This window comes from Capricornis sumatraensis, chromosome 14 (assembly GCF_032405125.1).
Source record: "Capricornis sumatraensis isolate serow.1 chromosome 14, serow.2, whole genome shotgun sequence".
NCBI classification, from domain to species: domain Eukaryota; kingdom Metazoa; phylum Chordata; class Mammalia; order Artiodactyla; family Bovidae; genus Capricornis; species Capricornis sumatraensis.
In genome coordinates this window covers 62,126,598-62,250,625 of record NC_091082.1, presented here as the reverse complement: position 1 = coordinate 62,250,625, position 124,028 = coordinate 62,126,598, and the positions used below count along the sequence as shown (strand labels likewise).

General features: G+C 39.9%; 2 protein-coding genes across 2 annotated transcripts; one reads left to right on the top strand and one right to left on the bottom strand.

Moving 5' to 3' along the window:
• Positions 1-5,825: 5,825 nt before the first annotated feature.
• SLC9C2 (solute carrier family 9 member C2 (putative)) lies at positions 5,826-107,697 on the top strand. The gene is made up of 27 exons (XM_068985782.1): positions 5,826-5,961; positions 12,813-12,913; positions 16,696-16,824; positions 18,858-19,023; positions 28,071-28,187; positions 29,271-29,432; positions 37,599-37,698; positions 42,177-42,320; positions 44,599-44,767; positions 50,059-50,140; positions 56,067-56,233; positions 57,085-57,183; positions 63,514-63,611; positions 65,054-65,173; positions 71,414-71,612; positions 72,329-72,517; positions 76,810-76,959; positions 77,682-77,733; positions 79,459-79,607; positions 81,612-81,737; positions 87,935-88,033; positions 92,276-92,443; positions 95,326-95,457; positions 101,295-101,480; positions 103,122-103,206; positions 104,612-104,667; positions 107,596-107,697. The coding sequence occupies exons 1-27, from the start codon at positions 5,826-5,828 to the stop codon at positions 107,695-107,697; spliced, it is 3,483 nt and encodes a 1,160-aa protein (XP_068841883.1).
• A 2,805-nt stretch (positions 107,698-110,502) lies between these two features.
• Positions 110,503-121,263, bottom strand: PRDX6 (peroxiredoxin 6). The gene is made up of 5 exons (XM_068986110.1): positions 121,135-121,263; positions 116,861-117,017; positions 114,124-114,270; positions 112,887-113,033; positions 110,503-111,603 (listed from the first exon to the last, which is right to left on the bottom strand). Exons 1-5 carry the CDS (start codon positions 121,227-121,229, stop codon positions 111,475-111,477), a joined length of 675 nt encoding a protein of 224 aa, XP_068842211.1. The 5' UTR covers positions 121,230-121,263; the 3' UTR covers positions 110,503-111,474.
• Between the last annotated feature and the right edge of the window lie 2,765 nt (positions 121,264-124,028).

Genomic DNA, 124,028 nt, shown 5'->3' with positions numbered 1-124,028 from the left:
TGGGATCTTAGTTTCCTGACCAGGGATTGAACCAGTGTTTCTGCATCGCAAGGAGGATTCTTAACCACTGGACCACCAGGGAAGTCCCAACTGTGAACTTTTTCAGGGTAGGGACTTTGTCTTGTTTTTCTTCATTCCCAAAGAGCCTGTAATGCAGTAAGTTAGTGAATAATAGTTTTGGCACCACCTTATTTATAGAATTCACTAGTCTTCATTTCTTTATAGAGCTTGTTCACCTTTATAGAAATGACTCCTGAATCCTGTCTCCATATTTTGCTGTGCCAATGCCCCATGTCAACTTCTGCTCCTCCAGAAGACAAGCCACACATACATCCAGAATTACGATTGTGTATTTAGTTTGTTCTATATTTCTAAGCTTTCTTCTTGAGTCCCCAATTACTTTTTAGTCATGTGATCCTGGTGATTATCAAGGAATTCCTGAATCTCATTTTAAGCATTTCACTAATGTGAGGGTCTGAATATATGTTTATATCTATAGATCTGTAACTTTAGTAAGTTTTGAGAGTCATGGTGTATCTTGTGACCTAATGTTACATCGAATTATAGGTATATTTACAGGAGTGTCAAAGGTCCTGATACTTTTTGAATCCTGTCTGAATCCTGTTTGAGCTGTTATTCAGGTAGCTGCATGACTTTGAGCTGTACTCAGGTAGCTGCATGACTTTGAGTTGTTACTCAGGTAGCTGCATGACTTTGAACACCCACAGAGACATTAATTACTATTTCAAAGTACATACTAGTAAAGTAAATTAAACCACATTATTTAAGAGGTAGTGAAACAAAAGGTAAGAGTGTTCTGATTACTTTTAGATGGTGGTTCCTTAGGCTTTTGTGTTTTTTCACTGATTGGAAAACTGTAAAAAAAAAAGAGAAGGGGGAGGTGATTGGTATGATATCATTAAGAAAACAGCTAATGTCTGTTATGACTATCATTTAATAAAAAAAAGAAATATTAACGCCAGAAAAAAACAGGAAGATATAACCTCAGTATAAGGCTCTGCTCTTTAAAGTTGAATAAATTAACTTTTAGTGTAGACTTCTATGTTTTTCATTTTTCCATCTATGAGGGAACTCATATAATGAATTACAACCAGCATATGGTCTAGCCTTTGAGATATGTTGCTCTAGACTAAGCTAAAGCAGTCGGGCTGCTACTTAGGTTACCATAATTGTGAAAGGCTGACAGTCCATCCCAATGTTTCATCTAATTTGTGATAGATTGCATTTTCTAAGATGGCCACATCTCTCATCCCACCTGCTCTTCTACAATGTGATCGTGACATTCCTCACATAGAGAGGTGGGTCTCTGTTCTCTCATCATGAACCTGGGCAGGCCTGTGATTACAGTAGAAGTAAAACTATGTGACTTTCATAGATCATAAAAGATAAAGATGATACAGTTTCTACCTAGTTTTCTTGAGATGCTGGCTCTTGGAAACCAACCTGTGGAGAGACCTATATGTACAGGCACTGAGGCCCAGCTCGTAGCCCTGGCTGAGCTCCAGCCAGCAGTCATCAGTGATGTGGGTGAATCATCTTGGAAGCAGATCCTCCAGTTGAACCATCACAGCTGGTGCTGTATGGAGCAGAGACAAGCCTCTGTTGAGCCATGGCAAAACTGTAGATTTCAGGCAAATAAATAATTGTTGTTTTAAACTACTAAGGTTTGTGTCTGTTTGTTATGCGGCAATTTATAACACATAAATTTTAGAACTTGGAAGTGAACAAACCCTAAAACATATGGCATTACCTTTTGGGACTGGGTGGTAGACAGAAGCTGGAATGGGCTAGAGGAGAGTGTTAGTGAAAGCCTGAAGAGCCTTAGATTATTAGCAGAATCTTTGAGGCTGTCTGGGAGGCTCTTGGGGCTTCCCTGGTGGCTCAGATGGTAAAGAATCTGCCTGCAATGTGGGAGACCCAGGTTTAGTCCCTGGGTCAGGAAGATCCCATGGAGAAGGGCATGGCAACCTGCTCCAGTATTTTTGCCTGGAAGATTCCATGGACAGAGGAGCCTGGAGGGCAACAGTCCTTGGGGTCGCAGAGAGTCAGACACGACTGAGCACAGACTCATGCACAGGAGGCTTGTAGTGGGAAATTTTAGGAAAGAGAGGAAAATGTTATTGGAAGCTAGAGAAAAGGTACCCTTCTTATGTGATGGTGGTAAGTTTGGCAACACTTTTATCCAAGTAATGAACTCAGTGATCCTGCTCAGGACTTTCCCAAATAGTGTTCAATTGCCACCTGTATTTTCCTACTAAAATTGGAGAGAGATGAGCCTAAAAGGAACAATTCAGTTTTCAAATAAAATTTAAAAGAAATATAAAGGATTCAGTACTTGCTAGGTTTGAAAATAAAATTAGTTCTCATTCCTAGCCTTTGTAGATGGCAAAAAAGTTATCAAAATAAGAGATGGCTTCTGGGAAAAGATAAAATCTCAGGCAGTATTGTGAGGTTATTGGTTAAGACCTCAGTGGTATTTAGATGGTATGTCATGGAAATGTTCAGACTCAAAAAGGCTTTGCTCAGTTTCAGACTTGAGGTCGGCTTTCTCAGTGCAGCTGGAAAGATGGCCTGTAGCTGCACTAGGGGTTATCACCACAACTAAAGTCAAATGGAAAGAGACCAGTTGTCTCTCGATAATAGTATATATATATATACACATATATATATATATATGTATATATCAAGGCATCATCTGATTGGTCTTGAGTCTCATGCTCTGAACCAACCATAGTGTTAGGGGGACAGAGAGCTATGACTAACCAACTTGTTTTGTGCCTGTCTCTGTCAGACAGTGTAGTCTATCATTAGAAGATGGAATTTGGGTGAGACTGACTGGGAACCCTCTCAGCTCTTAACTCTCAAAGCCATCAAAGTATTCAACTGGCTCTACCGCAAATCAGAAGTATAGAAGTTTTAGTCACTCAGTCCTCTCTGACTCTTTGTGACCCCATGGACTGTAGCCTGCCAGGCTCCTCTGTTTACAGAATTCTCCAGGCAGAAATACTGGAGTGGGTTGTATTTCCTTTTCCAGGAGATCTTCCCAACCCAGGGGTCAAACCTCTAGTCTCTTGCATTGCAAGCAGATTCTTTACCATCTGAGTCACCAAGGAAAGTACTGTACCGAAAAAGGTGAAATATAAATTTATTATTGCCTTTTTTTTTTAGCTTTATGGCAAATATTGTTGTGAGAGAAATTTGATCATCTCTGTGTATTCTAGTTATGTGCTATCTCTAGCTCTCAGAACCATATGTAATCTAGAGCTGGCTCTATGAATTTTGTTCAGGGTTTCTTGAGGTATGGGTATTTTTCCAAAAGCCATGGAGAATCTGACTTTTAAAATGTACAAACTGCATGACTCTTACCTGGAGGGTCTAGGTGAACCCAGTGAGCCTGAGGGGATAGCACTGGGGTAAGAACTAGACAGAACTGGAGGGACATTACTCAGAGTGATCTGAATCATGGAAGTTTAGGAGAGAAATCAAGGTGACAAGCAATAGAGATGAGGTTAAGATGAATATGGGAGAAAGAGCAGTGAACTTAGTAACCAGAAGGGCTCAGTAAGGGCAGGTTGAGAATGAGTAAGGAATGGGTCTCTCAGGAGACAGCCTGTGTACAAGACAACTTTTAGAAAAACATAGTCCTCAGGATTTATGGTAGGAATGGGTCCAGTGACATAAAAGAACCATACCAGACAACAGCAAAAAAACGTTGTAAAGGAAATATTTTGGGAGAATGGTGTGTGAGTGCTAGTGGTGGTTGTTGTAGTTAGGGCAGACATAGAGCTGTTGACTGAAACCAATTAGTCTCAAGAAGGAATTGGGGCTTCTGTGTGTCAAAATTTCCTTGATACAGTGATGGAGAAGATAATGATAGATGAAGTCATCTCATTGTGGTGGTGTTATCCTCAGTGCCCTGATTAGTGTGGCACAGGAATGAGAGAGTAGAATTTCATTGTCACAGAACAACTCTCTTCAAAGTAAACTACAAGTTGATTAGTAAGTGGTTCATTTGTTTAAATTTATACTGTATTTGATTTTAATGATTAGATTTGGCATTTAAAAAAATCACATTGGGTATCACAGAATTGGGGATGCATTTGTCCTATGAAGAATGGGTGATATTGTTTCTTCAAATCAAGGACCAAAAGCCAATGACAAATAGGCGTTAAGGAAAAAAGGGGGAGTGAGAAACTCCATGGAAAAGAAAGGAGGGGCAGAAAAAGAGAAAATAGAAAAGGATGAATGAAAAAGTCAGAGAGGAGACAAGGCAGTTGAAAAGGGTTAGAGCTGAAGACAGAAACCCAGAGTATATATTAAAAACCACATAGGAACTGTCTACACGGTCAATGACCATTTCAGCCATTACACCAGGCAAAGAAAATCAGTTAAAACAGTTATGTGTATAGACACAGCTTGAGCATTAAGAAATGCAAGTTTCCCTGGGAACACTTAAGCTTCTTCTGGATTGGGGATGGGCATAATGTTTGTAGCCAATCAGAATGAAAGTCAGTTGGGAAGCAGCCAATAGGAATTAGGTATGGAAATAGCTTTCAGTGTGGTATCAGTTGGCAGTACTGTCCCTGGCAAACAGACGCAGAGCTGAGCATTTTTTGTGATTTTCAGTGCCTTCACCTTGGTTTCAACTCTGAACCTGCTGAGCCTTGGCTGAAGGTATTGCTGGTTTTGAAAGTTTGGAGAACTTGGTTTGGGAGCAAGGCTTTCCTGACAAGTTGAGTAGAGGCTGTGAAGGTGCCGAGGATATGAGGTGCTGCTAGAGGGACAGGTTTCAAGATACAGTGTTTTGAATACCATTTCTGGGCCATCCTCCACTTCTTGTCAGGCTCACTGTGACTTTCAGACCCAACAGATGCAAAGCAAAGATCCAGATATTGGGGATGCTTCAGGAACCTCTAGGAATTTTAGGTTAAGGCTAGCTGCAAGGGAGAGAAAAAGAGAATGAGTCCTTAGGACTTTCACATCTATTTATGCAGACTAGGTCCCACACAAGGGCAGCAGCTTGAGGGGGTGGATTGGGTCCTGGGGTCGAAATCTAGCCTGTTATTCACGTGCTAAGCTGTGTGCCCTATTGTTAGCAAGGGGGAACTTTTTCTAATTCACTCAAAGCTACCATATGATCAGACCTCAACCTTTGTCTTTTTCCTTTGTTTATAGGTTATTCACATACTTCTGCACCCCCATCCTTAACCAATAGGACTCAACTTTGACCTGTTTCCCACTTGCCATTTTGGAGTTGGAGGGGCCTGAGAGATGAAAAAGGGGCAAGAAATTGCAATAGTAGAAGAAAATTCTGGAATGATTTGTACTCCCAGAGAAAGAGTTCTCCCTCAAAGAATTCATCCAGTATTTATGGAGAGCCTGTTATGTGCCACATGCTCTGTGCACAGCCTTAAGGGAAATTAATAGTTGGCTCTGACCCTCAAGAAACTCACTGTTCCATGGGGAAGACAAACATTACCATATTGTATAATAAATGGTACATGCAAAAATCGATACCATCTCTCCCCGATACATGTGTAGCAGTATCAGGAAGAAACACAAACACTGCTATTAGTGTTCCCATAGAACGTTTTTGGAGCAGAGGTGGAATAGGAGGTATTAATTTGTACCTTGTGGGCTCAGATCTGAGTGTAGTATAATCTTAGGTAGAAAGAATGTGGATGGATTGGATCCTGGCCAGTCACATAGTCTTCTTTTTTGTGTATCATAACAGGTTAGTCTGTACTAGTGAAAGTGTCAACAGTAAATCTCATCCAGGTTCATCAACTGGGACTGATAAAACAATGTCAAAAGCTAATGTGTCCTTCTGGATACAAAAAGAAGGTAACAGACCTGATTTACTCTGTGGAAGGGCCGCTGACTACACTGTTGGGAAGGGACATTTCCTGATTCTTGTATGGTCCACGCTTGTTTTGGGAGGTAGGTGATTGTTTTTACATCTCATATTTCCTCTGACCTCTGAACCTTTCTGCAGAAAGTGATCACAATTATAACAAAAGAAGAAAACCAGTGAAATTATAAAATGTGAGTGAATGATATCAATCTTGTTTAATTTATCTATAAGTCTGATCTCTGCTATGCTCCTTCATTCATTCATGACATTTGCTGAGCATAGCACTGTGGAGAATATGAAAGTTCTTAGCCTCAAGGAGACTTTTTGTGAGGGAGACAGGCAGACACATAATTGCAATGCAGTGTCATTATTATAACTGTAAATGTATAGTCCAGAATCTCTGGTAACAAAGGAGAGGGAGAGCTTTATACTGCCTGGCTTCCTTCTTGCCTGCCAGGCCTAACTTGACCTAAATATCTGGGATCGGGGGAGGGCAAATAGAACCCAGATACATGGTTTACAATTTGCTTACTTAACATCATCACTTTTGTTCATTCTACTATGACTTTTGATGTGCTTTTTCTTTAGGGAAGATGTACCATTCCACCCCCTGGGGGGAATTAGGAAAAGTTTCACCTATAAGTTCTCTTACACAATGAGAAAGTATTCAATAGGCATGAGGAATGATATTCATGCAGATAAAATAACATATTAAAAACACAGATGCTTTATTCCATAATTAAACACTAGTGATTAGAGAACATTTTCTAGTTCCCTTAAAATTTTTTTCTTTTGGGCAAAATGTCAGCTGGTTTAAAATGCTTTCTGGAACAAAAGTGAAAGTTTTAGTTGCTCAGTCGCGTCCAACTCTTTGCCACCCCATGGTCTGTCTGTCCATGGAATTCTCCAGGCAAGAATACTAGAGTGGGTTGCCATTCCCTTCTCTAGGAGATCTTCCCATCTCAGGGGTTGAACCCAGGTCTCCTGCATTTCAGGCATATTCTTTACCAGGGAAACCTGGTACAAAGACTACAAAGAAGCAACAAAGCAAACACCCATGAAGAACGTCAATTTTACTCCCATTAGGGAGTGAAATTGCTTTCTCTTGGATCTTTAAAAAGCTTATCATCAACCTTGGTCCCTTTTGGTACAATAAAGTGCTGCTGACCATGAATCTTACTAGCTTTAGATCTTTTATGGTTACATAGAGACAGGTGCTCCAAGCAGTAAAGGGCATTGCAGAAATTGCTTGAGAAACATTTCTTTGGCTAACCTTATACATAAGTATTCAAAAAATATTTACTGATTTGTCATGACCTGTAGGTGAAAGGCAAGAAATACAGACTCTGAGATGCCAATGAGTCTCACCTTAGGCGTAAGTTAACTGGATTGTAGTCTATATATTGCCTCTGGAAGTGATGAGCTGAATAATCTTAGAGTAGGAAGTTTTATGGAGAAGGCAATGGCACCCCACTCCAGTACTCTTGCCTGGAAAATCCCATGGATGGAGGAGCCTGGTGGACTGCAGTCCATGGGGTCGCTGAGGGTCGGACATGACTGAGCGACCTCACTTTCACTTTTCACTTCCATGCATTGGAGAGGGAAATGGCAACCCACTCTAGTGTTTTTGCCTGGAGAATCCCAGGGACAGGGGAGCCTGGTGGGTTGCCGTCTATGGGGTTGCACAGAGCCGGACATGACTGAAGTGACTTAGCTTAGAAAGTTTTAGGGGCTTCCCAGGTAGTGCTGGAGACATGGGTTTGATCCTTGGGTTGGGAAGATCCCCTGGAGGAGAGCATGGCAACCTACTCCAGTATTCTTGCCTGGAGAATCCCATGGATGGAAGAGCCTGGTGGGATACAGTCCATGGGATTGCACAGAGTTGGACACAACTGAAATGACTTAGCATGCATGCATGGAGGGAGTTTTAAGGCAAGAAGATTCATATAGACAGGATAGTTAGTATCTTTTAACACTTAATTGGTAAAGGAAGTTTTCCCTATGATTAGGTTTCATTTAAAAGTATTTCTGGTGTTTAAGAAAACTACAGAATATATGTTACCATAGCTTAGGATGAGTAGTGATTAACATGTAGTAAGACATTGCAAGCTGGCAAAGTAGGAGGACGTGTGTTCATCATCTCCTGCGATAACTCCAAAATTAAAACTCACTGCTGAACAACCATTGGCAGGAGAATGTTGGATCCCACCAAAAAAAGATACCCCATGTCCAAGGGCAAAGGAGAAGCCCAAGCAAAATGGTAGGAGGGGTAAAATCGCACTTAGAATCAAACTCCGTGCCTTCCAGAGATGCTTGGAGGCTCAAAGAAAATGTTCTGCGTACCAGGATATGCAACAGAGACTGAGCCAGACCTGCCTTTGAGTGTTTGAGTGTCTCATGTGGAGGTATGGGTCAGCAGTGGCCTGCCGCAGGGGCAGGAGTTCTGGGTGCAGCAGACCTGGGTATGGCATAAACCCTCTTGGAGGAGGTCGCCATTAACCCACCATAGAGTCGCCAGAACTTACAAAGGTCTGGGGAAACAGACTCTTGGAGGGCACAAACAAAACCTTGTATGCAACAGGACCCAGGAGAAAGGAGCAGTAACCCCACAAGAGACCCAGACTTGTCCGTGAGTGTCCAGGAGTCTTTGGCAGAGGCTTGGGTCAGTGGTGGCCTGCTGCAGGGTCAGGGGCACTGAGTGCAGCATTGTGTGCATGGGACCTTTTGAAGGAGGTCCCCATTATCTTCATTCCCTCCACCATAGTTTGGCCTCAGGTCAAACAACAGGGAGGGAACACAGCCCCGCCCATCAACAAAAGATTGGATTAAAGATTTATGGAGCATGGCCCCACTCAACAGAACAGACCCAGTTTCTACCTCAGTCTCTGCCATCAAGAAGCTTCCATAAGTCTCTTATCCTTATCCAAGAGGGCAGACAGAATGAAAACTATAATCACAGATAACTAATCAAGCTGATCACATGGACCACAGCCTTGTCTAAGTCAATGAAACTATGAGCCGTGTAGGGCCATCCAAGACAGATGGGTCATGATGGAGAGTTCTGACAAAATGTGGTCCACTGGAGAAGGAAAGGGCAAACCAATATTCTTGCCTTGAGAACCCCATGAACAGTATCAAAAGGCAAAAAGATAGGACACTGAAAGATGAACTCCCCAGGTTGGTAGGTGCCCAATATGCTACTGGATATCAATGGAGAAATAACTCCAGAAAGATTGAAGAGATGGAGCCAAAGCAAAAACAACACCCAGTTGTGGGTGTGACTGGTGATGGAAGTAAAGTCCAATGCTGTAAAGAGCAATATTACATCGGAACCTGGAATGTTAGGTCCATGAACCAAGGCAAATTGGAAGTGGTCAAATAGGAGATGGCAAGAGTGAATATCGACATTTTAGGAATCAGTGAACTAAAATGGACTGGAATGGGTGAATTTAACTCAGATGACCATTCTATCTACTACTGTGTGCAAGAATCCCTTAGAAGAAATGGAGTAGCCATCATAGTCAACAGGAGTCCGAAATGCAGTACTTGGATGCAGTCTCAAAAACGATAGAATGATCTCTTTGTTTCCAAGGCAAACCATTAAGTATCACAGTAATCCAAGTCTATACCTCAACTAGGAATGTTGAAGAAGCTGAAGTTGAATGGTACTATGAAGACCTACAAGACCTTCTAGAACTAACACCCCCAAAAGATGTCCTTTTCATTATAGGGGACTGGAATGCAAAAGTAGGAAGTCAGGAGATGCCTTGGAGTAACAGGCAAATTTGGCCTTGGAGTATAAAATGAAGTAGGTCAAAGGCTAATACAATTTTGCCAAGAGAACGCAATGGTCATAGCAATCAGATTAATTATATTCTTTGCAGCCAAAGATGGAGAAGCTCTGTACATTCAGCAAAAACAAGACCAGGAGCTGACTGTGGCTCAGATTGTGAACTCTTTATTGCCAAAGAAAGAAAAAGAGAGGGGGGGGGTAGGGGGAGGGAGGGAGGGAGGGAAGAAAGGAAAGAAAGAAAGAAAAAGAGTGAAGTTGCTCAATTGTGTCCAACTCTCTGCTACCCCATGGACTGTAGCCTACCAGGCTTCTCCATCCATGGGATTTTCAAGGCAAAAGTACTGGAGTGGGTTGCCATTTCCTTCTCCAGGGGATCTTCCTGACCCTGAGATTGAACCCAGGTCTCCTGCATTGCAGGCAGATGCTTTGCCATCTAAGCCACCAGGGAAGCCCAATTCAGACTTAAATTGAAGAAAGTAGGGAAAACCACTAGACCTTTCAGGTATGACTTCAGTCAGTTTCCTTATGATTATACAGTGGAAGTGAGAAATAGATTTAAGGGATAAGATCTGATAGAGTGCCTGAAGAACTATGGACGGGGGTTTGTGATATTGTACAGGAGGCAGTGATCAAGACCATCCCTGAGAAAACCAGATATGCAAAAAGGGAAAATGGTTGTCTGAGGAGGCCTTATAAATAGCTGAGAAAAGAAGCAAAGCAAAAGGTAAAGGAGAAAAGGAGAGATCTACCCATTTGAATACAGAGTTCAAAGAATAGCAAGGAGAGATAAGAAAGCCTTTTTAGTGATCAATGCGAAGAAATAGAGGAAAACAACAGAATGGGAAAGACTAGAGATTTCTTCAAGAAAATTAGAGATACCAAGGGAACATATCCTGCACAGATGGGCACAATAAAGGACAGAAATGGTATGGACCTAACAGAGACAGAAGATATTAAGAAGAGGTGGCAAGAATACACAGAATAACTGCACAAAAAAGATCTTCATGACCCAGATAACCACAATGGTGTGATCACTCACCTTGAGCCAGACATCCTTGAATGTGAAGTCAAGTGGGCCTTAGAAAGCATCACTACGAACAAAGCTAGTGGAGGTGATGGAATTTCAGTTGAGCTGTTTCAAATCCTAAAAGATGATGGTGTGAAAGTGCTGCACTCAGTATGCCAGCAAATTTGGTAAACTCAGCAGTGGCCACAGGACTGGAAAAGGTCAGTTTTCATTCCAATGCCAAAGAAAGGCAATGCCAAAGAATGCTCAAACTACTGCACAATTGTGCTCATCTCACATGCTAGGAAAGTAATGCTCAAAAAATTCTCCAAGCCAGTCTTCAACAATACGTGAACCTTGAACTCCCACATGTTCAAGCTGGTTTTAGAAAAGGCAGAGGAACCAGAGATCAAATTGTCAACATCTGCTAGCTAAGTCGCTTCAGTCGTATCCGACTCTGTGACCCCAGAGACAGCAGCCCACTAGTCTCCCCAGTCCCTGGGATTCTCCAGGCAAGAACACTGGAGTGGGTTGCCATTTCCTTCTCCAATGCATGAAAGTGAAAAGTGAAAGTGAAGTCACTCAGTTGTGTCCGACCCTCAGCGACCCCATGGACTGCAGCCTTCCAGGCTCCTCTGTCCATGGGATTTTCCAGGCAAGAGTACTGGAGTGGGGTGCCATTGCCTGGACCATAGAAAAAGCAAGAGAGTTCCAGAAAAACAACTACTTCTGCTTTATTGACTGTGCCAAATCCTTTGAGTGTGTGGATCACTACAAACTGTGGAAAATTCTTAAAGAGATGGGCATACCAGACCATATTACCTGCATCATGAGAAATCTGTATGCAGGTCAACAAGAAAAAGCTAGAACTGGACATGGAACAACAGACTGTTTCCAAATAGGAAAAGGGGTACATCAAGGCTGTATATTGTCACCCTGCTTATTTAACTTATATGCAGAGTACATCGTGCAAAATGCCAGGCTGGATGAAGTACAAGCTGGAATCAAGATTGCCAGGAGAAATATCAATAACCTCAGATACACGGATGGCACCACCTTTATGGCAGAAAGCAAAGAAGAACTAAAGAGCCTCTTGATGAAAGTGAAACAGGAGAGTGAAATAGTTGGCTTAAAGCTTAACATTCAGAAAACTAAGATCATGGCATCCGGTCTTATCACTTCATGGCAGATAGAAGGGGAAACAATGGAAACAGTGACAGACTTTATTTTTTTTGGCTCCAAAATCACTGCAGATGGTTTCTGCAGCCATGAAATTAAAAGACACTTGCTCCTTGGAAGAAAAGCTATGACCAACCTAGACAGCATATTCAAAAGCAGAGACATTACTTTGCCAACAAAGGTCTATCTAGTCAAGGGTATGGTTTTTCCAGTAGTCATGTATGAATGTGAGAGTTGGACCATAAAGAAGGCTGAGTGTGGAAGATTTGATGCTTTTGAACTGTGGTGTTGGAGAAGACTCTTGAGAGTCCCTTGAACTGCAAGGAGATCCAACCAGTCAACCCTAAAGGAAATCAGTCCTGAATATTCATTGAAAGGACTGATGTTGAAGCTGAAACTCCAATACTTTGGCCACCTGAGGCAAACAGCTGACTCATTGAAAAAGTTCCTAATGCTGGGAAAGATTGCAGGCAGGAGGAAAAGGGGATGACAGAGGATGAGATTTTTGGATGGCATCACCAGCTTGATGGACATGAGTTTGAGCAAGCTCCTGGAGATGGTGATGGACAGGGAAGCCTGGCGTGCTGTAGTCCATGGGGTCGCAAAGAGTCTTATACAATGAGTGACAAAATGAGTGAACGGATACTTTGAGGACAGGAAATTTCATTTTCATAATTTCTCTTCATCAGATCCAGAAGCAAGATACCCAGACAGTGCCACTGGGTTGGCAAATGGGAGGTTGTTGTAACTTCAAAATTTTCCAAATTCACATGAGTGCTATATCATTATGTGTGTCTTATACTAAAAGATAGGGTTATATAACAGTTTTCAGTTATTTCTTCATAATGTATGACATTCAAAGGAAGTTTAAAAATCAAATACCTAAAGAGAGATAATAATAAATTGTTTTTAAATTATACCTTATGTCCAAGTAACACATACTTTTTTTTTTTTTTTAGGACTTCTGAGGGCATTTTTAAAGAATTCTGAAGTCATTGTCTTGTCGATTCTTTCTCTATTTGGATTTTTGATAGGACAACTAGCCTACAATTTTGTTGAGGTAACTTACATACGATAAACTGGAGGATAGACTAAAGATTAAAGACCAAAAACAAGGTCAACTCCTGTCCCCATTCCTGAATGAATGGATTTTTTTTTTAATGTGAACAGCTACTGAGAAACGTTTATCTGGTATTAAAATTTTTGAAAATGAAAAACCATCCAAGAAAGGAAACATGAATTAGAGAGGCTTAAAATAGTACTTTGAAAGTGAGTAAATCTAATTGCCTTCTTGGGTTCTTCACCATCTGCCTTTGGTCCTTGCCCCTGTTTTCTTTCCCTGTACATAGAGCGGGACTCTCTCACGTTATTGTCTTCCACACCTGCAGGGACTCTAGTTACAAAAGGCTCAGTTACTGTCGTGGTGAATTATGATTACTCTTTTCTAACTGCCAGGTTAAGTGCAAAACATGCATCCTACAAAATATTACTTAGATCCAAGAAAAACTTTGTTAATTTATTGACACAATTTTAAATGTATAGCAGCAGAGTAATGAATAACAATTTGAATCCATTCATTTTTTATTTAAACAGAAATGGAGACAGTGCTTGTATCTGTTAAGGACTGTAAAGTTCAGTTCAGTTCAGTTGCTCAGTCGTGTCTGACTCTTTGCAACCCCATGGACTGTAGCATGCCAGGCTTCCCTGTCTATCACCAACTCCCAGAGCTTGCTCATACTCATGTCCATCAAGTTGGTGATGCCATCCAACCATCTCATCCTCTGTCGTCCCCTTCTCCTCCCACCTTCAATCTTTCCCAGCATCAGGGCCTTTTCCAGTGAGTCAGTGCTTCACATCAGGTGGCCAAAGTATTGGAGTTTCAGCTTCAACATCAGTCCTTCCAATGAATATTCAGGACTGATTTCCTTTAGGGTTGACTGGTTGGATCTCCTTGCAGTCCATGGGACTCTCAAGAGTCTTCTCCAACACCACAGTTCAAAAGCATCAAATCTTCCACACTCAGCCTTCTTTATGGTCCAACTCTCACATCCATACATGACTACTGGAAAAACCATAGTCTTGACTAGACAGACCTTTGTTGGCAAAGTAATGTCTCTGCTTTTGAATATGCTGTCCAGGTTGGTCATAACTTTTTGTCCAAAGAGTATGTGTCTTTTAATTTCATGGCTGCAGTCATCATCTGCAGGGATTTTGGAGCCCCAAAAAATAAAGTCTGTCACTGTTTCCATTGTTTCCTCATCTATTCGGCATGAAGTGATGGGACCAGATGCCATGATCTTTGTTTTTTGAATGTTGAGTTTTAAGCCAGCTCTTTAACTCTCCTGTTTTGCTTTCAAGAGGCTTTTCAGTTCTTCACTTTTTGCCATAAAGGTCGTGTCATCTGTGTATCTGAGGTTCTTGATATTTCTCCTAGCAATCTTGATTCCAGCTTGTACTTCATCCAGCCTGGCATTTTGCATGATGTACTCTGCATATAAGTTAAATAAGCAGGGTGACAATATACGGCCTTGACATACTCCTTTCCCAATTTGGAACTAATCGGTTGTTCCATGTCCAGTTCTAGCCAGACATGAAACAATGGATTAGTTGTTCCATGCTTCTTGGACATGCTTCTTGTCCTGCATACAGGTTTCTGAGGAGATAGGTAAGGTGGTCTGGTGTTCCCATTTCTTTAAGAATTTTCCACAGTTTGTTGTCATCCACACAGTCAAAGGCTTTGACATAGTCAATAAAGGCAGAAGTAGATGTTTTTCTGGAATTCTGTTGCTTTTTTGATGATCCAATGGATGTTGGCAATTTGATCTCTGGTTCCTGTACCTTTTCTAAATCCAGCTTGAACATCTTAAAGTTCACAGTTCATAGCACTATTGAAGCCTGGCTTGGAGAATTGAGAATTTTGAGCATGTAGGATTGTAAAACCCTCTTGTTATTCTTTGAAACACCACCACTACAACTAGCATCTTTTGAGTGTTAACTATGTGCCAGACTGCCTTTTAAGTTCTTTGGTTTTTTAATTTTAATAATTTATTAACTTACTGTGCATCCTAAGTCACTTCATCGTGTCTCTTTGCAACCCTGTGGTCCATAGCCCATCAGGCTCCTCTGTCTATTTGATTCTGCAGGCAAGAAAACTGGAGTGAGTTGCCATGCCCTCCTCCCAGGGTTCAAACCCGCATTTCTTTCTTTCTTTTTTTAAAATATAAATTTATTTATTTTAATTGGGGTTTAATTACTTTACAATATTGTATTGGTTTTGCCATACATCAACATGAATCCGCCATGGGTGTACATGTGTTCCCCATCCTGAACCCCCCTCCCACTTCCCTCCCCATACCATCCCTCTGGGTCATCCCAGTGCACCAGCCCCAAGCATCCTGTATCCTTCATCGAACCTGGACTGGCAATTCATTTCATATATGATATTATACATGTTTCAGTGCCATTCTCCCAAATCATTCTACCCTCTCCTTCTCCCACAGAGTCCAACAGACTGTTCTATACATCTGTGTCTCTTTTGCTGTCTCACATACTAGGTTATTGTTACCATCTTTCTAAATTCCATATATATGCATTAGTATACTGTATTGGTGTTTTTCTTTCTGTCTTACTTCACTCTGTATAATCGGCTCCAGTTTCATCCACCTCATTAACACTGATTCAAATGTATTCTTTTTAATGGCTGCATAATACTCCATTGTATATATGTACTACAGCTTTCTTATCCATTCGTCTGCTGATGGACATCTAGGTTGCTTCCATGTCCTGGCTATTATAAACAGTGCTGCAATGAACATTGGGGTACACGTGTCTCTTTCAATTCTGGTTTCCTCGGTGTGTATGCCCAGCAGTGGGATTGCTGGGTCATAAGGCAGTTCTATTCCCAGTTTTTTAAGGAATCTTCACACTGTTCTCCATAGTGGCTGTACTAGTTTGCATTCCCACCAACAGTGTAAGAGGGTTCCCTTTTCTCCACACCCTCTCCTGCATTTATTGCTTGTAGACTTTTGGATAGCAGCCATTCTGACTGGCGTGAAATGGTACCTCATTGTGCAAACCCACATTTCTTAACATGTCCTTCCTGGCAGGCAGATCCTTTACCAATAGTCCCACCAGTGAAACTTATTAACTCTTGAGTTAATTAATTTCTCCTCAGAGCAATCCAATGAAAGTAGGTACTCTGTTCCCATTTTACTGATGAGGAAACTGAGCCACAGAGATGTTAAGTGGTGAAGATTAAACTGTTAACTGTGCCAAAGACTTTTTAGGATATGTTTACTCTACTTCAGTCATTGTTGTTGTGTTTTCTATTCATCTGTATATAGCCTTCATGATTTATATCCTATATATACAATCTATACTATTATCCATGTATTATTTTTATTGCTTAATTCACTGAAATATTTTAAAATCCTAAGCAAATGTCTGTGAAATCACAAGTACCCATGCAAAGGTCTTTCTCCCACTCTTACACAAATGAAAATAATTACCTAAAGTCAAATTAAAAAGTACCACCTAAAATCACCTCAGGGGTAACCAATGGTGAAGTACCATTTTTGAAAACACTGATTAGTTACCACAGGCGATGTTTATGTAGCCTAAAGTCCATATTTCTGGTGAATAGAGGACCATGCATTTATCTCATGTGGATGGTTAGATCACGAAATCTACCACAAGACTCCTAGGACTGGCATTGTAGATTATCTCTCATTAGTTGCAAATTGGAATATTGTAAAATTCATATTGATTGGCAGATCAGCAACCTAATTTCTAATACTTCAAAATGGTAACAAAGTAATTTTTTGTTTGCCTTTGTTTATTTAGATGCACCAAGTCGTCTACCCTCTTCTAAGAACACCAAGTTTTTCACTTTATTGTTATTTTTCACCTTTAATTATATTTATGGCTGCTTTGGATGTGGACTTCTATATACTCAAGAACATGTTTTGGCAGGTAAGAACACATTTTAAGACAAAGTATGGTCTATTATTCCTTATTCATGTTGACAGAGAATCTGTCTAGCGAGATTAATAATTCACCAATCTCACATTAATATTTCACCAATCTCACATTTTTAGTTGACTCTTTTTGCTGTGCAGAATCACTAATTAAAGAGAGTTGAGGGGAGGGAGAAGGAATAAATATTTGCTGATCTGTAACTAAGATTAGTTACTGTGACTAAGGCACTGAGTTAATATCATCTCCATTTCACATATAAGCCGACTATAGTTCAGAAGTCACAAGACTGACCAATGGCAGATCCTGGGTCCAAACTCACCTCTGACTGCCACTCAGCTGTGTCTGTAGATTTGTCCATTTTCACTGCTATGTTTGTTTTATTTATGCCTTCCTCTTTTTTTGTTAATCATGCTTGCCAGATTATTTTTCTTTTCAAACTATTTTATTTTCTTTGATTTTATTCTGTACTTTTTCTAATATCTTGAGCTAGGTATTAGTTGATTGACTTTTAGCTTCTTTTATTGTTGTTATTTTGTGCATTTAAAGTTTGAAGTTTTCCACTAATAACTTTTTAGCTTCACTCCACATGTTTAAGTCTTTAGTGTTTTCACTCAGCAATAAAAAAGAAACAGAATATTGATAAGTAGAATATGGAAGAATTTCAGATGTATTATGCTAAGAGATGGAGAAGGCAATGGCACCCCACTCCTGTACTCTTGCCTGGAAAATCCCATGGCTGGAGAAGCCTGGTGGGCTGCAGTCCATGGGGTGGCTACGAGTTGGAGATGACTGAGCGACTTCACTTTCATGCATTGGAGAAGGAAATGGCAACCCACTCCAGTGTTCTTGCCTGGAGAATCCCAGGGACGGCGGAGCCTGTTGGGCTGTCAACTATGGGGTCACACAGAGTCAGACATGACTGAAGCGACTTAGCAGCAGCAGCATGATAAGAGAAAGAAACCAGGCTAGAAGGGTACCTATGGAATAATATAATTCCGTACATAGACCTTCATTCTAGCAAAGGCAAAAAAATGCTTTGGAAAACAGATCATTGGTTGCCAGGGAGCAGGATGAGGGAAGAAATAAAATGGCAGAATGAAGAAATTTTTGAGTTTGATGGATCTGTTTTGTTTTTTCATTGTGGTCATGTTTACCTGACTACATGCATTTGTCAAAACTCATATTAACTATACAGTCAGAGAGTGAATTTTACTGTATGTAAGTTAAAGGTAAATTTTTTAAAGCTCAAAAGAAATAGATTTGTGTTTATCTGTCACATGTGATTTTTTACTTTTAATTTATAATGCATTTTCTTTGCTTTTCCACATTCCTTTTCCCTTTCTCAGTCAATTGATTCAATTTTCTTTATTCTTTAAAAAATTTTTTTCTTCTTTTTTTTTTCCTTCTGCTGGTTTAAAAGTTTTACATTCTGTTGCTCTTTTTAAGGCAGGTATTGTTGATTGCCTGTCCCTTTCTTTCTCAATAATGGAGTGACTTACTGTATGCATAGTATGGTAGTGGGCTGAGTGTAAAATAGTGCTACATTTCCTGGCATCCCTGACAGGTGTGGTAGTGTCAGAAACCTATCGGGCAATGAAATGTATACACCAGTTTGCTAACTGTGGATTTTTCCAGAAAGCCTTTAATAAGGGGATCAAGTCAGCTGGCATGTAGTTTTTGTCCATTGTTGCCTGCCTGGAGACCTGTAGATCATCACTGTGGAAACAAGGAAATGCTTTGTATGGAAGCAAGAAAAATTTGCACTCCATCTTAGAACATTTTGATGTGGAAAACTATTAATCTTGAATAGCAACAAGAAAGACGGGTGCATTGGTCTTGTTATAGTCAAGTAGAATCATTTGGAAGGGATGGTTTCATTGAGGCAGGTAAACTAGAATACCTTTTAAAGTTATCTTCCTGAGTAATTGTATAAAATATATAGCAAGATCTGATTCTTACATGAGTAAATGCGGTCATGCCATACTTAGGCGTTAAATTTAATACTGTATTGTGAATTGGTTTCACAGGTCTTCTTAGCTGGATTAATTAGCTTTGCTACAACATTCATCTTAATTGGATATGTGGTTCTGAAATTCAATAAATATTCATGGGATTTGCAGTCTTGCCTCCTCTTTAGCATGGCCCTTGGCATTACAGATCCTATTTATTCTGTGAATTCACTGAAAACTATTGGTATGTTGGATTTATTTCTCTCTCTTATTTTGAAGATATGAGGATAAATTTCCTTTTGATAATATTCTTGAGTGAATTGTGCATCCAGCAGAGTAGCCATTCTGTGCTGTTTTTCTTGGAGATGGAGTATGCAAAGTCAATAAAGCAACCCAGGACCTGGGATAAATAATCTCAAATAATTTTTTTCAAGGAGAAAATGTTATCTTTCTAGAAGGTGATTAAAATTGGTATTATATTCCATTCCACTGAGTTCTAAGCCACAAGCTAGAGATTTGGCACTATATCTTTGCAGCACTTTTCTAAGTCCTGGGTTCTTCTTGTTAGAAAGGCCTTTATTTTAAAGCAGCTAACTTTGGGCAGGTGGGAGAGGGAGCTTATTTAGAAGAAATGAGGTGAAAGTATACTCTGGCAAATATGTTATATAATAAAAGCTTATTCCCAAGAGGGCTAGGGGTTCTGAACTACTTCTTGTATTATTTGGTAAAAGATAATTTCACTCTGAAATATCTGTTGTCATGTTTTATTAACACAGCAGTAAAAAAACATAACATGGTTAGATGCTGTTATTTCTGATTTTGACTCAGAAAAATTTATTAACCAATTTTAAGGTTTCAGTATTAGTTGAAATATATCACCTTATGATTAGGGTGGGACACCTACCTTCTGGCAGATGATATCCCCTTCTATACACATTTATACTTACAGTTGAGAAAACAGAGGTTTTGACACTTTTGCTGGTGATATTATAAATTGTCACCAGATATTTCTCAAAGAATCTGACCCTATCTTCTTTTTCTCTCTCATTTTTTCCTGTAGATGCAATATTTTTCTGTCTTTTCTCCATCTGTTTTTCTCTCTAAGACATTTGTATTTGCCACTTGTTTTATTTTCCTCATTATCTTCCTGCTCCCCTTTCTGCAATCTCTTCACTGAAAGAGGCTCTAATAAACTATATTTATTGCAGTTTCTATATTCAAAAATTTTTTCAAAAAGAGAGTAGAAAGTCTTCTATTTCTTTACAAGAAAACTATTAAAGGTATTTGACTCTTAGTTGATATTTTCTTTATTCCAGTTATACTCAGATGGTACATAGTTCTGGATTCAATGATGTCTTTACCTTTGTGTAAATTAGATAAGAATGATCCTCTATCTAATTGTTGTAATACATTATCTTTTTTAAGGAAAAAAATGTATTTTTTGCCATGTGCCTAAAATTGCCAGAATAATATACAAAACGGCAGTTCCTACAGTGTGAGTGTTTCTTCATTTGATGTGGTGCTCTGGAGCACTGTAAAACCTTCACAGTCTGAGTCTGAGGTGGACTGACTCACTGAAAAAAATAATGGATGTTCACATACAAGTTAAAAGGAACCTATTACCTATTTTAAAAGAACACAAAGGCTCAAACAGTTTTTACTTTAAAATGAATCTGAACTGGGAGCTTGTAAAGGGATAAAATACAAAGTTTTAGTATGATCTCAATGTAAGTAAAAGGAATTATATGCTTTGAAAAAGCCTTCAACATTCAAATGGTTTTATCTGGGTCATGGAATTACAGATGATTTTTTGTTTTATTATTTCCTTTTAAAAATTTTACAGTGAATTAATGAATATAAGTTAGTTTACATTAAGCCAATAAAAATGTGGGGAGTAATTCTTGTGGTATTTTACTATTAAAAATAACTATACATCAAATTCAAAACTTTATACAATAAACCTTATGCTCTATTTGCTCCTGGCTGACTTATTGAATTTGAGGGAAGAATTAAAGGATTTCTTGACCAGCTAAATCAAATGTGCCAATAATCTTCAAACCTGTTTAACCAGTATTTTGTGTCTTCTGTCATAGTCAAAATTAATAGCAAGTAGTAATTATACTTTACCTTGCCTTTTATTTTCTTTGCTTTCTAAAGAAAGGAAGAAAATTAAAACTGGCTACAATATGAGGCACAAAGAAAAGATATAAACAGCCCAAATATTGATCCATAATCAGGCACTGAGTTATCAGAAATTCTGTATTATCCTGGTATCTATCCTATCTTTCAGAGGGTTTTTGTAAAGATAGATAGAATCTTTATAATCTGATATTTCATATACTCAGATCAAACACTGGAAAGCAGAGATCTGCTGTCTTTTCAACTATGCATAGTATCTTAGAAATAGTAATAATGAGAACCCTCAGCTATATATTTTTTAATTATTTTGTGTTTCAAAATTTCAAAGGGGAAAAAATAGAATCTTCATCAGATCATTTCTGCTTGCATTAAAAAAGTATCATTTAATGTGATCAATTTGGATTTTAGTGCAATGAAAAGTATTAAATAGCTGCTTTTAAAAAACCATGTAGTTGTAAATTCTTTCTATATCATTTTGTATTTACATTAGGCTGCATAATGCACCACTGTGTGTCATATGTTCTTAAATTTGAGTGTATGCTTTTAAGTAAAAGAAGTCCAGGGCTGGCCTGCAATTCCATGAAATCATTGAGGACACTGGATTCCTCTATATAACTCCTGTAGTTAAGATGGAGTAACAGGATCAGGTCTGTGAAGGATGGGTGCTGGAGAAGAGTTGGTTGATGACATGTTGTAAGTTGACCAAGATGAAAAGGGAACATATTTCCTAAGGACAGAAAAGACTCTGAGATATATGAGAGGATAATGATGACAAAAGACTAGTTAATATATGCTGAGTGTTGACTATGTGACAGTTACCATACTTAGTATTATATACTTGGTTCATTTTTGTGCTCACAATAGCACTTTTTGGTTAGTACTATGGAAGGCAGAATAGCTTAGTGTTTTGGCTAGTAGATGGGGAAGTTATAACCCCACCTCTGCCCCTTACCAACTACATGCATGTGTGCTAAATCGCTTCAGTCATGTCCGACTCTGTAATCCTATGGACTGCAGCCTGCCCGGCTCCTCTGCCCATGGGATTCTCCAGGCAAAAGTACTGGAGTGGGTTGCTATGCCCTCTTCCAGGGGATCTTCCCTACCCAGGGATCAAACCCAAGTCTCTTGGGTCCCCTGCATTGGCAGGAAGGTTCTTTACCACTGGTGTCACCTGGGAAGCCCCTACCGACTCTATGATCTTGGGCAAATATCCTAACCTATATTTACCTCAGTTTTCTCATCAGTAAATGAGGGTAATAACAGTTTATACCTCATGAAGTTGTTAATGAGTAATCAATGAGATTATGTAAATCTTAAAGAATTGCTATTCTTATTGAAATACTTCAATAGATAACTGAGGTTCTCCACAGTCTTAATTTAACAAAGATTCAGAATTGGACTTGAATTTAAAATCTCCACTGTTAATGCCATCATTGTTGATTTAGTTTCATGTAAACAACATCATATGTCTTTTAATTAGTATTATTTGAAATGTGTCTTTAACACTTAACTTCAATTTAATTTGTATCTTTATTAAAGTTTTAGAGTTAAATGATATATTAGTAAATTTGCCAATTTACTACTTATTCAGTTCAGTCGCTCAGTTGGGTCTGATTCTTTGTGACCCCATGGACTGCAGCACACCAGGATGCTCTGTCCATCACCAACTCCTGGAGCTTGCTCAGACTCATGTCCATCAAGACAGTGATGCCATCCAACCATCTCATCCTCTGTCGCCGTTCTCCTCCCGCCTTCAATCTTTCCCAGCATTTGGGCCTTTTTCAATGAGTCAGTGCTTTGCATCAGGTGGCCAATGTATTGGAGTTTCAACTTCATCATCAGTCCTTCCAATGAATAATCAGGACTTATTTCCTTTGGATTGACTGGTTTGATCTCCTTGCAGTCCAAGGGACTCTCAAGAGTCTTCTCCAACACCATAGTTCAAAAGCATCAATTCTTCGGCACTCAGCTTTCTTTATGGTCCAGCTCTCACATCCATACATGACTACTGGAAAAACCATAGCTTTGATTAGACAGACCTTTGTTGGCAAAGTAATGTCTGTGCTTTTTAATATGCTGTCTAGGTTGGTCATAGCTTTTCTTCTAAGGAGCAAGGGTCTTTTAATTTCATGGCTGCAGTCACCATCTTCAGTGATTTTGGAGCCCAGGAAAATAAAGTCTGTCATTGTTTCCATTGTTTCCCCATCTATTTCCTATGAAGTGATGGGACCGGATGCCATGATCTTCATTTTTTGAATGTTGAGTGATTTCATTAATATTTGCTATATAAATAAATATCTTTGTTAAATTAAAAAATATGGAGTAACAGGGACTAGACTTACCTTTCTGCCTGAGCCAACTAAAAAGCCAGACAAAATATATGAAAATGAAAAATAGTTCTCAGATAATGGACATCAGGCCATGCAGGACAGTAATACTCAAGAAAGGGAAAAAGAAATATGTTCTTGATTGCCCTTTCCATAGCTTATTACCTGGAGAGAGTTTCTAGGTCTTTGTGCGGGGAAAGGTAACCTAGGTGGAGCTTGGTAGTTTCTTTGAGTTGAGGAGACCTAGAGTTGGGAGTCCAGGAAGGCCAAAGCAGTTAAAGTTCATGGGGCAAATTGCTTCAGGAATGACAGCTGTACTGAAGAAGGAATTTTGAGAGCTACCCACTTGAGTCTTTGAGTGAGTGAGTGCTCATTAGTGCATGCATGTGAAGAAACTGCACAATGCTGGGAATGAAAACACTCAAAGGATGAAAGGGAAAAATCCCTTTCATGTTCACTACAGCCAAAGTAGAAAGCCATCAGAATTTGTAGGACATCAGGTCAAGGACTCAGAAGGTTATTGCTTGAGTAGCGGGGAAAATTAACCTTTGACTAAAGACCATCTCCATGGAAAAGAAATGCAAAAAAGCAAAATGGCTGTCTGGGGAGGCCTTACAAATAGCTGTGAAAAGAAGAGAAGTGAAAAGCAAAGGAGAAAAGGAAAGATATAAGCATCTGAATTCAGAGTTCCAAAGAATAGCAAGAAGAGATAAGAAAGCCTTCTTCATCAATCAGTGCAAAGAAATAGAGGAAAACAACAGAATGGGAAAGACTAGAGATCTCTTCAAGAAAATGAGAGATGCCAAGGGAACATTTCATGCAAAGATGGGCTCGATAAGGGACAGAAATGGTATGGACCTAACTGAAGCAGAAGATATTAAGAAGAGGTGGCAAGTATACACAGAAGAACTGTACAAAAAAGATCTTCACAACCCAGATAATCACGATGGTGTGATCATTCACCTAGAGCCAGACATCCTGGAATGTGAAGTCAAGTGGGCCTTAGAAAGCATCACTATGAACAAAGCTAGTAGAGGTGATGAAATTCCAGTTGAGCTATTTCAAATCCTGAAAGATGATGCTGTGAAAGTGCTGCACTCAACATGTCAGCAAATTTGGAAAACTCAGCAGTGGCCACAGGACTGGAAAAGGTCAGTTTTCATTCCAATCTGAAAGAAAGGCAATGCCAAAGAATGCTCAAATTACTGCACAATTGCTCTCATCTCACACACTAGTAAAGTAGTGCTCAGAATTCTCCAAGCCAGGCTTCAGCAATACGTGAACTGTGAACTTCCAGATGTTCAAGCTGGTTTTAGAAAAGACGGAGGAACCAGAGATCAAATTGCCAATATCTGCTGGATCATGGAAAAAGCAAGAGAGTTCCAGAAAAACATCTATTTCTGCTTTATTGACTGACTGCTTTATTGACTTTTATATTCTGAAGGAGATCAGCCCTGGGATTTCTTTGCAGGGAATGATGGTAAAGCTGAAACTCCTGTACTTTGGCCACCTCATGCGAAGAGCTGACTCATTGGAAAAGACTCTGATGCTGGGAGGGATTGAGGGCAGGGGGAAAAGGGGACGACAGAGGATGAGATGGCTGGACGGCATCACTGACTCAATGAACGTGAGTTTGAGTCAATTCCGGGAGTTGGTGATGGACAAGGAGGCCTGGCGTTAGCAATTCATGGTGTCGCAAAGAGTCCGACACGACTGGGTGACTGAACTGAACTGAACTGAAAGGCTGCTCTGGCCCTACCTAACAAATCTAAAAAACAAGCCTCAAAAGGATCAAATTGTTTCAAAGTAACAACTGCATTACAAAGCAAAGCTCAAGAATATGAGAATACAAAAACATATAGCACCTAATTAGGTAATACATACAGTTATGTTATCTTAATAAAAAATTGGAAGACATGCAAAGAAGCTGAAAAAATGGCCCATAAAGACTACATAAACAAGTAGAAATAGACCTAGCAATGCTGCAGATGGTAGACTCATTAGACAAATATATTAAGACACTTGTAACTATATTCCATTGTTTTAAAAAGTTAGAAAAAGATTGAGTATGGGGTAGAATTGCTCCTGTCAGCTTAAGAGAGCCAATTTTTAAATCAATAGGAATTTTGCAAGCCAGTCTTAAACTTTTGGTAGCTTTAAATTAGTTATGGTAGGAGTGTTTACATATGAAGTTGGCAAATGCTACAAATCAGTACAAATTGGGCCTTTTTTAATTTTGGAAAGCTGGTTTATCAGTACACCACTGGACATGGTAGATATAAAAGAGACCTAAATAACATTTCTAGAGATGAAACCCACAATGTCTGAGATGAAAAATACACTGGATGAAATTAACATCAGATTAGACACAGCATAAGAAAGGATTAGTGAACTTAAAGTTCAAAGCTCAGTCATGTCCGACTCTTTATGACCCCATTGTCTGTAGCCTGCCAGGCTCCTCTGTCCATGTGATTTTCCAGGCAGTATGGATTTTCCATACTGGAGTGGGTTTCCATTTAGTGAACTTAAAGAAATAGTAATAAAAACTATCCAAGATGGGCTTCCCAGGTGGCACTAGTGGTAAAGAACCTCCCTACCAATGCAGGATACAGAAGAAATGCAGGTTCAATCCTTGGGTCAAGAAGATTCTCCTGGAGGAGTGTATGGCAACTTACTCCACTATTCTTACCTGGAGAATCCCATGGACAGAGGAGCCTGGCAGGCTACAGTCCATAGGGTCACAAAGAGTCAGACATGACTGAGGCGATTTAGCATGTACAAGATGAAGCAGAGACAGAAGAAGGCTGAAAGAATAAGCAGAACGTTAGTGAGCTGTGGGGCAACTTCCATGCCTATATTAAGGCACAGATTCCTAAAAGAGAGGAGAGAAAAGAAAGCAACAAAAACTCAAAAATAATGGATGAAAAATTTCTAAATTTGATGAGAACTATAAAGCCACCGACTCAGGAAGCTCAGCAAACTCCAAGCCCAAGAAATACAATTGAAAACTATACCATGATACATAAAAATCAAACTCCTAAACACCAGTGTAAAGAGAAGCTTTCAAAGATAACCAGAGGGAAAAAGACACATTATATACAGAGACACAAAACTAATAATAATAACCAACTTCTCTTCAGAAACACTGCAAGCCAAAAGATGGTAGGTAACACTTAAAATCCTGAAAGAAAAATACTGCCAGCTTAAAATCCTCAGTGAAAATATCTTTTAAAAGTAAAGGAGAACTAAAGACTTAAATATAAAGGCTGAAAGACTTTATCACTAACAGACCTGTACTACAAAATTGTTAAAGAAGCCCTTGAGGCTGAAAGAAAATGGAACCAGATGGAAAATTTCATCTGCAAAAACGAATGGAAAGCACCATAATTTTAAACTGATGGGAAAATATGACTTTTTCTTACTTTTACTCTTTTTAAAAGATAATATTTAAAGCAAAAATGGTTGCTGTCTATTGTGGGGTTTATTTATCTGCTCCTCCCCTTTGTGTATGGCATCCATCATCAGTATTACAAGCTTACTGCTAAAGTTCCAGCTATCATTCCATATTTCAGGCAGGAAACAGAAGAACAAGGGATGGAAAGATGTTCCTTTCAGCCAAGTCACCTCTCCCTCCAAGGAGTTTCCCAAAAGTTCCACTCAGTGACTTCCAGTTATATCTCAGTGGCCACTCTTAGAAGCCCAGGAGTTGGGGAACAGTTGTCATTTAGCTGAGCACATTGCCACCCTGAGTAAAACCAGTCTTGTTACCAAGAACAGAGGATAGATACTAGATGGGCAGGCACCAATCACTGTCATCCTTCTTACAAGTTGTATAACAGTAGGCAGTTAATTTGATTATATTTTCTATTAAACTGTTGGTAAATGTAAATAAAATTTTATATTTAGTTTTTAAATACCAGCCTTATTGATATGTAACCCACACATCATAAAATTCACCCTTTTAAATTATAAAATTCAGTGGTCTTTAGTAGACTTACAGTTATGCAAGCATCGTCATTACTTAATTTTAGAACATTTTCTTTAACCTCAAAAGAAATCTCATGCCTGTTAGCAGTCATTCATTCTCATTCCCTCATCCCCCAAGTTCCTGGCAACCAGTATTCTGTTTTCTGTCTATGAGTCTGCATATTCTGGACATTTCATATAAATCAAACTATACAATATGTGATTTCTGTGTCTGGCTTCTTTCACTTTGTAATTTTTTAAAGGTTCATCTATGTTGTAACATGTATCAGTCAGTACTCCCTTCCATTTTGTGGCTGAGTAATGTTCCATTATAGGGATAGATCACCTATATTTATCTGTTTAGCAGCTGATTGACCTTGTGTTGTTCCCACTTTTTTCCTGTTATGAAAATGCTGCTATGACTGTCCATGTACAAATTTTTGTGTGGACATACATTTTTAGCTTTTTTGGGTATATGTCTAGGAGCAGAATTGCTAGGTCATATTTTATACTTATTTCTAAAATGTGGTTCTTTTGGAGTCTAATGATTGATATTTATTCAAGCTAAATGTAGTGACCTGAGAAGTGCTTTGTCTCATTTTGAAGTTCTAGCATGCTTTGAGGCAATGGACATTTCAAGATGTGCCATCACCATGTGCCTTTGCCATTGGAGATACAGAAGGCACAGTGGAGAAGTTAAAAAATGGTGATTGGGATTATCTTATAGATCCATCACAGTAATGACTGCCTTCTTTTTTTTTTTTCTAGCATATTCCTTCTCTTCTATTTTTGTATTTCCTGTGAAAGAGCATCATTTTCATGCACTGTACTAAATTATGTTTTATATTTCCATTTCCAGGCATTTCTAAGATGTATACTGATATCATTAGAGGAGAATCAATGGTCGTCTGTGGCTTCACATCCATTTTTTTTGCAATTTTTCAGAGAGGCATACTTCAGATGTCCAACTTTAGAGGTAAGAGCACTGTTTTTCTCTATTTCTTTTCTTTTTTTTTTTTATTTTTAAATTTTTGGCTACCCTCCATGGCGTGTGGGACCTCAGTTCCCTGACTGGGAACTGAACCCATGCCCCCTGCATTGTAAGGTGGAGTTTTAACTGCTGGATCACTAGGGAAGTCCCATCTGTGTATTTTCTAAAATCATTCTTATGTAGTCCATTTTAATTCATACCAAAATTAAAATATATTCAAGATGTCTTAACTTTGCTACTTCCCCTATTCTTTACTTATGGACCAATTAAAATAGTATATCAGGTAACAAGAAAATAATTGCCACTGTGTGTTGTCTTAGATGAGAGAGGAAAGTTGTTAAAGAAATGATTTTCTATCTCTCAACATGCACATGCATACACACATACAGTTGTGTCATCTAGCTCAGATTAATCTCTTTCCTAGACCAATCTGGATCTCAGTGAGTGAATGTTAAGAATTGATTCTCACATTGTTTACAACAGAAAAAAACAACACTGTAAAGCATTTATCTTACAATTAAAAAAAAAAAAGAAGTGGCTTGGTCCTGAGTTTGAGTCTGAGGGTGAAAGTAGTACTGCGGAGTCAGGTTCTAGAAGTGATAATGAGCAGAAGTCACAAATAGGCTGCAGCTTGGTGGGGATCCTGAGCATAGTGTGCTTGGCCCTGACATAGTTTGTAAAAAAAAAAAATTATATTTAAATATATTTTGGCTCATTATTCACTCATCAGCTGAGTTTTTCACATTTATCGGTTCAGTTCAGTCACTCAGTTGTGTCCACCTCTTTGCGACCCCACAGACTGCATCACACCAAGCTTCCCTGTCCATCACCAACTCACATTTATGCTCTTTGCCTAACTCCTGAGAGCATTTGAGTCTGCTGTCCCCAGATAAGCAAACCTCAAGCTGCAGGCTGTGGGGGAAATATATCCCCAGAATGCCTCTTTTGCCAGGCTTTCATGGGAAACTTCCATCTCTCAAAATCTCAAGAGCAAACTGACAGGCATTGGCCAAATGCCATTAATAAAAGAAAAAAAATTATTTCACCTTTCTTATTTCCTTTTTCTAGAGTTACATGTAATCATGGGCCTCACCTTGGATGTTTTGGGGAGCATAGCATGTGGATATTGGTGTGCAAGGATCATTCAGTTTATATTGACTGACCTGTTCAGCAATACACTGACCAATATAATTTTTTGCATCTCAATGGTATACATGACTTTCTACATTGGTAAGACAGAAATAGATACAAAAATTCCATCTTTGATGTGTATTTTATGTTTTAATTTTGCCTTGTTCTTGAATCCAGCTTCCTCCCAACAGCTTTTTTTTTTTTTTAATGTGGCTCCTTTGTGTGTCTTGTCATACTATTTTCTGCCACCTCTAGCTCTTTCCTGGACTGTCTTAACATCCCCTAAATTTCAACTCCATGTTCCTTCTCTTGCATTCCTCCTCTGTGTGGTTACTCTCTTATTCTTTTTTAACTCTACCCTTTGACCTTACATTTATTCCCTGGAAGTCCCCTGGAAGAGGAAACAGACCTGAGCCGATTTCTGCTCTGACCCTTAGCAACCCATCTCTAAAATGAGAAAGCTAGGAGAGAAGGTCCTGAGATCTTTTCCAGTTCAGCAGTACCCATTCAGTGGGTACCAGATTAAGGGGACCGTAGAAATGGCCCTTACCTGAGGCTAGGAGGCAGGAAAGGAGTTGGAGAAATCAGGTATATCTACTTCTGGAAGAGAAGCAGGACAGAGGAATAATCACAGGAATCAGAGTGCCTAATGCTGGGAGACCTTCAAACAGTAATCTTCTAGTTTAATCCAGTGAGCTTGGGAACTAAAGTTTTTACCCCATTGAGTGGGATAACCAGTCCCCCAAAGCCATAGAAACTATGGCAAAAACCTAGCCAAATTCTGCTTCTCCTCAGCTCACACAGTGGAGCAATTCCGTCCATGAAAGGCCTCAAGTATCGAGAGGTTAATTACTCCTCTTTTTACCTCCAGTTACCAAACAGTCCTGCTTTCTCTATGATAAAGTGCTACCTATTGTTGCTCACCACCCCAAATCAGTAAAATTACAGAAAAACTTTCACTGAAGACTCATTTCCTTGCTCTCTTCATTTTTCCCCTCCCTTATGTCCCTGTTACAAATGCCTTAAGTGCCTGAAGGAAAAAAGTTAATATTTCCTTTTTTTCCCCCTTGGACCGTAAGTTCCTTGAGATAGAGCTGTCTCTTATCCATCTTTATATTTATTATTTTTTCTATGTTCCCCGAGTCAAGCCCAATGCTTGCCATAGGCCCAATAATAATTAAACACATGTTGGTTGAATAAACTATTAGTCCTTAAAGAGCTTGAAAGTTAGGAAGAGTTCACTTCAAACCTGAGCTTTACAATTTATTAGCTTGGTAACTTTGGAATATTACTTAACCTCTTTAAACTTCAGTTAGTTCCTCATCTATAAACGTGATATAATACAGCCTAATTTAGAGGGGTGTGCCAGGCGTTAGTGAGGTAAGCATGTGTCATGTGACTCACTCATGCTGGCGTCCTGAAGATAACTTTGACTGACTCACAAGAGCTGACTGTCCACATCTCTTTCCAGCACTTTATTCAAGTGACATAACGTGGGTGTAGCTTGAAATAGGCCATAGTGGGACCATGGAAATTGGCAGACACAATCTTTAACCACTCAGATTGCTGCTGATAAACATTTACCAGCATGCCACTAGGCTCAAGGTAGGGCAGCTAATAAACGGTGATTCCTTTCCCCTTTCCTCTTAATTCACGTAGGTGCTCTCGGTCAAGTGATTGAGAGGTCTGCTCCTTCCCTTGCTCTCAGAAGGAATCTGCTACAAAGCCTTGATCTTGGACCCCTAGCCTCCAGGCTGTGAGATAATACATTCTTGTTGAAGACCCTAGGAAATGAATACCCATTCCCTCATCCATAACACTTTCTTCTGCTTCAGGAATTAAAAACAATTTTCTGGCCATTCTCTCCTCTTATACTTAATCAGATCCTGATAACAAAAGTCAGGAATAGATAGTTCTAAGGAGAAGTTCCACTGCCAGAAAGCTAGACATAGATAAAATTTTTATTTACACATTCTGTAACGTGACATTTCTGTCTTATTATCTAATTTTATTTTTTTTCTTCATTAACGAGCACATTGTTAACTGGCTTGAATCCAGGGAGTGTCTGATTGAGGTTTGAACCTCATCTCTTTGAGCACACTTAGTAATTTCCATTTTTGTCTCATTAAATCCACAGTACTTGGGGTTTTAGAAATCACCTGTGTCAGCACATTTGTTCTTTTTTCATAAAATAAAATAGGAAATTGCACAGACATTGCCACATAGACAAGACACTTTGTTTTTTTTTTTAATTTTAAAATCTTTAATTCTCACATGTGTTCCCAAACATGAACCCCCCTCCCCTCCCTCCCCATAACATCTCAGTGGGTCATCCCCATGCACCAACCCCAAGCAAGCTGTATCCTGCTAGACAAGACACTTTGGAACATTGTTGGTTGACAGGTAGTATGGCTAACAATATTAATATATCAGCCCATGGAAAAAAATTTTAGTCTTGGGACCCCATGGACTGTATCTTGCCAGGCGCCTGTGTCTGTGGGATTATCCAGGCAAGAGTACTAGAGTGGGTTGCCATTTCTTTCTCCAGGGGATCTTCCCGACCCAGGAATCAAACCCAGGTCTCCTGCATTGCAGGCAAATTCTTTACTGACTAAGATATGAGGGAAGCCCCCCAAAATGCAAGTATTAGTTACTCAGTTGTGTCCGACTCTTTGTGACCCCATGGTCTGTCCATGGAATTCCCTGGGCGAGAATACTGGAGTGGGTTGCCATTCCCTTCTCCAGGGGATCTTCCCTACCCAGGGATTGAACTCAGTCTCCTGCATTGCAGGCAGATTCTATACCATCTAAGCTACCAGAGAAACCCTAGTGTATAAAAGGCACTTTAAGAGAGTCATCGTATAATTCATATAAGATGATGGACTGTGTGTAAGTCTAGGCCAGAGTTACAGGAGGGGAGGTAAGATGATGGGTTGTGTGTAAGTCTACGCCAGAGGTACAGCAAGAGCAGTGGTGAGAGGGGTCTGTTACAGCAGAAGGAATATTTTATCAAGTGGCATTGATCAGAATTTCTGATGAATGGAAACAGCTTTTAGTCAGTTTTATTGTTTTAAAACAATGCATTCCTTTCTTACCTGTGCCAAGGCTGATTGTTCTCACTCTTTTTTTATGTCATTGATCTAGGCTATAAGTGTCAAAGGACTTCGGTCATGACCCTAACATTTTCTTGTTGGGAAACATCCATTCCTGAATCCTGTTGTTTTTAGGAAACAAAATCCCTTTGATTCTCCTATTAGGAGGACCTTCACTTTTTCTAAACCAGAGAGAAAAAGAGAGAGTTTGAGAGAGAGAGCCACTTTCCTGTGGCATCAATTTCCTGTGATGGTTTCTTACAACTGAGTGAGAAAAACTTTACAACTCTATTTTTAACAACTTTATGCTGATGAAGATTACTTTATTACATGTTCTGTGCCTGCTTGTACATTTAAAATACCATTTAAAGTAGTAACATTTGTAATTTTCAAAAGACTTTGTTTTTCTAATTTTAAAACTAATACATGTTCCATGTAGAATTGTGGAAAAAATCTGAAAAGTCAAAGAAGAAATCACCCATAAATTTACCAAAGATACATTTTGTTATATGTACTCAGTTTTCAAAAAATACATATGTACATAGATGTATTAATATATGCCTTTATACTATATGTTCTTGTTATATTGGGATTATACTAAATAATATCAGTTTAAAAATGAAGTTACTTAGTGGTTTCCTTGTAGTAGATGTTTCCTCTAAGTAGTGACTGTTATTTAAAAAAACTATAAGTTTTAAAATCCTGTAGTTTGAGTTACAGGAAATTGGAAATAAGATTTTTATCACAGTCCCTAATACTGCTGGTTTATTGTCCCTGGTTATTTATGCTAAATTCGGTTAAATAAGTAGGTTAAAAGAAATCCAAAGTAGCTTTAAGTGATTCAGTTCAGTTCAGGTCAGTTGCTCAGTCCGACTCTTTGTGACCCCCATGAATCGCAGCATGCCAGGCCTCCCTGTCCATCACCATCTCCCGGAGTTCACTCAGACTCACGTCCACCGAGTCCATGATGCCGTCCAGCCATCTCATCCTGGGTCGTCCCCTTCTCCTCCTGCCCCCAATCCCTCCCAGCATCAGAGTCTTTTCCAATGAGTCACCTCTTTGCATAAGGTGGCCAAAGTACTGGAGTTTCTGTTTTAGCATCATTCCTTCCAAAGAAATCCCAGGGTTGATCTTCAGAATGGACTGGTTGGAACTCCTTGCAGTTCTAGGGACTCTCAAGAATCTTCTCCAACACCGCAGTTCAAAAGCATCAATTCTTCGGCGCTCAGCCTTCTTCACAGTCCAACTCTCACATCCATACATGACTACTAGAAAAACCATAGCCTTGACTAGACAGACCTTTGTTGACAAAGTAATGTCTCTAACTTTTGAATATACTATCTAGGTCGGTCATAAATTTTCTTCCAAGGAGTAAGCGTCTTTTAATTTCATGGCTGCAGCCACCATCTAAAGTGATTTTGGAGCCCAAAAAGATAAAGTCTGACACTGTTTCCAGTGTTTCCCCATCTATTTGCCATGAAGTGATGGGACCAGATGCCATGATCTTCGTTTTCTGAATGTTGAGCTTTAAGCCAACTTTTTCGCTGTCCTCTTTCACTTTCATCAAGAGGCTTTTTAGCACCTCTTCACTATCTGCCATAAGGGTGGTGTCATCTCATATCTGAGGTTATTGATATTTCTCCCGGCAATCTTGATTCCAGCTTGTGTTTCTTCCAGTCCAGCATTTCTCATGATGTACCCTGCATAAGGTAAATTAGCAGGGTGACAATATACAGCCTTGCTGTACTCCTTTCCCTATTTGGAACCAGCCTGTCATTCCATGTCCAGTTCTAACTGTTGCTTCCTGACCTGCATACAGATTTCTCAAGAGGCAGGTCAGGTGGTCTGGTATTCCCATCTCTTTCAGAATTTTTCCACAGTTTATTGTGATCCACACAGTCAAAGGCTTTGGCATAGTCAATAAAGCAGAAATAGATGTTTTTCTGGAACTCTCTTGCTTTTTCCATGATCCAGCAGATATTGGCAATCTGATCTCTGGTTCCTCTGCCTTTTCTAAAACCAGCTTGAACATCAGGAAGTTCATGGTTCATGTATTGCTGAAGCCTGGCTTGGAGAATTTTGAGCATTACTTTACTAGCATGTGAGATGAGTGCAATTGTGCGGTAGTTTGAGCATTCTTTGGCATTGCCTTTCTTTGGGATTAGAATGAAAACTGACCTTTTCCAGTCCCGTGGCCACTGCTGAGTTTTCCAAATTTGCTGGCATATTGAGTGCAGCACTTTAAGAGCATCATCTTTCAGGATTTGAAACAGCTCAACTGGAATTCCATCACCTCCACTAGCTTTGTTCGTAGTGATGCTTTCTAAGGCCCACTTGACTTCACTTTCTAAGATGTCTGGCTCTAGATTAGTGATCACATCATCATGATTATCTGGGTCATGAAGATCTTTTTTGTACAGTTCTTCCATGTATTCTTGCCACCTCTTTTTAATATCTTCTGCTTCTGTTAGGTCCATACCATTTCTGTCCCTTATCGAGCCCATCTTTGCATGAAATGTTCCCTTGGTATCTCTAATTTTCTTGAAGAGAGCTCTAGTCTTTCCCATTGTGTTGTTTTCCTCTATTTCTTTGCATTGATTGCTGAAGAAGGCTTTCTTATCTCTTCTTGCTATTCTTTGGAACTCTGCATTCAGATGCTTATATCTTTCCTTTTCTCCTTTGCTTTTCACCTCTCTTCTTTTCATGGCTATTTGTAAGGCCTCCCCAGACAGCCACTTTGCTTTTTTGCATTTCTTTTCCATGGGGATGGTCTTGATCCCTGTCTCCTGTACAGTGTCACAAACCTCATCCCATAGTTCATCAGGCACTCTATCTATCAGATCTAGGCCCTTAAATCTATTTCTCACTTCCACTATATAATCATAAGGGATTTGATTTAGGTCATATCTGAATGGTCTAGCGGTTTTCCCTACTTTCTTCAATTTAAGTCTGAATTTGGCAATAAGGAGTTCATGATCTGAGCCACAGTCAGCTCCTGGTCTTGTTTTTGTTGACTGTATAGAGCTTCTCCATCTTTGGCTGCAAAGAATATAATCAACCTGATTTCGATGTTGACCATCTGGTGATGTCCATGTGTAGAATCTTCTCTTGTGTTGTTGGAAGAGGGTGTTTGCTATGAGCAGTGCATTTTCTTGGCAAAACTCTATTAGTCTTTGCCCTGCTTCATTCCTCATTCCAAGGCCAAATTTTCCCATTACTCCAGGTGTTTCTTGATTTCCTACTTTTGCATTCCAGTCCCCTATAATGAAAAGGACATCTTTTTTGGGTGTTAGTTCTAAAAGGTCTTATAGGTCTTCATAAAACCATTCAACTTCAGCTTCTTCAGCATTACTGGTTGGGGCATAGACTTGGATAACTGTGATATTGAATGGTTTGCCTTGGAGATGAACAGAGATCATTCTGTCATTTTTGAGATTGCATCTAAGTACTGCATTTTGGATTCTTTTGTTGACCACGATGGCTACTCCATTTCTTCTGAGGGATTCCTGCCTGCAGTAGTAGATATAATGGTCATCTGAGTTAAATTCACCCATTCCAGTCCATTTTAGTTGGCTGATTCCTAGAATGTTGACGTTCACCCTTGCCATCTCTTGTTTGACCACTTCCAATTTGCCTTGATTCATGGACCTGACATTCCAGGTTCCTATGCAATATTGCTCTTTACAGCATCAGATCTTGCTTCTATCACCAGTCACATCCACAGCTGGGTATTGTTTTTGCTTTCGCTCCATCCCTTCATTCTTTCTGGAGTGATTTCTCCACTGATCTCCAGTAGCATACTGGGCACCTAATGACCTGGGGAGTTCCTTTTTTGGTATCCTATCATTTTGCCTTTTCATACTCTTCATGGGGTTCTCAAGGCAAGAATACTGAAGTGGTTTGCCATTCCCTTCTCCAGTGGACCACACTCTGTCAGACCTGTCCACCACGACCTGCCCGTCTTGGGTTGCCCTGCAGGCATGGCTTAGTTTCATTGAGTTAGACAAGGCTGTGGTCCTAGTGTGATTAGATTGACTAGTTTTCTGTGAGTATGGTTTCAGTGTGTCTGTTCTCTGATGCCCTCTTGTAACACCTACCATCTTACTTGGGTTTCTCTAACCTCAGATAAATCAAAAGAATAATATAATCCTCTTCAAATTAATAAACAGTAAAGTGAACATTAAAAATAATAATACAATAATAATGATGACCATTTATTCCTTGTTTTAAAAGTATGCCAAGCATGTTTCGTGTAATCTGATTTTATTCTCACAACTCTGTCAGGCATTATTCTTTTACACTCATTCTACAAATACAGGGACACTAATGGAGAAAGGCGAGGTGACATTCCCAGAGGAACCAGCTCTGCCCTGTTTAAAGGGTTTTTACTCTGACCTTGCATGTACTTTTCCTTCCTTCAGTCTGACATTTATAATGTACTGTTTGAAGGCTCTGTAACCTTCAGGACTGTTGGTATTAGTGGTGTTCAACCATTCTTCATAGTTGGTTTTCCTGTCTCAGACTGCATTGACACATTTGTTTAGAGCCCAGGGAATTACATAGGGGAGCCTATATCATGCAAAAAACAATAGGCTTGAGGACCTGCAGTCACCACGAAAGCACTGAGCTTGAGCCATAACCCCTAGGACATGCAGCACAGAGTCCTTGAGGTGCTGGGTAGAGGCTGTTAAACTTATTTTTCGTTAGCTCTGTCCTCAAGGATGATCTATGGCAGGGGTTGGCAAACTATAGCCAGATATGCCTATTATTTTTGCATTGCCTATGAGCTAAGAATGGTTTTTACATTTAAAAAAAACAAATAAAAATATTTTGCAGCATGCAAAAATTATTTGCAGTTAAAATTTCAATGTCCATTATTTATTGGGTGCTCATTTGTTACGTATTACCTGTGGCTGCTTATGCACTAGAACAGCTGAGGTGAATAGTTGCAACTAGGACCATGTGACCTGCAAATACTAAATATTTACCATATGATCCTTCACAGAGAAAGTTTGTCAATCCCCAATCTAAGGATTAGGCCAATCCTTTTAAGCAACTTTCTAAGAAATGCAATAACTGACTGTTTTAAATTTCCCAATTCATCACTCAAGAGAAGTAGCTCCATGTACAGATTTGAACACAACTAATTTTATTCTTTTTTTTTTCTCCTCAGTGGAATTTTGGGGAATGTCAGGTACAGTTGCTTTAGCCACTGTAGGACTAAATTTAGATTCCTTAAGCTTTAAACCAAGGATCAAGTTGATAATTACTAAGTAAGTCTTATATTTTGTACTTGGTATAGGTCTCATAGAAGTTTAGTGCTTAAATGCCTTCAGTAAAATTTCTTTTTATAACTTTTCTATCTTTTAATTTTTAATTATACTGCCAGTCATATTTGAAAAGAACTTAAGTTACCAGCAATTATTGACATTCCTATTATGAATTGATATTCCTATTATGAATAATGTAATATCAGTGGCTCAGAGATCATAGTACTTCTTATAACTCTTTGATAAAAATTGAATTGTGAGAAGTTTAAAAACTACTTTATTCCTTTGTTTGCTACATAACATACCTGAATGACAGTATCATAGTATGGAAAGAGCTGGGAAAAGAAAAGTAGCAGAAAGGTGCAATACCAGCAAACCCTAATCTAGCTTTACCTCTGGTGTAATAAGAATATCTGTGGACAGAGTAAAAGCCATTTGCCTGTCTTCTCAGACAAAGGCATTAGCCGTTCTCTAAGCAGCTGTGCTAAATTACAGAATTGTCTCAGAACTATTTCATACCAAGTCATAGTCTAGTGTATAAATTCTCACACTGGATGAAAGCCAGTGTTGAAATGAGAAAAATAAGCCATTATCCTGAGTTTTCCCATGAAGATTTGTTGCTTTAATATAAGGGACTATTTTTTTGTTCTGGAAGTATGTCCTTCATACATTTTAGACGTTTAAAATGTCATTTCTCTCATGAAATTCCAGTCATGGAAGATGGCACTTAAAAAAAAATTACTTTGCAACTTTTAAAAAAATGGCCTCTGTAGCTTATTTTAGTCTTGTGTATATGTGAATGACACTTTACTGGTTTTTAAAAACCAGAAGCTTAGAAATAACTAGCTGATAGAACATATCTTTTTCCTCTGAATTTTGGACAGTTTTCTGAGCTCAGTCATGCTATCTGTCAGCATCATTATAAATTACTCATTCTATTCATTCAATTGTTTATTCTTATATGTATTCAACCAGGCCTTTCTTATTATCTGCTATGCTGCTGCTGCTAAGTCGCTTCAGTCGTGTCCGACTCTGTGAGACTCCATAGATGGCAGCCCACCAGGCTCCCTGTCCCTGGGATTCTCCAGGCAAGAATGCTGGAGTGGGTTGCCATTTCCTTCTCCAATGCATGAAAGTGAAAAGTGAAAGTGAAGTTGCTCAGTCGTGTCCAACTCTTCGCAACCCCGTGGACTGCAGCCTACCAGGCTCTTCCGTCCATGAGATTTTCCAGGCAAGTGTACTGGAGTGGGTTGCCATTGCCTTCTCTGGTATCTCCTGTGGCCTGGACATTGTATCCTAGGTTTGGGGCTTTGAAAATAAGTCCCTTCTCAGAAGACACTCATTGTTAAATGATGGATGTGTTTATTTAAGAGACTATGAATAAGTATAAATAATTATATCTTTATTGGAGAAGGCAATGGCAACCCACTCCAGTACTCTTGCCTGGAAAATCTCATGGACGGAAGAGCCTGGTAGGCTGCAGTCCCTGGGATTGCTGCGAGTTTGACATGACTGAGCAGCTTTGCTTTCACTTTTCACTTTCATGCATTGGAGAAGGAAATGGCGACCCAGTCCAGTGTTCTTGCCTGGAGAATCCCAGGGATGGAGGAGCCTGGTGGGCTCCCATCTATGGGGTCACACAGAGTTGGACATGACTGAAGCGACTCAGCAGCAGCAGCAGAATCTTACTATATGTAAGGCATTTCTTAAGGTCCTGTGGAGACATTTAAAAAATTCTTCTACTCAGTCAGTTATTCCATCATTTGTGAATTTTGATAAAACTAAGCTGTGGGGTTTGAGGTCCCACTGATATCCTTTTCTGTTAGGAGTTCTGAATCAACTGAATCAAGCAACGGGAGTCAGGTAGAGAATTGGACTGTCTGCTTGATTGGAGTAATGCTGTATCAGAGAACATGGTTTCTATCTGCAGCTAAAATGAGGCTTCCTAACACTTCTTTCCCAGTGTAGATCTTGAGGCTTACCTATAGGGAGACTGGTTTGTGGGTCAGACAGATGGTTACCCAGTCCTCTGAAAGGGGAGGTCTGAATAGAGGGGTTCAAGAAGGGGCAGGACTTGAGATCTGACTGTACAAGTCAGACCTGGCCCAGACCCAGGTGTGATACCACAGGGAGCCAGAGCAGCCCCAGGCCCTAAGCACTGAATTTTTGGAGGTGGGGCCAGATGTGTATATTTTTGTTTTTGCTTTTTTTGAGTTTTTTTAATTTTGATGTGGACCATTTTTAAAGTCTTTATTGAATTTGTTACAATGTTGCTTCTGCTTTATGTTTTGGATTTTTGGCTCCGAGATGTGGGTTCTTAGCTCCCAGATCAGGAATTGAACCCATACCCTCTGCATTAGAAGGAGAAATCCTAACCGCTGGAAGGCCAGAGAAGTCACAAGACATGTAAATTTTTGGAAAGCAATTTGAGTGGTTCTAATGTGCTTCTCTGCTTGAGAACCATAGTGTTGTAGATGACTGGCACTGTGGGGACTCAGAGGAGTATCATGTCCACTGAGTGTGCTGAGGATATTTTTCCTGAAGAGTATGGGATTAGAGTCAGCCTCACAACATCTTTAGGAATTTGGTAGATGAGAAGTCAGACAGAAGAGACCTTCAAGATAAGGGCATGAATGTGCCCATATGACCCAGAAATCCCACTACTAGGCATATATTCTGAGGAAACCAAAATTGAAATAGACACATGTACCCCAATGTTCATTGCAGCACTGTTTACAATAGCTAGAACGTGGAAGTCAGAGAAGGAAATGGCAACCCACTCCAGTACTCTTGCCTGGAAAATCCAATGGATGGAGGAGCCTGGTAGGCTGCAGTCCATGGGATCTCAAAGAGTCAGACAGGACTAAGCGATTTCACTTTCACTTTTCACTTTCATGCATTGGAAAAGGAAATGGCAGCCCACTCCAGTGTTCTTGCCTAGAGAATCCAGGGGACGGTGGAGCCTGGTGGGCTGCCATCTATGAGGTCGCACAGAGTCGGACATGACTGAAGCGACTTAGCAGCAATAGCAGCAGCAGAACATGAAAGTAACCTAGATGTCCACTGACAGATGAATGGATAAAGAAGCTGTGGTACATATATACAATGGAATGCTACTCAGCCATAAAAAGGAATGCATTTGAGTCAGTTCTCATAAGCCTATTATACAGTGTGAAGTAAGTCAGAAAGAGAAATATAAATATCATATACTGATGCATATCTATGGAATCTAAAAAGATGGTGCTGATGAGTTTCTTTTTAGGGCAGCAATGGAGAAACAGTATAGAAAACAGACCTATGGACCAGGGGGAAGGGGAGGAGGGAGAGGGTAGGATATATGGAGAGAGTAACATAGAAATTTACATTACCATATGTAAAATAGATAACCAATGGGAATTTGCTGTATGACTCAGGGAACTCAAACAGGTGCTCTGTGACAATTTAGAAGAGTAGGATGGGAAGGGAGATGGAAGGGAGGTTTGGGAGGGAGGGGACATGGATGTACCTATGGCTGATTCTTATTGATGTATGACAGAAAACCACAAAATTCTGTAAAGAAATTATCCTTAAGTTAAAAAAATTGAAAAAAAAAAAAAGATAAGGGCATGAGTGTACCTGCTCAGTCGCACAGTCATGTCCAACTCTTTGTGACCCTGTGATCTGTAGCCCGCCAGATTCCTCTGTCCATGGGATTCTCCAGACAAGAATACTGGATAAAGGACTTTCATGCAAATCACAAAAGGAGAAGTAGTGCAGAGCGTGTTGAGGGGATCCAGTCAGCTATTACAAAGTCAGGGTTAACCAGACAGGGGGCTCCTGACAGTGGCCTCAGCTGTGGTTTTCAGTCATGGGTCTGACATGGATATGCTGCCAACTCATCTCAGCAAAATCGCCACGTCACCAACTTGGTGGGGGGTGGAATCTTTATTTTTCTGCCTCGATCTTACTACTCTGCTGTGAGAGAGGCAGCCCACAGATATTGGTGTGATGAGGGTGATGGGAATATGAAATGATGTATTTTAGTTCCAACAAAATACTTTTCAATGAAATTCATTAATTTTTATTTAGGTATAGTTTATTTATAATATTTATTAATCTCAACATAATACAATGTAGTGACAATATTTTTATAGTTTTTACTCCATTTAAAGTTATTAAAAAACAATGGCTATATTTTCCTGTGCTATATATCTTTGTTGCTTATTTATTTTATACATAGTAGTTTTTATCTCTTAATCCCCTACTCCTATCTTGCTGTTCTTTTTCCCCACTGGTAACCATGAGTTTGTTCTCTATATCTGTGAGTCTGTTTCTGATTCCAACAAAATAGTTTTTAAATGTTGACAGTAGTGGTGATGGAGGCAAAGACCTCTACTAAGACAAGAATGGTAGATATGTATTAGATGCTTTAATATGAAAAGGAAACTATTTTTAAAAAAAGCACATCCCTTAAAGTGTGATTTCCTTTCCATTTATCCTAGGTTTCTAATAATGTTTTCATGTATATTCCAACATTTAATATACACTTTCTTTGGCATCGTAATTGGATGTGGAGAAATCAAATATTTTCAATTTCACACTGTAGTTTTCATAATTATCTTATTTGTAACAGTGAATTTTGTAAGGTAAGGATTATAATTTAAAGTTTGCTTACTGGACTCAGGTTCTCAAGTCCAGAATTAGAATTGAGAAGTGGGTTATAACAAAAGGAGCTGTGGACATGCAGTCAGGAAACCTGTATTGTTGTCAAGGTCCTGACAATAGCTTGCTGTGGAACTGAGGGAAAGTCTATTTACTCTTCAAGGTTTCATGTAAAGAGAGAAAGGGCAGAACAGCAGTATCAGCATAACCAATGAGCTTGACAGAGATGCAAATTCGTGAGCTCATCCCATTTAACTGATTTGAATCTATGGAGATGAGATGCAGGAAACTGTTTCAACATGTTTAAGTGTGAGCACCCCAGGAACCAGATTAATGGCTCCTAACATTTTGTTGACTTCATCATCATTTATTATTGTCACAACTATGATAAAGCCATTTATTTAACATTAACTGTGCACAGTATGTCACAAGAAAATAAAGTGTGCCACGGTTTCCATTGTTTCCCCATCTATTTACCATGAAATGATGGGACCAGCTGCCATGATCTTAGTTTTCTGAATGTTGAGTTTAAGCCAGGTTTTTCACTCTCCTCTTTCACCTTCATCAAGAGTCTCTTTAGTTCCACTTCGCTTTATGCTGTAAAGAGACTTATTGAGAGAAATGTGTTGGAGATGGTGAGTCAAACAAAGGCCTGGATGTCATAATCATTGCTAGCATGTGTTAAGTGCTGACCACCCTCTAAACATCATTCTAAGCCCTATGAATTTTACTTCATTTAGTTGAATCTTCATGAAAGTCCTTTGAGGCAATTCAGTGACTATTATTTTTCCATTTTACAGATGAAGAAATTGAGGCTTGAAGAGATTAAACAACTTGCTTAAGGTTTCATAGTAATAAAAGTCTAAATTTGAACCTAAGTAGACTGACTCCAGAGCCTTTGCTAAACTGCCTTTCTCTTTTTGATATCAGGAAATGACATCAGTTGTTCTATTTCATCTGAACTCAATGGTGTTTTAGAGAAAAATCATTTAGTAAGGCTGAACATGTTGGTAATTACTTTGCAAAAGACTTAAATGCAAGGTGGAGCTGCTATGCTGTGCTAAGTCACTCAGTCATGTCTGACCCTTTGTGACCCTGTGGACTGTAGCCCACCAGGCTCTTCTGTCCATGGGCATTCCCCAGGCAAGAATACTAGAATGGGTTGCCATGCCCTCCTCCAGGGGATCTTCCCAACCCAAGGATAGAACTCAGGTCTGCATTGCAGGCAGATTCTTTACTGTCTGAGCCACTGACAAGCTCCTTAGAAGGTCATGGCAGGGTTCAGAAATTAGACCAGGAGGACCTGTAGATCCTGAAGAGTTTGCCCAAAAAAATTATATATATTATAGATGGCAAATTGTAGATAACAGGAATCCTCTAAATTGTTTTATGAAATTCATAGCTAAGTGACTGATACGCAATATCTTTTTTGAAGCTGAAATATATCAATGGTATTTCTGCTGAAATCTCATTTGAAGGACAATGAGATACAAGTCGATTACAGATAGAATCTAAATTTTAGCATAGAGTCCTATAGAAAAATAATCTATAATGAAAGGAGGCAGGAATTGAAATTATTTGTGTGATTTAGTGTACGATTCTTGGGGTGGCTCAGCTGGTAAAGAATCCACCTGCAATGCGGGAGACCTGGGTTCAATCCCTGGCTTGGGAAGATCCCCTGGAGAAGGGAATGACTACCCACTCCAGTATTCTGGCCTGGAGAACTCCAAGGACTGTATATCCATGGGGTTGCAGTCAGACACGACTGAGCGACTTTCACCTTCACTTTCTTGTAGCAGCTCAAAAAATTTGGTTGAGCTAAATTTATTAAAGTGTCTACAATGATTTTACTTTTTCCTCATGACAGGTCCTTCTGGTCTAATTTCTGAATCCTGTCATGACCTTACAAGGAGTTTGTCAATGTTATCTGAAGAAGTTTCCCTGCAGGGATTTACTACCAAAATCCTAAACAGCACACACTAGTATTAATGATAATTTCTTATACTTGTAAAGAACTTCTAGCCTTATTTTTCAAGATTTGAGTATTATATGCAAAATTTAGATAGTAGATTTGGTTAGTCCCAGAAAGTTTGAACAATTTATCAATAAACTGGATTGACTTCTCTTTTCTGAAAAAATTTTCATGAAATTTAGTATTTGCTACATAGTATCAACTGTACCCCCCCCCCAAAAAAAAACCCAAAACCCAAAACACATGAATACATAAGGTGTTATTTAAACTAAATGTTTTTCTTTCAACAGGTTTGTTACTGTTGTGTTAGTGAGCCCTATTCTGATACATTCAAGTTATGAGTACAACTGGAGGTGGGGAATTGTTACAGCATGGTCTGGAATTAAAGGAGTTTTTAGCTTACTCTTTGCTCCTGAAGTTCATAATCTGGCTGAACAAAGAGTGGAGTCACCACAGCTGGTAAGAAAAATCATATCCCATGATTATTTATATTTACTCATTTTATTTTGTAGCACTTTTCATAGTACCCAATAATAAAAGCTAACCATGTAAAAAATTAGATTTGGAGAATGCATTCTTTTAAGTAGAAAGGAACTTATGGAGGAAAGTTAATATTGACGGTGTGAAAGGGACCAAATATCAAGTAATGGTGATGGCTATGGGAGTGAGATACACTTGGGATTGAATTCGGGCCCCACCATTCACAGGTTGAGTGATCTTGGGTGAGTTTATTATACTTGTGGGACTTCAAGTTGAAGATCGCAATGATACTTAGTAAAACACTTGACAGCTTAGTAAATGTTCAATAGGTGTTGTTGAACACACAAATGCTGTTTTTCAAGAGCTGTCAGAAAGTATGAAAAAACCAGTACCCTATTTAGAGCATTCCAGTTCCCATAGCATCAGAGTGAAAACTGAAATGCTTATTAAATATACTAAGGAAAAAAAGATTTTATAAATGTTTGAATTAAGGATCTAGTTAATATTTATATCTTTTCAGTTCAGTTCAGTTCAGTTCAGTTCAGTTCATTCGCTCAGTCGAGTTCAACTCTTTCCAACCCATGGACTGCAGCATCCCAGGATTCCCTGTCCATCTCCAACTCCCAGAGTTTACTCAAACTCATGTCCACTGAGTCGGTGATGCCATCCAGCCATCTCATGCTCTGTTATCCCCATCTCCTCCCACTTTCAATTTTTCCCAGCATCAGAGTCTTTTCAAATGGATCAGTTCTTTGCATCAGGTATCCAAAGTATTGGAGTTCCAGCTTCAGCATCAGTCCTTCCAATGAATATTCGGGACTGATTTCCTTTAGGATGGACTGGTTGGATCTCCTTGCAGTCCAAGGGACTCTCAAGAGTCTTCTCCAACACCACAGTTCAAAAGCATTGATTATTTGGCACTCAGCTTTCTTTATAGTCCAACTCTCACATCCATACATGACTACTGGAAAAACCATAGCTTTGACTAGATGGACCTTTGTTGGCAAAGTAACGAGTCTGCTTTTGAATAAATTGTCTACATTGGTCATAACTTTTCTTTCAAAGAGGAAGCATCTTTTAATGTCATGGCTGCAGTCACTATCTGTAGTGATTTGAGTCCCCCAAAAATAAAGTCAGCCACTGTTTCCACTGTTTCCCCATCTATTTGCCATGAAGTGATGGGACCAGATGCCGTGATCTTAGTTTTCTGAATGTTGAGCTTTAAGCCAACTTTTTCACTCTCTTCTGTCACTTTGATCAACAGGCTCTTTTGTTCTTCTTCACTTTCTGCCATAAATGTGGTGTCATCTGGATATCTGAGGTTATTGATAATTCTCCTGGCAATCTTGATTCCAGCTTGTGCTTCATCCAGCCCAGCGTTTCTCATGATGTACTCTGCATAGAAGTTAAATAAGCAGGGTGACAATATACAGCCTTGATGTACTCCTTTTCCTATTTGGAACCAGTCTGTTGTTACATGTCCAGTTCTAACTGTTGCTTCCTGACCTGCATACAGGTTTCTCAAGAGGCAGGTCAGGTGGTCTGGTATTCCCATCTCTTTCATAATTTTCCATAGTTTATTGTGATCCACACAGTCAAAGGCTTTGATGTAGTCAATAAAGCAGAAATACATGTTTTTCTGGAACTCTCTGCTATGGCAACCCACTCCAGTGTTCTTGCCTGGAGAATCCCAGGGACGGGGGAGCCTGGTGGGCTGCTGTCTGCGGGGTCGCACAGAGTCGGACATGACTGAAGCAACTTAGCAGCATGAGCAGCTTGCTTTTTCGATGACCCAATGGATGTTGGCAATTTGATCTCTGTTTCCTCCGTCTTTTCTAAATCCACCTTGAACATCTAGAAGTTCATGGTTCACATACTGTTTAAGCCTGGCTTGGAGAATTTTGAGCATTACTTTACTACCGTGTGAGATGAGTGCAATTGTATCGTAGTTTTAGCATTCTTTGGCATTGCCTTTCTTTGGGATTAGAATGAAAACTGGCCTTTTCCAGTCCCGTGGCCACTGTTGAGTTTTCCAAATTTGCTGACATGTTGAGTGCAGCACTTTCACAGCATCATCTTTTAGGATTTTAAATAGCTCAACTGGAATTCCATCACCTCCACTAGCTTTGTTTGTAGCGATGCTTCCTAAAGCCCACTCAACTTCACACTCCAGGATGTTTGGCTCTAGGTGAGTGATCACACTATCCTGATCATCTGGGTCATGAAGATCTTTTTTCTGTGTATTCTTACCACCTCCTCTTAATATCTTCTGCTTTTGTTAGGTCCATACCATTTTTGTTCTTTATTGAGCCCATCTTTGCATGAAAAGATGCATGGTATCTTTCCCTTGGTATCCCTCTATCACTTGAAGAGATCTCTAGTCTTTCCAATTCTATTGTTTTCCTCTATTTCTTTGCATTGATCACTGAGGAAGGCTTTCTCATCTCTCCTTTCTATTCTTTGGAACTCTGCATTCAAATGGATATATCTTTCCTTTTCTCCTCTGCCTTTTACTTCTCTTCACAGCTATTTGTAAGGCCTCCTCAGACAACCATTTTGCCTTTCTTTTTGTTGGGGATGGTGTTATCCCTGCCTCCTGTACAGTGTCACAAACCTCCATCCATAGTTCTTCAGGCACTCTGTCTATCAGATCTAATCCCTTGAATCTATTTCTCACTTCCACTGTATAATTGTAAGGGATTTGATTTAGGTCATACCTGAATGGTCTAGTGGTTTTCCCCACTTTCTTCAATTTAAGTCTGAATTTGGCAATCAGGAGTTCATGATCTGAGTCACAGTCAGCTCCCAGTTTTGTTTTTGCTGACTGTATAGAGCTTCTCCATCTTTGGCTGCAAAGAATTTAATCAATCTGATTTTGACATTGACCATCTGGTGATATCCGTGTATAGTCTTCTCTTGTGCTGTTGGAAGAGGGTGTTTGCTATTACCCGTTCGTTCTCTTGGCAAAGCTCTATTAGCCTTTACCTTGCTTCATTCTGTACTCCAAGGCCAAATCTGCCTGTTACTCCAGGTATTTCTTGACTCCCTACTTTGGATTCCAGTCCCCTATCATGAAAAGGACATCTTTTGGGGGTGTTAGTTCTACAAGATCTTGTAGGTTCTTCACAGAACTGTTCAACTTCAGGTTCTTCAGCATTATTGGTTGGGGCATAGACTTGGATTACTGTGATATTGAATGATTTGCCCTAGAAACGAATAGAGATAATTCTGTTGTTTTTGAGATTGCATCCAAGGACTGCATTTTGAACTCCTTTATTGAATGTGATGGATACTCCATTTCTTCTAAGGGATTTTTGCCTACAGTAGTAGATAGAATGGTCTTCTGAGTTAAATTCGCCCATCCCAATCCATTTTAGTTTGCTGATTCCTCAAATGTTGATATTCACTCTTGTCATCTCTTGTTTGACCACTTCCAACTTGCCTTGGTTCATGGACCTAATATTCCGGGTTCTTGTGCAGTATTGCTCTTTACAGCATTGGACTTTACTTCCATCACCAGTCACATCCACAACTGGGTGTTGTTTTTGCTGGCTCTGTCTCTTCATTCATTCTTTATGTTGTTTAGGGCTAAATAAAAAATTAATTTCTTACAAAATTTTGGCCTAGGCTACATTATCCACAGCGCAAGACAGAACTTGATTTCCTTTCTACTCTCTCTCAAAACCTTTTCCCCATGGGCCACCCAGTGGATTTCCAGGCCAGTGGGAAATCAGGCAGTGGCAGCATCAGTGGGATGCCAGTGAAGGTCCAGAGAGCCCAGAACATCTGCTGACAGTGTTAGCGTACCTTAGTATTTGTGACAGTACTCTGTGAGCTCGCTGGATAGGTCATTAGAAGTTTCTGGAAGTCCCCAGGATATCCCTGCTACTTCCTGGTGAGATGAATCCCAAACCTACTCCTGGGAGGGTGAAAAGCACCTAAATAATGTGAACTAAGAACACTACCCATCAGGACTTCCCTGGTGATCCAGTGGTTAAGTCTTTACCTTCCAATGCAGGGGGTACGGGTTCAATCCTTATTCAGGGAGCTGAGATCCCACTTCCATTGGGGTCAAGAAGCGAAACTTAAAACAGAGACAATATTGTAACAAATTCAATAAAGACTTTAAAAATAGTCCATTCCAAAAAAAATTCTTACATAAAGAAAGAGCACTACCCACCTCCCAAGGAACCTTAATCTGGAGGTAAATGTACAGAGTTTTTTGATATTATCCTACAGCAAGTACAGAATTTTCTCTTCTTTGCTCTTTTACTCGTGTCCTAGAAGATCCTAGGAGTACAGTAGTTTTTCAAATGTCTTTTCTGGAAGGAGCAAGTATCACCTCCCTCATCTTGTATGTGAGGAAACCAAAACCAAACAAACAAAAATAGCATGTTAGTGAAAGAACTCAGGCACCCTAACTCCCCAAAGAGAAAGAGCTGATTTTTTAATAGTGCTTTAAAAAATAATGGAGTATCATAATCATCACCATCTTTCCTGAGGATTTACACTCCATGTCTGTAAGCATGGTCTGGAAATGCATTTGAAGTCCAAATATACCTGTGGTTTTGCAGTGAGTTTGGGTCCTTCCATGTTCCAGAGGAAAAGAATAATGACCAATATTTGAGCTCCCTCAGTTTTCTTTTGTGCAGGGAATTGGTCTAAAACCAAGACAATGAAATGTTAACTAACATGTGAGTATCATTTTCCAGTGTTTCCCAAATCTGTCTGATGTTATGAATCCGTTTGTTGCCACCCCAGACCTACAGAATCAGAATCTGCAGGGAATTAACCTGGGAGTCAGTGTCTTTAAGAAGCACTTCAGGTGCTTATTAAATAAGATCAGTCGTTTGGGAAATACTCTCTGAAGATGCATTGCTATTAACTCCACGTTTCAGTAAAGGACATTGAGACTCAGAGTAGTTAAGTTCACTGGCCTCAAATTCCATGGTTAATAAATGGCAGAGCCAAGATCTACAAATGTGGTTATGCTTCGGTGCAGTGCCTCTCTGAACCCCACTGCAGTTCCTGTCTGCTTCCTCAGAGCTTCTTGTAAGGCTTTTTGTAGTAGATGCTTGCAGTAAGTGCATTTCCCTGTCACCACTGCCTGCTGTTGCTGAACTTCCTGCCCCAAAACAGCCCTTTTGCCTCTTCCTACTTATCAGAGGTAGGATTTAAAAACGTGGATTAAGGTAGAATTTTGTTGGTGATTAACTGAACAATGATTCCCTTTGGAAAACTTATTAATGTGTATGTGTTTTGTCTTTCAGTTTATATTGTACATACAAGTAATATCCTTAATGACCTTGGGAATAAATTCATACATGATGACTCGTTTGGCCTGGACATTAGGTAAAGTCTATTTAACCAGGAAGAATAATGCGAATAGATTGTTGCTGAAGGTGGGACATTTCTTCTGGAGCTCAAGGAATTGATCATGAAATCACTCAGTTTTCATTCACTCCCTGTTAATAGAAACCACATTAAGAGTGCCTTAAATAAGACAGAAGCTGTTTCCCACCTCTCCCATCAGAAAATCTAGAAGAGTAGGATGGTTCTGTTCTACGAGGTTGTCCAGAAATTTCAAATCCTTCTCTTTCATTCCTCCTCTGCTTCTGGGGTGTTGCTCTTGTCTGCAGGGTAGAAGTGGGCTCACAGTCACTGTTACCTTCAATCCAATCAACTAGAAAGGGAAAATGGGGTGGGAATGATGGTGGTGGTGATGGTGTCAATGGAAAGTAAGGAGGTTATTTAAAGAAGCTTCCTTCTGCCTCCAGAAGTTGTACATATTACCACGCACAGTCCATTGGCCAGAACTTAGTCTCATGGGCACACAAGGGCAAAGGAAGATGGGAAGTACTATCTTAACTAACTGGTCATGTGCTTAGCCAAAGCATGGAGAGTCTATTGGGAAAGAAAGAAGAGGAGAATTAAGGGAAGCAGTAAGCAGGCTCTGCCAGAGTTGCCTGTTTCTAGAAAAAATGTGAAGCTGTTGATAATAAAGTATATAAATACAATAAAATCACAAAAAGGCCCATGATCAATAAAGAAATCAGGATAAGATAATCAGTGGCAGTGGAGTCCATGAGGAGAGAGAGGATGGGGCAGAATTACACAGAGTCTTGGAGGAGTAGAGCCTTAGTGTTGTCCAGTGTCCCATGGCCTGATCCTCAGCTTTGCTGGTGCAGAGACCTGATTTTGTCAGAATGTCTAGAATGAATCAGATGGCTGGAAATTTACATCTGTTGCACTCCCAGGAGAATAGAGAAGCAGCAGAAAATCAATTTATTAATTTATAATGGGATGATTTCTTTCTATGTCTGAAATAATTGTGATCATTATTCGGGTGAAAGTGAAAGTGAAGTCGCTCAGTCGTGTCCGACTCTTTGCGACCTCATGGACTGTAGCCTATCAAGCTTCTCCATCCATAGGATTTTCCAGGCAAGAGTGCTGGAGTGGATTGCCATTTCCTATTCACCTCTAAATACCAATTTCCTTCATAAATTAGTAATCAGAAGGTTTCTTGGAAGGTGTGGAACTTGGGAGAGATTGATGGAAGGGTACTGAGGAAGGAGAGTTCTTATAAATAGAGAAATAGCTCGGTGAATTCAGCTTCTCTGCTTGTGTCTTTCCATAGTTCTGCCCACTCCTGAAACTGTGCCATATCAACACTATGGCAGAGCTTCTTGTGAAAGCTGATCTCAGAGTCTAGAGTGCTAGTATATGAATAGGACTAGTAAATGGGGCAGAGTTTTGGCAGCGCTCCTTCTCCCCCAGTCATGGGGTTTGCTCTTGTTTGCAGTGGAAAGTTGTGCTTGGGCCAGCATGAGCTTGCTACGCTGGAGTGTGAGTGAAGTTAACTTGATCCCTGAAGGTTTGCTTACACCTCCCTTCCCACCAATTTTTATAGGCTTTCACGGATCCAGACCCACTCTGCTCTCTTGGCTTATGACATGGCATCTGGTTTTCTCCCATGCTTGTTTGCTTGAGATTGCTCTTACTCTGATACTCAGAAACAATATCAAGAGGTTTTACTATCATGGAAATATTTTTTTCTTCTCCTTTTCTTCCCATACAATTTTTTTTTTTTTGTATTTACATGAACTGTGAACTTCCAGATGTTCAAGCTGCTTTTAGAAAAGGCAGAGGAACCAGAGATCAAATTGCCAACATCCGCTGGATCATGGAAAAAGCAAGAGAGTTCCAAAAACACATCTATTTCTGCTTGATTGTCTATGCCAAAGCCTTTGACTGTGTGGATCACAATAAACTATGGAAAATTCTTCAAGAGATGGGAATACCAGACCACCTGACCTGCCTCTTGAGAAAGCTATATGCAGGTCAGGAAGCAACAGTTAGAACTGGACATAGAACAACAGACTGGTTCCAAATAGGAAAAGGAGTATGTCAAGGCTGTATATTGTCACCCGGCTTATTTAACTTCTATGCAGAGTACATCATGAGAAACACTGGGCTGGAAGAAGCACAAGCTGGAATCAAGATTGCCAGGAGAAATATCAATAACCTCAGATATGCAGATGATACCACCCTTATGGCAGAAAGTGAAGAGAAACTAAAAAGCCTCTTGATAAAAGTGAAAGTGGAGAGTGAAAAAGTTGGCTTAAAGCTCAACATTCAGAAAACTAAGATCACGGCATCTGGTCCCATCACTTCATGGCAAATAGATGGTGAAACAATGGAAACACTGTCAGACTTTATTTTTTGGGATCCAAAATCACTGCAGATGGTGATTGCAGCCATGAAATTAAAAGACGCTCACTCCTTGGAAGAAAAGTTATGACCAACCTAGATAGCATATTCAAAAGCAGAGACATTACTTTGCCAACAAATGTCCGTCTAGTCAAGGCTATGGTTTTTCCAGTGGTCATGTATGGATGTGAGAGTTGGACTGTGAAGAAGGCTGAGTGCCGAAGAATTGATGCTTTTGAACTGTGGTGTTTGAGAAGACTCTTGAGAGTCCCTTGGACTGCAAGGCGATCCAACCAGTCCATTCTGAAGGAGATCAGCCCTGGGATTTCTTTGGAAGGAATGATGCTTAAGCTGAAACTCCAGTACTTTGGCCACCTCATGCCAAGTGTTGACTCATTGGAAAAGACTCTGATGCTGGGATTGGGGGCAGGAGGAGAAGGGGATGACAGAGGATGAGATGGCTGGATGGCATCACCGACTCAATAGACATGAGTCTGAGTGAACTCTGGGAGCTGGTGATGGAAAGGGAGGCCTTGCGTGCTGCGATTCATTGGGTCTCAAAGAGTCGGACACGACTGAGCGACTGAACTGAACTGAACTGAACCTCAGAATTTTCATTATGAAACAAATATGTATGTCACATCCTTTATCCTCAGACTCGGTGCTCATCCTTTATAGAATTACTCTCATGTTAGCATGTAATTGACAAAACTGAATTTTATCAGGAAGAATTTCAAATTAGCTTCTTCCACCTGGTCTAATGCTTTCCATCCTCTGAATCTAGAGCTTGTCATACTAAGTGAAGTAAGTCATAAAAAGAAAAACAAATACCATATGATATTACATATATGTGGAATCTAATAAAAATAAGACACACATGAACACATTTATGAAACAAAAACAGGCTTACAGGTATAGAGAACAGACTTGTGGTTGCCAGGAGGGAAGGGAGGGAAGGACTGGGAGTTTGGGATTAGCAGACACAAACCTTTACATATAGGATGGATAAACAACAAGGTCCTACTCTATAGCACAGGGAACTATATTCAATATCTTGTGATAAATCATAATGGAAAAGTATGCAGAATATGTGTGTGTGTGTGTGTGTATGTATGTATGTATGTATATTAGAGCAAGGCTTCCCTGTGGCTCAGCTGATAAAGAATCCACTGTAATGCAGGAGACCTGGGTTTGATCCCTGGGTTGGGAAGATCCCCTAGAGAAGGGAAAGGCTACCCACTCCCAGTATTCTGGCCTGGAGAATTTCACTGGACTGTATAATCCATAGGATTGCAAAGAGTTGGACACGACTAAGCAACTTTCACTCACTCATGTATATATATAACACTATCACTTTACTGTCCAGCAGAAATTAAACACAACATTGTAAATCAACTATACGTCAATAAAATTTTTAAAAAAGGAAAGAGAGGGAAAGATTCATCCTCATATTCTTCCAGAATCATCTTAAACACAGGCATTCATTCAAATGTACTGATACAACCAATCAGTACCCGTATACCCGTGTTTTCCCAGAGCAACTGGAAAGTGGCTGTTGCTCATCCTAATGGGTGGGATGTAATTACACAAATGAATAAACTTTCTCCTTGTGTGCTCTATGCCATGGGAATTTTAAATCCAAAGCTAACACATTCTAACTCTTTAGCATGCAATCAAATGCATCTTTGCTCTGGACCATAGCGAACTGAGAGGGATATGATTTCAAATCTTTTTGAATCCCTGAAAATTTCAACCACCACAGTGTCCTGTAGAGAATGCAATAAAGTTAAACTGAAACATTTTAATAACATTTTAAACTATTTGAGACATCTCATAAGAAACGCTGGGCTGGAAGAAGCACAAGCTGGAATCAAGATTGCCGGGAGAAATATCAATAACCTCAGATATGCAGATGACACCACCATTATGGCAGAAAGTGAAGAGGAGCTAAAAAGCCTCTTGATGAAAGTAAAAGTGGAGAGTGAAACAGTTGGCTTAATGCTCAACATTCAGAAAACGAAGATCATGGCATCTGGTCCCATCACTTCATGGGAAATAGATGGGGAAACAGTGGAAACAGTGTCAGACTTTATTTTTGGGGGCTCCAAAATCACTGCAGATGGTGACTGCAGCCATGAAATTAAAGACGCTTACTCCTTGGAAGGAAAGTTATGACCAACCTAGATAGCATATTGAAAAACAGAGACATTACTTTGCCAACAAAGGTCCGTCTAGTCAAGGCTATGGTTTTTCCTGTGGTCATGTATGAATGTGAGAGTTGGACTGTGAAGAAAGCTGAGCACCAAAGAATTGATGCCTTTGAACTGTGGTGTTGGAGAAGACTCTTGAGAGTCCCTTGGACTGCAAGGCGATCCAACCAGTCCTCTCTGAAGGAGATCAGCCCTGGGATTTCTTTGGAAGGAATGATGCTGAAGCTGAAACTCCAGTACTTTGGCCACCTCATGCGAAGAGTTGACTCATTGGAAAAGACTCTGATGCTGGGAGGGATTGGGGGCAGGAGGAGAAGGGGACGACAGAGGATGAGATGGCTGGATGGCATCACTGACTCGATGAACGTGAGTTTGAGTGAACTCCAGGAGTTGGTGATGGACAGGGAGGCCTGGTGTGCTGCGACTCATGGGGTTGCAAAGAGTTGGACACGACTGAGTGACTGAGCTGAACTGAACTGAACTGAACCGAACTGAGACATCTCATATGCAGTTATGAAGAGATTAACATTTAATTGATGTATAGTTGATTTAGAATGTTTTAGTTCCTGCTGTACAGCAACGTGATTCATTTATACATATGTGCACATTGTTTTTTATGTTCTTTTCCATTGTGCTTTATCATAGGATGTTGAATTCAGTTCCCTATGCTATACAGTAGAATCTTTTTTTTTTTTTTATCGAGAACAGTTTTATTGAAATGGAATTCTGAGTGTGTAGGCTGAGCTCACCCACTAATTAAATTTCTCCTTTTGGTAAGCAAGCTTGATAGCTGTAACTTCAAATTGATACTTCAGGATGATACAAACTGCCACAAATTTTGGACTTAAAGATTTTCTTATCAGGAAACAGAGATGTTAAATTGGAGGCATCTCTATTGCAGTGGTCCTTAAATTTTATTATGTATAAGAATCAGTTGGAGAAGTTGCTAAAATAAAAATTCTCAGGCCAGTCAGATTCTCCAGACGTGGGGTAAAGCCCAGGAATAATTCAACAGGCAATTCTTCTACCTGTAAGAAGGTACGGATAATTTTCCATACTTTGAGACATATTGACTGGATAACTTGAAATAGTGAGTCATGCTTCTAGCTATAGGAAACAAAAAGAAACTAAGAAAACATTCTTTAGCAGTTGAGTCAGATAAAGTTGAGCTGCACAGCCGAAAGGAAATGGGTAGTTGGGTAATTTTCTGGAAAATTTTGGGCAAATAGTTGTCCTTGCTCTAAGCACTCTGGTTTGGCTCTGCAGGTGATGCCAAGATTTCACTACATCATGCAACATTTTGATTCCCTGTGCATTCTTCACTGTTTTATTAAGGTCCTTTCTTTTCTTTGTCATAGATTTGTGTGTCCTTTCCATTCCAAGACAGATGGCCATGCAAAATGCCATTAAGCACATCCAGGAGATGATACAGAGCAGAATAACTTTATTTAAAACAGAAAAACTTTTGACAAATGTTAATTGGACCTTAGTAGAAGAAAAAACAAAGATTGAATACATCATTCCTGTGAGTTGATTCCAGGCAAAAACTAGTCCTTTCCCTTTCTCTCTGTTTCTTTTGTTTATTATGACCTGGTTATAGGTCAGGATACTGAAGAGAGGTACATTTACTAGCTTTTTTCTATCAGCCAAAATACTCTGAATTCTGTCTCTGAACAGATGTTGGTGATCTATCCTTACTTGCCAAATACGAGAGAACTGGTTTTTACAAATAGGCTGATTGAGTAACTATGAATGGCCTCTGCCAGGGTGATATTTTCCAGCTGGTTGAGTAAGTGAGCAATTTCTCCCTGTAAAAGTACTATTCAAAAGCAAAAAACACAGGCCGCTTCAGAGAGCAGTCAAGCATAGACTGGTTTGGGGAAGAATTTGGCTTCTAAATCTCCCCAAATGAATAGTTGCTGCTGCTGCTGCTGCTGCGTCACTTCAGTCGTGTCCGACTCTCTGCGACCCCAGAGATGTCAGCCCACCAGGCTCCCCCATCCCTGGGATTCTCAAGGCAAGAACACTGGAGTGGGTTGCCATTTCCTTCTCCAATGCATGAAAGTGAAAAGTGAAAGTGAAGTCGCTCAGTCATGTCCGACCCTCAGCGACCCCATGGATTACAGCCTTCCAGGCTCCTCCTTCCATGGGATTTTCCAGGCAAGAGTACTGGAGTGGAGTGCCATTGCCTTCTCTGCAAATGAATAGTTACTTCACCACAATTGAAATCAACATTTCTAACATGGAGAATGTTTTTCACTTACACACAGCCCTTCATTTTAGCAATTCTGATTAGAGTTATTAGAATCTTGGTCAAGCAGAGTATTTGACAGCTCCTAATCCTTTTTACTTATTTTTAACTCTGTCTCTGTTCAGACTCCTCAAGTTTCAAGTGACAATAAGGCGAAGGAGGAGTCCCCAACAGATGAAGTTTTAATAGAAGAAGCCCGATTGCATGTAGCTATAATACAAATAGTTAGTATCCTTCACATAATCTGCTTTTTATTTATGTATTTTATTCTTGCAATGTTTTTAATTCTTACATATGGTTTTCAGATGACTAGAAAAATTTTCACCTTTTGATTGGTTGTTAAACTTTCTGTTTGATTTATGAAAGTTAGAAAAATAAATTTCTAAGGCTTTAAATTCAAGTTACAAACCTTATTCTATTTCTAAGTCTAGCAGCTTTTAGCAGTTCACTTTTAGGGAGCCTTCGAATAATATTTTGTGCCATTTACTCAATTAAACATCTTTAAATATTTGAAACTGCTTTCACAGATTATGTGAGTTCCTTTTATATAAAATATTCTCAAGTGCTTATTTAACTCTTGTAAATCTAATAAGCTAAAATAAATCTAATGAATCAAACACTCTCTTAAAATATTTAAGATTTAATATTTGAATGTTATAATATAAACATAGATTATGAGACAAAATCAAGTTTGAATCAACTTATCAAATTGTACATTTAAAACTGGAGTTTTATCCTAGTAGTAAAAATTTTATTCAAATTTACAAGTATATAAAATGCTCATTATGCCCAGAATCTTTCCTTTTTATTTTCATTTTAGAACCTATTATGAAGAATTTCTAATGCATACATTAATAGATAAAATAGTGTACTGAACCTCGATGTACCTATCACTCAGCCTTCACAAACATCCACACATGACCAGCCCTGCCCCATCTGCACCCTCAGTCACTCCCACATCTCCCAGGTTATTTTGAAACAAATCCCAGATGTTATTCAATATATCATTTCATCTGCAAATATTTCAGTATGTATCTTGAAATTTTAAAGTCTTAAAAAACAGTAAAATACTAATATTGTATCTAAAGATTAATTCCTTAATAACATCAAATATTGGTCAATGATCAGTTTTCCAGTTATCTCATAAATGTGATCAATGCATAGTTCCAGTTTACATCTTTAAATTGCATTTCAATTAAATCATATATTGCAATTAATGAATATGTACTTTGCTTGTGTGCATGCTATCGCTTCAGTTGACTACAACTTTGTGACCCTATGGAGTGCAGCCTGCCAGGCTTCTCTGTCCATGGCATTTTCAATGCAAGAATACCAAAGTGGGTTGTCACGCCCTCCTGCAAGGGATCTTCCTGACCCTGGGATCAAACCTGCATCTCCTGTGGCTCCTGACTTGCAGGTGGATTCTTTACTGCTGAGCCGTTGGGGAAGCCCAGAATATGTACTTTAGGTCTCTTTTAATCTATAAATTCCTCTTTTTTTTTTTATTGAAGGACATATTTCTTCTTAATACAAAAACACTAACAGTATATTGATTTAAAAACATTTCTATAGTTAATTTAAAATGTTCTCAGAATTTGGAAGGTTCTTACCCAGAGACATAAAGTATGGTCATGAATTCTTTGCAGAACCAATCTCCTATTGAGAGGTAGTATCTATATCCCTCCCAATCATTGAACTTGGGTTGCTCTTGTGACCAGGAATATGTAGCCAAATGACTTTGGGAATGTACTGGAGCCTTGAGGAGATTTGCAACTTCCCCCTTCTTCCACTTTGAATACCACCCTGAGATTGTCATGTGAGGAAGCTGGCCTAGCCTTTGAAGAATGAGAGGCATATAGTTGAGAGTCAGTACCCTACAGCAGACTTTGCAGATGAAGCCGCTTTAATTTAAGGCTTAGGACAGTAGACTCAAACTCTTGATGGTAAGAGATGCAAAGAATTTGTGACCATATATAATGTACCATGTTCTGCTCACTGGCCACAAATATTTATACCCCTCCTGCAAAGCAAAGGGCTTCCCTGATGGCTCAGTGGTAAAGAAACTGCCTGCCAAACAGGAGACATGGGTTGGATCCCTGGGTCAGGAAGATCCCCTGGAGAAGGAGATGGTAACCTACTCCAGTATTCTTACCTGAGAAATCTCATGAACAGAGGAGCCTGGTAGACTACAGTCCACAGGGTCACAAAGAGTTGAACATGACTTAGCTTTCAGAGGAGGTACAAAGCAAAACACACTCATCTTTTTCTAAGACACTGTATCCCACTCCCAACCCAGATAAGCTTTATCCCATTATGGTAGCAAATTCAAAGTCTGGTACCTCATGATGTTCATTTAGTCTAGGATTGCTCAGGCTCCTTGGTTGTATCTCTTTAAGTATGATTCCTCTTGATACACAGAACAATGGACTAAAAAGAGAAGTTACCTGTCTCCTCAGCCTCCACCTCCACCGCCATCCCCAATCCCAACTTTCAGTGGTAATCAACAGACACTTCTGTTCAAGAAGGAAGAGAACAAGAAGCGCTGATTAATCACTGGTCCTTGGTAGTTCTGAAATCCAGCTGGGCATGTGACCTAGTTCTCCTCATTCTATTATCATAGGAGGTAACCCCCATGTTTCGGCTTCCCATGTGGCACTAGTGGTAAAGAACCCACCTCCCAGTGCAGGAGATGTAAGAGATGAGGGTTTGATCTCTGTGTTGGGAGGATCCCCTGGAAAAGGGAATGGTAACCCACTCCAATATTCTTGCCTGGAGAATCCCATGGACAGAGAGGAACCTGGCAGGCACTGTCCATAGGGTCACAGAGAGTTAGACACGACTGAAGTGACTTAGTATGCATGCATGTAATCCATGTTTGTGACAGTGATCTTCTCAGACTGATTTCTGCCGGTAGAAATAAAAATTCCCATTCATTTAGAACTCTTTATTGTCTTTTAAGCCCACCCTGATTCAATTTCCTTAAAAACTCTGTGTTTTCAATGAGTCTGATTGTGGTCTATTCTACTCTGTAATTCCTTTTCATACAGACCACATACCAGACAACATGGGTCTGAGAAAGCCTTTAGTCTGCTTGAGAGGGTAGACTAAGCACTACCTTTAACCTCTAAGTGGTCTTATCCAAGGGTCTTGAGCCACAACCTTGACTTGATCTTGAAGCTGAGGCCATATTTTACTGGCAAAACTCTAGATTTGATTTTCATTCCCTGATATTTTACCACCTGGAGAGACTGCAGATGGAAAATGGGTGTGGTTTTCAAACCAATCATGGCCTCTTTATATTTTCTGTAATATCTGCTTACAGATTGAACTGTTACCCTTTGGTTTACCTCTCTCTTCTGATACATTATCACATGCTGCTGCTAAGTCTGTTTAGTTGTGTCCGACTCTGCGCAACCCCATAGACGGCACCCCACCAGGCTCCCCCGTCTCTGGGATTCTCCAGGCAAGAATACTGGAGTGGGTTGCCATTTCTTTCTCCAATGCATGAAAGTGAAAAGTGAAAGTGAAGTCGCTCAGTCGTGTCTGACTCTCAGCAACTCTATGGACTACAGCCCACCAGGCTCCTCCATCCATGAGATTTTCCAGGCAAGAGTACTGGAGTGGGGTGCCGTTGCCTTCTCCAGTTATCACATGCAGCTAGAGATAAAAACAAATCTGGTATATTAACATATACATGTGGAATCTAGAAAAATGGTGCAGATGAATCATTTTCAAAGTGAGAATAGAGATGCAGGTTTAGAGAAACAGACATGTGGACACAGGAGGGGAAAGGGAGAGTGGGACAAACTGGGAGAATGGCACTGACCTATATACACCACCATGTATAAAATAGTTAGTAGGAATCAGCTGTAGAGCATGGGAGCTCAGCTTGGTGCTCCACGACAACTTAGACAGGTGAGCTAGCAGGTGGAGGTGAGAGGGAGATTTAAGAGAGAGAGGATATATTTATCCTTATGGCTGATTCATGTTGTTGTACAGCAGAAACTAACACAACATTGTAAAGCAATTATATACCCCCCAAAAGTTTATTTCTAGAATATTTGAAATCCAGAAATCTCTTTAGCCAGATTCATAAATTTATTAGGCCTATCTTCTGCTTTCCAAGTTGCCTTAGGTGACAGTATTGCCAGTTGTGCTGGCTCATCATAGCACATCTGCCTCCCTCCAGCCTTCTGCATCAGTTTTCTCAGTGCTTTTCTGACTTCCAGTCTCCTCATTGCCCTTCTAGCCTCTGCTCACCACCTAGTCCCTAAACTAACAACACATGGTTTAGCTTTTTGTTATGGAGACTCTCCACAATTGGTACTGACTTCTGTTTTGGTTAGCCTTTGCTATACTACAAAACTTAGTGGCTGAAAACAATGATTTGGTATTTCTCATAGTTCTGTTGGTTGGCAAACTGGATGATTTTGTTGCTGGTCTTGCCTGGGACCACTCATGTGTCAACTACCATCTTAGTTCAATTGGAGTTGGAGGGTCCAACATGTCCTCACTCACAGATTTGGCAGTTGACTATGCTTCCCTGATGGCTCAGAGGTTAAAGTGTCTGCCTCCAATGTGGCAGACCCGGGTTTGATCCCTGGGTCAGGAAGATCCCCTGGAGAAGGAAATGGTAACCCACTCCAGTACTCTTGCCTGGAGAATCCCATCGACGGAGAAGCCCAGTAGGCTCTAGTCCATGGGGTCACAAAGAGTTGGACACGACTGAGCGACTTCACTTTTCTTTCTTGTGTTGTATTTCAGGGCACTTTGGTTCTCCTCCACATGGCCTCCTATCTTCCAATAGAGTGAACTGGGGTTCTTCACTACATGGTGATCTCTGGGTTCCAACAGGGTGAGAAGAGGAGCTGCAAGGCCTCTATCTCCTAGGCTCTGCAAGTTGAATGACATCATTTTCACTCCCATTCAATTAGTCAAAGTAAATCCCAAAGCTAGCCCAGATTCAATGACTAAAGAAAAGCCTGCCTTTGAAGGGAAGAGCAGCAATGTTAGTTACAAAGAGACATGGGCAGCTATGTTTCACTGGGACCATTGTTATAATGCCCTACCACATTTACTTTTTAAAGCAATAATCCCATGTAGTGATCCACTCCATGTTATTTTTTTTAAGAAATTGAAATATATTTGATTTACAATATTGTGTTAGTTTTAAGCATATAGCATAGTGATTCAGTTTTTCAGAGTATATTTCATTATAGTTTATTACAAGATGTTGAGTATAATTTCCTTTGCTATACAGTAAATCTGTGTTGCTTATCTGTTTTATGTATTGTAGTTTATATCTGTGATTATCATATTCCTAATTTACCCTCCTCCCTTTCCTTTTGGGTAACTATAAGTTTGTTTTCTATGTCTGTGAGTCTGTTTCCATTTTGTATATAGATTCATTTATATTATATTTTAGATTCCACATATAATATTTGTCTGTTTGCTTCACTTGGTTTGATAATCTCTGCTGCTGCTGCTAAGTCGCTTCAGTCGTGTCCAACTCTGTGTGACCCCATAGACGGCAGCCCACTAGGCTCCCCAATCCCTGGGATTCTCCAGGCAAGAATACTGGAGTGGGTTGCCATTTTCTTCTCCAATGCATGAAAGTGAAAAGTGAAAGTGAAGTCGCTCAATTGTGTCTGACTCCTAGCAACCCCATGGACTGCAGCCTACCAGGCTCCTCCATCCCTGGGATTTTCCAGGCAAGAGTACTAGAGTGGGTTGCCATTGCCTTCTCCAAGATAATCTCTAAGATGACCCAAGTTGCTCCAAATGGCATATTTCATTATTTTATATGGTTGAGTAATATTTCATTATATATATATTCTATTATATATGTATGTTCCATGGTATATTTATGTATATATATATGATATAGTCATATCTTCTTAAGCCAACTGTGTTAGCAGGCACTTGGGTTGCTTCTGTGTCTTGGTGATTGTAAATAGTGCTGCTATGAAGGTTGGGGTGCATGTATCTTTTTGAAATAAATTTTGGGGTTTGGGGGCCTATATACCCAGAAGTAAGATTGCTAGATCATATGGTAGCTCTATTTTTTATTTTTTAAGGAACTTGCATACTGTTTTTCATAGTGGACGCACCAATTTACATTTCATACCAACAATGTACAAGGGTTCTGTTTTCTCCACACAGTTTCTCCAGCATTTATTATTTGTAGCTGTTTTTGATGACAGTCATTCTGACCAATACAAGGTGATACCTCACTGTGGTTTGGATTTGTCTCTTCTCTAATAATTAGTGATGTTGAACACTTGAAGTAAACTCTTTGAGTTGTACAGATTTTGAGTTTCCTGAAGCCAGAAATCTTTGTGTCTTTTATAACATCCAAGGGAGTACTTTGCAAAAATTGAATATTCTGTAAATATTCAAATTAAATGAAATTTATTTCTTCCTATAGTTTTTGAAAAGTATATTTTCATATACTGAGTTCAATAATAATAATGAGGGCTATGTAAAGGTCAAGTAGAGTATATTTCACTAATGTTTTTGTCCTTTGTATTTTTTATTTAAAATTTTATGTTTAGAGTAGCTTTGAAAAGCAGTGTAATGATGGAGTCCTCAGTGTCGAGGCAGCCCGGACATTAATTGGGGCAACCAAAAGCTATTGCCACATCCAAGGAAAGTAAGTATAATACTTCTTTAATTGATATTTCCAAAATTGAATGGGTATGTGATAAAGAATGAAGACAGCTGAGTGTCCAGATTGATCAATCTTTTTTTTAAATTTATTTTTTAGTTGAAGGATAATTGCTTTAGATTGATCAATTTTTTAAAATTTATCTCTCTCTCTGTCCATCCATCTATCCATCTACTTCCTGTTTTACTTGTTTATACTTTTCTCCCTGAAGATTCATGAGTTTGATAACACTGGGAGTTTCTGGAGTAAGATTTAACTGCAGAGCAATTATATGAGAGGAAAGGGGAGCCGTTAAAAAGAACCCACGTAGTTTTAATTATGATTATAATTCTTTTGTCTTTATATTGTTTTCACTTAATTATTGCATAGGGGAGGTAAGAAGGCCTGGAGCCTACTATTAAATTGCTCCCTGGTGTGGAGCAGGATATGGAGGAATTGATCCAGCCTATGAAATTGATAGGGGCTTCCTAGGTGGCTCAGTGGTAAAAAATTTGCCTGTCAATGCAGGAGACGTGAGAGATGCAGATTCAGTTCCTGAGTCGGGAAGATCCTTTGGTGTAGGAAATGGCAACCCACTCCAGTATTCATGCCTGGAGAATCCCATGGACAGAGGAGCCTGGCAGGTTACAGTCCATAGAGTCACAAAGAGTTGGACACGACTGAGCATGCGTGTGTGCATGAAACTGATAGATGCAATTAAATATGATGGGAAAGCTTGGTATCTTAGAGAGATATTGATATCTGGTTACAATTCTGGTAAACATTAAATAATGAATGTTCTAAGACAAAGTTGTAGAGCAACTTTGGGAGATTCTTTCTGGGTGATAGTTAACATTTCATCAGCCTGGTAATATATTTGGGAGATGTAGCATCAGTTCCTAAATAAAGTTTGGGAAGGAACCTTCCCTGGTAGCTCAGAGGTTAAAGTGTCTTCCTGCAATGCGGGAGACCTGGGTTCGATCTCTGGGTCGGGAAGATCCCCTGGAGAAGGAAATGGCAACCCACTCCAGTATTCTTGCCTGGAGAATCCCATGGACGGAGAAGCCTGGTGGGCTACAGTTCAGGGGGTCGCAAAGAGTCAGACACAACTGAGCGACTTAACTTAAATTAGGGAGTTCAGGGCCAAGGAGAATCTTGGGCTAGGCAAGGCATGACAAGAGGAAGCTTGATTCTGAACCTCAAAGAATTGGACTGGAGAAGTTTTAATTATATTCTACCTTAGGTCAGAAAAGTTTCAGGGACAGGGACTTCAGGAGTCTCATGCTAAAATTGTTTCTGTTCCATGACCATGGGTGGTTAGGTGGGTGGATACGGAGGCATATTTAATAAATGTATATTATATTTATATTTAGTATAACTTTTCATTTTATATTACCCAAAGGTATAGCACTTGGTTTTCATCATGTATATATATTTTTCTTTATTAGATTCATGAGTATTTATGACGTTTCAACTTATGTAAGAGCTAGAAGTTGGCTTGTGAAGTTTAAAAACATGTTAACTTTCTTGGAATATCATAAAGATAAGACACCTCTTATTCTATATGGGTAAGTACTGTGAACCTTTAATAGCAATGTACTTGAAAATATGACCTTTTCTACATTGTTAAAATAGGCTACCTTGATTTTTCCTAAAGAAAAACCTCAACTAACATTACAGTCAGCTCTTATTGGTTGAGTAGGGGAGCAGCAGAGTGCTTACTTCTCTTTTTCCATTCTGTTTTAGCAATTTCATTGACACCCTTAGGAGAATGTGGGTAGAAAAAAAGAAGAAAAAGATGGTTACATTTGAGTAATAGTCTTGTCTTAGTGTCACATTACATGTTGGACTTCTTTCATATTTTTCTGGGCTGCTTGTGGGTGAGAAATAGCAAACTCAAAGACTAGATTTAACTCTCAACTTAATTTTACCTGTGGCATGGGATGGTTCTGTTGATGTCTATAATTAGGAAAAACACAGCCTGGCCTTAATAAATACCTACAGCCAATGTCCAAAATATCATAAGATAGGTATTTTACTAACTCATGTAGACTCTTGTTATATAAATTGTGAACTTACACACTTTTTAGACCAGGAAGACAATATTTTTCTACTAACAAAACAAGTCAGATGAGAAGATTCTGAGACCATTAATGTTAATAAATTTTAAATGGGTGTTAACATACTTTTCATAGTAAATTATGGTCTTTTTTTTACTGTCTTTGATTTATTAAGTTTACAGAAAAATATAAAAAATTAAAACCCTAGGGTTTTGACATATATCTACATAACATCTTTTTGTCAATTTCTACTTTAGATGAATAGAAAGAATTTTAGAAATAGGTCATCGTAATTATTAAGTAAAATATTTTGTCCTGTTCCTAATTTTAAGCAATGCTGATGTTTTTCTCTAAATTTATTTGTTTCTTGTTTTTGATGTATGAATCTTTGCATTATTCCTGTGTGCTATTATTAGTATTGATTTTTTTAAAATGCTCTTCAGACAGATCTTAAATAATCCTACCCTACACCTAAAGGAGCTAGAAAAAGAAGAACAGACAAAACTCAAACATAATAGGAAGGAAGAAATCATAAATATCAGAGCAGAGATAACTGAAAAAGATACTAAAAAGCAATGGCAAAGATAAATGAAACTTAGAGCTGATTCTTTGAAAAGACAAACAAAACTGACAAACCTTCAGCCCAGCTCATCAAGAAAAAGAGGGACCAGATTAATAAAGTCAGAAATGAAAAAGAAGTTAAAACTGAAATAAAAACAATACAAAGGATCATAAGAAATCACTACAGTTATATACCAATAAAATGGACAATGTAGAAGAAATAGACAATTTCTTAGAAAGGTACAATCTCCTAAGACAAAGTAGGAAGAAGTATAAAATATGAATAGACCAATTACCAGTACTGAAGTTGAATCAGTAATTAAACTCCCAACAAACAAAAGTCCGGGACCACATGACTTCACAGATAAACATTTAGAGAAGAGTTAACATATATGCCTATCAAACTATTCCAAAAGATTGCAGAGGACGGAACGCTTCTGAAATCATTCTAGAAGACCAACATCACCGTGGTACCAAAACTAGACAAAGATATCACACAAAAGAGAAATAGGCCAGTATCCCTGATGAACATACATGCAAAAATCCTCAACAAAATATTAACAAACCAAATTAAAAAATACGTGAAAATGATCATACACTATGATCAAGTGGGATTTATCCCAAGGATGCAAAGATGGTTCAATGTTTGCAAATTTATTGGTGTGATATTCCACATTAACAAATTGAAGAATAAAAATCATATGATAATTTCAATAGATATGGAAAAAACTTTTGACAAAACTTAACTCTCAGCAAAGTGGGTGTAAAGGGAACACACCTCAACATCATAAAGGTCATGTGTGACAGTCCCATAGCTAACACCAAGCTCAACAGTGAAAAGCATTTCTTCTAAGATCAGGAACAAAACCAAAGTCCACTCTTGATACTTGTATTCAACACAATATTTGAAGTCCTAGCCACAGTAATCAGATAAGAAAATAAATAAAAAGAATCCAAATTGGAAAGGAAGAAGTAAAACTGTCACTGTTTGCAGATAATGTGATACTATACATAAAAAATCCTAAAGATGCCACCAAAAACTACTGGAACTCATTGCTGAACTTGGTAGAGTTGCAGGATATAAAAATAATTTTAAAAAATCTGTTTCACTTCTATATACTAACAATGAACTACCAAAAAGAGAAATTAAGAAAATAATCCCATTTGCAGTTATGTCAAAAAAGAATAAAATACTTAGGAATACATCTAATTAAGGAGGTAAAAGACCTGTACTTGAAAACTATCAGACACTGATGAAAGAAATTGAAGACAACACAAACAAATGGAAGGATGCACCATGTTCATAGATTGGAAGAATTAATTTTGTTAAAATGACCATACTCCTCAAAGCAATCTATGGATTGAGTGCAATCCGTATAAAATACATTTTCCCCAGAACTAGAACAAATAATTCTAAAATTTATATGGAAACACAAAAGACCCTGAATAGCCAAAACAGTATCGAGAACAAACAAAGCTGGAGGTATCATTCTTTCTGACTTCAGACTATTCTATAAAGCTACAGTAATCAAAACAGAATGGTACTGGCATGAAAACTGACAAATGGATCAACAGAACAGAATAGAGAGCCCAGAAATGAACTGACACTTATATGGTCAATTAATCAATGACAATAAGGCAAGAATATGCAATAAGAAGAGACAGTTTTTTAAATAAATGCTGCTGGGGAAACTGTACAGTTATAACCAAAAAAGTCAATCTGGACTACTCTTTTACACCATGCATAAAAATAAATTCAAAATGGGTTAAACATTTAAATGTAATACCTGACACTGTAAAACTTCTAGGAGAAAACATAGGCAGTAAACCCATTGACATTTGTCTTATTAACTTTTTTTTGTATGTGTATGTGGCCTCAGGCAAGAAAAACAAAAGCAAAAATAAATAAATGGAACTACATCAAACTAAAAAATTTCTGCACAGTTAAAGAAACTATCAACAAAATAATTTTTTAAAAAACCACCTACTGAATGGGAAAAGATATTTGCAAACAATATATTCTATAAGGGGTTAATAGCCAAATTATACAAAGAACAGATTTCCCAGATGGTGCTAGTGGTAAAGGATCCACCTGCCAATGCAGGAGATGTGAGAGATGTGGGTTCAATTCCTGCATCTGGAAGATCCCTGGAGAAGGGCATGGCAGCCCGCTCCAGTGTTCTTGCCTGAAGAATCCCATGGGCAGAAGAGCTTGGTGGGCTACAGTCCATCGGGTTGCAAAGAGTTGGACACAACTGAAGCAGCTTAGCACAAAGCACACATACAAGGAACATTAAAAAAGAAATAGCCAAATAACCTGATTTAACAAGGGCACAGAACATGAATAGACGTTTTTCCAAAGAAGACATACAGATGACCTGTGGGCACATGAAAAGATGCTCAGCATCATCAGCAATCATCATGGAAATGCAAATCAAAACCATAATGAAATATCATCTCACACTTGTCAGAATGGCTATTATCAAAAAGATAAATAACAAGTGTGGGGAGGATATGGAAAAAAGGGAACCCTCATGCACTGTTGATTGGAATGTAAATTGGTGCAGCCACTGTGGAAGATAGTATAGAGATTCTTTAACAAATTAGAAATAGAACTACCATTTCCACTCCTGGGTATTTATCTGTAGAAAATGAGATCACTAATTAGAAAAGATATGTGTACCCCTATGTTTATTGTAGCATTATTTATAATAGCCAAGATATGGAGACAACCTAAATGCCCATTGATAGGAATGGATAAAGAAGATGAATGGACATATATATGTATAAAATGGGCATGACATCCAGTCCCATCACTTCATGGCAATAAAAGCTGGGGAAAGTGGAAACAGTGACAGACTATATTTTCTTGGGCTCCAAAATCACTGTGGATGGTGGCTGCAGCCATGAAATTAAAAGATGTTTGCTCCTTGGAAGGAAAGCTGTGACAAACCTAGGCAGCGTATTAAAAAGCAGAGACATCTCTTTGCTGACAAAGGTCGATATTATGGTTTTTCCAGTAGTCATGTACCCAAGTGAAAGTTGGACCATAAAGAAGACTGAGGGCCAAAGAATTGAGGCTTTCGAACTGTAGTGCTGGAGAAGACTCTTGAGAGTCCCTTGGACAGCAAGGAGATCAAACCAATCAATCCTAAAGGAAATTGAAAGGTTGTTGTTGAATCATGCAAAGATGCTGGGATTCTTGGCCTCTGGAGGAGAAGAATTCAATCCGGGGCCAGAGACGCGGCTTGATCACTCAGAGCTTTTGTGTAATAAAGTTTTATTAAAGTATAAAGGAGATAGAGAAAGCTTCTCCAATGAATCAAAAGAATGTCTGGAAGTTGTAAGTGAAAAGTGAAGTTGCTCAGTCTTGTCCAACTTTTTGAGACCTCATGGACTGTAGCCTACCAGGCTTCTCCGTCCATGGCATTTTCCAGGCAAGAATACTGGAGGTTGTGAAGACCACACCAGACCTACTCCCATAATTTACATTTTAAGTTAACCAGATTAGCCAGAAGGTTTAATCCAGAGACTGTCCTCAGGCAGGATACATTATTGTTATATAATCCTAAGGAATGTAGAGGAAAAAAAGTTTGTCCTTTCTTCCCCCTTGAGAATTCCAGACTCCTCTCTCCTGGGGGACCCCTAGACTTCTTATCAACCTGCCTAGGAAATGACTCTCTCAGAATCAACCCTGAATACTCATTGGAAGGACTGATGCTGAAGCTGAAACTCCAGTACTTTGGCTACCTGATGTGAAAAGCTGACTCATTGGAAAAGACCCTGATGCTGGGAAAGATTGAAGGCAAACGGAGAAGGGGGTGGCAGCGGATGAGATGATTAGATAGCATCACTGACTCAATGAACATGAATTTGAGCAGACTCAGAGAGATAGTGAGGGACAGAGAAACCTGGTGTGCTGCAGTCCATGGGGTTGCAAAGAGTTGGACACAACTTAGTGACTGAACAACAACAGCAAATGTATATTCATGTGTTTGTATAATGAAATATTACTCAGCCCTAAAAAGAATGAAATCTTGCCAAATGGATGGCCCTAGATGGTATTATACCAAGTGAAATCAGACAAAGTCAAATACTGTATGATTTGACTTATATGTGGATTTTAAAAAGCAAAACAAATGACTAAACTTAGTGAAAGAGAAATAATCTTAGATAAAGAGAATGAATAGGTAGTATCCAGAAAGGAGTGGTTAGGAGAAGAAAGAAATAGTGAGGGAAATGAAAGAGTACAAAATTCCAGTGGCAAAATAATTGAGTAACAAACATGAAATGTACAGTGTGGGGAATATAGTCAGGAACTATGTAATATCTTTGTATGGTGGCATATCAGAGCTAGACTTATTGGAGTTATTATTTTGAAATGTCTAAAAATATTGAATCAGTGTGTTATGTAATAGGAACTAATGTGTTGTAGGTCAATTATATTTTAAAAACAAAGCAAATTCTTAGCAAAAAAGATTAAATTTATGCTTACCAGAGGTACGGGGTAGGGGAGGTGGAATTGGATGAAGACTGTCAAAAAGTACAATTTCCATTTATAAGATAAATAAGTACTAGGATTGTCATATGCATCATGATAAATATAATGAACACTCCTGTATGTTATATATGAAAGTTGATAAGAGAGTAAATCCAAAAGTTCTCATCTCAAAGGAAAAAATGTTCTTTTTCTTTAATTTTATATCCATATGAGATGAAGGATGTTAACTAAACTTATTCTGATAATCATTTCATGATGTACATACGTCATATCATTAGGTTGTATGCTTTAAAACTTATACAGTGCTGTATGTCAATTATATCTTAAGAAACTGGAGGTAAAACACCCCTTCCCCAAAATACTACCCCTCCCAAATGAATATGTATTTACAGTACTTAATGTTTTTACAGAGTTAATGAAATTGTTTTTTCTACTTATGTGAATGATAAGTATAAGATATTAACTTAAAAAAAAAGCTCCCCAGCCTTGATATAGATTACCAAGAGCCATCTTTTTATCTTTTTCCCTTATGATTTTTATGTATAGAAAGTATATTTTAAATTTTAATTATCTATTATTTTATATCTTCCTTCAAATAAATGTTAATATTTACTTAAATAAACTTCAGATTTTAATTTTTATACTTTTAAAGTGACCTGATGTTTTATTTGATCTCTTTTTTTCAGGCATAATAAATTTCTGATTTTTATATATCACATTGTATTTTCAGAAGAATTTGAAAATGCAGAACATATTATAGGCATAATGTACATTTATCCTATGATAATGCATCTGTGGCCAACAGCAAGAAAATTAAATGTGTCAGGACTGATATTCGTAAACTACTATTTTGTATTTTTATATCTGTTAGAATCAGCATTGAAGGTACCGTTTAAAATAGAAATGTATCCTATAAACAGTACAATTTAGATAGCTTGAATCTATTTTTGTCATTTTATTGGAATAATTCCTACCAGAAACCTTTTGCTGTAATAGTTGATAGGATTATGGAATTTTAGTACTCTTTTTGAGTTTTCTGAGTGAAATCAGTATAATAGTCACAGTCTTGAATATCAGATAAGAAAAGTATCATAAAAGTGGAGAGAATCTCAAAGATCAGATAAAAGAGAATTGAAAATCTCTTTTATGTTTGATGTTTTGATGTTTTCCTCAAATACGTCTTGTAACGATACAAAGAATAAATAAACGAATAAAAGAAAAATAGGTTGCTAGGTTCTTATCATGATATAAGATGAAGATGACTTTTTAGGATAAATGCTTCAAAGGTGGTTTATCAGCATACTGTTTCATACTTTAATTATAATTAATAGTGTTTCAGTGAATTAATTCACTATTTTTCATTGCTTTTCTTTGGTGTTCCAGCTTCATAATAGATTATATATATTTTAAATCAATTATACCTTTTGATGTCAGACATTTATAAAGGATTTTTTTGAATTTCAAATGAATGACTTAAAACTCAGCTTTTGGAATGTAACGCATTTGTAGTTGAGCATTTAACTGTTAATTTTTAAGAGTCCCTTTCCCCACCTTTGTATACTGCTGTGAAATGATGTATGTTCTATATGTTTTCTAAACAGATAATAATTTTGAAAAGGAAATATTTTCATCAACACTGGAATACTTTGGAATTTTCTATTGTGCTTATTGGAATTGTTGATATATTTTGTATATACTTTGTGAGACTGAGACCAGACAACTTGATTCTTATTCAGTTTACAGTAATAATAGGTTATTTCAGAATAATTAGATTTTTTCCTCTTCTCAAGGTAAAACTTCACATTAAAAATTTTTTTTTCTATACTATTTGTCAACTGAATTAAGAAAACTCATTATTGTAGAAGAAATGAGGGAGGGAGCTGTCTTTTCTCCTGGAATCCTCTCTCCACAGGTATCTGCTTGGTTCACCTTCTCACTCCTTCAAGTCATTGCTCAACTCTCACCTTCTCATGGAGAAAGCCTTCCCTGACCATGCTACATAAAATGGCAACCTGCCCTCCATACTCCCAGCTTTCCACCCTATCTCCCTGATCCCTCTTCATTTGCTTAAGTTAATTTTTTCTGCATAGCATTTACCACCTTTTTACTATATGTTGTATGTACTTTCCATGACGTAAGGGTCTTTGTTTTGGTTACTGATGGAACTTAGAATGATACCTAGTATATGAAAGTGAAAGTGTTAGTTGCTCAGTTGTGTCCGATTCTTTGTGATCCCATGGACTGTAGCCCACCAGGCTCCTCTTTCTATGGGATTCTTCGGGCAAGAACACTAGAGTGGGTTGCCATTTCCTACTCCAGAAGATCTTCCCAACACAGGGATCAAACCTGTATCTCTTATGTCTCCTGCACTGGCAGGCAGGTTCTTTACCACTAATGCCACCTGTATGAATACTTACTAAATTATGTATTGAATGAATAAATGAAAATGATAGCACCACTTGAAGCAGGATAACCTGGAAACAAGTTCTCCAAGTTTTAGTAAAATTTGCTCATAAAGCCATAACTCTGCAGAAACATAAAATATTTACTCTAGAGTACATACTACTTCCTTAGCCTACTGCCTATGAAGTTCAGTTTTACTGTGGCCTTCAATCTCCTTCAGTTCAGTTCAGTTCAGTTCAGTCACTCAGTCGTGTCCGACTCTTTGCGACCCCATGAACTGCAGCACGCCAGGCCTCCCTATCCATCACCAACTCCCGGAGTTCACTCAGACTCACGTCCATCGAGTCGGTAATGCCATCCAGCCATCTCATCCTCTGTCGTCCCCTTCTCCTCCTGCCCCCAATTCCTCCCAGCATGAGTCTTTTCCAGTGAGTCAACTCTTCACATGAGGTGGCCAAAGTACTGGAGTTTCAGCTTCAGCATCATTCCTTCCAAAGCACACCCAGGACTGGTTGGATCTCCTTGCAGTCCAAGGGACTCTCAAGAATCTTCTCCAACACGACAGTTCAAAAGCATCAATTCTTCAGCACTCAGCTTTCTTCACAGTCCAACTCTCACATCCATACATGACTACTTAACAATGACCATTTCTTCATTTCTTCTTTTTGTGGCTCTCATTTTGATTCTGAAAGTAGATCTTCATGTTTTTCAGTCTCAGTTCTTAAGCTTCCTTTCTATCTTTCCAAGGTAGTTGCATGATATTAATATAGGCTTTTAACTTGGGAGCTTTAGATGAGTTCTCTTGCCACTCCATATTTTTGAGCTGCTTAATTCTTATTAGGGAGCTTCTGTGGTGGCTCAGTGGTAAAGAATCTGCCTGCCAAAGCAGGAGATGCAGGTCCCATCTCTGGGTCAGGAAGATCCTTTGGAGAAGAAAATGGCAACCTATTCCAGTATTCTTGCCTAGGAAATCCCATGGACAGAGGAGCCTGGCTACAGTTCATGGGATCGCCAAAGAGTTGGAAATGACTTAGTGAATAAGCAACAATTCTTACTACATTAAATAAATCTATTAGTATGAATTGAAGATATATAAACTTAATGTTAAAAAATACTGCTCTAAACCCTGACGGTGAAAGGCAGACATTAGAATCTTCCACCTGGTCCCTATTTGCCAAGAAATTTAATAGTTGTCTTAGGTAGAATTGTCTGAATGCCCAGACCTGTGCTTGTTGACTTTCCTTTTTTTGTTCCTTCCTTGATTCTATATTAAGTGTATATATACTTAGGGCTTTCTTGGTGGCTCAGTTGGTAAAGAATCTGCCTGCAATGCAGGACACCACCTGCAGTGCAGGAGATTCGGGTTCTATTCCTGGGTTGAGAAGATCCCCTGGAGAAGAAAATGGCATCCCACTCCAGTATTCTTGCCTGGAAAATCCCATGGACAGAGGAGCCTGGCAGGCTACAGTCCATGGGGTTGCAAGAGTCAGACACAACTTAGTGACTAAAACACCACCATATATATACTTAATACAGAATAGAAATAAAGTATGTTACTATTCTTTAATATTCATAAGAATGACTTTAATAGTTATATACATAAAACCTGCTTAAGGGGTAATTTGGATTATTTATTATTTTTTCTTTATGAGCTGAGTTTAGAACAAAGTGCCCACATAGGGTATAATCTCATTATAATACAAACTATTCTAGGATATGTAGAGTGAGGCTAAGTCTTAATATAGAAGGTAGAGGCTTTCATAAGTAATCAGTTTGTACACTGGGATCTTATGCAGAGTAATGTAAAATAAGTATCTTAGAAGGAATATTTTGCAAAAAGTCTCTCTGAGTGAAATAAAAATTTAAAGATGTATTAGTACAGAAGTCAACCCTGTTTACAGTGTGAACCATTTGCTATTTCTGTTCAGTGTGCTCTGATAAATCCTAGTGGAGTGCAGTTCAATTCACTTCAGTCGCTCAGTCGTGTCTGACTCTGCGACCCCATGAATCGCAGCACACCAGGCCTCCCTGTCCATCACCAACTCCCAGAGTTCACTCAGACTCACGTCCATCAAGTAGGTGATGCCATCCAGCCATCTCATCCTCTGTCGTCCCCTTCTTCTCCTGCCCCCAATCCCTCCCAGCATCAGAGTCTTTTCCAATGAGTCAACTCTTCGCATGAGGTGGCCAAAGTACTGGAGTTTCAGCTTTAGCATCATTCCTTCCAAAGAAATGCCAGGGCTGATCTCCTTCAGAATGGACTGGTTGGATCTCCTTGCAGTCCAAGGGACTCTCAAGAGTCTTCTCCAATACCACAGTTCAAAAGCATCAATTCTTCGGTGCTCAGCCTTCTTCACAGTCCAACTCTCACATCCATACATGACTACTGGAAAAACCATAGCCTTGACTAGACGGACCTTAGTCGGCAAAGTAATGTCTCTGCTTTTGAATATGCTATCTAGGTTGGTCATAACTTTTCTTCCAAGGAGTAAGCGTCTTTTAATTTCAGTTAAGTAAATATAATCATGAGTAGCTTTTTTTTTTTTTAACTGAGCACTTACTGTGTTCTAGGATCTGTGCAGACCACTTTACATACGTATCTAGTTAAATTGTTACAATACTGGGAAGTACTTGTCTCCGCTTTATCAAGTTAGGTGTCCTAGTAGCCAGTCTCACCAGAGTGAGGCTTTCAAAAAAAGCAAATCTGTATTGGAAAACTTGGAAGAATATTGAAGAACTTTACTTTAGATCAGCCAGTGCATCATGGAATAAAACTTTGTATTTTAAAAATCCTCTTCAATATCTCCCCTTCTCCCCAAAGTTTCACAACCAAAATAACAGTTTAAGAAAAGCTCTGCTTTCTCTGCTCTTGTGATTCCTTCGCTGTGGATGTTCTTTTCCTGATCACGTCTTCCCCTTGTGTTACTTGGCCCCTCACCATCCTTCCTGTACTCTGTTGTGCCTCTGTGATTGATTGCATTGCTTGTGAGGGGCAGCTCCTTGGGAATCCTGGTACTTAGGTGTTATCATCCTCATAGTCCAGATGAGGACGCTGAGTCCTTGGAGTCCCTAAGTAACTTGTTCAAGGTCACAGCACTGTGAGTAGCAGAGGGCTGGTATTTGAACCCAGGGAGGTTCTTATTTAAAAATCCCTCTCCCTTCAGTCACTGTACTCTCCTGCTCAGCTTGTCATTTGAGAAATTTAGAGCTAAGGAGAATCTCAGATTACCCTAAGTTCCTTATCTTGCAAGTGAAGAACCTGAGGTGTAGAGAGATTTATTCTGTTGGTAACTACTGTCCAGGTTATTGGGGTGACCTCTCTTGTCTTCTGAAAACTGGGAGTATGGAGAATAAGAGAAGAGCAGTGGTAAGCACTTAGCCTTAAAGCTACAGAACCAGTTATTCATTGAGCTTTCTTTTCTTTAGAGAGGGGCTCTCAAACTTGAGTGTACATAGAAACACCTGGAAAACTCGTTAAAGCATTGATTTGGGGGCCTGTCCCCAGCATTTCTGATTCAGCAGGTCTGGAGTGGGGCCTGAGAATTTGTGTTTCAGCAGTGGATGTTTCAGTATTTGTGTTCTAACAAGCTTGTTAGAAATGGCATGTTGAGAACATCTGCCTGAGAGGGTGCCTTTCCTCATCAAATTTTCGTTTTTTTTTCCCTCTCCATTGTTCCAGATAATAATACCACTGCTGATAAATATTGTAGATGTGCAGATCAAAAAGCGCCTCAGCTTGACGTATAGTATTACAAAAGGCTATATCAAAAGTCTAGAGGATACCAAGTTTTTAATAAGACAGATTTCTAGCCGAAAGTCAATAGATCAGGTAAGAGACAAGCACTGGTCATTTGGGAAAAACATCCCTTAGGTGTATTGATTTAATTTAAGACCATTTCTACATGAATTTGACTCAAAAGATAAATTATGTCAAGTGAAGGGGATTCAGTTGTTTATTATGTGATACGAGGTGCTGCAGAGAACAGTTTCTGTTCTTTAAATTTCAGCTCTGATTATCAAACTTCAGGAAGACTCAAAGCTCAAGAGCATGCCTCGGCCATGGTGGGAATTTGGCAAATAACAATTGTATGATTGAACAGAGATTGTTTAGCCGAGTGGAGCTATTTCTTCAGTTATGTCAGGAGTTATCTGTAGGAAACATGACCTACCTGACACCATATTTTTCATTATTCCCCTTGCTTTTGCACTCCCAGTAGATCGGCTCCCCAATTGGCTGCTCTGTTGGATACCCTCTGGTGGGGTGCTATCTCTGAGGATTCTCTTTGGCACACAATGAAGCGCACACTAGTCTTTTCTGAGAAATATTAGGTGCAATACTTATGTACTTATGTAAGCTACTACACAGCATTCATTGCACTATGAGAATGAGCCTGGGAAAAGCAGCTGAATTTACAAAGAGAGAAGAATTAAATATCTCCCCCAAATGATATTTAAGTGAGATTTTTCTACCATGCTTTTTTCCCTCAAATTTTAAAGCCAGTAATGCACTTGGTATAATTAGAAATTAATACATTTCTTAATTTGTCACAGAAATTATATGAAATTTTGGAAACCAACAAACAAGATGCTGTCAAAGAACTAGGTAAGTAGATGGGATATCTAATTTCCTGAAATCACATCTTATCATCCCATAATTTAACCAAAAGGAAGACAAGTTCATGCTTTCATTCAATCACAGACTCATTCATTTATTCATTCAATGAGCATTTATTGAACACATATAATGGGCCAGGTGTACATAAAATTCAGATCCTGGTGGGAGATGTGAGTGTATCAAGAGATAATAGCAGAAAGTTAGAGGAGTTCTGTTATTTGCTATGGGAGCATAAAAACAAGAATGAAAAGTGCAGAAAGTGTGTTAAGGTGGCAAGATCATATTCCTTAAGGTTGTAAGAAAAAGACACACAAACGATTACCTATGACAGAGAGTGTTGTTTTTGTTTCGCCCTACTTTGTTTGCAGGGATAGTCAAACAAAGTGAGTTTGTGAGGGGTGTCGTTTTTTGAGCATCTGCTGCCACTCTCCTTGAGTTGAAACATTTGGGGGAGCCCTAGGATTTTATACAAAACTTCTTAGATCTGCTTTCCTCATAAGGGGGCTGTGGGCCAGGCTCTCAGTGTTTGCCAGAATATAGTTCCTGGTAGAGAGCTTGGCACCTGGTATACCCTTAACAAATAGATGTTATTGTAAAAGAAAGAAAGCAAAGCCCCTTTGTTTTTATAACCACATTGTAAGATGCCATATGGATTTATGAGGATCACACTTACCTTAACAAAACTGAAAAAGCATGGTCTAATGAATGAAATTGTAAATTTGGAGACAATAGGTCAGAATATTTTGTCACCGTCTCAGAAAATCCAGGACCCATTGTTTCCATTCACATATTAGGCAGGTTTTTATTTCCATGCTTTTAAAGGTTAGGGACCTAGGAGCTGCTGTCTTATGTTTTAGGTCAGTATGGAATATTACACAGTGTTCTTGATTCAGTCATGCGAAAGAGTGCCTGTTTCTGTATTGTTACTGCAACCTACTATTGAATGCTAATTATGTCAGGAATTATGTTAATGGATTTATATGCATTATTTCACTTGATCTTTATAACTACTCCATGAAGCAAATACTATTATCATCTTCATTTATAGATAATGAAACTGAGGCTTAGAAAGTTTAACTCCCCTGAGGTCCTATGGCTGGTAAGAGGTGAGCTAGATCTCACACCAGGTGAGATCTCCTTTGCTTTCTACCATGCTGTCCTTCATTTCACTGCTCAGCTTATTTCAGTTCAGAAATGACTGAGTCCCTTCCAGATGTCAGGCATTGTACTCAAGATTAGTATTACAAGGATGAAACAGATGCATTTTAAGCCTTGACTCCCAGTTCATCTCATGACTTCTCATGCTCATTGAAGAGGAAAAAATATGCGATTTGATTTCAGACAGACCCACCAGTGCAAGTCCAGGAACACTTTCAGTCATTTATTCATCCAACCAACAAGAATTACACAATATGAAGGATGAGACAAATAAGGAAGAATGATAATACTGCCACGTAATGAGTTCTATAATGAAAATATGTAGGAGATACCTTGGGGAAAAGATGAACCGGTGAAGGAAGCCTTTTTTTCAATTTTCTCATCTATAAAATGAAGATGAAAATAACTGTAGTCCTACTGGCCTCACAAGTTCTATACAAAACAGGAATGAAAAGATATTGAGCAAATGCTTTGGAAATTGTAAATGTTATGCAAATATTCATTACTATTGTGGTTATTGAATTGTTTGCTTATTGATACTTTTATTTGCTTCAGGACTCATAGAGCATGAAGGTCGTGATGTTGTCATTGCTTTGAAGACCAAGCAGGCAATCCGGAATGTGATTGCTAAAGCTCTGAAAAGCCTCACCTTCCTTTCATCAAGAGGCATTATTGATAAATATGAGAGCGTCGAGATGAATAAGGTAAGTAAGCAATTTCCCATACTACTTGATGCCTAGGGAGACTGGGAAAAGGGTGAGTCAGGACAGTTGTTAACTCTGTAATTGTTTAAGTCTTTGTAATGCCAATGGCAACTAGCGCCATTGCTACCTGGTTCCCTGTATGTCAAAACCACTTGGTTGTTCAGAACCAACCTGAGCTAGGTTTCACAAAGAAATGGAGCATTTATCATGAGGACACAGAGTATCTTACAGACCTCATGGTAACCAGACCACATGGCCAGGCCTCAGAAAGGGACTTGAGCAGTGACCTAGAAAGGTTTCAGCTTCTCCATTTCCTATCAGGGTTGCCCTCTGTGGCATCTTCTTTTGGCTCTCTCTTACAAACTCATTAGATTTTTCTGCTTCTTTATCCACTAGTGGAATATCTGCAGTCCAGTCCCAGCAGCTGTAGCAAGGAAAGTGGTAATTACATAATTTTAACATAGGTGGGAGGGGACCCACGTGTGTGTGTGTGTACATGGAGATCAGGGAGGGAAGAGTTTGAGAGGAACAGGGGAGACATCCTAAGTGGTTGGCTGATAAATGGACTTTTGAAAAATTACAAATTTGCAAAAAATTAAGACTGTAAGAGGAAAAAATATTTAATATTTGATTCTACCAGGCTATCACATCCACTGTCTAGACTGTGAATTGTGCAAATAGTCATGCTTTTTTCTCTCCTGTACAAGGGTCTATCTGCTTCATAGCATAAAGAAGAAAAATAGAAGTTCTGGTCCCACGTTCTGCCTGTGTTTCCAATGATAAGCTGTTTCTGGGTGTCACATGCTTATTCTTGTCCCTGGCACTTTTTAGCCACATACCACCTGGGCTGTGCTTCAGGACATTCTCTGAACATAGTCCTCTCTCCATGGCCCTGGAAGGGAAGTGGGCGTGGGACAGGCCAGCTTTTCCCGTTTTAATTCTGCCTCATTAGTCTCTATAAGGTCATGGCGCAGGACTAAATGGTAATATGATTTTTCCTTAGTGTCTGTCAGAGGGACGAGAAGGGCCACTTTTTAGTTTTCTTCAAGTTACACCTCTGTGCATGTTGTGTTTTTTTCTATTTTTTCCTTTATTACTTTGAAGATTGTATAAGGTTCAATTGAATGATTGATACCCATTAGTTAAATAAACAAAAGCCTTTATGAAGAGAGAGACTTGTTTTTTCCTATAGGTTTATTTAGAAAGTGAAGTGAAGTGAAGTCGCTCAGTCGTATTTACTCAGCTAAATTGGCTAGATTACCTAGCTCCTTACAAGCTGGGATTGATAATTATACCTCTTTAGCCAACAATTAGGCAATTAATTAATAGGCATTCAACAAATAACTGTTGAATGATTGATTTGTCCACAGATAGATGTTGAATACCTACTATGTCCCATGACTCTTGAGGAGACTTGGATACTTAATGAGTACAACACTGATTTCAAAGTCCATGGACACTCTTCCTCTTTTTTTCATTTAGTCATTTATCCAGGCAATCAACAAAAGTTACATATCACATATAAGTAAACATAATAATACTACAATGTAATGAGTTCCATAAGGGAGATTTGTAAGAGATATGCTGGGAATAAGGCAAGTAAGCCATTACCTCTTACTTGGGGAAGTCAGAGAAGACTTCTGAAAGGCCACAAAACTACAACCTTATCCTTCAAAACTAGAAGAATGTAGAGAAGCAACTCACTCACATGAAAAAAAATTTTGAGAGAATGTGGCAATAAATCATATAGTAATCAACAGTTAAGTTTGAGATTAAGACAGGGTAGAATACAGCTATTAATTGGATTATAAAAAGGATAAATTCAATATGAGTTAATATACCAGGGAAAATAGTAAGTGGAGAAAAAGAACAAAAAAAAAAAATTAGAGGACAATTTAAAGAAGAAAAGCTCTGCAAAACTATTTTATTTCGATTTCCTTCATTTTTACTTGTCCCTTTTCTGTTACAGGATCTAATCACCATTATTTTGATTGTTTGTTTTAGGTACTTCTTGAAAAAATAAAATCATTGAATAACTTTCCAATGGCAATCCCGCTCCCTACTCCTGACAAATATCTTCATAATATCATTTGGCTAGAAAATAAAGATGTTCTCATTGAATTCTTCAAGGTAAAGATCCTGTCTTATATTTTAGCTCATGTTCGATGACAATTATTTTTCATTCCCTAATATAAGATTAATAATAATAAAAAAACTTATCCAAGGCAAGACTCCTGTAATGGGCAGTAAAGGATAAGTCAAAATGGAGGCCCAGCAAAACCTAGAAGAGTGGATTTCATTTTGAGCCTAAAGCGCAAAGATTTTTTTTTATAATTGCTTATCTGCTTAGGATGATATGTTTTTTTAATACATTACCCAATTATTACCAGTCCTATCTTATTTTCTGATGAAAAGCCCCAGACTTCCAGATGCACACTCTGGAAAAGACTTTTTTAGGTCAAGGGTCTCATATTTAAGTTACTTTGCAGTCCAGGTAGATAATAGAAAAGTAAAACCATCTGGGTGTAATATAAACAGGGAACAGGACTGTAGTATATTGCAGAGTTCATGCTTTGTCTGAAGTCAGCTGAGTGTTCCTATAGGAATGTGTACTCTTTCAATAGATAGCTATTGAATAGCCTCTTTGAGCTAGAGAATGTTCTAGGTTTGGGGATATGGCAGTGAACAAAATAAATTCCTGCTTTCATTGACTTTATGTTATATGGATGGAGACGGACAGTGAACATACCCATGCATAAATATATAGTCTGTCAGGTGGTAACAAATGCTATATGGAGAAAAGGTGGAAAAGGAGACTATAGATAGGCAGCTATTCTATATGGATGGTTAGAGAAGATTGCTCTAGTACCTTTCCTGTGGACAGAGATCTGAAATAAGTCAGGGAGCACACCATTTCGATATCTGGGAGAAGGCAGGTGCAGTGCCCTGAGGTGGATATGCTTGCTGTGTTCAAAGTGAAGTCACTCAGTCATGTCCAACTCTTTGTGACCCCCATGGACTGTAGCCCGCCAGGCTCCTTTGTCCATGGGACTTTCCAGGCAAGAATACTGGAGTGGTTTGCCATTTCCTTCTCCAGGAGATCTTCCGAAACCAGGGATCAAACCCTGGTCTCCCTCACTGAAGGCAGACTCTTTCCTGATGGACCACCAGGGAAGCCCTGACTGCTCTATTCAAGGAACATCACAAAGGCCCCTGTGGCAGGACCAGTGCTGGAGGGAGGAGATTAAGACTAAGGATTTGTGGCAAGCTTGAGTTTGTAGAACTTTGTAGGTCATTGTTAGGACATTGGCTTTTACTCAGAATTAAGTGGAAACATGTTGAAAGGTTTTGAAGAGAGAAGTGACATGATCTAACTTACCCTTAAAAATGATCATCTGCTGATGTGTTAAGAATAGGCTGTAGGTGATCAAGGGAAAGCCAGGGCATCCAGGTAGGATGTGATTATGATAATGTAGGCAAGAGATGATAGTGACGTGGATGAGTGAAAGTGGTGAGAGGAGTTCAGACTCAATAGGTTTTGAAGAGACAGCATATAAATGTTGATGGAGTGAGTGCTAGAGAGAGAAACAATGACTTCTAGAATTTTGGCTGAAATAGAAAATAGTCTGAAAATGGATTAGCCCTTTATTTAGATGGGGAAGAGATTTATATGGGGTGGGAGATGGGCAAGAGTTTGATTCTGAATAGGTTAAATTTGAGGAGGCTATTAGACATCCAAGTGGAGCTGTTGAGTAGGCAGTTAGTTAGATACATGACTAGAATGTAGGTGGGAGGTCAAATTGGAGAAAGACATTTTGGAGTTGTCAGCATAGAGATAATATTTAAGGCCTTGAAACTTGATAATTCAAGGAATTGTTATGAACATCCAAGGGTTGAGTTGTGAGCTATGAATCAGATTGGTGGTTGCCAGAGGAGGGGAGTGGAAGCTGAGTAAATTAGACAAGTGGGTTAAAGGGTACAAACTTCCAAGTTACAAGATAGAAAATTACTAGATATACAACATGATGACTATAGTTATATAGTCATTTATGTCTAGTATATTTAAAAGCTCTAGGAGTGTAGAATCTAAAAGAATCCATTTTTGTCACATGGAAAAAATTTTTATAACTATATGAAGTGATGTATGTTAACTAAATTTACTGTGATAGTCATTTTGCAATAGGTGCATGTCAAGTCATTATGATGCTGTATACCTTAAACTTATATTGTGTGTGTGTGTGTGTGTGTGTATGTATGTGTGTGTACTCAGTCACTCAGTTGTGTCTGACTCTTCACAGCCCTATGGACTGTAGCCCGCCAGGTTCCTCTCTCCATTGTATTTTCCCTGGCAAGAATACTGGAGAGGATTGCCATTTCCTCTTTCAGGGGACCTTCCTGACCCAGGGATTGAACCTGCGTCTGCTGCATTGCAGGCGGACTCTTTACTGCTAAGTAGTTCTGTCTCAGTAAAGCTGGAAAAGAAGAATTGAGGAGTTATCCATCAAATAGGAGAAAAAAAAAAAAAAAAGAATGGTGTCCCAGAGCTAAGTGAAGAAAGTATTTCAAGAAAGAGAAAGTGATCAACTATGTCATATGAGGCTGAGAGATCACATAAGATGAAGTCTGAAAATTGACTATTAGATTTAATAATGTAAAAGTCAGTTTTTTAAAGGCGAATCCATACATCTGTATTTTTATGTGAATTTTAAAACTTGGCAACCAATTCAGAATTTTAAAGATACTGTGCAAGCCAAACAAAATATATCTGTAGACTAGATATGACTCATGGACCACCAGTTTGTGGTTTTAGTTTTAAATGGCTATTATATGAGTGAAAATCACTCAGTCATGTCTGACACTTTGCGACCCCATGGACTATACAGTCCATCCCTTCTCCAGGTGATCTTCCAACCCAGGGATCTAACCCAGGTCTCCCACGTTGCAGGTGGATTCTTTACCAGCTGAGCCACAAGGGAAGCCCAAGAATACAGGAGTGGGTAGCCTATCCCTTCTCCAGCAGATCTTCCCAATACAGGAATCGAACCGGGGTCTCCTGCATTGCAGGTGGATTCTTTACCAACTGAGCTATCAGGGGAGCCCTGATAATTATATGAATTATATCATAGTTATATGAATAGTAACTGTTTCATCAACTTGTTGAAACCTATTGGAATCAGGAAAACTCTGTGACAAAGAGTGGTGCTTGTTTTGCTGTAAATTTGGTTGTACTCTACCTTGTGATCTAGACATGGAGATATATGTCATCTGTTTAACTATAAAGGCAATGGTGCCCCACTCCAGTACTCTTGCCTGGAAAATCCCACGGATGGAGGAGCCTGGTAGGCTGCAGTCCATGGGGTAACTAGGAGTCGGACACGACTGAGCGACTTCACTTTCACTTTTGACTTTCATGCTTTGGAGAAGGAAATGGCAACCCACTCCAGTGCTGTTGCCTGGAGAATCCCAGGGACGGCGGAGCCTGGTGGGCTGCTGTCTCTGGGGTCACAGAGTCGGACACGACTGAAGCGACTTAGCAGCAGCAGCAGCAGCAGCAGCAGCAGTGTTTACTTCATGCCAGAAATTTTTGAATTTTCCTTTTGAAATTAATTTCAAATTTAATTAAATTAAGACTCCTATGGTTGAAAGTAACAAAACCCTATCTGAACTAGTTTAAGCAAGAGGGGATCTTACTAACAATATATTGCAGTGGTATACGAGAAGAAAAGGGCAGCAGGGAGTGAGATAGATAGCATCACCCACTCAAGGGACATGAATCTGAGCAAACCCTGGAAGATAATGAAGGACAGGAAAGCCTGGCATGCTGCAGTCCATGGGGTCGCAAAGAGTGAGACATGACTTAGTGACTGAACAACAGATGCTAAGAAACAGTTGACAGACTAACCCTGAACAGGGTGAGAATCAGGCCAGCTCTGGAATGTCAGTGGTAGGAATTTGTGGACTCTTCCTTTAGCACATGACTATGATGAACCAGTTCTCACTCCCAGGCTCTTTGTCCTTTAGTTCAAATTCTTGAGAGAGAAATCCAACTAGCTTAGTTTGAATCAAACGTCCAGCTTTGGGGAGTACAAGTGTGACTGTAAGAAGGGGGAAACCTAATGGGCAGGGGCTGTTGAACGTAGTCTGGGGAATAGAGGGTGGGAGGTGAGGGATGGGCTTGGACTGGGAAGAAGGTATCTAAGGGGTGTTAATTACAATCTGCATCCTCTTCAGTTTTTAAACTATCCAAGTTTAAAATTCGAATTTGGTTCTTTATAGGTAATGCTCTCACAAGTATAATTAACTGACCATCCTGCAGTGAATGGGGGAGGAATGGAAAAAACAATGGGTAGGAACTCCATAAATTAATGATTTCCATACACCTGAGATGAATCTATAACCAGGAGCACAAGCTTCCTCCACTCCTTAGCCTGCCATGCCTAAACAAAGCTGTCAGACTCTCTCTACCGCCTTTCAGACATGACTCACTCTTTTTTTTTAAAAAAAATGTTTATTTATTTATTTTTAGTGGTGCTGGGTCTTCATTGCTGTGTGGATTTTCTCTAGGTGCGGAGAGCAGGGGCTACTCTTCATTGCGGTGCTGGGGCTTCTCATTGTGGTGGCTTGTTGCGGAGCACAGGCTGTAGAGCACACGGGCTTCAGTAGTTGCTGCATGTGGGCTTGGTAGTTGCTGCTCTCCGGCTCTAAAATGGTTCACTCATTAAGTGGCCCTTTTCCTTAAGATGTTGGTTATTGGTAGCCACTTAAATCAGATTTCACTGGGGTAAAGAAAAATGTGATGAATTGGGAGCACATGAGCATTATTCTCATTAGGGTTAGCCCAGGGAATGCATGGAAAAATCCATATAGTAAACAAAAGAAACACCCCCTTATTATAGATGTTAATTTCAGTCTTGGTTTCTATCACAGCAGCAACAGTTAATTTTCACTACTTCTTCCTCCTTTCATCCTTCAACTGTTGTGGTTAATTAAAAAGGTAATAGTATATGAGGATAAGCCTAAAGACAACAATTGAAAAAAATAAAGATCTGAATAACACATAAGCTGGATAATTGGCTTTAGGCCAGCTTTAAAAAAAAATATTGTGAAGTCATCCACGTTTATTTTAACACTGTAAAATAATTCAGAAGTAAAAAGTGATATCCTTTCACTCCCCACCCTATACTAAGCGATAACTACTATGAAGGATTTAAAAATATGTTTCCTCCACATCTTTGTAAAATGCAAACGTGTCACTGTAAGTCTCCCGTTAGAAACCTTTCAGTGACCACCCCCTGGTTTTGGGAAAAGTTCAAACTTAAAAAAAAAATGTATCTGGATGTGTCAGCTTTTATGTGGCACACGAGATCCTCATTGCTTCATATGGGGTCTTTCCTTGCAGTGCACAGACTCTCTAGTTGTGGCACATGGATTATCAAGTTGTGGTGCCCGGGCTCCAGAGTGTGGACTTTTTACCGTGCATGTGAGCCCCCTGGAGACCTGGCTCCGGCTCACCTCTCCAGTCCCGCCTCCACCCAGACTCCAGGCACTTCTGCCTTTTCCTCCGTAAAGCACCAAAAAATTATACTTTGTGATTTTGTTACTATAAAGATGAATATATTAGCATTAGATGCTTTAGTATTAAGACAGTTTGCTCTACCTAAAAGTTGTCTTATTTTCTTCTGATTTTAAAAGAAACTAAAACATTGTTGTGAATCCCTAAAAGTACTGTGAACTCTGGACACTGTGCCTATTGATGCCTAATGGATAACTCCACCCTGGTCTCCATCCCTCCCTGGCCTGAGATATATTGAATCTTCTGTGTTACCCCACAGTGCAGTTATTCTGTTTGCTAATGGGTCTTTGCATGAACTGAATCCTCTGCCCTGAATGGTCTTCAGCTCATGGTATCCTGGCTATCTTGTTGCTCTTCCTTCAGATCTCAGTTTAGCTGTTCCTTCCCTAGACACCCAAGTCAGGGTTCCTGTGGCCTTTCTGAATTTGTTTCCCAGAGTGCCCTGCCCCTGTCTCCTTGACCAGAATTATTATACTTTATTGTAAACATTTATCCAACCTAGCATTTATTGGGTGTTTCTGCCAGTCACTCTGCTAGGTCCAAAGCACAAAGTCTGCAGTTTGCTTGCTTGTCCCCTTTTTCCCTAAAAGTTAATGAGGTCTGTCAAAACATTATAACTCATTAACAAATCAAAGAATATAGTTTGTTTTTTATGCTACTTTTTAGCTTTAAAATCTTATTTCTCTTTAGAGAAGTAGATTATGAAGACTTGTGTTGATTCTTTTTCATTCCTTTCCTGTTTCTTTTCTTTCAGGAAAGAGCTAAACTTGCCTATTTTGACTATGGAGATGTCATTTGTAAAGAAGGTGAAATGCCACAAGGAATCTACTTGATTATTTCAGGAATGGCAATCGTAAGGAACTATTTATTCTTTACTAAAAATATATCTTGAAAGTCGTAATTATCACATAAGGAGAAATTTAGGAATCAAGAAAATTTCAAATTTTTAACATAATTTCTTTTCCAAATGAAACCACTTCTGTTTGGCGCTAACACAACTGCTGAGAGATAATTATAACACCCACCATCTGAAAGGTGCTTCCCATCTTACAGAATGCTTTCATAATTATTACTTATTCTTCACAACAATCCTGGCAGGAACAGTCTTTTCTGTGCTGGTCATATAAGGAACCCAGTACTTGGAGTGGTTGGGTTACTCATCTAAAGGAAATTAGAGTCAAGGTTGAGGAAATAGACCACAGTGTCACATTCTCCCAGAGGTCAAATAGGGATGAAGAGCATACCATTTTTAACTAATAGGAGGTTTTTGTTGTCAGTAAGAGTGATAGGGACAAGAATCCTTTAGAAACTGAATACCAGTAGCTGGATCCATAGGTGAGCCCCAGATATGACCAACATAATTTCTAGATCCTATATGACAGTTACAAGTGACAAACCCTTATTATTAGTGCAAATAATATATTTGGCTTTATATTTTTAGAATGAGTGTTTCAGACCTTAAAAAAGCCAAAATTAATCATGGAAAGAAACTATAATTATAAATACTAACTAGCACTTACTAAGTGTCTGGCACTTTTCATTCATTCATTTACTCATTCATTCAACAAATATTTACTTCATTGCTATTATGCAGTAGGCACATTCATTCTAGGCATAGAACTGAGAAAACACAAAAAAGCCCTGTCTTCTTAGAAGTTAATTTCTTGTAGAAGCATAGAAGGAGATGGAACAATGGACAAAATACCTAAGTTAAATATGTAGTATGTTAGCAGTGATCAAGAGTTGAAGAGGCTAGTTGTGACATTTAAAAAGATGATCGATCAAGATTTGTATGGAAATACAAAAAACCTCGAATAGCCAAAGCAATCTTGAGAAAGAAGAATGGAACTGGAGGAATCAACTTGCCTGACTTCAGGCTCTACTACAAAGCCACAGTCATCGAGACAGTATGGTACTGGCACAAAGACAGAAATATAGATCAATGGAACAAAACAGAAAGCCCAGAGATAAATCCACACACATATGGACACCTTATCTTTGACAAAAGAGGCAAGAATATACAATGGAGTAAAGACCATCTCTTTAACAAGTGGTGCTGGGAAAACTGGTCAACCACTTGTAAAAAAATGAAACTAGATCACTTTCTAACACCGCACACGAAAATAAACTCAAAATGGATTAAAGATCTAAATGTAAGACCAGAAACTATAAAACTCCTAGAGGAGAACATAGGCAAAACACTCTCCGACATAAATCACAGCAGGATCCTCTATGATTCACCTCCCAGAATTCTGGAAATAAAAGCAAAAATAAACAAATGGGATCTAATTAAAATTAAAAGCTTCTGCACAACAAAGGAAACTATAAGCAAGGTGAAAAGACAGCCTTCTGAATAGGAGAAAATAATAGCAAATTAAACAACTGACAAACAACTAATCTCAAAAATATACAAGCAACTTATGCAACTCAATTCCAGAAAAATAAACGACCCAATCAAAAAATGGGCCAAAGAACTAAATAGACATTTCTCCAAAGAAGACATACGGATGGCTAACAAACACATGAAAAGATGCTTAACATCACTCATTATTAGAGAAATGCAAATCAAAACCACTATGAGGTACCACTTCACACCAATCAGAATGTCTGGGATCCAAAAATCTGCAAGCAATAAATGCTGGAGAGGGTGTGGAGAAAAGGGAACCCTCCTACACTGTTGGTGGGAATGCAAACTAGTACAACCACTATAGAAAACAGTGTGGAGATTCCTTAAAAGATTGCAAATAGAACTACCTTATGACCCAGCAATCCCACTGCTGGGCATACACACTGAGGAAACCAGAATTGAAAGAGACACATGTACCCCAATGTTCATCGCAGCACTGTTTATAATAGCCAGGACATGGAAACAATCTAGATGTCCATCAGCAGATGAATGGATAAGAAAGCTGTGGTACATATACACAATGGAGTATTACTCAGCCATTAAAAAGAATACATTTGAATCAGTTCTGATGAGATGGATGAAACTGGAGCCGATTATACAGAGTGAAGTGAGCCAGAAAGAAAAACACCAATACAGTATACTAACACATATATATGGAATATAGAAAGATGGCAACGATGACCCTGTATGCAAGACAGCAAAAAAGACACAGATGTGTATAGTGGAATTTTGGACTCAGAGGGAGAGGGTGGGATGATTTGGGAGAATGGCATTGAAACATGTATACTATCATGTAAGAATCGAATCACCAGTCTATGTCCGATGCAGGATACAGCATGCTTGGGGCTGGTGCATGGGGATGACCCAGAGGGATGTTGTGGGGAGGGAGGTGGGAGGGGGGTTCATGTTTGGGATCGCATGTACACCCGTGGTGGATTCATGTCAATGTATGGCAAAACCAATACAGTATTGTAAAGTAAAATAAAGTAAAAATAAAAATTAAAAAAAAAAAAGAAAAAAAGAAAGTGAAAGAGGAGAGTGAAAAATCTGGCTTAAAGCTCAACATTCAGGAAACGAATATCATGGCATCAAAAAAAAAAATAGAAGGAGCTTCATTGCCATTAAAAATGTTTGGTAAAAGTTTCTTAAGCATAAATGACACCATTAATAAAGTGAAAATACAAGCCATAAAAAAAAAAAAAAGATGATCGAGAATGGCAATATGTTATGACATTTTGTCCTTCTATTAACCTCATGAGAAAACTGATGGACAGAGAAATCAATTCATTTGTCCCTCTCCAGTCTTGATGACTACTTCCTTTTCTACTTTGAGGGCTCATGTGATTACATTGGAGTCCACAGGATAATCCAGAATCATCTCTTTAAGTTTAGCTGATTAGTAACCCTAATTCTATCTGCAAAATCCCTTCACAGTAGTTCATAGATCAATGTTTGATTGAATAACAAAAAGATAGAAACCTTGGAAGGCCTTCTTTAAAATTCTGCTTGCCACAGATGTAATCATCTTTCTTTGGTTTGTAAAAAGCAGAACCATTCTTTTTTACTGTTAAGTCCCCTACATACAGACCTTCAAGTTGCAAACTTTCAAAGATACAAGTATGTCCCTGTATGCCAGCTGTACTGCTCTACTTTTCAATATACTGCACTGTAAGCTTAAAAATATTTTATTTTTTGTGTTTGTTTTTATGTGTTATTTGTGTGAAAAGTATTATAAACCTATTACAGTATAGTACTATATAGCCAATTGTGTTAGTTGGGCACCTAGGTTAACTTTGTTGGACTTACAAACATATTGGACTTAAGAACACACTTTCAGAACGGAACTTGTTTGTGTGTAGGGGACTTGTACTCAAAAGGCTTTTGGACTTCATTAAAAATTAAATTTAAAAATGTCAGAGTTCTTTGGAAGCATGAGTGCCTCTACAAGTTTGAATGGTGGAACTCACTAGGAGAGGGTACAACTTTCACAGCAATTCCTTCAGTGATGTTTTTCCATTTCTTGCGTCTTGGGCAATAGGCTTCCTCTTTGGCACTGACAACTAAACTTTCTGGAAAGTTCTGTAATCCTTCTGGTTAATTCTTGCATCTTCCTCCTGAAATCTGATGACTTTCTTTTACACCACCCATGCCTACCAGTTCTTTTCCTGAAGTAGCTCAACCATCCTGTGTTCATTCTAAAACCTTTTTCTGCTAATGTCTCATGGTAATTATTCTTAAGCATCTTAAGGGAGGCAAGATTTCTGCTGAAATTATGACTTGGCTTGGGGTCATATTCATGGATGAAATCTGGCTTATGCATCTATGCAATCAAAAATTTTTTCCACCTGAGGCACTAGCCCATTATGCTAAGAATATCTAATAGACTTAGAGTGGGTACTTGCATTTAGTGGCAGACTGCTATGACTACTTTTGGTAGAATTTTTATATAAGGAAGGTAAATAGGGGTCATCTGTAAAGCTGTAAGATTTGAAACAGTCTCAGCCTGGAGAGTGGAAATGTGAAAGAAATGATTTTTGGAAGCCCAGTTCCTCCTTCCCATCTGAAAGTATTCATAAAGAATCTTTTCCTTCTATTGTAATAGTTGCAAGAAACACTGGGAGCTCCTAGGGTTTGGTCAAGGGCTCCTGATTTTGTATTTCCCTTGGCTCAATTATTTCTCCATTGCAGTTGGAGAGTTCACCTCCTACTTTTGGAATAGACAGGAGCCTAAGACCTGACAGAGAGTCCACAACTAGGTTTACAGAGTACTGTACCAGTGGAGACATAATTGGAGAATTGAGCTGTCTGCTTAAGCGTGAAATTGAATATACTGTCATCTGTGAAACCATTTTGCAGGTAAGCACCTGGTGCTGTCTATACTGTGGGTGTTATTTCTTCCTCAAGTTAGTAAGGAGTGCCAGCACTTTTTTGGGGGCGGGGGAGGGTTCTATTATCTTAGTCAACCCAACCAGCTATTGTGAAGCAGGTAGCTGAGAAAGGCCAATTTGATGTTTCACATCCACTATGGTGTCTGGAGGGAGATTTTTTTTTTTTAAAACAGTTAAATTTATTTATTTTTAATTGAAGAATAATTGCTTTACGGTATTGTGTTGGTTTCTGCCAAACATCAACATGAATTAGCCATACCTATACCTGTGTCCCCTCCCTCTTGAACTGGAGGCAGATATTTTAACCAAAGAGTCTTTGCCACTTTTTTTAATTAGAAGAGAAAATATCTAACGTCTGATGTTATAAAGATAAGATGCCTGGCATGTTTAGGTGCTCCATAAATGGCTACCATTATGGGAGTAGTGTTTTTAAAGAATACTTGTGTTTCAAATCTTTCTTCCATTTTTCACTTGCTAAGTAAGAATTTTATTTAACAAATAAGTGGGGTAGCTGTGGGCAATTCAAATAGAAATTAGTGAAAGTTCCTGCTACTGCTACTGCTAAGTCACTTCAGTCGTTTCCGACTCTGTGTGATCCCATAGACGGCAGCCCACCAGGCTCCCCCATCCCTGGGATTCTCCAGGCAAGAACACGACTGGGTTGCCATTTCCTTCTCCAATGCATGAAAGTGAAAAGTGAAAGTGAACTCGCTAAGTCGTGTCTGACTGTTAGCAACCCCATGGACTACAGACTACCAGTCTCCTCCATCCATGGGATTTTCCAGGCAAGAGTACTGGAGTGGGTTGCCATTGCCTTCTCCAAGTGAAAGTTCCTACTTACAAAGAATTCTCAAGCTTTGGGGACTGTTAAATGCAATGGAGCAAAGTGCAGAGTCTTAGGATTGTGACAGACAGAAAGGAGTGTTACTTTGTCAGTTTCATACCATTTCACTTTTGGAAGAGAAGAGAAAACATGAATGTATTCACAAGGCTGAATTGAATTTGCTGAAGTTCAGGTAGCTTGAATTCTGAGAGTCGTCTTCCTTGTTTGGATTGGCACTTTGCTCTGAAAGCAAATACTATGAATAAGTGCACGTTACCTACTGTGGCAATAAAAATAAATAAGTTTATGTGGCTTAGTTCCATAATCTTGGGCTCATGATTATTCTCAGTTCAGTTCATTTCATTTCAGTCTTTCAGTCATGTCCGACTCTTTGCGACCCCATGAACTGCAGCACGCCAGGCCTCCCTGTCCATCATCAACTCCCGGAGTTTACCCAAACTCATGTCCATTGAGTTGGTGATGCCATCCAACCATCTCATCCTCTGTTATCCCCTTCTCCTCCTGCCCTCAATCTTTCCCAGCATCAGGGTCTTTTCAAATGAGTCAGCTCTTTGCATCAGGTGGCCAAAGTATTGGAGTTTCAGCTTCAACATCAGACCCTCTAATGAACACCCAGGACTGATCTCCTTTAGGATAGACTGGTTGGATCTCCTTGCAGTCCAAAGGGCTTTAAAGAGTCTTCTCCAGCACCACAGTTCAAAAGCATCAATTCTTTGGCCTCCAACTTTCTTTATAGTCCAACTCTCATATCCATACATGACCACTAGAAAAATCATAGCCTTGACTAGATAGACCTTTGTTGACAAAGTAATGTCTCTGCTTTTTAATATGCTGTCTAGGTTGGTCATAACTTTCCTTCCAAGGAAGCCCCCCAAAATAAAGTCTGACACTGTCTCCACTGATTCCCCATCTATTTGCCATGAAGTGATGGGACCGGATGCCATGATCTTAGTTTTCTGAATGTTGAGCTTTAAGCCAACTTTTTCACTCTCCTCTTTCACTTTCATCAATTCCTGCCAATAGGGTGGTGTCATCTGCATATCTGAGGTTATTGATATTTCTCCCAGAAATCTTGATTCCAGCTTGTGCTTCTTCCAGCCCAGCATTTCTTATGATGTACTCTGCATAGAAGTTAAATAAGCAGGGTGACAACATACAGCCTTGAGTACTCCTTTTCCTATTTGGAACCAGTCTGTTGTTCCATGTCCAGTTCTAACTGTTGCTTCCTGACCTGTATACAGGTTTCTCAAGAGGCAGGTCAGGTGGTCTGGTATTCCCATCTCTTTCATAATTTTCCATAGTTTATTGTGATCCACACAGTCAAAGGCTTTGGCATAGTCAATAAATCAGAAATAGATGTTTTTCTGGCACTCTCTTGCTTTTTCCATGATCCAGCGGATGTTGGCAGTTTGACCTCTGGTTCCTCTGCCTTTTCTAAAACCAGCTTGAACATCTGGAAGTTCATGATTATCCTAGCTATTGATTAATATAAAATTTTCTGGACTGGTATTAAGTCTATAGCTTTAATTGAACTGTACATTTTATCATCTTATACTTAAATTGCAGAGTATCATAATTAATATACTAGGGTTGATAGCTTTTCTAAGAGGTTAGGTGAAGATGAAACCTACAGTCTTTTTTAGAATTTTCGGCTGTGCTAGGTGTTCATTGCTGCTGAGGACTTTCTCTAATTGTGGTGAGTGGGAGCTACTTTGCGCTGCATAGGCTTCTCATTGCTGTGGCTTCTCTTATTGCCGAGCACAGGCTCTAGGCACAAGAGCTTCAGCAGTTGCAGCATGCAGTCTTAGTAGTTGTGGTTCATGGGCTTAGTTGCTCTGAGGTACATGAAATATTCCTGGACCAAGGATTGAACCCATGTCCCCTGCATTGACAGGTGGATTCTCCTCCACTGTACCACCAGGGAAGTCCTACAGGCCTTTGTTTTTCTGATGATTTAATAATTTATTTTCAAATCAAGCATACTGTTTGATGCTTTGTCATTTCAGGTCTGCTTTATCTCCCTGGAGGATTTATATGAAGGCTTTGATTTCTTCTGGCCATCCCTGGAATATAAAATATGGCTGAAGCTTGCTCTCGGTATTGCCCATCAGTATTTTGAATCAAGTCTTGTTGATGAGGTCAGTTGCATGATTAAAATATGAATTAAGTTTTATTTCCTGTATTTTTTTTGCAAAATAAATTTCATATTTTGGAGACAGAGAAAAGAAGGTACGTTTGATCTCTCAAAGTAAGATTTCAGAATCTTTACCACTCTGTTATTCTGAGTTCCTGTAGGTCATCGGTCCCCTTGTGACAGCTGGTTTTTCCCAGGTTACCCCCAGTCATCCCTAAAAAATAAGAGAGTAAGCAAATCTTAAATAGGTAGATCCCCAAGAATCAAGCAGAGCATTAATTAGTGAGTTACTGAGCACAAGTTTGGTGTTTATTAGTGTATTCTATCTACCTACGTTATTATAAATTATTTGCCTTTTCAAATTTTTATTGAGTTTACCAAGCCTCATCTATCAACTTTCTCTTCAGAAAGTAGCGGTTCAGGTCTGTTCTTGGACTGGTACAATTTACAACCTATATTTTCATTCCATTTAGTAATTTTTTGAGCCCCTACCATGAGTCAGGAACTGGGGAAGTGACAAACCTGAAGTTTAAGAACAGTCATTGAATTGTGATACTGAATATAAATATTGGGTTAAAAATGAGCATATATCAAGAGAATTAGAAGAAAAACCACAGACTGGGAGAAAATATTTGCAATAGACATATCAGAAAAAGAACTATTATCCAAAATATACAAGGAGCTTTAAAACTCAACAGTAAGGAAAAAACCCAGCCTGATTAAAAAATGGGCCAAAGCTGATAATAGATAACTTCACCAGAGAAGATATATGAATAGCAAATAAATATAGGAAAAGATACTCCACATCACATGTCATCAGTTCAGTTCAGTTCAGTCACTCAGTTGTGTCTGACTCTTTGCGACCCCATGAACTGCAGCACGCCAGGCCTCCCTGTCCATCACCAGCTCCCGGAGTTCACCCAAACTCACATGCATCGAGTCGGTGATGCCATCCAGCCATCTCATCCTCTGTCGTCCCCTTCTCCTCCTGCCCCCAATGCCTCCCAGCATCAGAGTCTTTTCCAATGAGTCAACTCTTTGCGTGAGGTGGCCAAAGTATTGGAGTTTCAGTGTCAGCATCATTCCTTCCAAAGAAATCCCAGGATTTGTCTCCTTTAGGATGAACGGGTTGGATCTCCTTGCAGTCCAAGGGACTCTCAAGAGTCTTCTCCAACACCACAGTTCAAAAGCATCAATTCTTCGGCGCTCAGCTTTCTTCACAGTCCAGCTCTCACAACCATACGTGACCACTGGAAAAACCATAGCCTTGACTAGATGGACCTTTGTTGGCAAAGTAATATCTCTGCTTTTTAATATGCTATCTAAGTTGGTCATAACTTTCCTTCCAAGGAGTAATCATCTTTTAATTTCATGGCTGCAGTCACCATCTGCAGTGATTTTGGAGCCCCCAAAAATAAAGTCTGACATTGTTTCCTCCGTTTCCCCATCTATTTCCCATAAAGTGATGGGACCAGATGCCATGATCTTCGTTTTCTGAATGTTGAGCTTTAAGCCAACTTTTTCACTCTCCACTTTCACTTTCCTCAAGAGGCTCTTTAGTTCCTCTTCACTTTCTGCCATAAGGGTGGTGTCATCTGCATATCTGAGTTTATTGATATTTCTCCCAGCAATCTTGATTCCAGCTTGTGCTTCTTCCAGCCCAGCTTTTCTCATGATGTACTCTGCATATAAGTTAAATAAGCAAGGTGACAATATACAGCCTTGAGTACTCCTTTTCCTATTTGGAACCAGTCTGTTGTTCCATGTCCAGTTCTAACTGTTGCTTCCTGACCTGTGTATAGGTTTCTCAAGAGAACAGTATGTCATCAGGGAAATGCAAATTAAAACAGTGTGATACCATTGTTGTTGTTGTTGTTCAGTTGCCCAGTCATGTTCGACTGTGACACTAGGTACTGACTGCAGCTTGCCAGGCCTCCTTGTCTCTCACCATCTCCTGGAGTTTGCCCAAGTTCATGTTCATTGCATTGGTGATGCCTTTCAGCCATCTCATCCTCTGACACCTTCTTCTCCTTCTGCCCTCAATCCTTCCCAGCATCACGGACTTTTCCAGTGAGTCATCTATTCACATCAGATGACCAAAATACTGGAGCTTCAGCTTCAGCATCAGTCCTAGTTAATATTCAGGGCTGATCTCCCTTAAGATTGACTGGTTTTATCTCCTTGCTGTCCAAGGGACTTTCAGGGGTCTTCTCCAGCACCGCAGTTCGAAGCCATCAGTTATTTAGCGTTCTGCCTCTTTTATGGTCCAGCTCTCACAGCGTATGTGACCACTGAGAAGACCATATCCTTGACTAAATGGACCTTTGTTGGTAGAGTAATGTCTCTGCTTTTCAACACATTGTCTAGGTTTGTCATCGCTTTCCTGCCAAGAAGCAGTCGTCTTCTGATCTCATCACTGCAGTTACCGTCCGCAATGATTTTGGAGCCCAAGAAGAGGAAATCTGTCCCTGCTTCCACCTTTTCCCCTTCTATTTGCCATCAAGTAATGGGGCTGGATGCCATGATGTTAGTTTTTTTTTTTTAATATTTAGTCTTAAGGCGGCTGTTTCACTCTCCTCCCTCACCCTCATCAAGAGGCTCTTTATTTCCTCTCTTTTTTTCTGCCATTACAGTGGTATCATCCGCATATCTGAGATTGTTGATGATTCTCCTGCCTATCTTGATTCCAGCTAGTATCTCATCCACCCTGGCATTTCTCATGATGTGCTCAGCGTATGATTGATTGTGAAGTCACTCAGTTGTGTCTGACTCTTTGTGACCCCATGGACTGTAGCCTTCCAGGCTCCTCCGTCCATGGGATTTTCCAGGCAATAGTACTGGAGTGGATTGCCATTTCCTTCTCCAGGGGATCTTCCCGACCCAGGGATCGAACCTGGGTCTCCTGCATTGCAGACAGACGCTTTACCCTCTGAGCCACCAGGGAAATCATATAGGTGCTCAGCGTATAGGTTAAACAAATAGGTGACAGCAGACAGCCCTGTTGTACTCCTTTCTCAATCTTGAACCAATCAGTTGTTCCATACTTCTATTGCTGCTTGACCCACTTATAGGTTTCTCAGGAGACAGGTAAGATGATCTGGTATTCCCACCTCTTTAAGAGCTTTCCACAGTTTGTCATGATCCGCACTGTCAAGGGAAACAGAGAGAAATGTTTTTTTTGAAATTCCCTTGCTTTCTCTATAATCCAGCGAATGTTGGCAATTTGATCTCTAGTTCCTCTTCCTTTTCTAAACCCAGCTTGGACATCTGGAAGTTCTTGGTTCATGTAAGGTTGAAGCCTAACCTAACATGCAAGATTTTAAGCATGAACCTTACTGGGCTTCCCTTGTGGCTCAGCTGGTAAAGAATCTGCCTGCAGTGCAGGAGGCCTGGGTTCGATCCCTGGTTGGGAAGATTCCCTGGGTTGAGAAGATCCCCTGGAGAAGGAAAAGGCTACCCACTCCATTATTATAGCCCGGAGAATTTCATGGACTATACAGTCCATGGAGTCACAAAGAGTCAGACACGACTGAGTGACTTTCACTTTACTTACTAGCATGGGAGATGAGTGCAATTGTCCAACTGTGCAATTGTCCAATGGTTAGCACACTCTTTGGTACTCTTCTTGGGGATTGGGATGAATATTGACCTTTTCTAGTCCTCTGGCCATTGCTGGGTCTTCCAGATTTCCCAGCATAATGAGTGCAAAACCCTGATGGCATCATCCTTTAGGGATTTGAATAGTTCTGCTGGAATTTCATCTCATCCACTAGCTTTATTAACAGCAGTGCTTCTTAAGGCCCACTTGACTTCCTGTTCCACAAAGTCTGGATCTGGGTGACTAACCACACCATTGTAGTAATCTGGTTCATTTAGATCTTTTTTGTATAGTTCTTCTGTATAATCTTTCCATTTCTTCTTGATCTCTTCTGCTTCTATAGATCACTACCATTATTATGCCCGTCTTTGGGCGGAATGTTCCCTTGATGTTTCCAGTTTTTCTGAAGAGATCTCTAGTCTTTCCCCTTTTGTTGTTTTCTTCTATTATTAAGCATTGTTTATTAAAGAAGGCCTTCTTTGTCTCTTCTAGCTATTTTGGGGGACTCTGTGTTTATTGGATGTACTTTTCCTTCTCTACCTTGTTTTTTGCTTCTCTTCATTCTTCCACTATTTGTAAGGCCTCCTCAGATAACCACTTAGCCTTCTTGCTTTTCTTTTTCTTTGGGATGGTATTGTTTGCCGCCTCCTGTACAGTATTATGGATCTCTGTCAATAGTTCTTCAGACACCCTGTTAACTAGATCTAGTCCCTTGAATCTATTCATTACTATTGGTAATTCTCCTCTGCTCGTCCCCAGTAGCATATTGGATGCCTTCAGACCCGTGGGACTCATCTTTTGGTGTCATGTCTTTTTGACCATTTATACAATTCATGATGTTCTCATGGCAAGTACACTGGGGTGGTTTGCCATTCCCTCCTCCAGTGGATCACATTTTGCCAGAACTCTCTGCTATGACCTGTCTGTCTAGGGTGGCCCTGCAGAGCATGGCTCATAGCTTCATTGTGTCATGCAAGCCCCTCTGACACAGCAAGGCAGTGATCCATGAAAGAAGTGATACTGTTACACACCTATTAATTGGCCAGTGACAACACCACATGGTGGCCAGGGTGTGGAACAACAAGAACTCTTCTTCATTGTTGGTGAGAATGCGAAATGGTACACAGCCACTTTGGAAGAGAGTTTGGTGGTTTCTTACAAAACTAACATGCTGTTGCCATATGATCCAGCTAGCACTCTCTTTGATATTTACCCAAAGGAATTAAAAAACTATGTCCACACAAATACCTACACATGGATTTTTTTTAAAACAAATTGAAGTATATTTGATTTATAATGTTTTGTTATTTTCATGTGTACAGCAATGTGATTCAGTTATAATATATATATTATATTCTTTTTCAGATTTTTTTCCTTATAGATTATTATAAAATATCAGTATAGTTCCCTGTGCTATATAGTACATACTTGTTGGCTATCTATTTTATATATAGTAGTGTGTATGTGATTATCTCTCCCTCCCTCTTTGGTAATCATAAGTTCATATATGAGTTCATTTGTATCATTTTTTAAGATTCCACATAATAAATGATGTCACATGATATTTGTTTTTCAATGTCTGGCTTCTTTCACTTAGTATGATAATCTCTAGGTCCATCCCTGTTGCTGCAAATGGCATTACTTCGTTCTAGTTTATGACTGAGTAATATTCTATTGTATATAAGTACCGCGTCTTCTCTATCCATTCCCCTGTTGTTGGACATTTAGGTTGTTTCCGTGCCTTGGCTGTTGTGAATAATGGTCCAGTGAACAGTGGGATGCATGTATCTTTTCTCGGGATATATGCCCAGGAGTGAGACTGCTAGATCATATGGTAGTTTAATATTTAATTTTTTGAGGAACTTCCTACTATTTTACAAAGTGGTTGCACCAATTTACAGTCCACTGAAGAGTCCCCCTTTTCTCTACATCCTTGCCAATACTTGTTGCTTGTTGTCTTTTTGATGATAGTCATTCTGTTGAGCTGGTTTGCGTTTCCCTGATGCATCACCGACTCAATGGACATGGGTTTGGGTAGACTCCGGGAGTTGGTGATGGACAGGGAGGCCTGGCGTGCTGCGATTCATGGGGTCAGAAAGTCAGACACGACTGAGGGACTGAACTGAACTGAACTGAGCTGATGATTAACGATGTTGAACATCTTTTCATGTGGAATATGCTTTCTTCTTGATATCATGTGTTATTTTATATGATTTATAGAAAAAAATCTAATTTTATTGTAGGACCTAAAGTTTCAGAAGTGTGTGATGCTCAATCATGCATATGTGGAGACTTTATCAAGCTATAATGAAATGAGTATTGATAACGTGAACATGAAATTTGTTATTCTTGTGTATGGCAGTGTTATTGATACCAAGACGGAGGTGCCATATTTTGCACCTTGCATTTTACCTAAAACCTGTGAACAGGTAAGGAGGGTCATTTCTTAAGAGTCTTCTGCTTTTCATGGTGCCCCATAAGTGACTTTAAAAACTCAGCTAACCACCTTAAAGAAATTTAGGTTTCTCTAAACCTAGAAAGACCCTATAGTTCTCACCTGCCCTTAACAAAACAGTCAAAATGTCCCCAGGGCTTGTGTGCTGCGTTGTGCAAGTTGTGCCCTGCATCACAGTGTACCTGAGGGGCCAGTGGGGCAGGAATCTGCCTACTCTCTGCTTGCCAAGCTCTTTGCCCTGGCATGGGCTGTGCCTCCCTAGAGAAGGATGGGGAGCATTTTTCCTAGTTTGTGTGCAAGACAGTGACACTGCTTGCTAGGATGGTTCTGGAAGTATCTGCACTGGTCGATAAGAAGGGAGATGCGTCAGGGTCATGTCACTTTGTTGCCACATTAGGGCCTAGGGGCACAACTCAATAGAGGACCCTAAACCCCATCATTCCATGCCTCTGTAAGGAAGGGGGAAGTGTGAGTGCCTGGGATATAACAGGGGATGGGAAGAATAGAAGCCAGGTCCCTAATGGGTGAAGCCACTCGCTGTTAGACCACAGCTGTGATGTGAGGACAGAGCCCAAGTATGAGGAGGACTAAGAGGCTGTGAGAAGAGCTAACATCTCTTTATTTTGGTAACAAGTTTCTCCCCTTTGGGAGAGACCCTTTCTGCTTGTTCAGACTGAGAAAGGTCATTAATTAAAGCTCCTAAAAAGTGTATTTGCCACTTTCCTAACATACTTATTTTGTCAACCTCTCAACAGTTCAGAAGGTGAAGGTAATTTAATTTTTTTTTAAATAGAAGTGAAAAATCACTTTAACTTTGAAATAAGGGGTAGGGGACCATGGGATCAATCCCCACAAGTTTTGTTAAGACACCAGAGTTTGGAGGCAGGCATACTTGGATTTAAGACCCGATGCCTGTGCCCACTAGGTGTGTGAGGCTAGGCACTTAGAAAGATGCCTTCTGACCCTCAGTTTCCTCTTAGTAAGATGAGGATAATAGCAGCAGCTATCTCATAAGGTTCTTGTGGGGATTAAATGTGATAATATCTAGAAATGATAGTTATATATGACTTACGTATGCTGCTTGCATTCTGGGAGGGCAGATTTTGTGGCAGTTGGGCAAAAACTCAGGGAAAAAAGCTTTTATTTTTTTCCTATCTGGGAAGGCTGGGTCCTGAGCCCTTGAATGTCAATGTCAGAATAATAGTAACTCAGTGGATGCTGGGGATTCCATTTTCCAAATTGGTTAAAAGTAAAGTATAGAAATTTCCTTTCTGATATTTATAAAAATGCAAAAGATAATTTCCTGGTCCAAGACCTCTTAAAATTATTTTACATTTTTGATCGCTTACTTTTTCACATATTAAGCCATGTAAGAATCCACTCATTCGTCTGTTCTTCCATCCTTCCATCCAACCATCCACCCACCCATCCCCCACCTAGCCAAGACTCTTTGAAACAAGGTAAAAGAGGATTTGAAATGAAAAAGATAGAACTTAGGTTAGAGGTTAGTTCTATGTTTTAGCTTATTTTTTAATATTCTTTGGAAAGGCTAGGAGGCAGCCAGTTTAGAGGTAAAAGAATGCTCTTTTGACTGATTTTGGCTTTTCTCCTTTAGGTGCAGGGAACTTCAGATTTAAGCAAGCTGTTGGTTATCCAAGCACCTGCGCCTGACAAAAACGACGGCAATGCCAAAGTCATGGGTAAGGGGGTAGCTCTTTAGAGGTAGGCAAGCCACTGAGAAAGAATTTTGATACGTGAGCTTCGTTTTATTCTAAAAAAATGATTTGAGGGCACTGTGTGTGTTTGTCATCTGTCTCCATTCTTGGGCCCCACACTGCTTCTGGGAGGTCACATTTCAGAGACTTTCAGACACTGAAGTCCAGGTGGCTCTGACACTCTCGTGTGTCTCCTTCCACAACCCTGTTGGGGGTAGCAGCTGCTCCCTTTACTCTGATCCTATAGGCTGGAGCCCCATAGTGCTGCTGGAGGACAGAGCAGGAGTGGGGGTGGGGGAATAGACTCACACAGCAGGCCCAGGTGTGGGATCCGGTTTTCTCTCAACGACCAAAGGGAATATAGAATCTAACCCATGCTCATGGAATAGTCCAAGCCACGGTCACAACCAAAACTCAAATGACTTGCTTTGAGATGACTTTGATAGTCACTACATAATTATTGTCACTAAGTGCATATGAGTGCCCATTTGCTTATATCATGGTGCTCAGCATACTGTAAAGAAGACTTTCCAGGAAGGCCTTGCTGTCGGGAAAATGCGTTCAAGATCTTTCGTTCAGTGCTTAGCATCCTGCCTTACCAAGCCCAGGGTCACCATTTCCCCAGCTACTTCAGCTTGAAAACACAACCATCCTCGATTTGCTCCTCTAATTTAGCCCTCACAGAGTCTTTGGTCTGCCACTCTGCTGCTTTCACAGCACTCCTGGGGCACAGGAGTATATGGCAAGGCTGGGAGCTCAGGGTCTAGTGTCAGCCCCTATAAGGCACCCCGAGGGCTATTGAGTTGGTGAAATTTTTAGAGTGAGGGAAATATATTATCTGCATTCCCCATTGAGTCTGGGATGAAAGTCACAAGTGGCAGTCCTGTGGATTTGATCCAGTCAGTACACTGTATTTGGCTTACATTTGTGTTTTCTTTTAAAATTGTCAAGTATAAAAATCCAGAAATTTCACATTTAAAAAAATACAAAATTTGAGCTTTTCTTAAAAAAAAATTGTAAAGTCTTTGAACACTCAGTCCTTTTATCTGTGTGTGGCAACAACCAGGTAGAGCTGAGCATCGCTGGCTCCTACACAGGAAGCAGATGCTCTGTGGTCTGCCACAGTTCACACCCTCCCTCTTGTGTTATATCCAAACCACCCGGTCTGTGTGACCTGCCTGTTCTCATTTGGATTTGCCAGCCCTTGTATTGGACTTTTGGGAGCCTAGTTCACATATCTCCTTGAGGGAGGAATGTAAAAAGCCCATTTGAATGGGGAGACTTACAGGGAGGAAGTAAAACTGAGATTTCAGAATATCCTCTTGCTACCAATACTCTGAAATTCCTAATGTAATTTTTCTCTTTCATGCATTTATTTGGATTGGCTCAGGCAACACGGGTCTTGGAATGACTAAGAGAGACTACCAGTGGAAGAAAAAAGATGAGGTAATTAACTTGACACTTTGGATTTTTCTTTTTGTGACTATTAAACTACACAGTGAAAATAAATTGTGAAGTCAAGTAGCAACATGTAGGTGGCGAGAAAAGAAACTCTTAGTGGCAGTGCTTTAATATGGGAAAATTGGGATTAGAGTTCACCTGAATTACTTAACAGTTAAAATTATAGAATATTTTTGAAAATCCTAATTTTGCCGTGATTCCCTCTCCCAATTTCCTCCCTCCTAATTCCCTTCCCTGGTATTTATTTATTTAAAAAAATTAATTTTGGCTGCACTGGGTCTTCATTGCTATCCGTGGGCTTTCTCAAGTTCTGGCAAGCAGGGACTACTGTCATTGTGGTGTGCGGCTTCTTATTGCAGTGGCTTCTCTTGTTGCAGAGCATAGGCCCTGGGCATGCAGGCTTCAATAGCTGCAGCTCCTAGGCTCTAGAATGCAGGCCCAAGTAGTTGTGGCACACAGGCTTAGTTGTCCCTCGGCATGTGGAATCTTCCCAAACCCAGGGATCATTGGCAGACAAATTCTTAACCACTGGACCACCAGGGAAGTCCTCCCCTGATATTTAGTTCAAAGGTAGGGATCTTTAGGATCAGGGGTGGGGAGGCCCATCCATCATGCATACAGTGAGACACTAGCATTTAATTATGGATGTTTCTCTTTGGAGTGTGTATTCCCATGGATCTGTAGGTCTCTGGTGTGGGTATGTGGAGCACAGGTTGATCATGGGCATTTTCCTAGGGTTTCAATTTTATTTGACAATCTTTCAAAGGGAGACATTAACTCATTTTACTATTAGGTTAATTAAAATGTTTTATATTAAAATAAACATACTTTGGAGTAGGATGACAAATTTGCATGAATTTAATCAAAACAGATGCCTCAAAATATTTTATTAGGGAGAGTCACTTAGGTGTTGCCCTGATGACTTTTTTTTCTAGTTTCCTCATCAATCAGAACTATTTTAGAAAAGTCTGAGAAGTGCTGGAAAGTGTGCCTAGAGTTAGGGAGGGAGAGGGCTGGTCACACTGGGCAAGGACAATATGGAGGCAAGTCTGGTGGGGAGCAGGGTAGCCTGCAAAGCTTGTTACTCAAGGGATCTCTGTGAGGGCCCCTAAGAGAGTTCACTTGGGCCAGAGCCCACTGCTGAGTGGAGTGGATTGGAGAAGACAGCTATGACAGAGCAACAGGATGGTGGGCAAACGCAGGAGGGGGCCATGTAGCAGCAACAGTGGTGCCAAGAATGGGCTTTAGGAGCCTTCAGCACCCTCCCTCCCTCAGTTGCCAAGTCACTCCAAAACCATGTCTTCTATGAAAAAATGATGTGCTGTGGAAATGCAGCTTCATAAGTCCCTTGACCATCACACCCCCAACCAGATCACCACCCTAAGAAACTTTTAATAGAAATTCTGGGCCTATGATTATCATTTATGACAATCAGGGTGGTCTGCAGTGTGTCTGTTGGGGAAAAGGAAAGTTGCATTGACCAAACTGATGGTTATTGGTTCCTCTAAACAAAGCAATTGAATTCCTTATAGGCAGTCTTCCTAGGTCATCCTCTTGTCTTTCTTAAAGGGATCTATTTCACAAATGTGACACCTCATTAGGTGTCTAGCAATTTGGCTTGTTGCTGGCCACTGTCTCTTCCAGGTCCCCTTATTTAAAAAATTCTCATTACAATTGAGGAGAAAAGTTTCCAGTTTACCTTGCAATCAGTCACAAAGTTAACAGGAATTCAACTCTCCTCACATTTCTCTTTAAGTGAACTTTGATACACTACTCTAACTAAGTGAATGTATCTCTTTACAAGATAATGCTTGTTGGGATAGAGATGCAGGGGTACTTACTTACTCAGTCTTTAATATGTAAGCTCTTCTAAAGGGAGTATTCCAGATAATTAAATGGAAACTTTTCAGTAGGTTTTCCGATTGCACTTACTGTTTTTCTTTTTTTCTGAAATGCTTATAGTCTCATATTTTACTTTTGACTTTCTTTTGTAGTTGGAAACTGGATCCCATTTTAGAAAAGGACTTTAATGGCACTTACGTGATACATGGAGTCAGTTTAGAGACCGAGCTAATATCCTGACTCAAGTGCTGAAACACTACCTGGCAAGGAGTTTACTCACAAACTGCTAAAGCAATTTACCTCTGCGTTTATTTTACAATTTTGATGGACTGCTGCAAAAGCTCTAATTTTAAGTAGTTGCATTTATACTTGAGATGTTCAAAATCCTTCAGATACCTTAAATTTACAGTTTAGCAAATGAAATCCTGCATCCAGCTGAGAGCAACCTATGATAGAGTAGAAGTTATCAAAAGCATTGTACAATTAACCCACTACTATCTAAAGCATAAGAACTATAATTTTGATTTGTGTTATTGCTACAACTAGTGCCTCCCTAACATTTTACAGAGTAAAATCTAGTAAATCCTCAATCTAGTAAATACTGAAAAATGGAACCATGTTCCATAATCTTAGTTATTAAAAGCAGTTTAGGAAAAATTAACAATCTTACATTGCATAGTACTATTTAATATCACTTTTCATTTTACTTAAAAAAGTCAAATAAAATTGAATTTTATGATGATTGTTTAATATTTAGGATCCATTATTCCTTTTCATTTCAACAAGATTTTAAAAGAATACACAATTTGCTACTCCAGGGAAAACCATAATAGAAGAAAGAATAGAAGAAAACACAAGAGAAAAAGTCAAGGCCCTCCAGATACCTAGAACAGGGCAACATTTCTCAGGGTGGCTCGTGGAGTACTTACGTGTCAACAAACGTTAGGCGCGGCCACACCTAACAGCAGTCCTGCAGCCAGGACTGTCTGGCTGTCTAAGGAAGTTACCACAGACCCGGTTTCCTTTCAGATTCCCTGTCTTTCATCCTGGGCCTGTGACTTTTATCCTCAGGGTGGCAAAATGACATCTGTAACTCAGTCATCCCATTTGCTTTTCAGCGAAGCAAGGCACTTTCAGGAAGAGACCCCACCACAGGCCAACACTGTCACATGACCCCACCCACCTATCATCTTAGGATGAATTTTAACTGGCACCTCAACTTGCCACCCTTAATACAATCTGGGTATTTTTCATGAAGAATAAGGGGAAATGGCTATGGTGAACTGCAGTGTCTGCTGTATACTGCATCATGGTCACCTGGGTTGTGGCAGATGAAGAACTTCTGGCCGCTTGTGGAACCCATGTCTGGGGGAAGGGCCCTGGCCTGCTTATTTTAGCACACTCCTCATGTGGTTTAATGCATATTGAAGCTTGAGTTCCACAAGATAGGGGATTAAGAAGTAGCAAAAAAAACAGATGTCTGCTCTACAATCTTATGAGGCACATTATCATGTTATTTGAAATAACTAGAGGACATTTAATTCTATGTGTATCAGTTAGGATGCTTTTGTCCCCAGGTACCAGAAAACCCAACTCAAAAATGCTTAAACACTAAGATGATTTATTTTTATTACTTAAAGAAATTTTACTTATTTTTGGCTGTGCCGAGTCTTTATTGCTGCGCAGGCTTTTCCCTAATTGCGGAGAGTGGGGACTACTGTCTAGTTGCGGTGTGTGGGCTTCTCATTGTGGTGGTTTCTCTTTTGGAGCACAGGCTTCAGTTGTTGCAGCAACAACATGGGGTCAGTAGTTGCAGCTCCTGGGCTCTGGAGCACAGGCTCAGTAGTTGTGGCACGCGGGCTTAGTTGCTCTGTGGCTTGTGGGATCTTCCCGAATCAGGGATCAAGCGCATGTCTTCCACACTGGCAGACAAGATTTTTTACCACTGAGCCACCAAGGAAATCTGGTGATTTATTATTTTATGTTATAGTAGTCCAGAGGTAGGACGGGTTCACAGTTGTTAGACTCAGTGAAGATCATGAAAGGTCAGATGTTTTCCTTTCTCTCAGCTTGGCTGTTGACCTTTACAGCCTCATTCGGTGGTTGGATTCCTGCTCCCAGGTTGTAAGTTAGCTGCAGCAGCAATCAGTGTATGTTTTTTTGTTTATATTCAGTGTGAGAGAAAAATGGCTTCTAGTTGCTCTTGAGAAAGAATTCTTATAGAAACTCATGATCCTCTATTTGTGTCTCAGTGCCCATTGCTGAGCCAATCACTGACAAAGTGGCAATGCCTTTTTAACTAGTTAACGCATCCTTTAAGTTTGAATCAAAGTTGTATTTCCTCAATTTGCATTGCCCAAAGCGGTGGAGGTCAAATCGAGTAAATCACTGTGCCAGTTCACTGCATCCAAGTGGCATCTTGATATGCCCCTTTAGACCCAGCCATTCTAGCTCCTTACCCCTTCCTGAGCCTCTCAATGAGGATTCTTACCCTCAGGGGAATGGTTGGAGGTAAGGTCAGACTTTTGGCAAGACCACCCAGGAACCTCAAGTCACTCTGTGAATCTTAGATGGCTATCTCTTCTAGCCAAAGCATTTGCTGATTCTTTGAGAAGGCACCCAATAGACTGCCTCTTAAATTCTTAAGCTTCTCTCATAGCCACAACAGCCATATAATTCATTTTCACTTAATAAATTACTGGACTTATTAAATCTATTCTCCCTATGAAGTTGAGAGCAACAATTCTGGAAGGGGGAATTCTCCTTCCCATGCCATCCCAGTTAAAAAAAAAAAAAAAGACTTATTATAATCACTGCTATCCCCTCAACATACATTCATTATGTAACATTTTACATTTGGAGAATACTCTCACACTCCCATGGCCTCATGGCTGCTTTGTGATAGAACCAGAAGTTAATTTGTGGGTACATGACCTCCCTTTTCCTTGAGTTTTTCAGCATTCTTATATGGACAAAATCTATGTGGGTAGGGTAGATATAGCTAAATAAGGTTTGGATGCCTGAGTGATAAGAGGGGCAATGTATTTATTGGGGGAATAATTGATGAATTTGATTTTGAATTTATAAACTTGATGGCCAGTGTCCGATCAATCAGTAAAGATGTGTGAATAATGAATGTTGGAGATTTAGACTTAAGCCAGACTCTCTGAGAGGCAGGACTGAAGGTGAATAGCCAAGGGAAGAGAGCAGTGAGGAACCTAATAGGGAGGTGATAAGATTTGAGGAGCCAGGGGTTACTCAGAAGAGATGTGCTAAAGAGCACCAGATAGTCTTGGTTCTTTAAATACAAAACACAGTGACTTGGAGAAGAGGTGACAGCAAGATGCCAGCCCAGTTAAATCTCTCTCAGACCAGCATTCCCAAGGATATGACTTGGAATTTTCACCTTCCTTCTCAACCTTCTTAGCATCACCCAAATTTTACATGTGGTAAAATTAAGGAAATGAAAAATTAATGACTTCTCTAAAACACGGCACCAGGGATCAGATTTTACGTTATTCTACTCAATAAAAGTATAGAGGGCTATATGCAAGAGATTATACCAGGTATGGGACCTGTCTTTCTAAACCTAGGACAGTATAGTCAGTCTGAGAGACTCTTGACTTAGGAATCCTTTGTACTCTTTCCAGAAAAGCAAAAGATGTCCCATCACCCTCAAGATTGGTATACTTAAATCCAGCACCCCTGTTAAGGTATTAGGTTAGAGGAGCTCTTTGTTGCAGGGGTCAGAGATTCCACAGGGCCCAGGTAAGTAATACGAAGGTGCGAAGTAGGCAGGAGATGTGGCAGGATCACATTTTCATCAGCAGCTCCTCCGTTTTCATTACATGAACTTTTATACACCTGTCTTTGGAGAGAGGCATCAGTGTCAGTCCTAGCAAGGAGACGTCTTGCCCTCAGGACATGAGTCTGAACTAGTACTTCAAAATGTGACAACAGAATTCTCTGATCACGTTTTTGACAAAGGATTTATTTGCTGATCCCTAAGAAGCAAAATTCAGAAAACATCTCCCTCCTCCACTGCAAGAATAGATAATAAAACATTTTCAGTCATCCTTTTCCCTATTCCCTCTTCCCACGGTGGGCCCTTTCACCTGCATGTCATCATAGAACAAACTGACATCCAGAAATTCTCCAAAAGGCACCTGGCACTGTCATGTTGCTCACGCCTTCTGCTACACCTCTCTGGCAGGCAAGTGGAGCCTTTTCTGTAGCTTCTCACTTTCAATAGCAATTTATTGAAAAATTTTCTTAACAGCAAAATATTTGAAGATTCTCTCCCCAGGCTCATCTTTCATTTATCTACTAGAAAAGTACTGAATGGAAAAGGTTTTTTCTCTCAGTTGTGATCAAAACATGGAATACTGAAGAACTACCAGGTTACTCTTAAGTTCTTAGGTTATACACGTAGATACGTACAGAGGAAGTTGAACCCCAAGTTCTATTCCCTCCCAAAATGGGTAACAGAAGATTTGATTAGCACAGGAAAAAAAAAAAAAAAAAAACCAAACCTGATAGTCATTTTTTTGGCTTGGCCAAAACGTTCGTTCGGGTTTTAAAAAGCCAAATGAACTTTTGGTCAACACAGTATGATGGAGCAAAGCAGGCTTTTTCAACCATAAACTGATACCACCTCTTGGTCATAAAACCCTGCAGAGATCCAAGATAAGTCTCAAATTTCGAAGAAAGTCAGCAGAGAGTGTGAAGATATATGAACAAAGGAGAAAGCTGCTGAAGGCACAAAGGATCCCCCGGAATTTTTAGTGCTGTTTTCATTTAATAAGCCAGTAGTATAGCAACCTAAGGACCTTGGCTGTGATCACACCAGAATGTTTTTAATGGACTGCTGTGGGGAAACATGATGGACAGCTGGCATCCTCTGGCTCATGGTGCTAAGTGGGCAGCTCCAGAACCAACACCGTGGCGAGCCTATGGCTGGGGTGTGTAGCGGAGGTATTTCTTGCCAGATGGGAGCTCTTTGGTGAAGACTCCTTTAGGGAAAAGTTTTTTGGCTTCCTCTTCAGGGATGGTTGGAAGGACCATCACGCTGTCCCCATTCTATTGAAAAGACATTGAGAATGGTGAAGTTCAGTCTTTCATGATGAGAATAATCAAGTCTCCTTTGCTTTGCTCTCTCCCCCTGAGGAATTTTACTTTCACAAATTGATCTTTGACACTTTTGGGAAGAGAAGTATTTCCCCACCTTAACAAGAAATAGTCCTGCTTTAAGCCCAGTAATGGTTTGCTACTGCATTTTAAAATTTATTCTAAATGAGTCCTTTGCACTACCCTGTGTGACTGAACCCAGCCTTCCTCTTTCACCCTTGGTCCCTACCTTCACCTCCTGCTGCTGCTTTTCCAGGCATGCTGGCTCTCCTGTTCCTTGAACGTGCCAAGCTCACTTTTAGGAAAACTCCTTAGCTGTTCCTTTAAGCCTGCAGTGCTCTTTCCTCCTAAAGATGCATGACTTGGCCTCTCGCTTTGTTTATGTCCTCCCCAAAGTTCTCTTCAGAGAAGAGCCTTCCTTCCTTGACAGCCAAATATAAAAGCAAGTCCTCCCACCTCTGCTCCCCTTCTCCCCACCTTTGCATGATTACTCTCTGTCATACACTGTCACCTAAGATACTGTAAACTTTACTGTTGGTCTTTACCCACTGGAATGTAAGTTTTGTGAGGGCAGGGACTTTACACTGATTGTTCACTGCTAAATCCCAGTGCCCACTGTCTGGGCTCAGTAAACATAGGTTCAGTGAATGGACACAGAATTTCAATGGTTTGCCAGTCAGAAGAAAGAAAATAACAAGACCAGGTATTCAGGTTAGCGGATTAAAAAACGTAGCGATGTTAAGAAACTCTTGTGATATTATCCATGTCCTACATATTGCTGGAATAATAGAGATTAAAAATTCACAAACAGGTTTCAGAGAATTCTACATGGGTTTAAAAGACTGGAGCTTAAGAGAAATGTTTCAAGACATTAATACACCAAATAGTTTTATACCCATGACTTAAGTGGTTAAACTAAGTTCTGCTATAAATATTTTACCATCAGGGAAGAGTTCAAGTTTTTTTTTTTTTTTTAATCCTTTTATTTAGGAAAAGTAATCATTCTAACCAATTAATCTGTCCAAATAACCTAAAAGTTAGAAATATAGGGAGTTTGTATTTTGTATAAAAGGTGTTAAAGACTGAAAAATGGCCTCTCAGTAAATCCTAAACTCAGCCAGGAGGAAAAATCCTCCCAGTATTTGCATGCCAGAAACAGAGCCCTAGATAACACCCTAAAGGGAGCCAATAGGCCTTCTAGGCAAGTTGGGTTTCTGCCCTTTTAGCATCTTTACCTTCCAGTCAACCGGGGTGGCCACCCTCTTTTCTGCCGTCAGCTGGAGAGAGATAATTACTCTGAGAATCTCATCAAAGTTCCTGCCAGTGGTAGCTGGGTAGAGGATGGACAGTTTCAGTTTCTTATCGGGACCAAAAATAAATACCTGCAAAGTACACAGACACATAAACAGGAAGAACTCTGAGTGTTTTTGATATTAAAGCCTCTTATAAGGCTCTTTAGTCATTAAAAATGTTCAAGGGTATAACAAAACAAAATAACAAAAGCCCCCAAGTATCTAGAAAGACATGCCAAACAAACTGGGTAGTTGGAGTAGTTATGATTTTCTTCTCTATGTTATATTTCTAAACTTGAAGGGAATTTTATTTGGTTTTGGCTGTCTCTGTAAGAAAAACTGACTTGTGAACTGAATCCAGAAAAGGTCTCAGGAAGGTACTATGTTAACTATGGAAAATGATCATAAAAATAATACTAATGGGAGTTGATGGTGTTGTTTACTAGCTAAGTTATGTCCAACTCTTGTGACCATGGACTGTAGCCCGCCAGGCTCCTCTGTCCATGGGATTTCCCAGGCAAGAATACTGGAGTGGGTTGCCATTTCCTACTCCAGGGGATCTTCCCAACCCAGGGATCAAACCCACATCTCCTGCTTTGGCAGGCAGAGCCACTTGGGAAGCCCCATGGGAGTTGACACTGGTCCTCAAAATTTTATACATTTTTGCAGATGTGGGAATAAGTTTGTTCTCTGGTGGATAAGGACAGAACAAATAAGAATTCAAAACAAGAGATGCCTTATGAAGAAGACTATGACCCACTGTGGAGAAGGAAATGGCAATCCACTCCAGCACTCTTGCCTGGAAAATCCCATGGATGGAGGAGCCTGATAGGCTACAGTCCATGGGGTTGCAAAGAGTCGGACATGACTGAGGGACTTCACTTCACTTATGACCCACTGCTTTAAAGAGAGGGCTGTCAGGAGAACTATAGCAGAAGATTTCATAATTCTAGATGACATGTTAGGATAACTATGTAGATTTTCAAAAGCTGTGAATTAAGCAGTTTATTAATAAGTTAGCTGAAAAATTTTACTTTGTACCAGCATTTAGATAAAAAGTGAAAGTGCCAGCACACACTTATTTCCTAACTGGAGATATTCACCCATTTACTTTAGTTGCCCCAAGCATTTACTCGGATAGATGTTGCCTGGTCAGATTATCTAGTAGTACACAACTTACCACACGAGCAGTCACAGGCATGCCCTTTTCGTCTTTCTCTGCTGGGTCCAGCATGCCCAACTGGATAGCAAGGTCCCGATTCTTATCATCAATGATGGGAAAAGGTAACTTTTCCGTGGGCTCTTCACCATTGTAAGCGTTGATATCCTGAAATGCAGGGGAAACAGAAAAAGGGAATTCTAAAGCAGGCATATCCTCTAAATGCAATCAGTTAACACACATCATTTTGTAAGACAGGGAAGAGAGGACCATAATCATAATAATTTCTCTACACAATTTTAAGGGCTTCCCTGGTGGCTCAGAGGTTAAAGCGTCTGCCTCCAATGCGGGAGACACAATTTTAATAAGAAAATTAATAAATGAACACTCCTTATCCCAACTGTTCACTGACAGAAATAACAGTAGGGTATAGTACTTAGGTTATAATCTAGAGCCTTTTCATGCCCAAGGCTCTTCAAATTCAGTGTGTTTTTATTGCTTTGAGAAAGCAGCATTAAACTCTCTAAAAGTGGATAATACAGAGTTAAGATGTCAATCCCAGGTACCTCTGGGTACCCAAACACTGTTAAAAAAAACCATCAGTGACAATCAGTTCACATCCAGAAATTATGTCACAGGCAAAGATAATTCTGTAGATATGGTACTGATCTGAACCCTGACTCAAAAGCACCCTGACTCAGACATTAAGCTACTGAAACAAAGATATTAAGAAAGAGAAGAAACACAAAGCTTAGAGCAAAAAGAATAGAGAGTTGAATATTCACTTCAGTAACTAGTCAAAGGTAAATCTCTTACAGGTAAAAAGGCAGAGGTGAATTTACACTAGGGTGAAATCCACATAAAAAGCAAAGCATTCCAAGTCTGAATTGAAGGACAATGTACTTGCTTCCGCTCTCTATGCCTTCCTCTCCTAGTGAAAAAACTTTATTCATTTTTCCATCCTGGGAAATTCTGGGGGAAAAGAAAAAAATCTAGCTTTATTATTTGATCTGGCATTGAAATTTCACTTAAGGTGGGCTAAGCATTATGGTAAGTACATATGGGATACAGATAAGTAAAGTTCCTGCCTCTAAGGGAACTTCTAATTTGGTTAGATGATTTCCATAAGAAGTAGCAACAAATGCAAGATGGTAATATGCAAAAGGCAGAAGCTGAAGTACACCAGCCTCCCCATGTGTAAGACTGCTGAGCTAGGAAAGGGTTTAAGGATGGGGTATGACTTTGACTTGGGCCTTGAAGGCAAAGGAAGGCATTCTAGAGAGAGGGAGCAATATTAATGAAACATGTAGACAAGTCTGAGCATAAACTATTGACTGGAGAATGAGGAGTTTATCTGGGTAGAGTTTTAGCAAGTAAGGAAAAAGAGTTAATGCTGGAATAAGGTCTATGTATTCTGTGGCGCCTTGAAAGTAAAACAAGAGTTGGTGGCATAGCAGATTAAGACCCTCTGTGGATTTTGCCACAGAGACGCCACAGGATAAACGTAGCATTCATGAACTTTGAAATGGATAACAAATTGTACCATGTTTCTTAATTCTATTTGCTTAACTTTCTTCCTTCTGTCACTAGCAGTCTATCATGTCACCACCACTAAAATAACAACGGATATGGTTTCATGCTACAGGCACCTTGAGGTTTCCTACATAACCAGGTGTAAAGTTGGGACTTGTTTCCTATTTAATGTGATCACAATTCTGAAAATTCTAAGGCATAAGCTCACCAGGAAACATGAACCTGGGTATGTGCCTATACTTTAAAGAGTATTATATAATTGGCTATAAACTCTTCCTTCTGCCACTTGTAGTCTCAATAATTGCTATGCAGTAACTCTCAACCCTGCTATTTGCATGACAGGCATTACATTACACCCATGAAAAGCAAAGAACCATATGCTTTGGCTTTATTCTATCCCTCAGTTCAGTTCAGTTCAGTCGCTCAGTCGTGTCCAACTCTTTGCAACCGCATGAATCACAGCACGCCAGGCCTCCCTGTCCATCACCAACTCCAGGAGTTCACTCAGACTCATGTCCATCGAGTCCGTGATGCCATCCAGCCATCTCATCCTGGGTTGTCCCCTTCTCTTCCTGCCCCCAATCCCTCCCAGCATCAGAGTCTTTTCCAATGAGTCAACTCTTTGCATGAGGTGGCCAAAGTACTGGAGTTTCAGCTTTAGCATCATTCCTTCCAAAGAAATGCCAGGGCTGATCTCCTTCAGCATGGATTGGTTGGATCTCCTTGCAGTCCAAGAGACTCTCAAGAGTCTTCTCCAACACCACAGTTCAAAAGCATCAATTCTTCGGTGCTCAGCCTTCTTCACAGTCCAACTCTCACATCCATACATGACCACTGGAAAAACCACAGCCTTGACTAGACGGACCTTAGTCGGCAAAGTAATGTCTCTGCTTTTGAATATGCTATCTAGGTCGGTCATAACTTTTCTTCCAAGGAGTAAGCGTCTTTTAATTTCATGGCTGCAGTCACCATCTGCAGTGATTTTGGAGCCCAAAAAAATAAAGTCTGACACTGTTTCTACTGTTTCCCCATCTATTTACCATGAAGTGATGGGACCAGATGCCATGATTTTCGTTTTCTGAATGTTATTCTATCCTAAATCAAGCTAATTCCTACCCTCTATCATTTAGTATCAAAGAAAGTATCACCTTCGCCTCAAACCAAGCTACTCTATAAAATTTATAACATGATCTGTAACCTCAAAGCTTCTGCCAACAGGTAATACCTTGCTCCATGCAAGATGGTCTTCCACACTGTCTATGGAAAGAGCAATCATCTTAACATTTCTCTTGGCAAATTCTGGTGCCAGCTTTGCTGCTCTGCCGAGCTCCGTGGTACACACTGGGGTAAAGTCCCGAGGGTGGGAGAAGAGAATGCCCCATCTGAATAAGGAAAAGAAGGTCACAAGTGAATGAAGAGATGATCACCAACATCACGTACAGTGAAAAATCACAAATCCTAGATCAGAAATGGCTTTCTTTTTAAAATGAATGCTTATGAAGACAATTGGGGCTTCCCAGGTGGTGCTAGTGGTAAAGAACCCGCCTGCCAAAGCAAGAGATGTTAAGAGATGTGGGTTCCATCCCTGGGTCAGGAAGATCCCCTGGAGGAGGGCATGGGAACCCACTCCAGTTAGGATAGGGCTGAAGCGACTTAGCATGCACGCATGAAGACAATCACTTTTAAACTTTTCTGTTGAGGAGTGCTTTTCAATTATCTCCAGAAAAATCTGTTTCATGCCCACTTCAATCAAATATATGAAATTCAATATGGTAAATATTTAAAAAGACTGTCAGGGTATTGCCTACTTTAGTAATTCCAGAGCTACCCTGAGTCCTTTTCAGCTAAAACAATCTGTGCTATTCAAACTAAATACTTACTAAAATAGCTTCCCCCTTCTTTTACACTTTCTACATTTTTTTCTAAGCACAGATATGCTGACATTCGCCTCTAATAATGGATGAGCCAGTATGCCTGAATCTAGACCAATGCCTGACTTAAATAATAAACACATTATGTAACCTGAAATAAATAGGCTTCTATCCTCTATTTATATGTAAAGTTAAAGCTGACACTTGGCTTCTTTTACGTGAACAGATATAAAAACTTTTGTAAAACCAGTTTACTGATCTAACCTGCTAAACAGGACACCCAATATTTGTACCCTGACAAAACAACAGCATTATAAGAGTTTCACCTATCTCTTCACGTGCAGTTTCTTCTTCCTTTAGACCAGGTGGGTAGAAAAAATACAGCCTTCAATGCTGATTTCTACAACTACAGATTCTTAGGGAAATAGTATTATCTGCATCATCATTGCCTACGATTAAACTTGCATGAATTTTAAGCACATTTCAAGCTAAGTCACCAAGAATCTTTGGAGTACTGTCCTTCTGGGCAGCAGAAACTATTCTTTCAACTGAAAATCTAACACTCAGTTTCCACATTCTAGTCGACTTAACAACATTAAAGCAGGACCTTAAACTAGTAGATTACTCATGGTAGCCTAGACGCCACGCTGACCTCCTTGAAGTTTGCCAAATTTCCTGAAGCACAAAGAAGAAAGCAGAGACAGGGTACCTAATTTCCACCTACATCTGCCACTCAGCTCCCAAGGTTTCAGGAAAGGAAAAGACCTTCTTATAAAAAGGATGGATGGCCCTGTGGCAAGACTGGGAAGAGAAAGGTAATATTTTTAAGATTGTGGGAGGGTGTGGTATGTATTTTTATATACATAAAGGGCAATAAGAGATTTATTTAAAATGTTTAAAAATAATTAATCTAGTTATGAGTACAATCTAGGCCTTAGAGTCCATGGTGAAGGATCTATTTAAGGGTCAGATGAGACTTAAGGAAGAAGTTGAGAAAAAAAATGAACAGGGCAGTTCCTCTTGCATTGTTAAAGAGGTGATTAGTTAGAAAAATCAGGCCTTCTCTTTGCACTGTGAGTCAAGAGACTTGTTTTGCTGAATCATGTTAAGAAAACTTGTCTGAAGCCACTTCACATCCTCCCCTTCAGAAGCCACACTCTAGTTTGCTCCTGGCGAGGAACAGGATAACCCCTGATAATATCTTACTGTGGCCCATTTCCCTCTGTCTCTCTACTGCTGCTCTTCAGAGGAATACAGTTACAGTATCCCCTTTCCTTCCTTTTTCATTTTCAAAAAGGACAAAAAGGTTTCCTCCTTTAAGGGAGATGGTCCCAACTCACTAACCCCCTGGAAAAACCCAAGGAAAACCCACGGTTTGTTTGGTGAAGATGTACTGTGAAGAAGCTGCTTCTGTCACATATACATGGTAATTGGGCTCAATAAACTCATTAAATAAGCTCCCAAACCCCTTGGCTGTTTCCAGTTGTCCAGGGGAAGGGTAGGTACCTGTAATGTTTGAAATTGTAATTTTTTTTCTCCAAAACACATCTGATTACAAATTGACAGTCTGAACTGAAATCACATGAAGAGTGGAGTTGGGAAAAATTACATTTGCCACAATCCATTTATTATAGTGTTATAAAAGGCTCAAACTTATTTTTGGGGTAAGGCAGGAAATAGTACTCTCCCATACTTGACCCAAGGCAGACTTGTGTATTATTTGTTTATAGATGCAGTTTTCTCTCTCATCTTCCTACTGCTAATTCCCTGAGAAGGTATCACTTTTAATCAGATCAACAAAAATTCCAAACAAGTAGGGTTAGCTTAAACAGTGATATCATTTTTAACTATTGCTACAATAAATATGCTTCATAATAATATTTACCTTTCTACAAGCTAAGAGCTTTGGCAAGATTTTGTTTCATGTGGGTGGGGGCTGGGAAGAAACATTCTCTGAAAATCCCATGGAGTTTTGGAGAAATACTAATACCTAGATACTTGAGTATGAGACCGGACATGGTCTGTATTTCTGAAGTCTTTGCCTGCTTTTAAGGTCTGAGTGTTCCATTTCTCATCCTTTTTCTAGCCTAGTCCTTTCAAAGAACTTAGCTTTTCCCTTAATCAGTGGTTGGAAAAAAATCCCCAGTGGCTCAGATGGTAAAGAATCCACCTGCAATGTGGGAGACCCAGGTTTGATCCCTGGGTTGGGAAGATCTCTTGGAGGAGGGAATGGATACCCACTTCAGTATTCTTGCCTAGAGAATCCCATGGATTCTCCCTGGCAGGCTAAAATCCATGGGGTCACAAAAAGTAGGACACAACTGAGCAACTGACACACTTCGAAGAGGTTGGTTAGGCCTAAGAATCTCTCCCAGGTGCTCTGCAGAGGTTTGGCCTATCACTAATTCATCTCATCAAGTTCACCCTCTGTAATATATACACCTGGTCACTGTTTATAAAAGGGATACAAAGCAAGAAGGAATTGTAAAACCTTAGACCACAGTGTGTGTGTGTTGAGGGGGTGCAGGCACTGGAACCCCAGAACCACAATATAACTAGACACAGCTGGGATGTTTCATATTAAATCTAATCAACTTGACGTTTGCTGATTCAGAAGCTGTAAAACCACCGTTCCACCAATATACTCCTAGTCATAATAGTATGATTGCCAGGCTAGATCACGGGTCACCAGTTTGGCAAGACTGCCTGCGGCTGGGAGCAAGGCACAGGGGGGAGGGGCAGTAAGAGGCACTCTGCTGTGAAACAAAAAGGCCTCAAAGTGGGAGGTGTTGGTGTCCGTGACCTACCCATAGTTACCGCTAACTGAACAACCTCAGAAACCCCTTCCCTCAGGGTGCTGCAAGTTCTGGAATAAAGGACACACCCGCACGCAGAGTGTTCTGGGTTCCTCCCAAAGCGGCTATCAAATCAAATTCTAGCAGCTGGGGGAGGCTCTGGACAAAAAGTCTTTCAGCCACCAATTTGGCAGCTGGTGGTTTAAATTTTTTTTGTGCTGAGAAGCCTGCAAATACCACTGCAGCAAGCAGAACCCTCAGATAACACGCTGGGTCCTTCCTAAACCTTCAGCCAGCAGCAGTGCCCTTTGACTGGCCTTGGCTACCCACCTTCCCCCGGGAATGAACTGCAGAACGGAGGGAGGGAGGGAGGTACGACCCTGGGCACGAGTCCCGGAAACTGACCACCGATGCTGCCCGGCCCCTGCCCGCTCCGGGCCTCGGCTGGACCATGCTACTCACACAGTTCACCCAACAGAAGTAAATGGACTTAAACTCTCCTCCGTACCGGCCTCCCGTTCCTGAGATCCGCGGGAACCCAATTTTGTTCCCCCTCCCCCTTCCTCATCCGGGAGCCAGCCCAACCACGCGGGGGCCGAGAAGCGAGAGGCGATCAAGTGCAGGGTGGGCCGGAGGGTTGCTGCCCCTCCGCAGCGCCGCCGCGAAGAAGCGGCCAGACAACGAGACGCACGCGCAGGAACCGGTGCGGGGAGGAGAGAGGCGACGAGTTGGGGGCCGAGCGGTGAGGAGGACCGAAGAGAGGAAAAAGGGAAGGCTCCCCTGAATTCGGGCGTAACCCGAGGCTAGGGCAGGGCGACGAGGTGGCCACTTACGAGTCTCCCAGATAGTCGTGGAAACGGATGCGGCCGATGGTAGTATTTGCCTCGAAGTTGGGAGCCTCGTCCCCGAGGAGGAGACCTCCGGGCATGGCGGCAGCAGTGACGCGAGAAGAGGTGCAGAACCGACTGCCACTAGCCTGAGGGTTCTGGCGGTGTAGGTGCTGGGGGCGGAATAAATAGGGCTTCCAGGGGCGGGACCAAAGCCGAGTCCAGATAGGCGGGGTCACGGCGGGAGCTATGGGCGGGGCCAGGAAGCGGGGCCAGGTCGTTTGCAGGGTGGGCGGGGCCGCGTCTGGCGTCTGGCAGCGGCGGCGACCCGAGCGAGAGTCTGGAACCGGCGGGAATCTGAGGCAGGGCTTGGGGCGGACTGTCCTGGGCCCGGTCCAGCACCCCGCCAGGCCTCTGCCCTGCCGGGAGCCTGTGAACGCTGTCGCGCCTTCCACGTGACAGGGGACTCAATGACGTTGCCCTTTGGAGGCTTGGAGGTGCGTTCTGGTCTTTGGAGGTAAACGAAGAGGAACGCAATAGGAAGGGGCGCCGCTAGGCGGACAGCCGCCCTACGGAGCCGCCAGAATCCGCGGAGGCCCTCCTGCCCCCCTCCTCACGGCCGACTGTAGGCCGAAGGGGTCCAGAGACCCCTGCACTCCGGGCTCTGTTAGCGTGAGCGTCTGGAATCCTGACCGCCCCAGCCAGCCTGGCCATCCTGATTTCTGTTATCAGAGGATGTGGCAAGACATAGGCATGGGGGCCACCTTACGTCAGAGGAAGTGGCTTTCTTGTTGCCGCAAAAAATTCCAGCAACCATGTCAGTACGTGCTTGGGGGAATGTGACGAAACTTTTAGTTTTAGTCCACTCCCAGAATTCATTATGGACCATAAGATATTCAACACAATTATCCTGAAATTTAAGCATAAATATAAAAACCTACCGGAGAAGGTGATGGCACCCCACTCCAGTACTCTTGCCTGGAAAATCCCATGGATGGAGGAGCCTGGTAGGCTGCAGTCCATGGGGTCGCGAAGAGTCGGAGACGACTGAGCGACTTCATTTTCATTTTTCACTTTCATGCATTGGAGAAGGAAATGACAACCCACTCCAGTGTTCTTGCCTGGAGAATCCCAGGGACCGGGGAGCCTGGTGGGCTGCCGTCTATGGGGTCACACAGAGTCGGACACAACTGAAGTGACTTAGTAGTAGTAGTAGTATAAAAACCTACTTGTGATCTACAGTGTGCAAGTCAACATGGCAACCCAAAGAAATGGAAGTTTAGATTCATTTATTTAACTTTCTACCTGCCAAGCCCAAGTTAGGCAAGATGACTGTTCTCTTGGAGCTTTCATTATAGTAAGGGAGACATCATTAAATAGGAATATATTAGACAGTAGCATGTGCTGGAGGGTAACAGGTGCTACTTGGACTGGATGGTCTGCTCAGGGAAAGCCTCCAGGATAGTGTAGATAAACTGTAAGTAGTTAACCTCTGCCATAGTGCACCAAGGGATAAGACCTTCAACTTCCAGGCCAATAATACCAATTGTCAGGTGCATCTGCTTTCGTAGCTATCTTAGTAGTTTACATAGTAAGTGCTCTGGAAATGGTAGCTATTACTTGGATGATAGTAGTTTATGCAATAACCCTTGCTTTGCTAACTGTGTTCTATGTGCTATGCTAGGCCTGGTGATATAGAAGAGAGAGTCTTTCCTCTTTGAAGGAAAGCAGATACACTATACAGTTACGATAAAAACAGTAAATGCTGATGGAGGGTTGGGGGAGGGCAGGATGCCAAATTGTTAAGAGTTAAAAGGTAGGAAGGAAAAAGTGAAGGGTTTGGCGATGGCCGTTTGGAAGAACAACAGTACATTACGATTGTGAACTCCTAAAGGTTAGACCATATTTTATTGATAAATGTTTGTGGCCTGTTAGACATAATGGGTGTGGAACTAGATTGCACAAAGTATTGGAGAACCATTTGGCCACCTTCTGCAGCCACAACAGCAAAGTTTCTTGTCCATTTTCTGCTGGGAATGAAAGAGCAATGTATCTCTAGTTATAATAGTAGCTAGGCAAAAATTCTTACCCACTTTGGGCTTCCCTTGTGGCTCAGTTGGTAAAGAATCCACCTGCAATGCGAGAGACCTGGGTTGGGAACATACCTTGGAGAAGGGAAAGGCTACCCACTCCAGTATTCTGACCTGGAGAATTCCCTGGACTGTTTAGTCCATGGGTTTGCAAAGAGTTGGACACGACTGAGTGACTTTCACTTTCACTTTGGAGGAAATACTTAAAACTTGAAATTAATGTCAGAAAGGTGGGATGATGTTTTTAAAAGTAATTCTTATAAAGCTTTCTTGTTAAATTAGATTTTCTTTTCAGAAAAAAATAGAGGGCTGGAGTACAAGAAACTCTTGATCAGGGCAGTACTATCAAGCTGCTGTGTGAGTGGGGCTGACAATCTCTCCACTGCTCTTCTTTATCATGTTTAATGTGGTTACTCCTTCCTGTCATGTCTGCTACAAGACATCTACAATTTGGAAAGAAAGCAAAATAGGACATGTGGGAGTAAAAATGAAAAGACAACAGCTTATGAAATGCTAGAATGATGAATAGTTCTCAGAGGGACATTGGAGCAGTAAATTCTGACACTTCTTTCCCCAAATACAGCACTCTTCCTGAAAGTTTACTGTTTACAATGAAAGAGACTGTTTAGTAAGTTTCACAAATAATGATTGGGGGGGGCGGTTCATTAATGGTTAAATAATTAGATTTTAAAACATAATAGAACAAAGACCAAAAGTCAACTTGGAATTACTGAAAGGATGATGAATTAAGTTATCAATTTTCTTATCTGCTTTTAGTTAAGCATAAGAGACTTGATGCCATAATGGAAA

What these genes read in the sequence shown, in the direction of transcription:
- PRDX6 (XM_068986110.1), bottom strand. Translation starts at nt 121,229, where the DNA reads ATGCCCGGAGGTCTCCTCCTCGGGGACGAGGCTCCCAACTTCGAGGCA. An exon ending in ACCATCTTGCATGGAGCAAG is followed by an intron (nt 114,271 to 116,860) that starts GTATTACCTGTT and finishes CCTGCATTTCAG; the next exon opens with GATATCAACGCTTACAATGG. An exon ending in CCACCCCGGTTGACTGGAAG is followed by an intron (nt 111,604 to 112,886) that starts GTAAAGATGCTA and finishes TCTTTTCAATAG; the next exon opens with AATGGGGACAGCGTGATGGT.
- SLC9C2 (XM_068985782.1), top strand. Translation starts at nt 5,826, where the DNA reads ATGTCAAAAGCTAATGTGTCCTTCTGGATACAAAAAGAAGGTAACAGA. An exon ending in TGTTAGAATCAGCATTGAAG is followed by an intron (nt 71,613 to 72,328) that starts GTACCGTTTAAA and finishes TTTTCTAAACAG; the next exon opens with ATAATAATTTTGAAAAGGAA. An exon ending in AGATGCTGTCAAAGAACTAG is followed by an intron (nt 77,734 to 79,458) that starts GTAAGTAGATGG and finishes TATTTGCTTCAG; the next exon opens with GACTCATAGAGCATGAAGGT.